The sequence below is a fragment of the Seriola dumerili genome, unplaced genomic scaffold, assembly GCF_002260705.1.
Source record: "Seriola dumerili isolate Sdu_G_001 unplaced genomic scaffold, Sdu_1.0 BDQW01000036.1, whole genome shotgun sequence".
Lineage (NCBI taxonomy): Eukaryota > Metazoa > Chordata > Actinopteri > Carangiformes > Carangidae > Seriola > Seriola dumerili.
Window position 1 is genome coordinate 32,787 of NW_019174291.1, and position 106,085 is coordinate 138,871.

The 106,085-nt window shown below is 42.1% G+C and overlaps 11 protein-coding genes across 13 annotated transcripts; 5 read left to right on the forward strand and 6 right to left on the reverse strand.

The window, feature by feature from the left end:
* On the forward strand, positions 1–9,637 carry dhx34 (DExH-box helicase 34). Its single transcript, XM_022738618.1, has 16 exons — positions 1–928; positions 1,640–1,951; positions 2,307–2,561; positions 2,655–2,757; positions 3,022–3,239; positions 3,322–3,496; positions 3,675–3,868; positions 3,979–4,080; positions 4,188–4,451; positions 4,885–5,058; positions 5,188–5,293; positions 6,126–6,232; positions 7,019–7,285; positions 7,507–7,698; positions 8,726–8,870; positions 9,024–9,637. The coding sequence occupies exons 1-16, from the start codon at positions 224–226 to the stop codon at positions 9,164–9,166; spliced, it is 3,462 nt and encodes a 1,153-aa protein (XP_022594339.1). The 5' UTR covers positions 1–223; the 3' UTR covers positions 9,167–9,637.
* A 3,394-nt stretch (positions 9,638–13,031) lies between these two features.
* spred3 (sprouty related EVH1 domain containing 3) lies at positions 13,032–17,288 on the reverse strand. The gene is made up of 6 exons (XM_022738619.1): positions 17,271–17,288; positions 15,339–15,504; positions 15,006–15,174; positions 14,836–14,897; positions 14,552–14,710; positions 13,032–14,036 (listed from the first exon to the last, which is right to left on the reverse strand). Exons 1-6 carry the CDS (start codon positions 17,279–17,281, stop codon positions 13,032–13,034), a joined length of 1,572 nt encoding a protein of 523 aa, XP_022594340.1. The 5' UTR covers positions 17,282–17,288.
* A 6,799-nt stretch (positions 17,289–24,087) lies between these two features.
* Positions 24,088–28,368, reverse strand: psmd8 (proteasome 26S subunit, non-ATPase 8). The gene is made up of 7 exons (XM_022738515.1): positions 28,174–28,368; positions 27,460–27,532; positions 27,247–27,349; positions 26,982–27,147; positions 26,095–26,195; positions 25,383–25,494; positions 24,088–24,978 (listed from the first exon to the last, which is right to left on the reverse strand). Exons 1-7 carry the CDS (start codon positions 28,351–28,353, stop codon positions 24,841–24,843), a joined length of 873 nt encoding a protein of 290 aa, XP_022594236.1. The 5' UTR covers positions 28,354–28,368; the 3' UTR covers positions 24,088–24,840.
* Positions 28,369–28,389: 21 nt separating this feature from the next.
* Positions 28,390–30,549, forward strand: nup88 (nucleoporin 88). Its single transcript, XM_022738398.1, has one exon. The coding sequence runs from the start codon at positions 28,390–28,392 to the stop codon at positions 30,547–30,549; it is 2,160 nt and encodes a 719-aa protein (XP_022594119.1).
* A 2,754-nt stretch (positions 30,550–33,303) lies between these two features.
* On the reverse strand, positions 33,304–40,164 carry ehd2 (EH domain containing 2). 2 transcript variants are annotated; one of them, XM_022738636.1, is made up of 7 exons: positions 39,721–40,164; positions 38,127–38,600; positions 37,842–38,018; positions 36,680–36,795; positions 35,164–35,576; positions 34,877–35,041; positions 33,304–34,720 (listed from the first exon to the last, which is right to left on the reverse strand). In XM_022738636.1, the coding sequence occupies exons 2-7, from the start codon at positions 38,345–38,347 to the stop codon at positions 34,172–34,174; spliced, it is 1,641 nt and encodes a 546-aa protein (XP_022594357.1). In that variant the 5' UTR covers positions 38,348–38,600; positions 39,721–40,164; the 3' UTR covers positions 33,304–34,171. The 2 variants fall into 2 exon arrangements, with proteins under 2 accessions (XP_022594357.1, XP_022594358.1); XM_022738637.1 differs by having other exon boundaries at positions 36,698–36,795; positions 39,721–40,163.
* Positions 40,165–41,007: 843 nt separating this feature from the next.
* Positions 41,008–53,424, reverse strand: bicra (BRD4 interacting chromatin remodeling complex associated protein). 2 transcript variants are annotated; one of them, XM_022738671.1, is made up of 14 exons: positions 53,390–53,424; positions 51,389–51,434; positions 51,242–51,287; positions 48,267–50,354; positions 47,891–48,079; positions 45,853–46,479; positions 45,363–45,555; positions 45,167–45,264; positions 44,873–45,007; positions 44,713–44,762; positions 44,475–44,623; positions 44,280–44,374; positions 44,076–44,178; positions 41,008–43,969 (listed from the first exon to the last, which is right to left on the reverse strand). In XM_022738671.1, the coding sequence occupies exons 2-14, from the start codon at positions 51,427–51,429 to the stop codon at positions 42,084–42,086; spliced, it is 5,700 nt and encodes a 1,899-aa protein (XP_022594392.1). In that variant the 5' UTR covers positions 51,430–51,434; positions 53,390–53,424; the 3' UTR covers positions 41,008–42,083. The 2 variants fall into 2 exon arrangements, with proteins under 2 accessions (XP_022594392.1, XP_022594391.1); XM_022738670.1 differs by having other exon boundaries at positions 44,076–44,181.
* A 2,281-nt stretch (positions 53,425–55,705) lies between these two features.
* napa (NSF attachment protein alpha) lies at positions 55,706–60,999 on the forward strand. The gene is made up of 11 exons (XM_022738561.1): positions 55,706–55,939; positions 56,895–56,974; positions 57,082–57,198; positions 57,627–57,673; positions 57,819–57,896; positions 58,038–58,093; positions 58,302–58,386; positions 58,488–58,592; positions 58,677–58,745; positions 59,203–59,253; positions 59,747–60,999. The coding sequence occupies exons 1-11, from the start codon at positions 55,842–55,844 to the stop codon at positions 59,846–59,848; spliced, it is 888 nt and encodes a 295-aa protein (XP_022594282.1). The 5' UTR covers positions 55,706–55,841; the 3' UTR covers positions 59,849–60,999.
* A 99-nt stretch (positions 61,000–61,098) lies between these two features.
* LOC111216912 (N-acetyllactosaminide beta-1,3-N-acetylglucosaminyltransferase 2-like) lies at positions 61,099–63,990 on the forward strand. The gene is made up of 2 exons (XM_022738560.1): positions 61,099–61,239; positions 62,200–63,990. The coding sequence occupies exon 2, from the start codon at positions 62,340–62,342 to the stop codon at positions 63,615–63,617; it is 1,278 nt and encodes a 425-aa protein (XP_022594281.1). The 5' UTR covers positions 61,099–61,239; positions 62,200–62,339; the 3' UTR covers positions 63,618–63,990.
* Positions 63,991–64,037: 47 nt separating this feature from the next.
* Positions 64,038–70,645, reverse strand: bckdha (branched chain keto acid dehydrogenase E1, alpha polypeptide). The gene is made up of 8 exons (XM_022738385.1): positions 70,344–70,645; positions 68,485–68,661; positions 68,303–68,389; positions 68,110–68,218; positions 67,000–67,161; positions 66,715–66,921; positions 66,477–66,618; positions 64,038–65,022 (listed from the first exon to the last, which is right to left on the reverse strand). The coding sequence occupies exons 1-8, from the start codon at positions 70,455–70,457 to the stop codon at positions 64,680–64,682; spliced, it is 1,341 nt and encodes a 446-aa protein (XP_022594106.1). The 5' UTR covers positions 70,458–70,645; the 3' UTR covers positions 64,038–64,679.
* Positions 70,646–73,896: 3,251 nt separating this feature from the next.
* exosc5 (exosome component 5) lies at positions 73,897–77,556 on the forward strand. The gene is made up of 6 exons (XM_022738655.1): positions 73,897–74,046; positions 75,005–75,118; positions 75,488–75,609; positions 75,726–75,866; positions 77,068–77,157; positions 77,413–77,556. The coding sequence occupies exons 1-6, from the start codon at positions 73,899–73,901 to the stop codon at positions 77,506–77,508; spliced, it is 711 nt and encodes a 236-aa protein (XP_022594376.1). The 5' UTR covers positions 73,897–73,898; the 3' UTR covers positions 77,509–77,556.
* An 820-nt stretch (positions 77,557–78,376) lies between these two features.
* Positions 78,377–85,071, reverse strand: tmem91 (transmembrane protein 91). Its single transcript, XM_022738656.1, has 3 exons — positions 84,610–85,071; positions 82,048–82,194; positions 78,377–80,118 (listed from the first exon to the last, which is right to left on the reverse strand). The coding sequence occupies exons 1-3, from the start codon at positions 85,042–85,044 to the stop codon at positions 79,963–79,965; spliced, it is 738 nt and encodes a 245-aa protein (XP_022594377.1). The 5' UTR covers positions 85,045–85,071; the 3' UTR covers positions 78,377–79,962.
* Positions 85,072–106,085: the final 21,014 nt, after the last annotated feature.

The following is a 106,085-nucleotide window of genomic DNA, read 5'->3' on the forward strand; positions in this document are numbered from 1 at the left end:
CAATGTTAAGGACTTGTCCTCGGCCTGTCTCAGACATATGAATACAAAACATCACGCTCCGGTATGAATGGAGGTCTGTAGTTTGTCTTATTCAGAGGTATCAATCAGGTTAATGAAGCTGCTGCCGGTTTCTAAAGCCGTAAACATGATGGTTCCAACCGTTAGCAGCGAGTAAACCTGAATCCTGTTTGGTGTCAAAGGAAGCGATTAACTTCCAGTAAATATGGATTCAGACAGGAGGAGAGGGGACCGGAGCTGGGACTGGGACAGCCCGCAGTGCCGTGCTCACATGGACGAGATCTTTTTCCGCCAGCATGACTACATACAGGTGGGCAGCCCGGAGCACAAAGAGTTCTGGGCTTTCTTTGAACGCTTCCAGAGGTTTAAAACAAAGAGGGACATGTCTGGGTCAGGGGGAGACAGACGAAAAGAGGACAAAGAAGAAGGGAAGGACAGAGCAAAGACTGGAAAAGTAGATCTTGGCCTTCCTAAAGAGTATGATGCTCGCTACCGGATTAATGTATCTGTGTGCACCAGGGACGTCGAGGAGCGCCTGGGAAAGTCAGATCACAGAAGCAGGCAGAGATCCTCAGGGCCAGGCAATCAGGAGATCTCAGACTGCCGTCTGGCTCTCCTGCACTTCCTGGACTTCAGCCAGAGACAGAGCTTTGGAAAGCTGGCCAAGCTTCGCCGGGAGCAAAAGAACCTGCCCATCTTCCAGTACCGGGACAGGATAGTGGAGCTGGTGCGAAGTCACCCTGTGGTCGTGGTGGCAGGGGACACAGGCTGTGGAAAATCCACCCAAGTGCCTCAGTATCTTCTGTCATCTGGCTTCAACAACATAGCCTGCACTCAGCCTCGGCGTATTGCCTGTATATCCCTTGCAAAGAGGGTCAGCTTCGAGAGTCTCAATCAGTATGGCTCAAAGGTTTGTCATCAGATGTAGATTTTTATCAAACCATATCATAGACTTGTCAAGCACAGTTTTAAAAGGAATTTGTTGACTTGTCCATGAACATTCATCCATCCAGCACATAAGATATCTAGAAGTACTCAGTCAGAGGCAACTGGAATTGTGGGAGATCTGTCATTTAACCAACTTCATCTGTTCTACTGACTGGTGGGGAGGCTCAGGTGTTTTCTCCTCCATAAGATTCACAATTAGTCAGTAGAACTAATGGAGCTTCTTGGATGAATTGTGAAACATCTTCAAGTCCAGCAGCATTTGACTGATTGAGTGACCAAAAAGTATTCAGTTGCACTGTTGCCAACTGATTATTTTCAGTAAATTATAAAGTGAAAATACTAAACATTTGCATCACAAATGTAAACAAATGCTGTTAATTTTGTTTAATAATCAAGATGTATTTGTTTTTGTTAATTAATGTTAATTAAGCAACCAAGCAAGAAATATGAATGTATTACCTTAACTGTAGTAATGTGTGGAAAGCTATTTCCCTCTTTATTAACATTGTATAGTGTAAATAATTAATCAAAAAATACAGAAACATAAAGTAGTAGAAAATGAAAATCATGAATTGCAGATTTAGTCAAATATATTTTTCTTATTTTTGCAGCAATGCAATAAGTACTTATTTGAAAAAAGAAACCGCATTAGAAACACAATGCTTATTTTCAGGTGGGGTACCAAATCCGCTTTGAGACCACCCGGACCACAGCCACCAAGCTTTCGTTCCTGACTGAGGGGCTGCTGCTCCGACAGATCCAGCAGGACAGGACGCTGGCTCAGTACCAGGTGGTGATTGTTGATGAGGTGCATGAGAGACATCTCCACTGTGACTTCCTTCTCGGGGTCCTGCGCTCTCTGGTGGCTGAACGCCCAGACCTGCGACTCATCCTCATGTCAGCCACCATCAACATCAAACTATTCTCTGACTACTTCAGCAGCGCTCCTGTGCTGCAGGTACCAGGCAGGCTGTTTCCTATACAGGTAAGCAGAGGACACACTGTAATTACAGATGTAAATATGCATCTCACCAGAAGAAATCTGTTTTCAAAGCAACTAGTTTTGGTCCAAAAAGGGCTGAAGGACATCTATCCATTACTATCAAAAATCTGAGAATAAAGGGTTTTTTATTTTTAATAATAATAATTGAATTAAAAAAAAAAATCTTGTTGATAAATAAACAATATAATGACAAAAACACTTCTTCAAAAACATGTTAGTTTAATATATTCTTGGTAGTCTAGTGGTTGGTCTCGAATCACAAATTTTAAATTGCCACCTGCAAAATAAATTTGAAAGTTATTAAATATATATTTCTTTCCCTGTTTCCTGTACTAAGGTGATATACCAGCCCATTCCACCTGAGGAGCAGCCATCACGTTCAGAGAAACTGGATCCCAGACCATACCTACGCATCCTGCAGGGCATCGATCAGCGTTACTCCCCTGAGGAGCGTGGCGACCTGCTCCTCTTCCTTAGCGGTGTAGCAGAGATCTCCACCATCCAGGAGGCCTGTCAGATTTATGCCACACATACACATCGCTGGATAGTCTTACCTCTGCACAGCACGCTCTCATTGGCCCAGCAGGATAAGGCACAGTCAGCTTTGTTTGGATATAACGTTTGAATCTGATATGCTAGCTATAGTTTATCTGTTCTAACTCTCTGTTACCGTGTTGTTGCTCAGGTGTTTGATATTGCTCCTCCTGGGGTGAGAAAGTGCATTATCTCTACCAATATTGCTGAGACCTCAGTTACGATCGATGGGGTGCGTTTTGTGGTCGACTCAGGTATGGAACTAGTAGTACATTCATAGCTACCTAAAGAGTCCGTCCTTATAAACCTAATTTTGTGCAGCCTAGCCTTGTTCAAAATCACAAAACTCAATTTTGAATCTAAAGAGTATCACAAAGGTTTCAAAGATACCGTTTTGTCAAGCTGAACTTTATCTTTGAAGAAATTTAAATAGCAAACAAAAAAAAATATATATATACGACCCAGAAATAGAGCAACAACCATATCATTGAATTGTTCTGTTATTTGTTCTTTCATAGGAAAGGTAAAAGAAATGAGTTTTGATCCTAAGGCAAAGATGCAACGCCTACAGGAGTTCTGGATCAGCCGAGCCAGTTCTGAGCAAAGGAAAGGTCGAGCCGGTCGTACAGGTCCAGGAGTGTGTTACCGCCTCTACGCTGAGTCTGACTACGACGCCTTCGCACCTTATCCTGTGCCTGAAATCCACAGAGTGGCTCTGGACTCCCTCATTCTCCAGGTCTCCAGGAGAGCAGTTCTTTTGAATTCTTCCCCTTCCATAGTTAAACACTAGCTTTATTTATGCTGTTTTGCTCCTGCAGATGAAGAGCATGTGTCTTGGAGATCCACTTTCGTTTGTCTTCATTGATCCTCCTCCAGCTGCTAGTATCCAGACAGCAGTAACTTATCTAAAAGAGCAGGGGGCGCTTGACAGTCTTGGTGAACTGACCTCTATCGGGAAGTTGCTGTCACAGCTGCCTGTGGATGTGGTCATAGGTAAGATTCCCTCCACCAAAACCAGATTGTAGGTTTTTTCAGTTTTCTTTTTCTATCTGTTCTTTTAAATAATAATACAATGGTTAAATAAAATGCATACGATGAAAAGGCACCTTAGCGTCATGTAGGGCTTGGCCTCTTCCGGTTGAGGTCAGTGTGTATGTTTGTGTTCATTCAGGGAAGATGCTGGTACTGGGCTCTTTGTTTAACCTTGTGGAGCCCGTGTTGACAGTGGCAGCAGCCCTCAGCGTGCAGTCACCTTTTCTGCGCAGCTCACAGCACAATCCAGACTGTGCCACTGCCCGCCAGCCCCTGCACAGCAACCAGGGAGACCCCTTTACCCTGCTCAGTACCTTCAATGCCTGGGTGGAAGTCAGTAACAGAAACATTATGTGACAGCGGCTTTTTAATATAAACAAATTGCACACTAATAAATGATGGTTTTCACTGTACTTAAAACAGTTTGTGTTTGAGCTCAACAGGTGAAGGGAGAGAGAGGTGGTGGCTCGAGGAAGTGGTGCAGGAGGAGAGGCTTGGAGGAGCAGCGACTGTATGAGATGGTCAACCTACGCAGACAGTTCAAGGCAGGCTACTGACACAGTAGTTCACACATTAAAAAAAAAAAAAAGTTTGACCAGTTTTTTGTGTGTGGGTATTATTTCCAAGTATGAGCTTCCTCTCTGGTTAACAGGCGTTGCTGAAGAGCCATGGCCTGCTGGAATCAGAGCACAGTGCTCCCTCTGGTGGTGACCGTGGACAGCGCAGGGAGAGGCTAACGGAGAGGAGGAAGCTGCATCAGCTGAAGAGAGAACACGAGCAGCAGGAGGGCAGCAGACGTAAAGTCCTGAGGCTGGACGAGGGCCAGGACGGAGACTTGTCCTCGGGATCAGACACAGAGGAAACGACCAGAAGAAAGAAGGACAAGGAGGGATCAGGACAGAACATGGATTTACAGGTGAACTCAGAGTCACGATGTAACGTGGAAAAAAAGGTTACTCTGAACCTCACGTGCAACATTTAACACTCACAAATAAATTAACATATATAAACTCTATATTGCAATATTGTATGATATATAGGGTTTGTACAACTACAGTAACTGCTGGGACCATGTGTAGTAAATACTGAATGCACATATCCTTAATATTTTAAACCGAGCAGATGTATGTTTCACTAAGCAGAATTAAGCTGTTTTCAGAAAGACCTAGAGGGGAAGTTGTGTGGTTTCTGGCAACATTATATCACAATATTATCTTTGTATAAAGTGGAAAAGTGCAGCGCATATGGTGTCAAGGCCAAGGTCATTTTTTACAGACGAGGGTACGTTTGTGTCTTTGTGCATGTTTGAGATGGTTACACTGTCTGTGGTGCTGTTTGGTCTGTGACAGGAGGTGAAGTTCAAGTTGCGTCACAACATGTCAGAGCTGCAGGAGGCGGTCACCATCAGTCAGGACCTGTCCTCCCGCCAGCAGGCTTTGCTTAAGCTGCTGCTCTGCCGAGGCCTCTACCCTCAGCTGGCACTGCCCGATGAACACAACTCCACCCGCAAGGACTCGGAGCAGGTCAGGCCTCCTGCTGCACCTACTCCCTCTATTAGTTTTAATGATACAATAGGAGGGGGGGGGGGGGGGGGGGTCTGTGTCAGTAAAGCAGTTGTTTACCATTCTACTTTGTGATTTTACATTGTGTAGGTGTTTCACACAAAGAATAAGCAGGGAGTGGTGATTCATCCGACCAGTGTGTTTGCCAGTGACCCAGAGGTCTTACATGTGCCTGAGGATGACTGCAGAGAAATGGGTAAACCTCTAAAACACCTTCTTTAGAAGTACTACATGTAGAATCTTTAAACTTCATTCATGAATGAATTACCCTAAAATGACCCTATTATCAAGGTTAATTGTGTCATCTGTTTTCACTCCATTGGTGTGGCTGTTTTATGGATTTTATTTGAAAGTTATAGCTCTACAGTGAAAGCCGAATCTGGATAGAAGTTAAACTCAAAAAAACAAGAAGGCTTATTTCCAGTTTCTTCCAAGGGAAAAGAAAATGGAGAGCAGTATCAGGAGACTGAGCATGACAAGAGAGGCAGACACATGCAAAAAATACAGAGTCATAATTTACTGCTCATAAGAACAAAACACACCTTTGAGTTACATTGGGAGATTAATCCAGGAAACGTTTAATGAAATCCACCGTGACGAGACATTTGAACTCAGTGGTTCAAACTTGATTTCTAAATCATTTTAAAGCACAATGTAGGGAGAGCTTTTAAATCTAGAAAAGACAACATCTGTTGCACTGATTTGTTTTATTCGTGATGATGTTTCTTAAATCTTAGGCCAATTTCTCAAAACTATTTTCTTTATGTGGTAGAGACTAAGTTAATACCTGGTTGTTCTGCACTTGAAGAACTGCGCCCACCGTTTGTCGGTTTCATTTGTTTGCGGTTACTGACTGCTACTGACTCCAAATTCTCCACATAACATCTATTCCCCTGCCTCCTGATCCACCGATGATTTCTTTTTTTGTTTTTTCTTCATGTGTTTGTTCCTTTCACTCTTCTTATTGTGTGTGCCTCTCATCATATCTCATCTGTCTCTCCCTCTTTGTCTCTGTTTCCTGCCTGCAGGGCCTGATCGAAAGGACAGCAGCAGACACCAGCTGCTAGCCTTCGTCACTCTGTTGGAGACCAACAAGCCATATTTGTCCAACTGCGTGCGGGTTCCAGCGCTGCAAGTTAGTACAAGATGTGGGATGTTCCTGTTCCCACCACAAACTGCTGAATGTTTTCTTTTCCTGGATTATCCCTGATAATGTTAAATTCATCTGATGATAAACCCATATGATCCAGGGTAGGCTCTCCTGTTATCCATTATCAATACACTGGTTCCTGCACTGCAGTATTATTGGTATACTGGGACCAAGTAACACTGTTTTAATTATACGTATGGATTAGAGGTGCTGCTCTTTTTGCATAAGAGCATTATTTGAGTTTTCTTCTTGAGTTCAGGCACATATAGTAGAAAAAGTATATGTGATTGTGAGTGATTCCTATTTCAAAAACTGTTTTGCCATCTTAAGGGTATTTTACACAGATATTGTTATCAATTATATAACAATTTTAACCACAAAATACTGGATTAATTGGTTTAAACTGATACTCACAGACAGCGAGACAGCTCAGAATCTGCCATTTAATTACATTTCCTAAATGTTCAATTCAGGAAATGGGCAGAAAATGTAAAAAAAAAACTGTCAACTGTACAGAAGTCACTTTAAATACTACCGCAGATTTTATTTTTATAATCAGATTTTTTTTTGTTTTTTTGTTTTAGTACAATTTTGACCCAATTTTACATACTTCAATATTATGTCACAAAACAAACTACTCATATAATGTGTCATCATCATTGAGGGAAATACCTTTCGTTTATCATGCTCTAATCTGTAACTCCCAGCTCTGGTCAGGTCACACATGATGCACTGTTATTAATTTTGTGTGTACCTCCATGACCTCACCAGGCTCTGCTGCTGGTAGCGAACTCTGTGGACAGTAATGCTGACTGTACGCGTCTGGTGGTGGACAGCTGGCTGGAGCTGGAGCTGAGGGAGCCAGAGGAGGCCCTGAAGGTGCTGTCCACAGCGCTTACTCTCAGGGCTGAGTGGGAGCGCCTCCTGCTGGCCCAGCTCGGACAGAGCACAGTGGGAGGACCAGCAGTCCAGGGGGTGTCCCGCAGAGTTATGGAGAAGCTGAGTGAAGGCCTGGTCCGCTTCCTGCTCTATACTGAGGTACTGATGCAGTGCTGACCCGGTGGTTACAGGATAATATTGCCCAAAAACAATAAGTAGCTCATACACATACTGGTGAATATGCATTGCTTGTGTCTGTATTGTTCATTTTTGTTTTCCAGACATTCTCAGTGACTCAGATTTTCATTCATCTTTATACAATCTCATTATATACAGTATACTGTCTGCACCTCCTGTGTACTTCTTACCTTACTTCCCAGGTCAGTTACAGCCTGCGACGACTCACAGCTTTCCAGACCCAGAACCTGTACATCGGCCCTCAGTCTGAGTCTGAGCTGTCTGACAGCAAAGCTTCACATCTAAACCCGCTGTTTCCAGGAGTCGAGGCCAAGCCGCACCCCATTAAAGGAGGCCTGCGTGTCAGCAGCTCCTTCACCTACAACTGTCTGGCTGTGAGTCTGTCTCCATGTTTGGATATGAAATTTCCATTATATTTATTTGTGGAACTTTGGGTCAGCTGTACCAGTTCACATATGCATAAGTTAATCGTCATTATTTCATTTGTATCACCAAATGTTAAACCAATCAATTAAAGACAGCAATTTCATGTCTTTCAAAGGTGAGAGGTGCCAGTATCAACATGATTTTTCTGGATGTTTACCCCATAGGTGGAATTTATTTGTCTCTGGGGATCCAGAAGTCATCATAGATGACAAACAGAGCAATTTATAACTTTTGAACACTGGATTGTCCCTTTGCACATTATTTGTCACCTCATCATCCTCCAGATGAAAACAGACATCATCAAAATGTTTTTTCTGTCCGAGTGTAAAGGTGTTGAAAGGTGGTGACATACACATTACTGAGGTTAAAGCTTGTTACTTCAACAGCTGAACAGAACAGAACTAATGGACAACATTAGTCAGGGTGAATTCAGTTTCCTCAACAAAAGGCTTGAGAAGGTATTAAAAAGGCTTAAATTAATTAGTTTTTATTTAATCCATCCATCCTTCAACTTTCTGCTGCTTATCTGTGTCCATGTGATATAAATATCAATAAATCAATGTACTTATTAAATAATAATACTAAATAATTGTAGGCCTTATTGTCCCTATTGGTTTTTCCTCATTGTTAAAAAAATCCTCCTAAATTTAATTTGATGAAGAGTTGTTAAACAGATCAGCTTCCATGTATGAAGAAGTGTAGTAATGCATGTATGTGAAACAGGGTCTCACGTGGCAACATACTTTACCTGAATAAACAAAGGTTACAAATAAATAGAAACCAAATAAAACAGAAAGATTTAATTCCCTAAAAAGATATCTTATCTATATATTTATATCGTGACTCAAACATATGTATTTATATTACTCGTGCTTAAAGAATAAGTGCTTAAATGAATATATGTCATTTGGAGTTGACTTACACACATATTATTAAGTATCATCGATCCTTGTGTTTTCACTGCATGATTTTTAGGACTCTAAGGACCTCTACAGTGAGTGTTTACGCACTTTCTGGAGCTGTCCGAACTGTGACCTCTACATGCCTCTGACTCCACTGGAGCGCATGCAGCACGAGGCCTCCTGCAGGCCAGCAGGAGAACAGCAGCAGGCGGAAGAAGGTTAGAAACTCCTTATGTTATCTATTTTGAAGTATCTTTCTGGTATTAGATTACTTAAACAAATGCACAAGCTAACATACTCAGCAGCCGACAGATAATTGGTGTGAGATTAATAATTTGAGACTAATTGAGGGTATGTGTTGTGGTTTTCAGAGCCTGCAGATGAAAAGCCAGGCTCATCGTCAGTGTCCAGTCTCACCAGAGTTTATCACTGTGATGTCTGTAATGAAGACTTGACCCTCACCCCAACTGAGATCCTCAAACATAAACGGCAGCACATGTACTCTGCCAAGTAACAGACCACTAACTGACCGCAGGACCCAAAGGACAACAACTAATCACAACTTTTGTCTGTTCTGTCGAGGATACACTGAATTAATGGAATAACGTCTTTTTTTACCATAACATTTGTGACACATTTCCTTCCTTTTGTACTTGAGAAACTTTAAATTAAAGTGTTGTTACTTCCCTCTGATGATAACCAGATATATTTTCTGCCACCTTCTGTATAGTTCTGTTCCAATAGGGGATATCCACATTTGTAAAAACCAAAATCCCAAAATAGTCCCAAGATAGTCCAGTCCCAAAATAATTGTTCCAAAATTTAAGCGTATTATGGTGTTATTCAAAGGCTGGAAATATAGTAAACCTTTGCTTAACAAAAGAACACGCTTAATGTTTTTCCAGATTCCTTTGTGAGCCTCGTGGATGTTTTGATACAGTGTTTGGGAAAAGGCACAGTCAGTTAATGACATGTACGAGTGAGAGAGAAGAAGACACTGATTTTAAAATATAGAGTGAGGGTTTAATAATGATACAAACCCACGATATGTAACACCTCAAAGCAGCACATTGGCACAAAGTCAGAAGTAAGACAGCACGGAAGATAAAAACCTGTCTCAAAAAAATAAAGAATCAGAATAAATATCTCAATAAATAAATAAACAGGTAATATCTCATTAATTACTTTGAAACTAATAAATACGTACATTTGAAAATATGCACATCGGCAGAAATCAATGAACAAAAAAGTAAATAGTACTTAATACAGAGTTACTTAGAAATCATAAGTTATTGATTACTCAAATCAAAAGGCACATTTATTAAGATGTAAGAATGGGGCCTGCAGTTGTGATCGCATGACTGTCAGTACTGTACTCTAACACCATTTCTGGACCAGAAGTAGCAAACTGTGTGCAATGGCTTTACTAGTTCTGTATATCTGCACCATCGAGTGAACATGTGTGTCTGTGTGTGCAGGTCTATGCATCGCAGATTTGTGGGGATTTTGTGTGTTTGTGTGGGACAAAGGGTTAACGTGGGAACAGGGAATGGCAGTCTTCTGACCGACTGAGTTTGTGTTTCCTGCTTTTGTGACAGGAAGTATTTTTTGTTTTTTTTGTTTGTTTTTTTTGTTTGTTTTTTTTTGTTTTAGTTTTACCTGGGCCAACATTGTTGGCAGGCTGGCCTAGTAGTGAAGACGACCAACCCATAACCGAGAGGTCAAGGGTTGTGTTCATCAGTAGTTCATCAGTAGTCGTGTGTCCTGACTCTGAACCCCACTGCCTGTTCACTCGCTTTAAGTCACTTTGGATAAAAGTTCTTGGCTAAACCTAAAATGAAAATAATCTGCTGAAGCGTCTGAAAGGTTCATTCTGCCATAATTTAAAGTCTACCAAGTGATCCCTCATTTGAGACATGAGATTGCAGTATAACTAGTCAGCACTGGTTTCCCAGTAATATATGTATTACCATCTTAAATTTAAAGGAGAATGCCTCTGGATTTAAAAGAGAAATCCCCCCACAGATTCTCTTTTGAAGATATCATCATTCTGTGATGCTCAGTGCATTTCATTAGTTATTTTGTCATATTTGTTTTTTGTCATTTATTTTGCAGAGCTCCACTTTTACTCAACCTGCAAAATCAACATCTAGCCTGCTTTGTGATCACTTACAATTTTTAGGAAATCTTTCCAGAACTCACAGAAAACCAGGCGTAAGCTTGTTGCATTCGGTAGTTGGTTCTTTGTAAAGGTGCGAAGACCAATAACAACGGTTACATCAATATTAAAGCCTCGGTTTTTCCAGTCAACAAAAAAAAAAAAAAGAAAAGAAAAGAAAATCTAATGGATCTTGTGGCTGCATTGCATTTTGGTCAAGAGTCAAATTGATGTCTCTCCCTCTTCTTTAATGTTTCACCTTGCATGATTGTTAAACACTGGTGCAAAGTGCAAACATTAAAAAATTATGTTCATATTGACATATTAGATTTAAAAAAACAAAAAAAAAACAATATTCTGTTTAAAATCTGTTGGAGCTGTGATTCATCTACCTTAATCAACCCTTGGCCAGGTATTAACTGGAAGTAGAAAAATATACCACCAATCTGCAAAATAGACACAGAAATGCAAGGTACATCACCAGAAGCATTTTTAAAAAATGTCTTGGGGTGAATTAATCTTTAAGTCCAACTATAAACTTACAAAAACCTTCTTCACACACTTTCTAGCATCCTCAACAACTTGGGTGGGATAAGAATTTGAAGATTGTTTCTGACTCTGCCACATCACCTCAGTGGGAAAGTTTGAAAAGGTTTAGGACAGGACATAAAATAGCAGCTTTTTTTTAACTTCATACTTAAAGCAACATTCAGCAAACACATCCGCCACTGTTCCCAAACAAAGACCTTCCACCATTCATCTTTTTCAAGTTAATGTGTCTCTTTTCTTATCACAGGGTCAACAGTCTTCAGCACGGCGTGTTTATATGTCACACACGTGAGCTACGTGCTGCTACTCAAATCAAGTTTGTGTTCCTACTTCTCTTTTCTGCTTGATATCGAACACAATAACACACTACAGTATTTAGTTCCAACACTTTTCAATTTCTGCGTAGTTTTCCCTAATGTGAGCGACTGGTACAAAAATACTCTCTCAATACATTGTTCATTGCACTTAAGTTTTTGGTGGCGTCTCATTCAAAGGCCTAGACATGTCTACAGATTGGTTAGCACGGGGTCCTGTTTTCGTTAGTCTTTGGGGCTGGGACTGTATGGTCGTCGTGTACATTAGGTAGAATAGACTCGCTCAGAGACCTCAATTGTAAGCACCTTGACTGATTTAACAAGTACAGTGGTTGGATGTGATGTTTTCTATGATTAATATTGAAAATAGGTGAAAAGATGAAAAAATATGTGTAAAATGAGGGTGTTTAATGCTCGACACACATTCTTGATTTTTTTTTTTTTTTTTTCAGAAAACAAAAATAATCTTGTGTTTGGTTACAAAGGACCATAATGAATCACATTATGACTTTTAAGTCTTTGTGGTTGTCATTGCAACTTCCCTTAACAATAATTGTCCCTTTGCATTTGATAACCTTCCTTCCACTGTGGTCTACTACTTTAACCGAAAGACAACACTAGTGGTCTCAGATGCTAATACTTTTTTTAAAGACTGCATTCACTCTTCGTCACTCTCTTCAAACCTCTGTCTCGTTCTCTTCTTGACCAGGGTTTGTTTGTGTAACATCTGAGGTAAAATTAGAGGTAAAGGGTGACATCTGTTCATCTGACTGATAAACAGGCCAACATGAAACAAATAACTTCCCCAAGATCTCATGTTTGTGAATACGTGATAGTGTGTGCCACTGGGGGATTCTGTCAATATGTTTTACATTTAATAAAATATACCAATTAAAATTATTACAATCATATATATAAACATCTTTTGTTTTTTGTGTTTTTCTTTCTAAATAAAAAAACAAAACCAAAAAAAACCAAAAAAAAACGGACATTTGAAACAGTGTACACATCATCGTTGCCTCTGCCACTCTTCCCGTCGTAAAGTTTCTGACTGCTAACTCTAGATCAGCCAACCCTCAGTAAATCCACTATGAAGGCTCCAGATGACTCCCACAGAGCCTGGTCTGAGTGCAGCGCACCTTCAGCAGGCATGGACCAGTGAGGAAGGCCCCAGGTTGAAAAGAGAAAGAGCGGAATGCAGTGGAAGGCCGTGGGGCTTTGGAGGGCCACGTCAGGGGTCTGGGTCTACTGAGAGCACTGTTCCACCTGCTAAGCTCCTGCGTCCCTACAGATGCTCTCTCTTCTCAACACCCAAACCCTCTTGGTCCAGAGAACCCCTCCCACCCCCTAGCCTGGCCTCATCGGACCGCCTTGTGCTTTCCCCCACAGCAGCCACACCTCTCCCCACACCGCAGGCAGGCGCGCAAAGGCAGGTAGCAGCACATGCAGGGCACGAAGAGCGACAGGGCCAGGAGGGCCAACCAGCGGGCACAGCAAAGGGGATGCGGGTGACCCCCCATCGAGTCATCACACGAGCAAGGCTCCCAGAACTCTCCCTCAGAGTCCGACATGCAGTGGTATAGCAGACTCTCTGCACACCACACACAGGTCCACTGGCGCAGGCAGTGCAGGGCCGGGTCTGGGGCATCTCTGCAGCGGCCCCGCCCGTTCTCCGAAGCGCTGAAAACAGAGCGGCAGTACACACAGCGAGATGAGCATGACGATGAAGCCTGAGGACACGGGCTGTCGTCATCAGGGGAGATTACCCCCGGGTCACCGCTGCTGCTGGCCCCTCCTCCTCTCTTACGAGTCCGCGACCGAGGCGTGGCCAGTGAGGTGTGGATGCAGCACGGAGAGGGCGAGCCTTTTCCGGTCTCCTGGGGTGAGCCAGCACCTGAGGACACGCCTGACACAGCGTTGGGCATGGACATACAGGTGGGCGACGACGAGGACAGACGCTGGGAAGCTTTACTGTCCAAGCTCACGGTCACGTCGCAGCCTGCCGTGCCCACTCCTGCCAGCTCCTTCTCAAAGCGAACCACGCACAGCTCTGACTTGTCCTGCAGACTCCCTCCGCCACCAACGACCACACCCCCAGTCAGCCCCCCGACCATAGTCCTGGTGGCCCCGGCCCTTCGGTAGTCCTCATAACCTCTAGAACCCCACAGGTCTTTACAAGGGTCCACACTGCGAAGGTCTCCCTCTTCCAGCAGAGAAATGGTAGGTGAGAGGGGCGACAGAGGAGATGAGGCTGGGGGACCCACAGGAGGAGTAGGTGGAGCAGGAGGTGGGGGCGGGGGTGCTGGGGGATTCAACACAGCCGTCATTTGTGAGAGCTGGTGCTGTCCCGGCCTGGTGTGGATCTGTGGAGAGGGTATAGGATTACAGAGTGAGTCAGGAACAGTGTGTACTGTGGCAGCAATTACAGAAGGTTCACATCTCTAGGATAACTCTGGATGCACAAGTGATCAAGAACCCCTAATCTGATAAGATTTTATTCTATGGGATGTCAACCGGTTGTTAAGATTTTACTTTTACATCATGTAGAAAAAATATGTCTCTGCTGGAGGTGTGGAGTTAAAGGTGAAGGAAGAAGCAAAAGAAATTCTAACCAAAAAGTCAAACTTCTGTGTTTTTCTGTGTGAAAATGTCTAATAATGAATTTGAAATAAAGTTAATTTTGCTGGAAACCCCCGAATGGACACAAGGCGGTTCCCAGAACCCTCTTTAAAAACTCTTTTTATATGGTAATCATTATTGGAACTCATAAGTGTGACAAGACCAGGTACAGAGAAATCTAATGAATATTAAATCAACACGTGTCTGTTCTTTTGGACATCTTATTATCACAGTGAAGTACCAGAAGGTGTTGTTCTACCTGAGCAGGTGTCTGAGTGGTGACAGCATGGCTGGATCCAAAACTAAATTCATCTGACCGCACGAAGCAGGTAGACGACGACTCGCTCGTCACTATGGTGATGGGTTTGGGAAGCATCTCCTTTCTGCTGTTGGATGACGACTCACTTCCTGTATGGGACTGGCAGAGGCTACATGTCATCCAACAAGTCAAAAACACCAATAACTGCATTGGGGCCCACAGGGAGCATAAACGAGCCCTTTTAGACAATAAATGCTCAGATGACAAACTGCTCGGATACTCACAGCTTGTCCATCATCCTCGGTGTCTGCCTCTTCTGGTGTGGAGGATGAGGGCGAGTCAGAGCCTTGATAACATGAAAAGAGAGGATTTAAGCTTTCCTGGATATTTCCTAACGCCGATTTGAACACGACTAATGAAATCAGTTCTTATATGTGGCTCGTGTTATCTCTACCTCTGTCGAGCTTGTCTATGACAGTCTGCAGCCCTTTCTCAAAGGAGATGGCATCGGCAGGACTCTGGAACGTAAGGCCAAACTTTCGATCTTCTACCCGCCAGTGATGGAAGATGGGGTTCACCTTGTTGTACACTAACCCCCTCTGCACTGCACACTCCAACACAGGCTAAAGACACAAACAGCAACCCCAAGCAAGCCAGTTAGTTCACCAATCAAGATATAGAACTTCCTGAAAACTTGCCATCACATGACATGCATCTACAGTCTTTAGGTGGTGTTGAGGAACAACGTGGCACCAAAGACAGCCATAACACACACGCACACACTCACTGCTCGATCTCGCAGCCGTTCTCCACGTATGATGTATTCTCTCCGCCCCCTGCCGTCATGAGTCCGCCCCTTACATATGACCACATGACTGAGGCCGCCACCTCCAAGGGGCACCCAACCGCCACTGGAGTCATCACGTGTCATCACCACTGCACGAACACGCACGCTGTCAGGGAAGCCGAGAGAGTGAGCAGAGGCCCAGGCTGATTAAACAACAATGATACACATACACGGACGCACATATACAAATACACACGCAAACATGCACGCACTGACACACACGTTCATTCAGCTGAGGAAGGAGAAGCCTAGATCTACTTCCATAGCCAATACAGAAATGCAGAGCAAATGTCAGTGTGGTGACTGCGTGCTAAGGCAACTGTTTTCAGCCTTGCTGAACTAAGGTAACATGAGGAAATTCACACAAAGAAGACACAACTGACAGGTTGGCCTGCACGAGGACTGGCGCTGCAACATGACAGCTCAAATGAATATCATACAGTAAAGAGCCTTTTTTTTAATAGTCCATGATCACATGATTGAGGTAAAGCTGATTTTAAATTAGCATGTGAGGACGATAAAGACATATGAAATATTTAGATCTGTCAGCTTTAGCATTATTTCAACATATCTGCTGCTAGGTGAAGATGAGAATTAAAACAGGGATGTTCTGTGTTCGATTGACTGTCAACTATATGCGCTGAGAATAAGGCAACTATGATGCAAATGGCGAGAAAGAAAGAAAGAAAGAAAGAAAGAAAGAAAGAAAAAGAAAGAAAGCAAGCAAGCCAGCTTTGGGGGGGTGGGGGGGTGGCCAAATGGGAGGAGGGAGGAAGAATGAGTGTTTCCCAGATAGATGTATCAATGAACGCACCCATTCGCCATCAGAGGCCCCGGCATTCTTGCAAAAATAAGCTCTGCCCTCGCCAATCGGCTGAATAATTCAGCACCGCAGTTCGACATGTGCATGTAATGCGTGCACAGCCACGTCTCTTTGCTATTTTCAAATCAAGCCGAATTTTAATTGTTGCAATTATTTTTCCCAGACGCTCCTTTTCTCCATTCCGCCCCTGCTGCACGCACTCATTAACACACCCCGATATTATGTTATATTTTTTATGAATGGGATGGAGGGAGACGGGATTCGACATCGCACCGTGCGTTTATACATTTCGCCGGAAAATGTATTAGGCCTAAATACAATGCAATCGCGTGTGAAAAAGGGGAAGGAAAAAAGGAACGAGTGGGTGAGAGGATGGAGAGCAAACGAGAGATGGGGGGAGGGGGCCGATTAGAAAAGGGAAGGAGGAGAGGAGGGGTGAGGATGAGGGAGAGCGAGAGAGAGAGAAAAAAAAATCACATTTCATTCATAAAGTTTGGCTTTAAAAAATCATAATGAAACCCCGAGACACGTTGATAAAAATCACAACGCCTCCATCCCTCCCTCGTTTTACTGTAGCCATGTCTTGAATGACGCGATGCTGGCCCCAAACTCGCCATATTTCGCCTTTTTTCCCCATACATTTTACACATTGACTGATTTCATGACTGTTTTTACCAATCGCTAGCCACGCATTTAGTTTTGAATTGTTGCATAGCTTCTTAATACATTTCAGTATTATTATTATCTCTTATATTGTGCGTGTAGATTGAGTGCCGGTCGTCTAAAAGCACAGGTCCACATGTAGGTGGCTTAACATTTATCACATATTGGCATGGATATATCGGAAATGGGGTGTATGCTGTTGATTCAAGACTACGTAATGGTGTTTTTATTCTCGGCAGCCTGCTAAATTGTAGAGCAACGATTGTGATAATAGTGCATGATGCTGGGTTGGTGTAACATTGATGGCGGTGGCGTTCTTTCTATCCGTTTTGGCGGATGGCTGAATATATATCTGCAATGTTAAAAATGAAAATGTAAGGACTTACTCGCCCTCCATGGCTCGGTGTTGCCCGCCGCTTGCAGCAGCCCACCCCAGGGTCTCCTCTCTCTCTCTCTTTTTATCCTCCTTTCAGGAAACACTCACAGACTCACTCACATTCTCTCTCTATCTGCTCTCATTTTCCTAATCTTTCTCTCTCTCCCTCTCTCTCTTGCTCTCGCTCTCTCTCTCCACCTTGATGTCGTTTCGGTGTATCAGGATAGGCTTGAGGTTGCAGCAGCCATTTTCCGCTGGCAGCATCCTCCCTCTCCCTCCCCCCTCCCTCCTTCTCTCTCTCTCTCTCTCTCTCTCCCTCTCTCTCTCCAAATCACTCCCTCGCTTATTCCCTTTCTCACTCTACCTGCCCTGTGCCAACACATCCGCACTAATCATTGACAGCATCATGGCTTTAGGTGGGATATATGGTTTGTCAGTGTAACCATGTGATTGGAAATTATTGAAAGTGAACACTGACTTGCTGATATATGCAGTGACGTGGGTGGTAAGTGAAAAGCTCGGAAAAACCTTCAATGACCTCCGGGTGATCCTTTGATTGTCACGGGGCAAACACATTCTATAGACCAAACTTAAAATATAGGTAAAATCAAATTAGTGTATTTGCCCTTCATTGCATATTTGCTGACATTTGTGTTTTTAAACGACGCAAGCACAGCCTGGCTTATTGTTGTGTTCATATGATTATATTCTTTAATTTTTAACAGTGCATAGTTTCCTATCATGGGCAGGAAAAGAACACAATCTTTCCCAGTGTCCCTTAAGATCCTAGTGTTGAGCAACAAAGGTTTCAGCACCTTGGACAGCAATACCTCTCGATTTAAAGACACGGCGGCGTCTTCCACTTTAACACATGCTTCATTAGGTTTATAAATTGGTGAAATGACTGAACCATTGTGAATAATATTCTATTTGCAGTACTCTGGACTAAGAATAAAGTTATTTTATATTACTTTGTGGTTACTTAATTTTTTAAAATCCTTAAATATACAAATCTGACGTCGCAATGCCGTCGCAATCACGATTTTGGCTGGTTTGTTGTTTTTATAGTATTATAGTGAGAATAGTGCTTTAGTTATCTCTAAATACTGACTTTTGACTATGCAGGGTGTAGGATAAAATTATTTTAAACTAATAATAATAAATACATAGCCTATATCCTATGTCATCGAGTATGAAAACGGAACCAGAATGACTCGACGGTCAACAGTGTCTCTACATTGGATTAGTCACTTGTAACAGGTAACTAGCCTACAGTAAACTTACACTGGGCTGTAATTAGCATAGAGCATATGTTTGCAAACATTAAGGCCACGGGTGTTTTCGTGGTGTACAGAGGGTTAAGAGTTGTATAAAGTAACAAACCAAACTTCATTAGGCCTAATTCAAGTCTTTTCCAGAGCAGTGGTACCTACATGTCAATATATGGTTCTTTAGTCTCAGGGTAGCATTGTGCGCCCGTTTAGCATTGTTTCGCAACTGAGTTGCTTTATTTATACGCAAAAAACTCACACAAAGAACTGTATTGTAGAGTAATGGTTACAAAACTGAATGGCATTATTGCATGCTGTCGCCAGGTCGTTTTGAACCACTTTGCGCCCATCAATGATAGTAACGCTTTTTTATCCACGTTTGTCCTTTTGCTCCTAAACTGATCGGATACTGAATTAGCAGTTACATACCAGAGGAACTCCAGATCCAGGTCCAGATGCTGCTCTGTGGCTTCTTGCACTCAAGACTCTGGGGAGGCGACAAATTCAAAAGACTATTTCCCGGACTGGATCACCAGAATAGCACACTTGTATTTTCATGTTTGCCTTGTGCAACCCTGTTGTTGAAGTAGAGTTAAGTTACTGAAACCAGTTAATCACACAGGTTAGTTTCGTGGTTTTAACATAACCGGCCTATAGCAGGTATTTATAGCTCCTTCCATTAATTTGAGGAAATAACGCCACGTATATCAGCACCAAGGACAGAGCCTCAACAACCTGATTGCACACAAATAGCTACTTGTTTATGATGGTTCTGTCTTCACTTGTACAGTCAAATTTAAACAGTTTAAAATGTCATGACATGTGTTTTACATATAACTTTTTACAAAATGAACGCAAAGGACACATTTATCAAATCTTGAAACTAATCCACACTTAATTAATTATAACACTCTACTACCGATAGGCTTATAATTCTATTTTACAAAAGGTTAATGCAGGACACATCGTGGTGATTGATATGAGCCAGCATAGTCTTTGACACTTAAGATTTAACGTAGTACCAATTTCTGATAAGGCACCATTCATAAGGGGTTTATCAGACATAATTAATGGATTTAGTTATGGTTAAGGTTTATCAGACGTAATTAATGGATTCAGTGATGGCTAATATATAATTTACTAATGCTTTATACTTTAGTTATGAGCCATAAATAAGAACAACTTTTGGGTTGCCAGTTTGTGGAAAATCTTCCACCAGCATATTTTGCTTGGCTTTGACATGTTATGATATAATAATTTAGAGTTTGACAAGCTGTTGATATGCCTGCAAAAGTACTTGTAGAAAGAAAAATACAGTACAATGTGAAATGTAGTTCCCATTCTGCTCTTTGAATAAAGATTTGCATCTCTGTGCTCTGTTTAAATAAAAAATGTTTTGGTTAATAACGTGGGTATATGTTTCCATCCAGAAATAATACAGTTGTAAATGTTGGTTAACTATCACTTAGGGGTTTTTGCTCTTTCTAGTAAGTCATCAGGTTTGCAATTGTAAATGTCAGAGTGACATTAAAGGGTTTCTCAGTTTCCAATGAGTCCTTAACAAAAGTTAGAAACCTGAAATTATAATAAATCATTAACAAATGATTCCATCTTGCAGTGGTGCAATGGTTAAACAGTTCATTGAAGAGGTCTCCCTGATGAATTACAGAGCTTGCTTGCCTCATGCAAGAAGAGTATATTCCACAATCTGGCAACCCAAAAGTGTTAACTGATCTATAAAGCATTAGTAAATGGTGTATTAACCATTATTAAATCTATTACAGCTTGTAAACCGTTTATGAATGGTGCCAAACATAAAAGGGAAGTTCATTTATGCCAACATGGACAGAGACTGTACACTTCCACCATCACCTCCACCACCTGTGCTTTGTACCCTGCCACCTTCAGTTTCCCATCAAGAATAATACACACTGCAGGATAAACATGGCGGCTTCATTATATTTTACCCATTTTGCCCGGTTGGTGAACATTTGTTGCGCTAATATAAATGAGCGTCCCTCAGGTCAGAGACTAGGGTCTAACAATAGCTCTGATCACCAGCAGCCGTCTGTAACGTGCGGCTGTTGTATGGTTTTGTTTGTTAGAGCAACTGACGAGCTTTCACACCGTTACATCAGAATTAGTTTGTCAGTACAACTTGTATGTTAATCTGATAAACGTCCCTGCAGACCGCCTGGCCGACCACATAGGTTAGTGTGCTTAAAAAACTGAACTTAAATAACTAGCTAACCATAACGTTTGCCTGGTTTTAAGTTAAGCGGTTTAATTGTGTAAAGTTAATGTAGCTTGAGTGCATTTTTAACGAATTTTAGCAAACGGTTTCAACTAACGGTAGCTAACTAGCTACCTTAATATACAAATCAACTTACTTGCTGCGCATCTTTAACCTTGTGTAACTTGAAGTACGTTCCTTTAGCTACAGCATGTAACAGAAAAGGAAAAAATCAAAAGGTTTTCTTTTTTCTTTTAAAGAGAGCAACTGAGCACAACAGATATTTTCTGTTAGCATACTCTGAAATCTGTGGGAAACGCTGAGGTACCGTTAGTCAAACTTAACATCAGTGGTGAAGAACTGTAAATACTTAGCTAAGTACAAATTTGGGGTAGGCCTACTTGTACTTTACTCGAGTATTTTCTTTTCATGCCACCAGCCGTATACATCTACTCCACTACAAACAAAGAATTCTTTTTACTCCACTACATTTAAATTTTTGAGATTTTGTTTTACAAATGCTCTCTTTATAAGACATTCCAACATTGTATATTAATTTTTGTACATGGTATATTATTTGTGGTGAGCCACATACTTGTAATGTTAACACCTCTATGGTCATCTACTGTAACTATATTTTGTTCTCTAATTTTGACCAAACTGTACTGTGCTCTGGCCAAAATGAAAAAAAAATTCATAAAAATACTCACAACTCAGGTAAAATCACTATAAAGCAGGGCATGCAAATATACAAAGTGTCTCCTTGCATCACCTTTTATCTGCCATTACAGGATAAGGCTGGTGTTGGGACTATTTTCAGGAGGATTAATATATATTTGGGGCTCTATAGAGAGTATTTACAGCAGCAGGACACTGTATGTCGGATTGAGTCGAAATAAACTACAGTGGCTGTGGTTTGCGGTAATGAAGGAACCTGTCATCCAATGCAATGATGTGGCACACTGATGTGTTTTTTATAGTTTATGGACAACAGTGGAGTTCTACATTACATCTATCATCATCTATATCAGGCTGTGGATACATAGGCTAGAGTTGGTAGGATCAGTTATTTCATTGGTGGATTTGTTCTTTCCATGGTAAGACTTATCCTTTAAATCTGCTAATAAGTCAACATGTATATTTTGCAGGAAGGCTGAATAAGAAGGATGGGTATTCTACAGTCAAAAAAGGTGAAACAAAAGGAAAATCATCCACACAATAAGGATATAAAAAATGGGACCACAAAAGAAGCAGCAGATAGTCAAGGAGTGGGCCCTACTCAACTTATTAATCATCAAATGGAACCCAGCAATAGTAATGATGCAATGACCACAAAGATGGACCAAGGTCGTACAGTTGATGCCCCTGAACTTCAGGATTTATCTGAAAATTTAAGCCCTCCAGCACAAGTCCTGCAAAAGACAACACCTACAGTGCCGATGCAGCCACAGACAGACAGACAGAAGATGTGTGGCCATTCTCAGCCTGAGGAAACTAGAAATTTCACACTATCACAGCAGAATCCTGCAGCTAAAAAAACGACAGGGGTAACACTACAGACGGCAAGGGCTGCTGCACCATGTGACAAGGGTATGAGGACTACTAGAGACTCCGTCCATAGCTCAGCGATATCTCCCTCAGTCCAAGTGTCAGCACAGGTGCTCTGCAAAGACACCTTCCCTCAGGTAGAATGCAGGTGAGTTGAATTCTTTGTATGGAGAAATACATTTTAAAAGCATTACACATAAAAATCTTATTTGAACTGCAGTCTTTCTATGTATTTGGTAACTTGTTGAACTTCTATCTGCCAACTTCACCAGCTCATGGAGTACAGAGGAGCAAGAGACAATCACTCAACTTTTTGGCTCTAAAATGCAAGAAGCTCTGCCTCACAAGTGCATAGAGATAGTCAGAAGTGTACCTACAGAAAACCTACACAGCAAAGAAGCAGAGGCACAGACGAAAGCAAAGATCACCAAATCACTGAGTCAGAAATCCAAGTGTGTTCCCTCTAATATGAATGTAGCATGCCATGCAACAGACAAGGCTCACAACATTGAACTGCTAATCACAACTGCAAAATCAGGTCTTGCTGAAGAGCATACCACCAAGCCCACAGAGTCACTTGACCATACAACGCAAATGTCAAATCAGCCAAACACTCAGGTGAACAATAAGGAAACTGCATTAAGCAAGCATTGCTTGAACCAAGACAGTGTCACCAATGTATCAGTTGTCTATCAATATTGGGTCATGGACAAATCAGAAAGAGGCAGAGCTAACGCTGCCAAAATAAGGCTAAGGCAGAAACTAGCAAAGCAATTAAAGGCTCCGCCAGGAGATGGCAGTAGGAGTTCCCAGCAAACAACTGAAGAAACAGTCACCATTGTGCCAGAGAGTTCACAGCAGCAAATTTGCACTGCCCTGGAAGAAAACCCAGTCAAGAAACACAACAACCAACAACTAATACCTCAACCTAACAAAGCTGACTATGGAAACACTTCACCTTGCATGCAAAAAGTCAGCATGAAAGCTGTAGCACCACATGTCCCAGTAGTGGAGAAGATGCCTACAGCTGCCCCAAATAATGGTGCCACTCAAAAGGCAGGAACTGATGCAGACACAAATGTCAAGTTAATGCTTCAGTTCGACCTTACGGTTTCCCAGCCTCAAGATACTGTTGCTGTTAAGCTAAATAAAAAATGCACACCCATAGCATTAAAGCAAAACCAGCCTATGAATAATACAGGAAGTGTCATTATGGAAGAAAAAACGAATGGGAAAAATGGTCAGGTTGAAAAACAGGAGCCAGACATCACCGCTCCAGTGAATTCTCGACACAAAGTCGTTGGTGAGGGTCGCTGGCCCCAGTTTACTGTGAATCCATCCTGTCCCCGCAAGGCGCGCTGTAAACATAACCCAGGGACAGGTTTGCCACCTAACGTCCAAAAGTGGTGAGCTGCACATTACACTTCCAACTGTTTTACAAGAGGAGTCAATGATTAACTACACAATCTTAAATCTGCCAACTGTTTTGCTCTTCTTTGTATTTTCATTTGTCTTTATCTTTATTCTTCTTTGCCAAAAAACTCCACAGGATTGACAACTGCCCAAATGAAGTGTGAGCCTCTTTGAGTTCACCACCGCAATACTCGCAGCTTGCTTAACACTGAGACAGATGGAAGATGGGGAGGGAGGAGATTCTCAAGAATGAGAAAAGACATTAAAAAATGTTATTGACTTGAAAATTAAAATTAGTTCCTGTTTAATGACTTGCTTCCAAGAAGAGTTAGAGTTGTAGTGTAAACAAACTGAAACGCACAGTCATTCAAAAAGTTTATTCTCTGAATCATTTATTGCAGACAAAGACTTGCATTGTAAGATCAACTGGATTACAAACCATCTAGGGAGAAAGAGGCATTACCATTTAGAAAACACTCAAACTTCAATGGCAATTCTGTCAGTTGCTAGGATACAAGGCAAGGGCAATACATTTCTGTGAGCTCTACTAACGAGAAAATGAACTTTGTATATAAAAAGAGTTTGCCTGAATTTGTGGGAAAAAAAAAGTTCTGTTGTGTTGATAGTTTTGAGTGACACTGAAAGGCAAAGTCACAGGGTGGTGATTGTGATGAACTTTCTTGTAGTTGTAAAAGAGCTGAGCGCCAAGGGTATTAAATGCTGGGCTTGGAAGTTCTTGTTTTTCAGTCACCAGCTGGGAATGACCCATGAACAGCTCATTTTTAATGTTGGACAGATGGAATCTTGAATGAAATAATTAAATGTAATATTTTAAACCCTTGAATTTCTTGAATAAAGGTAGATATGTAGCAACTGTTGAATAGACTGGTCACCTGTGATACTTTTAGGTTTGTTCCCCATCTTTTAAAATGACAGCAAACTGCCAGACAGAAGACCTGTAGATAGGTGTAAGAGTACAGGAAAAATAGTTCTGGCAATAAATGAAGTCATAATCCTCAGGGAAACTGCATTTGAACTGAGTGGATGTACATTGGATCAGCGTCGTGTGTGTCTGAGTGTGTCTGTACATAGTTGAGTGTATTCCTGGAGGCGGATTACACAATCATTTCCAGCTGTCGTGCATATTCGATGACCTGTTGTGCCAGCTCTGTAGAGGGGATGGTCACCTCTTCTGTCCGCTGCTGCTGACTGGTGAAAGAGTAATAGCCATCTTGGCTCAAACTCCATCCCCTCTGAAATGAGAAGAACAATCACCTTTGGCTGTTTGGCAATTTTACTCTCTGTAGGCAACAATCGAGGAAGGAGCTTTGTTTCAGTTTTACAAATTAAATCACAGGAGCAACTTGTTAATGAACAGCTGAAGGTTAAACATAATAACTAATCTGTAATTCCATTCAAAGTCAATGTCTAGCTTTTTCCACCTTACTTAAATTGTCATATAAGTTTCCATATATTTAAACACTACATATTTGACCAAGTAATAGATTTATATTTATATTATGCTTGGTCTTGTTGTACAACCCTCACAGGCTGTTGCTATTAAAACCATGCAGAAACCCATTGTTTTCATCTCATTATCTCTGCATACCACATGACTTATAATTTTAGTCTAATTCCCATATGAAAGTATACATACCTTCTTGGCATACTCTGTCATCTTTTTGGGGGAACTGAAGAAAAGCACACGAGTGGCTTCACTGAACTGGATCTGCTCATACGCTTTCTCTATGCAACCTGCGATCTCATCACTGCAATTGAAAAGGTCACAGATTTAGCTGCAGTTATCTTTAAAAGAAGATTAGAAGATTAAACATCATGAAAAAACTATTAACATTGAGGTTTCCTTCCTGATAAATGAAAATAACTGAGATATAGTTGTTTCCTTTGCAGAGTCCATCATTTTCTATATCATGACACCTTACCAGGAAAGAAGAGGGTGGATATGTTATGTTATCAGCCATTTTCATGTCTTTTGATCAATGTGTTGAGTTCACTAGCAAGATAGCATAAACCATCAGTGTTATTGCTGTTGTTACCTACAGTTTAACATATCTTCTCACTAATTTAGAAAGGTGTTTAAACTGCAGACTGCATCTATGGTGAAAGTGTCTTAATATATGGTTTTAATTAACTTTTGCCAACCAATCACACACCAGTATTTTCCATGACCATGGTTTTACATAAGAAAAACTTTAAAACCAAAAGATGCATTGGGACCTGAAACAAAATGTACGATTAACAAACAAGGATTATTTTCAAAGGGAAAATAGACAGCGGCATTGGTTATTAAGCATGAGGAAGGGACTGCATCAATTAAACAAGTGTAGAAATGATAAGTTGATCCTTACCGAATTGTGTCAAGCAGAATATCTATAAAAAATGTGTAGCTCTCAGCAGGGATGTTGCCTTTGGCCAGAAATACCTTGTTGTAGCTTCCCTCCATCAAGTACTGAAATGACCAGGAGAGGATATAAAACATTAAGGTGGAATTTACATGCAAGTTTTATTGACGTAGTGCTAATATTATGTAAATGGAGAATTTTGTAGACCCAACCATGTATCTAAGGGAATATTTTTGATAATTTGTGCCAATTGATTAGTAATTTGTACCTCTGAATTTATTGTTTGTGAAAACAATATATCACAGACAGCACATCCATTTATTTCAGGCCAAAATTGTGTATTAAATATTGCGTGACCCATGTAGATTGTCTATGACTGGACTGAAGCATTTCACCATATATTTTGCAATGCGTTACACAGAGGCATGTCTGATAAAATCTGCCCAGTCAAAAGTAGACATGGAGTACTGAAAAGTTAATTGTAATATAAATAGTGTATAAGAAATACCATGTTGAGGAGACAAAGGGCAAATGCAGTGACTGTGATAATCTGATGGAATTAATTCATTAATTTTAGTGTACCCACTACTCTAAAGCTGCTAGACTGCCACTAACCTACTGGATGCTCCTCCTTACTTGCCTGTACTAGCCAGGACCACCTGGAATCAGTTCCTGCTGCGGCAAGAATGTAACAATGTTGATTTATGGCATTACTTCTGTAATTTGAGATGCCAAATTATTCATTTGAGGGAAAAATTAGGCAATTTAAGGATACAAATTACTAAGTGGGCGTAAAAATATCAAAATTTTACCCATGATACCTGGTCACTGCAGAAAAACAATGCAATATCAAAACCTAAATTTGTGCTTTGTCAAGGGATAAACTGCAACACCTGTTCTAAGGACACTGGGTGTCTGATGTATACGTTGGTCTGAATATCTCGTGCACTCAGTCTCTCAAGTTCTGTGTGAAACTCAGACACACGGTTCTGTGAGAGCAGGAAGAGCAGGTTCAGTCCAAGCAACTGATGCATGTAGGCGGCTTCGGGCAGTTCATCCCTTAATGACAAAGGTAAAGAGAAAGCAATGTAAGAAAAAGCCTGTGAGCACCATATCACAAAATCCCACTACACGTTAAAAATAAAAAGGTGACATTACTTGTAATCAAAGTAGTAACATTTTAGCTGGGCCATGTATCTCTCAAATGATGGGATGTCCTTCTTGAGGATACTCCACAAGGCTCCAATTTCAAGGACATCGCCTGAAACACAGACACACATCTGTCTTAGCTAATGATATCTTCTGTCCTGCGACTTTGCCTAACACGATTAATATGAATGTTGCCCGTCTTGATTTGACACCTGTACTTACGAGCTAAAATGAGCTGCTGCTTGGTGAGCGCAGACCCAGTGGTAGGTAAAAAGTTCAGCTCCAGTAATGAAACCTGTAAAGAAATGTTTTGCGTCAATTTCTACAAAATTTCAAACTTAATGCGTCGCTTGTGTTCACCTAATTCTTCATCATAATATAAGATGATCGTATTAATCCTTCATAACAGAATCAAACGTACTGCCAGCTCTTCCTGTGACGGTTACGGAAAATTTTTTAATATCATCAAAACAAAATAATAAAATCACAGGAGCTACAACCTAATAATCAATAAATAAAGGCCAACTCTCCTTTACCATTAGGAAAACAAGCTGCAGAATAACTACTCAACTAACCTCCGTCAAATGTTTATTTTGATGTCAGTTCCAGGTTGACATTAGCTGGACAATGAATTAGCGAAAAGGTACAATGTGTTAGCAATACTGACAATAATGATTAGTTTCCTGATTATCGTTAACAGGAATCCTCGAAAAATTGTCGTGTCACCCAAAGGCTAATAGCTCAACGTTATTATAATCAAAACAATAAGACTGCAGGTGTCTAAAGTTTAACAAACAAAACTCTACATCCAATGTTAGCTTGTTTAGCTTAGCCCGCTTAGCTACATTTGCTAACAGCGCTGACACTTCTTAAGTAAACAGTGTTCCTGCTTCGACTAGTAAAACCAAAAGCGGGTAAATCGACGAGAGAGTCTACCTTGAGCTTGGTCAGAAGTTCTCCACATCTACTCAAGTTTGGGTTTTTCTTGTTCCACTCCGCTTTGAGCGTCTCGTACAACCCAGCGGTCTCTTTCAACGCCATGGTGATTCTGCAAAATGTACGACACCGGCCACCGTAATACGTTAAACGACTGTCGTGAATAACTCGTGTTGCCATGGATCGTTTTCCCTCTGCAACAGACGGCGGATCAAGATGGCGGCATTCGGCGCGGAGCGGTGGCTGAATGACTTACCAAACCATACCATCTTCAAAAAGATACGAGAGAAGTTGGATTCCGAACACAACACAAATGAAAGCGGGGTCGCTAAAAACCTCACCTTTTGTTTGGGCGGGGACTTTTTCTTGTGGGACGACGCAGACCGCGTGTTTTACACGACCAACCTGAGACAGTTGAACTCAGATGAGAGTCGCAGCAGCGGGAACTATCAAACGTTGCTGTGCATCAACCCTCCTCTCTTCGAGGTTTGCCAGGTCTTGCTAAGTCCAACGCAACACCACGTCGCGCTCGTGGGGCAGCGGGGCGTCTCTGTGCTGGAGCTTCCTCAGCGGTGGGGCAAGAGGTCCGAATTCGAGGGTGGACGGAGCGAAATCAACTGCAGGACCATCCCTGTCGCGGAGCGTTTCTTCACCAGCTCACCGTCGGTGAATCTGCGGCACGCGGCTTGGTACCCCAGCGAGACCGATGAGCCCCACCTGGTGCTACTCACATCTGACAACACCATCAGGTTTTACGGCTTAAAGTCATCCCAAACCCCGGCCAAAATCCTGCCTGTGTCGCAGTCGGAAGATGACAGCAGTGTCCATCCTCCGGTCTGCTCCTATGCAGCATCTCTAGGCGAGATAGCAGTGGCGTTTGACTTCGGGCCGGTTTCGTCCCCCCCTCGGCAGCTGGCAGCACAGTGCTCCAAAGATCAGCTGGTCTATCCTCTGTACATCCTCTACGAAAATGGGGAGACCTATGTGAGCTACACGAGCCAGGCAAATGGTGTGAGTCTAAGTAAACCAGTTGGACCCCTCCCCATGTATCCTGCAGCAGAGGACAACTATGGTTATGATGCTTGTGCCATTCTCTGCCTGCCATGTGTGCCCAGTATCCTGGTCATTGCCACAGAAACAGGCACACTGTATCACTGTGTGGTGCTGGAGTCTGAAGAAGAGGAGGAGACGGGGACAGTAGAAAAATGGATCCGAGCCACAGAGTCAGTGCCAGCTCTGTATGTTTTTGAGTGTGTCGAGCTAGAGCTCACCCTCAAAGTAGCCACAGGAGAGGACGAGGAGCCTCAAGAGTTTGATTTCACCTGCCCAATCAGACTGCACAGAGATCCCCTGTGCCAGCACAGGTATCATTGTACCCACGAAGCAGGAGTGCACAGTGTGGGGTTAATCTGGGTCAACAAACTGCAGAAGTTCCTCCAGTCAAATGAGGAGGATAAGGACAGTCTCCAGGAGCTGGCTGCTGAGAAGCGCTGTATTGTAGAGCACATTCTTTGTACCAGACCACTCCTAACCAGTCAGTCAGCTCCGGTTCGTGGCTTTTTGATTGTGTCCGATCTTTCCTTGGGTGCCACCATGATCTGCATCACCACGACCTACGAGTGCATCCTGTTGCCCCTGCTGAGCTCTATTCGCCCTCCCTCACCACCCCTGCTCTGTTCCCATCCAGGTCCAGGCTCTGCTAGCTCCCCTCTGCGTGGGTTGGCCAATGACTCCTTTGAGCAGCACATCCGCAACATCCTGGCACGTAGCTCCACCAATCCTCTTGTACTTAAGGCTGGGGACAAGGACACATCACCACCCCCTCCAGAGTGTCTGCAACTCCTCAGCAGAGCCACACAGGTCTTCCGTGAGGAGTACATTCTCAAGCAGGACATGGCCCGTGAAGAGATGCAGAGAAGGGTAAAGCTCCTGACAGGCCAGAAGAACAAGCAGCTGGAAGAGCTGACTCTGTGCAGGGAGGAGAGGAAGAGTCTGAGAGAGGCAGCAGAGAGGCTGGCTGATAAGTACGAAGATGCAAAGTATCGCCAGGAAACCATTATGAACAGGGTTAAAAAAGTGCTGGGCAGTTTGCAAAGCCAACTGCCGATACTGTCAAACAGTGAAAAGGATATGAAGAAGGAGCTGCAGACCATCAACGATCAACTGAAACACCTGGACAACTGCATCAAACAGGTGAACATGAAGATGGACTACCAGAAGACACAAGTGGACAAGGATGTGCCAGCAGCCAGGACAACAGTCTCACTCAATGCCCACCAGAAGAAAGTTGTTCAGGATGTCCTTAGAGAACAGGGACAGCAAATCGGTGACATGATGAAGCAGATAAAAGACATCAAAAACCATTTCAGTTTCTAAGCACTGGTACAAAACAACAGGGGAAAATGTTTTCAAATGCTCTTGTGAATACAGTCAGTCATCAAATCTGCCTTTTTGTGATGTTTGTTGAGAAGCTGGAATCAGAGCTTTATTTCCCAGTACATGTGCCATGTGTGGAATGGGTATTTGAATTGAGAGATTTTTATATACTGATATAGCTTTACATTTCTTACCATATATTGTTTGTCTCTTAATAGGGATAAAATAGTTTTGCTTTTGAGTGTTGCAACATTTTGCATAATTTTACATCAATGTTTCTAAATGTAAAGGTTTGAGTCAGTGATTTAGTCAGAGCAGAATACGTCATGTATGGTCAGGTAAAGTGGGATATATTTTGAGCTAAGCTTACCAAGCTGTTTTCAACATGATTTGTTCACTTTTTGGATAAGTAATAAACTGTAACTTTCTCTCATAACTGACTTTATTTGTCATTTGTGACCAATTACATTATTACTATTGTACAAGATCTTTGATAAGTGAAATTACAAGTGATTTAAAAAATATATTGAGTTAAACGAGGTTTAGACTAAAATAAAAATACTAAACAAAAGTACTGAATTATATATTTAAAAAAGAAAGGATAGGTTCACAAATTAGTTATTTTCCATAAGTAAATTGAAAGTATTTGGTCACTGTATTCATTCCCTCTGTCTATACTGGCCATCAAGGGATCACTTCTTAATGCAACTCCAAAAGAGATGGTGGTTAAATTCACAATCCTTGTTACATCCAGCTGTGTATTATATATACATAATTAGTTTCAGCTGAAGGTTTTGTGTAGCTTCAGCAGTCTGTAAGATACCCTCTTGATTTGATTAACTCTGCTGATGCCTCCTTTTAGGTTTGGCTGAACTTTGACATGTTGTTTTGCACTAAAGGTTTCAGATTTTGACCTAAATCAGGGTTTGCTTCAGGGCCAGTATGGACAGGTGGAACAATTACAGCGACCAGTAACTCTGACAACACACACTCAGTTGGCCATTTATTAGGTACACCTAGCTAAAACTAATACAGCCCTGCTATAAAATCTACTTTCATGAAGCTTAACATCAGTTTTTAATGAAGTTGTTTTAGAGGGGCGTTGATTCAACTTTATGGTGATTTTGAGAGCACCAGTCTGTGGCGCTGTTGAATTGTATTGCATTATGTGTACAGGTTTCTATTATTTTGTCCACCCCATTCTTATGAGTGAGGGTAGGCTAAATATTAAACATCTCTATAATGTAATACAGCTCAACAACACCACACCCTCCAACATTATCATACAGTTGAATCAACACCGCTCTAAAACAGTATAATAAAAAGTGAACATTATAACCTTGACGAACCTTGAAGATATGTGAACCTATCCTGTAATACACACAGCTGCATGCCTCCAGTCTGCCATCTACAGTTGGAAACAGTGCTTTACAGTTTCAGTGTAGGGTGGTCAGGAATCCTGTATCCACCAGATGTCACCCCACTCCAGAGTTGATTACCTCAGTTTTTCCTCCACTGCAGGTTTGCTAGTGAGGAATTCCCCATGTAAACACTGAGTGACGTATACGGAGACCCCGGTTTCGTTGAGTAAGCCTCATTGTTGGGGATGTCTGTTGTTGGTGGGGGTCCTCTGCAAGTCTGTAAGTCTAACCCTGTTGCTGTGGCATCACTGTGTAGCTTGATTTGAGCAACAAATGTTTGAAATGGTTTATGACTCAGCATAGCCTAATTATGTAACAGGCTGACATTGTTCAAACTGCTATGGGGATTTTTTATTCTGCTCTCTAAAATGGCGAACAGAATTACCAGCAATGACTTGAAAATATACAAGAAGTCAGCATTAGTTTATTTAAAATCAAGAAACTATATTTCGACATGAAGATTTCAGCTGTCCTCAGTGAATTTTGACACCATACTTGACTGTTTTCACATATTACCTCCCTCTTGCTCTCTCACACACAAATACACAGGAGAGGGTGTGGTGTACTGCAGTGCTAGCACAGGAACACTCCAAATAGGGGGATGTTGTTAAAGTCTTTCATAAAGGTACAGTGTCTAGATCCTGTGCATAAGACTGAGGAACCTTAGCGGACCCTAGGAAAGGAGATATTAATAACTCTTGGGCCAGCCCACCACATTCTTCACATGTGAGTCACTGTAAGCCAGAGAGCCGGGAGGAAAGAGCTGGTTTGCCTCTGTTTCTCATTTGTGTTTCTTTCCATGGAGGAGTGGAACACGGAGGCAGGGAGGCCACCCCTTCTTTCGCAGATCTCGGAACCCTCATGTGAAACACACGCATCTCTACACGAGACACATATTTGTGCTCATACCACATAGTTTACACAGGGTAAAACCAAGAGGATGCACAGGCAGCCTAGTGAGAGTGTGAATGTTGAGCTAACCAGAGATGAGGGGGAATGGACTGTACTTAACTATGTGTGTGTGTGTGTTTGTGTGTGTTCGAGAGGGAGGGAGGGAGAGAAATAGCTTCAGATGGTGGGAATGAGAGGGGAGAGAGCCTCGGAAAATGGTGGTATGGGGACTTGGCAGGGGAGAGGGTGAGTCACTGTTTATCTCGTCTGTCGCTAAGAGACCAACTGAGCTTGATAGAAAAGAAAATCTTGTTAAAAGTGCCAAGTTAAATGCACCCAACTATTATTTCTGTACCATGTACTTTATGTTTAAGAACTTCAACAAAGTTTAAGAACTTCAACAAACTATTTCACTTACATAAGGGTCACAAAAGAGACGAGACACAGTCAGGGAATTTTTATTTGGTTACAATAATAGTTAACATAAGAACATTTGGTGGAGCTGTGTACAGTAGTCAGTAATAAATCAATCATTCGATCTGGTTGAAAAGTTCATCTCAGCATGTAATGTTCTTTTATATAACTGAAGTCTTGCTCCTGCACATACAAAACAACAGAAACAATTACAAAAATAATATATAAAGTATGCACAAAAATGGTGGCACGTAAAGCATCAAAGTGAAATGCATTCAGGTTATTAGATTTGTGCTGCCAGTTTGAGTTGAAAATGCTATAAACAAATCATTTCTGCAAAATAAGTCTTTGTAAATACATTTGTAGATGATAACGTCACTGGAATGGCCCAATCTGAAAATGGCGTAATCCTACAAATTATCACCAAGATAATACTGTGCCACCCCAGTCTAATCACTGGAGGAATGTTAAATTTAAAGATTAAATACAGTTTTTGCTCTGTATTCTGTGAAATATAAGCCAAATACTGCTCGCTTAGAGGGCGCCAGCCTTTATTTACTTCTGCTCAGCAAACACAAGTAGATATATTTTTAAAAGTTCATCATATAAAGCAAACTTTGAGAAGCCAAAGGGAAGAAGCAACCAGACCAGTGTGACTTCTAAATACACAATCTTTGGCAGTAAGCCCTTGTTATAGTCTCAAAGGTAAGACTTGCACTTAAATACAGCATGTTCCATTGTACGAGACCAAAATCAGTCTCAGAAGAAAAGTTGAACACATTACATACAACATTTTGACATGGGTCTGGGGGGGGGGATGAGCAAATACAAACAGTAGCAGAAGTGTGACAGCCAGTAGAGAATAGTCTCTCAGCTCCAGGGACTTTGTGACATGTTTATGCATCAGAACCTTTCTGCCTGCGTTTGGAGGGTGGGATCAGACGGTTGGGGAGCTCAGGTGGAAGACCGTGGCCCTCCAGCTTGACCTCAATCAGGTGGCTAGCTAGCGCAAATTCTTCATCATCCAGCATGCCATCACGGTCCACATCTGACAGCTTCCAGATGCGACCCAGCACCGAGTTGGGCAGGCGGGAGCTCACCATCCAGTCCTTAGCCTTATTGCCGCTCAGTTTCCCCTCATTGGGAGCGAGGTTATAGAAGATCTCATCATATTTGGGCTTGTCTTTGGTCACCACCCAGTCCTCCTCCTCCTCTGGTCCCTCTCCGTTCTCCTCGGTGAAGGGGTCGCCCTCAGAGAATGGTCCACCACGGGTCCCCAGGAAGGCTCCACCCTGCACGCCTAGTTGCTCACCTGCCTCCAGCTCCTCCTGCCGCAGGAGGGGCATTAGTTTGGCAATGTCAGCGGAGAGCAACTCATCCAGGGCTGCCATCAGATTAGGCTTCAAGGTTTTGAATTTGGTGAAATCGTGAACCATCAGTTGCTCCTTAAAAAAGGGAATGACAAAAATGCGTTAGCTAGAAGATTTTACGTTTTTTCTTTCTAAATATTAACTAAACAGTTTTTGGAGTAATTCAAAAGAAGGCTTCACATTTGCCTCTCAGATGTACCCATTAGTGAAAACCAACAAACTCAGACTGACCTGCATCTTGGCACAATCTGGGAAGTCTCCAGCAGAAATGTTGTGCTGCAGCTGGATCTTGGAGAAAATAACTGGCAGCTGGTAGATCAGATTCTTCTTTTTATTGTCCTTTCTGAAGACAGAAGGCATCTCCTGCTTCAGATAGCTGATGATGTGGGCGTGGACCTGGGAATAAGAGAAGCATAGCAAAGGCTACTTCCACCAATCTTTTAACACTTCTAACATAAATATAATGCAGTAATGTCAATGCATCAGTAATCATTTAATGAACACTAAAAAACACACACCCTAACCAGACGTGCCCTCTTGACCAGGTCGTTGAGCTTGCGTAAAGCTGCATTGCGAGGGAGGTTTTGGATGTCAGCGAACAGATCCTCCTCCTCCAGCTCAAACAGCTTACGGTTGTCTGTAACCATCAGTGGCTCTGACCAGAAGGAGCCGATGTAGACGCGCAGAACCTCTGGGGTGCCAAACACCTTCCCCAGGGACCACATGAGTGCACCGTACACCCGCATCAGCTGCTGGGTGCCAACCATGTCTGCCTTGTTGAGCACCACGCGCAGCTTGTCCTCGTTGCCCTTCAGGGCACCGATGGCCTCGGAGAACTCATCGGATATCTCCAGTTTATGGGCATCAAACAGCAGGATGATGCGGTCCACGCGTTCAGCAAACCAGCGCAGCACAGCTGGGAAGTCATAACCTGTTTGAATATAAAAAGGAAAATAAAACAGTATAAAAATCTGAGTCTATCATTATGTGCAAAAAAAAAATCTGGGGCCAGGAGAGAGTAGAAGGTCGACACAGACACAAACCCGTCACACCTTATTCTTATATGTATGTGTCAAACCCACTATAACTGTACATTCAGACACCCTCACTTTTTGTAAGATACCACGTTGTAAAAGCAATTCTTTGACTTTTAACATCAAAATTTCCAAACTACGTGATTTCTTCATCTGTATCAACATAATCATACTAATAGGTTCAGTTCACCCAACTTACAAAAAAAACATTTGATTATATACCTCCTGTGGTATAGCCACAAAGGTAGTTTTAGGTTTTATTCTCCTAGGATTTCAGATAACCATCACTGAATTTTCTTTCAATGGACTACTGTTTGTGGTGCACATATATTCATAGTTAAAGAAATCATCAGCACTGTCTTTTCAAAAACAATGTTAGTTACTCTGGATAATCCACAAACTTCGCTTGGAACTATTTCTTATCAAAGAAATAGCTCGGATTAGCCAGAGAAACTGGGACACTGTTTCTGGAAAGACATATTGATGCAGAATTTTTTTTTATTCCTGTGAGAACCACAAACAACATTCCTTTCACCTCCATTGTACTGGGGCAGGGAGGAAGAAATCTCAGATGGATATTTCAAAACCAAAACTATCTGTATGGCTGATACCACTGGTGATAAGTGAGGAAATGTGTTTTTCATAATGTGGATGCACTCACCATTTCAACTTGTTAGTTGCTCATGCAGATTGACTTAAATAATGGGTTACTTGAAGCGTGGATGAATAGAAAAGTGGAAGAACTACAGTGAGATGACGAAGATAGCTATTTCTCTATAGTATATTCCTCCAGATGTTTTTGTCTGTACTACCCCTGTTCCTGATTAGGATTTTATGGCTGCTCAGTACACTGTTGAGAAGTTTTCTTGCCCTGCTGCCAAGTGTTATTGTGACAGAGCAAACTAGTCCCATGAGTTATCCAGGCGTGCCAAGGAGATGAGTTTGTGAGATGACGCTCAGGGATGTGTGTCTCTGCAGGCCCCCCATGCCCTCTCCTCACCTTTGCTACCTCCCTCACCTCGGCTCACTCTCTGCTTTGCCCCGGACAGGATCCCCGGTGAGTCAATAATGCTGATACTCTCCAGGACCTGGTTGGGCATCTGGGCACACTGGAACCTGGTATTATCATCAGTAGACAGGAGAAAACTCACATAAATGATGATAAGACACAAGTTCACAGAGGTCATTTTCGTTTGAAAACATTGTCGGTGTCATTGAAAAGAATCTAAATCATGTGAAAAATGGTTAACTCTTATCAAAGAGGCCAATGTTATCTAAAGAGCAGATTGGAAGCTGCCCTCTTCAGACCTCCCACCCCTCCCTCTGCAGGCCATTGTGTGCAAGCAGGCCTCTCATTGCTGTGGGCTTCCTGAAGGAAAATGACCACTACTGCCAGAATCAAACAATAAGGCCTGCTAACGATGTGTGGCTTAGAACAACAACACCACTTCCTGTAGCTTATGAGCTTAACGAGCCCACCGGCTCCCCGAACAGGAAGTCAAAGCAAAAGGAGCGACGCAAATACATTCACAAACACACCCTGCAGAGGGAGAGAGGGACCCTGCTGGAAAACTGGCATCTGAACTCCATGTTTGGAGCCCCATTAACAGGAGTACTGTATGTTCCTGTCACTTCTGGCCTTCACATCCATGCTCCGAGTAGCTAAAAGGGCTTTATTGTAAGATGTGACTTTCTTGGTTCACAACAGTGGAAAAACATACACAGAAATCTGGCAGCCAGGACAGTAACCTTGAGTGTGAAGATTTCTCTTACAGCTTTCCCTAAAGCCTCACAATGTCTGTGACTCTATTTGTTTGTCTTCACCCTGAGGGGCTGTGGAGCCCTCTGACCTTGCTTTTGAACTTGCGTAGATTGCTGTTCCTGTCTGAGCACATTTGCTTTCATCAGCCTCTCGGGTGATATCGCTCCCTTTCTCCGTTTTTCCACAAATAAGGCAAGTGCCTCCCTGCTCTGAAATTTGGCACAAGGACTTGAAATTCCAAAGACCTAAAAAAAAAATTACTGTTATCTCTCCTTCCCTGTTTTCCCCCCTCGGACTCTCTCGTGGAGCCTGTGCATTACATGCTGATATACAGTATATATCTGGCTCCCTTGGTGGAAATCATTACACAACACACTGTGAATAAAATCCTTGCTCTCACCTGTTCAGGAAGGTATTTCCAAATGGGTTGAGTTTGCGGAAAGGCTTGTTAGGATCTACAATAAGGGCGTTTCCAGGGATGACTCCCTCCACCTCCCCATGCATGACAGCAGTGAAGCAGTCAGTGGTGGGTTCAGGTCCCACCCTGCTCCCAGGAATATCCTGCTCCAGTAGATACCTGCCAGTCACACACATAGCTTGTGATTTGTTTTTCACCAATGATACTTTGCAATCACACACAATTCAACAGTGAACAAATGTTTGATGCACAGCTGGAACGTCTTACTTGATGAACGTAGTCTTCCCTGTGGAGTACTGTCCCACCACCAGCACCATAGGCTTGTTATCAAAGTCTGCATCCTCCAGACTGGGAGAGTGGAAATCGTGGAAACCGTAGTACTGCTCCAGAGGCAGCAGCTTCTTTCGATACAGGGACTTGAGCCCTTCTGTCACAGTGCGGATCACCTCCGGCGCCTTCTTCACATTTTTTCGCCCCCAGCGTGACATGCTGATTGACTAATGAGATTGTGAGCTTCTTGTAAAAATCAGTGTCAGAGTTGTGTCTGTTTTTTTGGAGCTGTATTTCCTGGGGCTGAACCTTGGAAAACCTTCAGGTGTTTCCTGTATTTATGTGAACACTGCTCTCTTGTCCTTGGAGCCTCCTCTGCACACGTCGAGAGGAATGATAGGGCTGATGGTTTTGTTTGAAGTCTGGATCTTCCCCTTTGAAAACAGTTGCAACACTGACAACTTTTATTTCCTGGAACGAGGACAGAAAAGGAGACAGGTAGAGGTTAATCCAAATGAGATTAATCCAGGTGATAAAAAAAGTTTCTTGCTGTTCTTGTGCCCGGTGATCAAAGTCTGTCACAACTTAGAGTAAGGATGTGGAATCTGGAGTAAGTTTCAGCCCACCAGGAATCTGCCAAGCATTGTCAGTGCATGCCTGGAAAAAGCTGGTGTTCATGCTGGAAAACTTGCAAACCCAGCCCTGCACAGGCACAGCTCATTTCTTTACAGTGAAATGAGTAAGACATTCCTTTTATCCCCTGCAGTTCCTCTCAGTGGAACATGAAATGTGTGCACGGCTCAATTGTTCATGTAAGGAAAAGACCTCTTAAGGGTTAGTCTATACATGGAAAAACTAATGTAACCCATATTTTTTTTTCCACTGTGGTCTCCATAAACACAAGTGCTAGATTAGGAACTGAAGGCACACCTCATTATGAGAAGACTGACACAAAAAGTAAGACACGCATCAGCAGATGGGAGCTCATCTGTGAAGAGCTTCTTTCTTTCAAATCCCATTTGAATTAGGATAAAAAAAAATATTTGCCTGGAGGACACTAGGCAACACAGTACTGACATGTCACAAGACCAGTGTGGACAGAGTTCTTGTCAAAATGGCGAACCCTGGAGATTTACAGGAGGGACATTAAACGTGATTTGCCTGCCATTACACACTTCAAGTTCTGTGCCAGCCATGCTGTATGAGTAAAAGTTGATCTACGGGGTTTGCGTGATACCTAAAGGTTTAGTTAAGGCTCTGAGATCAATTTCTAAAGTTAAAGGAGGGTGGAAAATGCCTTGTGGGTTTGTGTACCACAATTGCAACACCGTTTTGGAACAGAAAATGTACAATTTTAGCCTGCAGGAGCAACAAGAATCAGGGCAGTAATATCAAAATGAGACATGGAAAACATTTTCAAAAAGACTACTGAGGGTTTACAGTTTCCAAGTGAATTAATTCTTCATTTAAGTTTTGATCTTCGCACTTACCAAACACCATCAAGCCTTGGTTTCCTCTGCTGCAAAGTAAAAGTTCAAATGAAAGCAGACTGTTATAGCCATATTCAAAGTTTAAAAAAAAGAGTATTTACCAAGTTGTTGTGGAGAAAGCACGGCCTTCTTCAAGCACCTTGATCTCTCTTTCTCTCGCTCTCTCCAGGTTTGCCCTCTGGAGTTTGGAAAATATTTTGACTTGAGGAGACAAAAACAGTCAGTGTCTTCGAGGAGCTGCAGCTACATGTATGGGTGTACCTCTGACAGCAAATAGGAACCCTCAGCAGAGCGTCAACGCAGCGAGATTATAGAGGATCGTTCTTCCCCAGGGTTTAATGTACATCAGATGAGCTCCAGATCTGGCAAGGATCCGTACTCTGCTTGCTGAAAGAGCACAAAGCAAACCACACTGAGGCTAACTTTTCTCTCCCCTTGCTTCCTTCTCCTAGTTTAACGCACCTCCTCTTCCAGGGATGCCTGGCAACACTGTGGGCAGCACTAACACTCTGCTCAGGGCAGGGATGAGCTGGGCTGTGGCCAGAGGGTGTGGAGCTGGAGGAGTGGGGTTGTGAATAAATAATTTGGGTGGAGCTGTTTTTTTCCTTTTTTCTTTTTTTAACATGACATCGCCTCACAATGTCCTTATGCATATTTATAACGATAAACACACCCTCAGGCTGCACCACTCCAGTTGTGGCTTTTAACTTCTCCATGTATTTAAATTTTTTTTGATTAGTTTTTTTCTCTCCTCAGCTTACTGTAACATGTCATACGTTTACAGATGTAACAGTTTTTCCCCTCCACAGTATAAACACTCTTGCTCCTCCCAAACTCTGTGAACCTTCCAGGCAATGAATCACACAAATAAGCTCTACTTTTCCACATCCATGCACCACCTGCTGGCTGTCTCATAGAGGACACGTCCCACTGCTGCGGCCGCCCCCCCCCCCCCCCCACTACCATCATACAGTACTCCTCAGTCATCATTAGTCACTCAAAGGAATGTATCCAGAAGATCAGGAATCACTGAACAGCTGGACAAATGACTAGATGGCCTGCAATGTTTCATAAAAGAAGCAAGGTTTAATTTACAGTTTTACTAAATGTACATTTCTTTTTAAAAAGTGTCATTATACACAATAAATACAATACAAAATTAATCTGTAATACTATACTTCAAATTCTCTCACGGTCTTTTTGTACATTATTATTGTTCCTTTTTTTCCATTTCAATGCTTGTGCTTGTGTTTGAATTGTCCACCAGGCTTAAAAAAGACAAAGAAAAGACAAAAGAAAAAGAAAAAGAAGAAAGAAACAAACACAAACACACACACGCGCACAAACACACACACACACACACACACACACACACACACACACACACACACGCACACAGGCAGGGATACAGTTGCAGAAAACAAACAGACTGAAAACACAGAAAATCAACAGTTAAAACTGGCCTGCCCCCTGCTGACTAAAACGCACTATGTCCTAACCTGGCATCAAACGTAACAGGGGGTGGGGGGTGGGGCAGGTGTGTGTGGAGGCATTGTCTAAAAACAAGAACCTGGAAAATCATCTGACATCAGAAACAGAATATAACTGAATTTCATTACACGTTCATTTACATAAAACTTCACAATTATCCAAATTATTTTCTCAATATGTTTTACTTTTAAAATGCATGTGGTGTCTATATGAAATGCAGGCATAATGGAGGATGAGGCTACTTGATTTTGCCAATTGAAGACGAGTGTGACGACTGAGCGTCCCAGTTTATTTTACAGTCTAAAGAAATTTAATCTTGATAAAGAGGTGGCCTGTATCATTTTAGCATGTGCAGTTTGCATCAGGAGGGCAGCATTATCTGTGTGATAAGACGATTCAATTTGGTTGGTAAAGGAAGACACTGTGTGTATTATGACCTTTTACAGCATTCTCGTTTGCCTCTCAGCTGCACGTAACCAAGTTAGAGAACGTTGTTGTCTTCTGAACTGTTAAAACAAGCTGCCTGATGCTCATTGGGGCTGTTTAAACCAGGAGATGAACCGTTGTGGGCTGGTGCTCAGGCCACATGAAAAGGAATGTATGAATGGTGGATGAGAAAAAGAAAAGGTGAAAAGTGAAAAAGGAAGAAAGAAAGAGAACAGCAACCTCTGACAATTTCTTCTTGTTTCTCGAGCTTGGCTGACAGAACACATACAAAACGGCAGGCATCTTCAAGTCTGCATCTAACAGAGACAGTTTTACCTTGGACCACACTCACACTTATTCCACCACAGGTCTACTTCAAGGCTGTAAATGACAAAGAAATGTCTGGACAATTCAAATGGACAAACAAAGCCAACACAGCTTGGCAGAGTAGTACAGTGATACTGTTTTCACAGTGCCCCCCCTTCCCCTGCCTCAAAATCTGTCTCTTAGTTCCCCCATGTCAGTCTGGCCTGGGGCTGAGGGGCTGTTATCTGCTTTGAGTCTGGGGCACCAGGCTGCCATTGTGGCCACGGCCACCGACCTGAGGGTGCTGGGCCAAGGAGGACGACGAGGAAGCAGAGGAGGGAGGTGGGACTGAGGGTCTGTGGGATGAAGCTGCCGAGCCCCCTGGGCGCTGGCTTTGGTGTTGGTGGGGCCTGCTGTTGCCCCCTTTAATGTGGTGCCCGCGGGCAGAGGGCTCCTGCTGCAGGTTTAGGATGCTGTCGATGGCGCACTGAAGGTGCTCGTTGAGAGAGTCATCCGGGGGGCTGCCGCTGGAGAAGCTGGCGTTATCCATGTCGGGGGAATCTGATTTGCAGCGTTTGGCAGGAAGTAAAGAGTCTCGTGTGAAGGAGGACTCTGGAGAGGGAGGCCCAGGGGCATGCTGGTCCATTCTGAAAGTCCCACCTACCCTATGTCTATTTTTTCCACCCGCCCTCTTGTATTTACTTACATCTGTCTCTTGGTCTGTGTGCTCCGCCACTCTCTCCTTTGCCCCTTCCTTGTCTAGGAGCTGTGGGAGATGATGGTGTTGTGTGGTTTTGATACCACGGTTAAACACCTCGTCCACTTCGTCCAGCCCCTGCATTGCACTCCCTAAACGGCCTGTTTCGTGGCTTGACTCTGTGTGAGTGTGCGAGGCCTCCCTGCCTCTTTTCTCCACCTTCACACTGGCTATCACTGTCCGCTCTGAGGGAGGAGATGAGGCCTCATGCCTGGGGGGTGACGGCGTGGGTCTGGGGTAGGACAAACTTTCATCTCCTCCCCCTGGGACACCAGGTCTGACCCGGGGACTAATGTTTTCCCGGTAGGTTTTTCGAAGGGGGAGGCGACAGGTTGTCGGCGAGGGATTGGCAGTGGAGGCAGGATTGTGTTTGACCCCACCCATACCATGATGATCCAACGTCCCATTCATTTGAGTGGAGGAGGTGGAGGAGGAGGACGACGACCAAGTATGAGAGGAAGAGGTAGAGGAAGATGGGGCTGCATTGGGAGGAACATTACTTCTCAGTGGCGGGTTACACTGAGTGGTTGCTATGGTGACTGATGAGGCAGAAGAAGCTGTGCATACGGGGGACTGAGTTCTGATGACTGTAGTGGGAGGAGTCGATAAAGGGTGGGACTTTGGATGTGGTACAGCAGCTTCAGGCTGAGGCTGAGGCTGAGTCTGAGACTGGGATATAGACTGGCTGCTCTGCTGAGGTTGAGGTGTGTGCACTGGGTCTAACGCAGTGTTATGAACCACCTTACTGAACCCCGTTTGATCCTGCTTGATCTTCAGCTTCAAGCCAATTCTCCTGCGAGCCTCGTAGGTCTTGATAGGCGGTTTGCTGGTTCTCTGTGGGAGAGCGTCGTCATCATCGGCTGCTTGAGAATTGAAGGACGAGGACGAGAAAGAGGAGGATGCTGCTGGAGCTCGACTGAAGGAGGAGCACTGGCTGGTGGGTTCGGCCACCGGCTTGCCCGCTGCGGCTGGAGGTGGTGGACAGCTGCTGGACCAAGACACAGAGGCTCCACCTCCACCCTGCTTTATTACCAGTTTGGTAGGAGGAAAAGGGGTAACAGAACTGGTGGCGGGAGGAGCAGGAGCAGGAGCAGGGGGAGGAGGAGCAGGAGCAGGCGCAGTAGCAGGGGCAGGGGCTGGAGCAGGAGCTGGAGCTGGAGCTGGAGCTGGAACTGGAACTGGAACTTGGGCGGGTGCAGGTGGGGGGTTTGGGGTGATGTTTGGAAGAGGGGCTGGGGCAGGAGCAGCAGATGCTGGAGCAGGGGCAGCAGCAGCTACACCTCCACTCACTGAGGTGTGCTCAGCAGATGAGGATTTCTCTTGGGATGAAACCACACTCTCCAACATGCGCGCATTTGCTACAAACTCCTCTGCAATTAAACAAACACAATCATATCATTAGCATACACATGCTCACAAGCATACAATTTAGATGAAGACAACTACAACAATGTATGACAGACAGTGTCAGGCTACCTGGTCTCTCCTTGGCCAAAATCCTGTCCTGATTCAACGCAATCTTCTCCTCCTGAATGAACATCCGGTCAATCATCACCATCTCTGCCGAGGGGCCCAGTCTCTGCTCAGGTTGCAACGCCAAAAACCATCGGTTCAATATCAATTTAGGACAAAGGACACAACAAGGTGGTGTTTGGTGAGAATGCTGGTTTATAAACTTACTTTTGACTCTGCAAAGAGCAAGTGGCGATATTTATCCAGCATGGCCTGGGTCCTTTTCAGCAGCTGACAGGAGACCCTCTCAAATTCATCATCCACTGTGCACAAGAAAAACCGAAATGTTCATTAAGATCTTGAAATTGGGGGAAAGGTACTAAACAGCATATTGCCTGCACTAGAGGATATGGAGTTGGTTACCTCTTTGATAGTCTTGAGAAGAGTTGGCAGTTCCCTGGTAGAGATGGTAAGGCAGCAGTCTGTGCAGTGTGTCCTCAAAAGAGTGGAAAGGAGCACTGTAGTTTGGGTGAAGCACTGAACCCTGCTGTTTCCTCAGCTGCTCTAGCATCCTGCAATGAGGCATGTACAAAGAAATACTTCTCTCAAAAACTGGGATTTGAGACAGTTAAAATAACCTTAAAATGCCTGTGGCACACACCTGGCTTCTTTGCTGGGCTCTGCGCTGAAAGGCATCTTCATTGTTGGTGTCTGTGATGTAGGTAAAAGATGAACAACAAGAATTAAAATCTTCAGACTGACGCTTAAACATTAGAGGCAGTTTTTTGGGATGTCACTATGATGACGTGACACTACTTTACCTGAGTTTGTGCTGGAGCTGGGGGCTGTGGAGCAGGCATTTGAGTCAGACTAGCTCCTAACACCTGTATCTGCATTCCACCTTTCCCCAGAGTCATCCCTCCAACTGAGCTGATCACTCCTGGCTTTGGCTGAACCTGTGGGGAAATTTAGAAAGAAATTTAGAAAGTGATAAAATACATTAAAAAAAAAAAAATTCAGTGTTGAATTGTAGGAAAATGTAGAACAGCTAGAACACACCAACACACATTGCCCACCATCCAGTCCTTGGAGGAATTGGCTGTAATGTTACCTACCTGTGCAGGCTGGGTAAGGCTGGCAGGAGTGACAGTCTGATTTACCATTGCTCCAGCTGGCCCTTGGGCTCCTGAGAATACCTGTAAGTCACTTGATGCTAAAATAAGAGGAAACAAATCATTACAAAGGGAAATATTTCAAGGTGTGTTCAGGGTACATGCCGTTTTGAATCATGAGCGGTAAATTGTGTCTAACCTGTAGCAGGGGTTTTGACAAGCACTGACGTCGGCTTCAGCACAGAGGGAAGCTGAGCAGGTGTACCAGTGCTGGCTGTTGATGTAATCGCGGCTTTATCAACAGGCACATCTTGTTGAGAACTGAACTGACTGGTGGCTTGAGGCTGAGGCTGAACAGGCTGCTTGGCCTGGAGCAGGATGTTCTGCTGGACCTGAAAACACATCAGGACAATTTGCTTACATGTTTTTGTACACATGGAGCTCTAGATGAACCAATTGTTTCCAACCAATTAATCGAAATATCATCCAAATCACAATATGGCCAAGTGCAATATCCAAACTGCAGTTTACAGAGATTCAGCTGCTCAAGCATGGGGTGGGGGTGGGGTGAAAAAGTAGCATGTGAAGTCAAAATACATAAGATGGTTTAACTGGTAAGACCTCTGAATGCATGCAAAGTTCATAACAAGTTTTCATTAAGAGAATTTTGAGAGGAACTGGGACAATACCTGGTGCAGCTTATCCAGCAACTGTTTCTGCTGAGGTGAGGGCTGGGTGATGCCTGACAGGGTCTGAATTTGCGCTCCTACTAATTGCAGGTGGTGCTGCTGCTCTGCTGTCAGGCCCTGGATGGGAACCTGGGTTTTCACTACAGCTGTAGTAGAAGTGCTGACAGGAGATGCAGTGAACTGGTGCTGTGCAGGCGGTGCAGGAGGAGGCTTAGGTGACTGTGACACGGGAGGCATATCTTGTTGATAGGGGGCAGGCTGAGAGGCCGGCCGTGGCTGAGTCTGAAGCTGAACTTGAATGTGTGCCTGCTGGAGCTGTGTCTGCTGCGGCTGGCCTTGTGCAGCTGGTTGGGGGGACTCTGCAATTTGGTTATGGACAATAAAGAGTGGAGGGTGAGACGAGGGTGTGCAGGAGCGGGAGGGAGTTTGAGACTGAGGCTGAGGCTGAGAGGGAGGACGTGACTGCTGCTGATGGTGTGGTGACTGGATCTGCTGGCTCAGAGTGAGAGGAGACTGGGAAGGCTGGGGACTGTCTGCCACTGGGGGCGCTGTGGTGTGAGTGGTCAAGGCTGTTGAAGGTGACATGCCCTGGATCTTCAGAGGCTGCTGATGTCCACTGGTGGGTACCTGAAGAAGTGGAATCACAACACAATGATTTTCATATCCCTTTCAAGAATGTAAACAATATCTGAACACAGGAGGAAACTGGGACATTAAGCACAAAAATCAAACACAAAAAGTTCTACATGCACTACTTCTACATTTCTAAATGCATGCAGTATCTACTAAATGTGATTCTAGTACATGGTTCAAGGTTTGATGCTAGATACAAAATAGGGCTGGGCGATATGACTATATCACAATCTTAATTAGAACATCTTTTTCACATCAGTATTTATTACGATATGCCAAATGTATGCATCATACGTAAAATACTTAAAGTGATGTTTACTACAGTGATGGCATTCCACTGTTATGCATTGCAGTAGACAAAACTCTTCACACATGGGGTTTAATCACACTCATATTGTCACAATGAGCAATTCCAATGAAAATCAATACACAAAAATATGGAATTATCGCCCAACCCCAATACAAAACTACACAAACATGGGTAAAACACCAAACAATACAAAAGCAAAGTGTTAGACTTTAAAATCAAGTAGATGCTGAAGTAAAAGTAATAGAAGCCCAATGATTTTTTTCTAGCTTTTGAGGAGGATTACACATAAAAGGGGAGCAATGATCATCTGGCGAGCCAAAAAGAAAAACAGTTGACAAAAGCAAGAAGTAAAGATCTGCGGGCCTGTGATGGTTAAGTAACAGGTGATCTGAACACTACAGGGACGGGAGTCAGGGGAGCATGTCATTTTGGTCTGGGAGTTATTACACTGGTCAGATTAAGGGTTACAAGGGGGTAGTGGCACTGTAAGCACACAAGAGTCTAAATGAGATGTGCAGGGTTGAGAGGTGTGGATCGACTGATCAGTCATTGGTCAGTAATGTGGCAGATGAAGGTGAGTTGATCGAATTTGATTGAGCAAGGTGAGTTGATTGAATTAGTGTTAGTAAAAGGGTAAAGAAGATGCACCTAGCACCTTGGTAGCTCTTCTATTAAGCACGAGCATGGTTTTTGTATACTGTCACACAATACATAAAATGAATGAAAAAAATACCAAATTAGTGAAACAATTAATTTAATTTAAAAAAACTGGCACTTGATTACCAGTCCCAAATTCTATAGAGATGGATAAAGTTAAATATTAAAAATAGCACAGTGGCTAAAACACAATACATATGAACTAGTGGAATGATCATGCCTTTACATAAAATGAAGTGATGTTAGAAACACACAGAAGCTGCAAGCGAATGAGTAATTTTTGCCATAAGGAATTGCACAGCAGCAGTGAGAGCAATGGAAGCAATGACTAATGCAGAAGAGAAGAATAGAGCAGTGATGGGGAAAGGTAAGATACCCTAACGTTGTGGCAGCAGCAGCAGCAAGTGGGTGGGGCTTAACATAAAGGGGCATTTCTACCTGCTTTACCACTGCTGTCATGTGGGAGGGGCCAGGGGAAGGACTGTGGCTCTGACCCACCCAAGAGTCAGTTAATTGGCTGTCATGGACAGCGGGGGCCAGAGCAGTGATGTTGTTGCTGCTGACGATTACAGACGCTGGTACGCCCACAGAGGGGGTTGACTCATTCTCTGTTTGGTGGTGCTGCTCCTGATAGGAGTACATTTACCATTTCAGGACGAGGGAGGGAAGGAGGAAGGGGATTGGAGGGAAGGGGGAGTAAAATAGTAAACCAAAGAGGTCAGACCAAGATATCACTCCGTGCATGTTATTTAATATTTAAGACAATGTTAACTATACACAATTAAAGCTAACGTGCAAAGAGTGGAACACTGACCTGTTGCAGGAACATCTGCAGAGACTCCTGGCTCAAGATCATGCTGGAGCCCTGGTTGGTGAGCAGTAACCTCCCTGGACTGTGCTGAGCCTGAGGGGGGACCAGCCCCACTGCTGTGACAGAGGAAGAGGTGGACACAGACATGGACGGAGAAGAGGAGGGTACTGTGATAGCTGCGGACACAGAGGAAGCCGGTTGCATGGCGAGAATAGAGGACTGCGGCACATGCTGCTGAGTGGGATGAGCAGCCTGGTCTGTGGTGCTACCCAGCACAGTAACACACTCTCCAGGCTGGCTTTGAGCCATGGTTGCTGCTCCTGTGCTGCTGCTGCTGGGGACTCCACCTGGCTGAGGTTGCAGGGCTGGCTGAAGTGTGACTGCCGGGCTCAGCCCCTCCACCTGACTCAGCATGGTTAGGGAGTTCTGGATTGGCATACCCTGTATGACTGTCTGGGTATGACCTGAGACAGTGTGGGTCTGTGTCTGGCTTTGACTCTGAGCCAATGAGACAGGCATCTGAAAGAGGGTGGGTGTGCCCATCTGGCCAGGCTGGAGCTGAATGGGTCCAGAGAGGATGTGGGCAGCCCCAGGGTGGCCCTGTGAAGTCAACACCTGACCCAAGTTGATGTTCTGGTTCGCAGTTAAAATCTGGTTCGCAATGAGCTGTCCACCAGGGCCCTGGCTAGTTATGATGTGACCCCCAGGGTGCTGGGTCAGGATCTGCCCACCTGCCTGTAGAGGTGGCAGGAGAAACTGGTGATTTTGACCTTGCAGAACTGTCTGAGGGGGAATAACGATGCTGCCTGATTGGTTTAACAAGTGTACACTGAGGGGCTTGCCAGATGGTTGTGCTGCTTGTTGCTTGAATAGGGTCTGTTGAAACTGTGGGCCTTGTGTTGTAGCTTGAGTACTCAGGACAACATTGGAGCCTGCCTTTCCTGTCAGGAAGGCTACATTCTGAGCAGCAGAAACTGGAAGTTGCTGCAGCCCTAGAGCCTTGTGGGCATCGTTTTGCAGGGGTTGGGGTGCTGGCTGTGGCTGCTGCTGCGGCTGCTGCTGTTTGAAGAGTTTCGTTTGGATGGCTCCCCCCTGAGGGGGTTTAGGCTGAATGGGTGTTGGTGTGCGCTGGATGATCACGTTCTGCATGATTTGGCCTTGAGTTTGCGTCTGAGCTCCAATTCCTGAACTTAGAGGGTTGCTGCCAAAGCCCACAAGCCCAGCAGGAGCCGTCATTGTACCGCCACTGCTGCTGTTTGTGCTGCTGACACAAACAGCCGGTCCATTTAAAGCTGGAGATCCCAAAGTGGCTTTGTTACCTTGGATCAGAAGTCCACCTCCTGAGCCTCCAAGCCCCGCCTGAGAACCAGCACCTGATACCTCTGGCCCAGACTGGTGCAGCTGGTAACCACCCATGGCTTTAGCCAGGATTGGCTGCCCAGACTGATTGATAGTCATGACTGTGGGCTGACCCACAACCTGAATCTGTCCGATACCCAAATGTCCAGACTGACTCCCATTAGGAAGAGCTTGGAGACTTGAAATGGGTTGAAGCGTCACATTTCCCAGGCCCACAGGCTGCATAAATGGCTGAACACTAATGGCCTTGTTCATGACCTGGGATTGGAGCTGAAGGCCCTGCTGAGCAAGCACTGACCCCAGCATGTCAGCTGTGGCATTGGGGGGAGTAGCAGTGGTGCTTGGGGCTGACCCAGGGAAAATTGCTGCTGTTCCCCCAACACCAACACCTATGCCTACACCAACAGCAGCGCCTCCAGCCCCAGAGAGGCTGGCATCAGGCAGTGTCTGAACAACCTGTGTAAGGCCTGGAATTCCAAAAGAGCCCAGGTCCAGCTCAGCCTCTGCCTCCTGTAAGCTTTGCTCTGTGATGTTGGCTTCAGCCAAGCTCTGCTGCAGGATGTCACACGGCTCGTGATTTGTCCCAATGCCATTGCTCCCACCTTCACCACCTGGGGATCCTCCCAAGATGTCTTCATCCTCCAAGAAGTCCAGGTCAACACTGACTCTGGGCAGGCCTGCCGGCTCACTGGCCGACAGCTGGACTGCAGGCTGGACCTCTGGAACATGGCCCTTAACGGAGAGGACAAAGAAGAGAAGTGAAGCGGGATGATGGATGAATGTTGATGGCTAGATCTAGAAGTGATGGTGAGGAGTGTAACAAAGTTAACTCAGAATTGCAGACATGAAAACCCCCAAAAAAACCTCTAGTCACGTCGCAGCAAATCAAAGCTTGTAGAGTGTAGGTATGTTAGTGGAAAGGAAGGGTATTTGGAGATGCATGCTACATAGATGGGATAGAAAACAGAAGGAGGAGGATTGGGGGATTTTACTCACCCCAGTGGTAGAGAAGAACGAGCTGGAGGGGTCACTCGAACCATCCAAAAGGTCGTCAGTGTCCAACTACAGACACACCCACCCAGGATAGGATAGACAGAAACCAAAGGCACCCAAACCAGCAGGCAAAAGCCACCAGGACAGAGAAACATACAGACCATCAAACAGAGGAGAAGGGCAAGGAAAGGACAGAACACATTCCAGAGAACCAGATCGTAAAGAACCAGTGAAAAGATAGGCGACAGGGGGGCAAAATGACAGGAATAACACAGAGTTGGGAAGCGTTAGTATTAGCATTTCTCATTTTGTAAATTAGCTTAATAAAAAGGGAAGGCAGGGAGAAACCATAAAAAGTGCAATCAAAAAGCAAAGAAAACCATTAAGCAGAGAAAGCAGTATAAAAAAAAAAAAAAAAAAAAATGAAAGCAGTGGAGGGCGTGGGTTTCAGGGTACACCAATGTATAATCTGAAAGTGACTTTAGCACGTAGTCACACAAGCCCCAGCTAAAATGCGCACAACAAACACTCCTCATCACATCAATTACAAACCCTTTTTTTTTTTTACTAATAATCAGAAGTCTAACAGATACGACTTCTTGAACTTTTTTTTCTCTCTTACTCACATGGGTCTCAGATCCATGAAGAAAGTCATTGAGAGCTTCTGGGTCACTGCAGGAGAAAACAATGTGATTCACAACGGGACGAAAGAGACGACTGAACAGTTTGTTATAATATTAAACTGATCTAACACTTTTTCAATAATGACTTACCAAATTACATCTAGAAGGCACCTGCCGTCTTCATCATCCATGACAACTGTTAAAGATGAAAAAGGGTTTAAATTCCAGATTTATTTCATTATCAATACACTCATAAAAAACAGCATTAACAACAATTTACTCATTCCCCAAATGTATAATATTTTCAACTATGTACACATAGTAACGCTTCTATTATATTGTTATTAGAACAACACCACAGTATGTTGTATTTTAGCTCCATATTTAGCGCTTTGGTTGTTTAGTGGGACTGAGGTTTGAGTGCTGATTTATAATCACACTTTGACAGAAGTTATTTACATCTGATGATGCACAACTACAAAACTGTAAGATGTTTTTTTCAAATGCTCTTCTACCTCAGTGTGGCAAGGAGTAATGTCATGTGGTTGTACATTTTTAACATTTAATAGTCAAAAATTAAAATGACGTTTGGTGAATTCTTTCAGCAAAGCTCATGAACAATATCATTATTGCACACTTTCAGCATTGATTAATCTGTATAGGAAATAAAGCTCTTTATGCTGTGTTGTTGCACTCCATACTGCAAGACAGAACCACAGAAAACCCTTTTTAAAAAATATATTGCTTTCAAATTGTTAGTCTGCATTTTTCAATCACAGTCTAATTTATGTCCAAAATAACTTTTAATTAATTTGAATTAAGCATCTTAACAACTCAGATAGTAGAGGGCACATGTTTGGTTAACTGCAACACCAGTCCTTAAACCACCTTCAAACTGTGTTTTTTATTTTATTTTATTTTTTTTATTGTTATAAAATAATTACTTTATGTATTAATTGTCTTTACAAATTCTGCCACAGATTAAATGTAGAAGTTCTTTTGGTTAGTCTATATGTTTAAAAATCTTCCTCAAAAAAACAATGCCAAGAGTGAATGGATCTTTTTTTTTTAAATGTCCCCATGTTTTTCCACATTAAAACTATAAGTAATGACTCAAAACGTTACATCACCGAATGCTGTCAGACATCTAGTTAGCTGTGAGTCTTGTGAGAATAAAGCAAGCACAGAAGCAACTATGAAAGGTTGATGCACTGGAGATCAAGCAGCAGATGTTTGCTTTACAACGAGAAACAGCGGATGGAAATAGACAACAAACTGAAAACGCGCGGTTTTCACAAAGCTTGGAAAGATTTCGAGTGCGGGCTGTAGCTGGATTCACCACAAGTCTCAACAACTGTGCACAACACTTTCAGTAACATAATCACAGCTAGTCGCCAAATAATGCAAGCGAACATATAACCGTGGTTACGACGGGGACATATCCGCGGTTGCCGCTCTAAAAATGCAGCGGATCGTAGCCATTACTCGGTCAGAGCAGAGCCAGTGCGCAGGATATGAATGGGGACACTGCAAGCGGCTAGCTACATGCTAGCTGGTGTTTTCAAAGAGCCTTCCATGCATATTTTGCCGATTCGTTACAACACACCTTAATTAGCCACCATACGACTGTCTTAAGACTTTACTTTAATAAAACGCTTGATTTCAAAAACCCGTTTCACCTCTATTTCCAGCATTTTGATGCATCTGGGTTGAATTTCGTTAGCTTAGCTAGCTAGCCTGCTAAGCCAAGCAGCTATCAACAATATTCAGACGTACGGCTAGCTTGAGCCTTTGACATTCAAAACAAACCACCGACTGACACATTTTTAACACTCGTATTGTACAGCGGCACCTCGATTCAACCAAGAAAAGGCAGTATTGTTTGCTTTGAAGTGTAAACGCAATTGCGTGGCGAGCTATCTGTCTCCTCTTGCAAGCAAAATATGAGTTAATGTTGGAATACTCTTGGATGAGGGGGGTATGCTTGGGAATTCGGTGGAAAATGACTATGTTTGCCGGGTCGTGCAGTAGCGTGGCGTTTCGATTACGGTAGCGGTGCAGTTTGCGGGTTGTCCGCAGTGCGTAAATACCGCAGGTTTGTTAGAGTTATTCGGATTAATTGAGAAAAATGCTGTTTTATAACAAACTCACCCGAGACGATAGAGGTGCAGGCAGCGCGGGGTCTCCAGGACAGCCTCGCACGGGCTGCTGTACAGGACCCAACTACAGGCAGGAAACAGCAGACTTCCGTTTTGCCTGATTGAAATCTGTGGCTCCTCTGTGCTCCTTATCGACATTCATTCTCACCAGAGGTTGAAGTTTGAGGTTGAACATTTTTCCTGAGTGAACTTTGTGTGCTACTCTTTTGCTTTAAGGGTGGAGTAAAAATAACAAAATAATAAATGTGTGCTTGTGTATTGTAATCAAACAAGCGGATCTCGTGAAAAAAACCCTGGAAACATGGGTGACCAATCAGACCGTATGCGCTGCATTCCTGATCAATAGAAAAATGTCAAGACAAAGTTGTACATACAGTACTTGCACAAACTTTTTAAAGTGTGGCTCTGTCAATCCTCAACACCAATGTCTAGTTAGACTAAGAGACTGCAGTTTGTCTCACAGAAATCACAGCTATAAGTGTGTGTGTGTGTGTGTGTGTGTGTGTGTGTGTAGATAGATAGATAGATAGATAGATAGATAGATAGATAGATAGATAGATAGATAGATATGCAATCCTCTTACACCAAGAGTCATTTATGCTGAACATGTCATGTTTTGGGAATACTTTGCTATCAAGCACCTTAACAAACCATTGGGAAAGCTGTCTTTTCAGGCAGGATGGGGCCCATAAACCTTATAATGATCCTGCTTTGTATTACATCATTTATATAATTCAAAAGGCAAGTAATCAAGCTAAAGGCTTACATACCAACCATGATCAGTTCATGACCATCTGTTTATGACCTAAAGTACAAGATCATATCATGCAGTGGGACAGTGAACAAAAAAGGTCTACATTTAGATGGCCGAAGAGGGATAGATGAATCAGATGTCAGTAACACAGTTAGTGTTTGGTCCTAAATGCTGTAGATGTTGTGGCAAGACCTTGAATAAGCAGATGATCACAACTAACAAAATGAATAATGTCACATAATATCCTTAAACCATCAACCAAGTGCTTTGTAACCATTACAGTTTTACTCAGCTGCAGTATTGTAGTCCTAATGTTTAAGAAATAGGAGATAGGCAAGAAAAGTAAGTCTGACATCAGAGGGTTTATGATATAAATCCCTAAACAGGCTGTGGGAAAAATGTTGGTGGGGAAAGTGAAGGAATGCTCTCTTCACCCAGATTTCAAAGCTGAGCTGCTAAAGGGATCTCACTAACATAAAGAAGTAGGCTAAATCTTCCTTCTCCTCTTTGTTTGACTTCTTACATATTTTGTGCATAAAACCTAAATGTTGCAACATCATCTAACCATACAGTATAATTACGTAGGTTCAGAAACAACTACCAAAACTTCACAACATTAATTTGCAATTTATAAGCATCCTGAGAAGAAATAAGACTACTTTACATCTACAATTGTTTTTCTTTCAGTTACATATAATATATACATATATAATAATGTAAAGACAATTACTTAAATTAATTTACTTACTATGTAAATTATCAAATGACATGACATGATATAGCTTATCAGGATAATTTGAATAGCCTAATATACAGTATGTACAATAGTATATAGGTATTGTCTGATGTTCATTAGATTTCACCAGGAGCCAAGAGAGTATTTTTGGTTCATTACCATATGGCATTTGTGCATTGCTTTATAAATTAGATAAGCAAGTGAAAGAGTCAAGTTAGATATTATCATTATTTTATATGGGCTATACATTTATTATAAGATGCCTTTTAGTGTTGTCAGAAATATTTCCCTTATATGCTGGTGAAGAATTACAAATGGTATGCTTGAGAAGTTGATTGACAATATATGAAAATGATTAGAATCAGAATCTCAGAATCAGAATCTGCTTTATTGGTCAAGTATGTAGATAGATAGATAGATAGATAGATAGATAGATAGATAGATAGATAGATAGATAGATAGATAGATAGATAGATAGATACTTTATTAATCCCCCAGGGACAATTCATGTGACACATACAAGGAATATGTCTCCGGTTTACAATGCTACTTGGTACATAAATATAAATATAAATATAAATATAAATATATATACAGTTAAAAACAAGACAAGAGTATTGGATGGGTCAGACAGTGCAAAGTGACAAAGTGCATAGTGCATTAGTAGTATTGGTATCATCGTAATTTAGGCCGTATTACGGTTCATATTTGGCGTGTTTCATCGTTACTGAATTAAGCAGCAATCTCTAACAAACAAATATGGAAAATGGCGCTTACGAAGAGCACTGAACGCAGCACCAGAGTCTTCAGCAGCCCATGTCACATGACAGAGGTGATGGTTACTTCGCTGCCGGTGATGTGACAAGGCAAACCCGTCGCTGCTAGCACTGGTTAGCAAGTTGTTGGCTTTCGCATTCCCTCGTCCCTCCTCAGAATCAGAGCAACAACACGAAAATGGATAATAGTGGGAAAGAAAAAGAAGCAACGGCTCTAATGACTGAGGCCGAAAAGAAAGTAAAGTCATCGCAGTCGTTTTTCGGAGCGCTGTTTGGGTGAGTATGTCGGCTAACTACTGTTGAGCTAATATTGCCAAGCTAAGGCCAACTAAGCGGAAGGTGGTTAGCTGTCAAAAACAGCAAAAACAAAAACAACAACAACAAGTCTAACTCCGCTGCAACATTGGGCTTCACTGTATCTAACGTCAAGTTGTTGTGACCAGTGTTATGTAAGTGTGGCCAGCGGTGAAGTTGAGCAACATACGCAGCATTATCTTCCCTCGGATCACTGCAGAACGCATATCTGAAAATAACTGAAATAAACCTGCATGCCGCAGTAACCGGACCTCAGTGTCAGCTGCTGCAACGTCTGTTTGAGGGTGGCTTCATTATGTCAGGAGTGGATGAGCCTATAATAAAAGAGAAATTGTGTACCATTTAATTTTGGGTATTGGCTGAAGTGTTACAGCTGTAGCGCCACCACCTGGAAAAATTTAGCAAGGCCACTCGGTCGTGAGGTGCAAATCATATGTCAATCACAATTGTTTACATTAACAGAGTAAACGGATTTGTGAGTTGCATCCCCACCCACCAGCCCAGCATGGATATAACAATGAAAAAAAATATTCAAGGTGGTTTTTATTTAACTCTTACGTGTTCCTGCTCAGAGGCTGCTTATGTGTTGTGTATGTATGCAACAGCCACATGGTTATGAAACGCAGAAGGAGTTGGTGGTAAAGCTTGAAGTCGCAAGTGTACATGTAACTGGTTCTGGATAATATGATAACATTGTCATGATATTAATAATAATTTGTCATAATGTTGCATCACATAATTGCAACTGGGAGTTGAAATTAGACAACGTTTTGAACTTATTTGACTGTCTTTATCTTAGTGAACAGTTAATGTCTCTGTCAGTGAAGTGGCATGCCCCCAAATATCCATATATTATTCATATCTATGACTAAAAATCATTATTGCATTGTTAAATTAAACATGTGTGCTGTTACAGAGGTTCCTCCAAGCTGGAAGAGGCGTGTGACATGTATGTGAGGGCAGCCAACATGTACAAAATGGCCAAAAATTGGTGTGGTAAGATGATTACACTTGTTCATTCAAACGGTAATGATGATTGCCCTTTCCTTGTTTATGTCTGGAAAGACTTTCAATCCTCTAACATGTAACATTTTTATTTTCAGCTGCAGGAAATGCATTCTCCCAAGCTGCTCGCCTTCACCTGCAGATGCAGAGCAAACACGATGCAGCCACTAACTTCATAGATGCTGGAAACGCCTTCAAAAAAGCAGATCCACAAGGTAATCATTACTCATCACCACCCTTGAGATATATAACCACTGAGGTTCACTTGTAATGCCCATTAAAACTGCTTTACCAATTCAAGTGGACCATGTTCATAAAGCTGATGTCAAATAATGTCATTGAGATGTTCCAGACAAAGAGCTTTAACAGCATTATTTATGACTTTTCCCACAGTGCAGTTAACAAATGGGGATGTGGGCTAATGAATGCTTTGCCCTGGTGAAAAGTATAAATAAATAATGACTTCAAGACCAGTGGTCACCATCCTTTAGACACATTTAGGAACAGGAACATTGTTTAATTGGACCTTTAAACTTGCAGCTCTCACTACTGGTTGCCTTTCTTTTATTGATTTTATTGTATTGCAGTCATGGGATCTGAAAATATGTAGTTGTCTAAGTATTTTGGTTTTTTTTTCCAACAGAGGCCATAAACTGCCTAAACCGAGCTATTGAGATTTACACCGACATGGTGAGTCTATAAACGGGGGGGATTCTTCTTAGTTTCTTTAAATGACAGAATTTGACAACATTTAGCATCTGATATTTTTTATGTATCATGTATTGCTTCCTGTTGATCTTTTTCCCCTGGTTTTTTTTTTTTTTTTTGGATTTAGGGGCGCTTCACCATCGCAGCCAAACATCATATCACCATTGCTGAAATATATGAGACAGAGCTGGTGGACATCGACAAGGTCAGATTAAATAACTGTTTATTGTTAATTATTTTACCTTTTAATCTGCTTCCAGTTAAACTGCTGATCAGTTGTTTGAAACCGTCAAATAATCTCTTGTTAAATGCTAATATGTCCAAATTTGTCCAACTTCCATTGCAGGCCATTGCTCATTATGAACAAGCAGCAGATTATTACAAAGGGGAAGAATCCACCAGGTGACTATTTTGAATGTGTAATGTTTCCTCTTAGGGTGTGATGTTTTATAGGTTGATGTATATATTTTTTCTTTTCATTTAGTTCTCATTTGTTTTCATTTTACATCTTTGTTTTATAACCGTGCAGTTGCATTGCTTGACTTGGTTTTTGCCCCTTGATTTCTGTGAACATGTGTCAACTGAGAAGCTTCTTGATTTTCCTTTTTAGTTCAGCGAACAAGTGCCTTCTGAAAGTAGCAACCTACGCAGCTCAGCTGGAGCAGTACCAAAAAGCTATTGAGATCTATGAACAAGTGAGATCATGCTCACCAGCAGCCTTCATCTCACCATGTTATCAGTCTTTCCAGGGGCTGCAGTAACAAAACTCACCTGAATTGTACTTTGTGATTTTTAGGTCGGAACGCACGCAATGGACAGTACGCTCCTGAAATACAGTGCCAAGGATCACTTCTTCAAGGCAGCACTCTGTCACTTCTGTGTAGACATGCTGAACGCAAAAGTAAGCCGTAGCACTGAACTTGTTTCCACGTGCAACAATTGTAACATGAGCCACTGCTCTAATATTCATTCTCTTGTCACCCAGCTTGCTGTGCAGAAGTACGAAGAAATGTTTCCAGCCTTTTCAGACTCGAGAGAATGCAAACTGATGAAGGTAGGCTTTGGTGGTGTTTTGGCTCTAAAATCCTTCAACAAAAACACAGAATAATCCTCTAGGTATAGAGAGATGAGGCTGATGGATATAAACCTTCCAACTGACTGACTGCTGCTTTCTCTTTCTTTCCACTCTGGTCTCTTTTGTTGTTTGCATTAAACATTGTTGATGACAGGTGCTTGAACTTGCTAAAATCTACATGCCCCTCAGTAACTTAATGTAAGCACCAATCAGCTTAGTACAGTTAAGGCCTTCCCTCAACAGTCCTGTTTGGAGTAAGAAAGTCATGCTGGTGTTTAAACTGTAGGAGTAAAAATTATTTTTATAATGATTACAGGCATATAGACTTTGTGTTGTAGCCTGTTGTTTTGCCACCTCATTATCTGCATTTTCTGTAACCCTCAGGATGTATTTTTGACTACAGCATTGTTGTAAAAAAATGTTTTTATCTAAACAGAAACTTCTAGATGCCTATGAAGAACAGAATGTGGAAGCCTACACTGATTCGGTGAGTAGACAGTTTTCTTTCAGCAGAATAAAGGCATGTAGCCAAGGTTTTTAATTGAGGCTGTTTGAAGTTTCTGCATCAGTAATTTTAAACATCCTAGGCTGACATCAGTTTTTGTACAGTGTTTCTGGGTCAATATGCTTTAGTGCCAACATGATTACCTGTGAGTGAAGTGTTGGGATACCAGCAAAAATGACTAATTGCCTAATTGACTAGAGTCTTTAGATACAATGAACTTCAGCTATAAATCATGTGAATCAGAATGTGTCAGTGTGAACCTCCTTCTATCTTAAAGATTAATAATTATTTCTCGACACTGAACTGATGAAGTCAGTAAGCAGGAGCGCATACAATAAAAAAAACAAACAAAAAAAACAGATTGTTTTGTGTTTTTCTACTGGGGAATAGAAACCAGAACACAAATGCCAAACCATACACCCCAACCTTGTTGGTGTGGTGCTTTCTAACATAATATTCACTGCTCATGTCTCAGGTGAAGGAATACGACACCATTTCACGGTTGGACCAGTGGCTCACCACCATGCTTCTCCGCATCAAGAAAACCATACAGGATGATGAGAGTGACCTCCGCTGACTTCCCCCCGTGTTTGTCCTCAAGTCCTTTACAACAGACTTGCATCCTTTGTTTTGCCTTGAGCCTGTCACTTTCATTCTAGCAGCAATCTTAACTCTTTGACCATTAGACCCTGATATTCCTTCACAAATACTGTGTTTCCTTCCTACCATCTGCAGTATTTTCTTCTTGCCTTTTTAATATTCTCAACTCAATGCTCCAAAAATTATGGTCTTTATAGGTAACACTATTTTCCTGAGTGCATACTGCGCACAGTATGTTGTTGTATATTATTATGATACAGGTATTGGCACAATTTTAAGATTTTCATAATTGGGCTGCAATACCAAATACTCATACCAGCAGAGTTGCGTAATAAAGGCTTTATTTTTATTTTCATTATTATAAAATGGATGAGAGGTTGCCAACTTACTAACACTTCGATCTACAAAATATATTTTCCAGAATGTGCTTTAGACTGAACTGAACGGACCAAAATGCCAGTATTGACTAAAGCAGTCACATTGGCTTTTGGTACTTTGAGTGCTCAAGTATACTGTAGGTCATATCAGGGCATCTCTAATTAAACAGCACTTCATCTCAGCTGTGGAGCTCCTCCAAGCAGAGAGGCCAAGAGTTTCGGAAGTTACTCCATGGCAAATACCCCCTCTGCCTTATACTGCAAAGTTCTCAGGACTTGAACAGCTAAGATTTGATGAAAAAAATAAATTGAAAAATCATTGCTTTTATCAAGCGTTATAAATTGATTAGCTAATTTGTTTTTGTCACTTCCGTTTAAAGTGCTTTTATTCCACAAAAGAAGGAGAAAAAAAGCTCATCACTTTTGTGAACATTTGCATGGTTTGGTACCGATGAGAGAACCAGAACAGCTGATTTCCACTATATAGGGATTATTTCTCAAGTGTTTTTTTTTTTTTTTTTTTTAAATTGTCTCATTTGTTTGTTTGTTGTCATAACTAAACAGGCTGAAAAAAAACATTTTTTCAGGCCTGCACAAGATGCAATACAATGAAGAAAAAGGAGCTTTACTGATCTGAACACTGTGCTCATGTATCCTGGTGATTTTTGTCAATAGACAATTGGTCTTAAATACTTTGTATATTAGTGATGTTTCCTGTTAAACGTTTGAATAAACCTGTCTTAGTACATCATCCTGGGCGTGGCCTACATCTGCCTGCTCTGATCACCTGATCACCTGATCTCATGTACAGACCTGCACCTGCATGTGTTCACAACGCTGCCCAAGTTACTTCAAAGGACATAACGGGGGTTGAAAAACTATGCAGGTGTGTGTACCTGTTCACCTGTCAGTTGGACCGGAAGACTCCTGGATACTCATTTGTTTCTCTGTCGCTTCAGCGCTCCGTCGACGTGCGTTCGCCTTGGGTTCAGTAAGTATTTTATACAACTTGAATATTAAATTGTCATCTTTGTGACCGACTTGATCTTTTTTTAACTCCAGGTTAAAGGTCTCACCTGTTGCACAGGTGTCTCTCTAACTCGGTTTGTTTGTGTGTTAAATCAGCACGTTTATCGAATTTTAATCGAATCCTACTTCAATTAATCAATAAAAAAACGTATCATACATTTAAAGGGGGTGTTATATGAGGTATCCGTATGCATGTCATGATTCCGTATTCAGAGACCTCAGGTGTGTTCATTTATTGTGGCGCGGTTTAATCAGTGAGGTCCCTCAGGACTCTTCTCCTTTGTTATTTGCACAGACTTTTTGCCGCTAATTAAACACTAGAGAGAAGGGTGTGTTCAAGTGCCTCCCAGTAGAGAGCACATCACCTGCGGAAAATTGTTAAGATTTGTTTTTTGTTTTATTTTTTCTTTAAACGAAACAACAGAGCTACATTATATCTGTAAGTGTACATATTAGTGCTGAATGCAGATCATTTTTAATCATACAAAGTGTTGGGGGTTTCAGCATATTTATGCTCTACTATTCCACTGAATGTCGCAAACAATGCCACATTGAAATGACGATTTCTTGTTCGTAGGACATATAACTCCATTATAATGTCCCTGTTGAAGAGCCTCATTTTTTCTCAGCATTAAGAAATGTACTAATTGTCAGTGAGAGTAAAATCAGCCAAGCCATAATTTACTTAAATATCTTAATGCGTGTATTATACCAAAACGACTACCAGTATGACCAATTTGGTGGACAAGTATTCTTTCAGTAAAATGTGCTTCCATTATGTCAGCTCTTTAAGTGGAGTTTAGCAAAATAAAAAAACAAATTCACAATTTGGGTTAAATGCTGTCACTGTTTCAAGTCTATTCAAGCCTATAAAGTTTGTGATGTGTGTATTTCTGTAAAGGTGTTTTTTTTCTGTTGGCAGGTACAACCAGTGTTTCACCTGCTGACAGAGTCTGTGTAACCTGAAGACTAACACACCTGGTCCCAGGACCATCTCCCCTGAAATATGATCCATTTATAGGAACCACACACCTCACAACTTGGTTTACTTACCTCAAGCCAATGAGACGCATTCACTCCTTCAGTGCTATGGTTCTCCTTGTCACTTTATTTCTGATTTTATACTCAGCCCTACACCTAGAGACGACTTACAGTCGCAAGGCTGGACCAGAGGACCCCCTGAGGCATCTTAGCCTCCAGGTGCAAGACAGCGATGTGAAAACACAATCCTCCAAGCTGGAAAGTTTCACCAGTCCTCACCCTGTTGTCCCCAACGTGTCTGTTTCTGAAAGCTTCAGACAGACCATCCCTCAAAATCTAGCGTACTGGAACCGTCTGCTGTACTTGTCCCTGAAGAGTCTGGACCAGGGGAAAGACCCTCTCAGACATGACTCCCATTGGTCTCGCTGCAGGGAGACAAATCAAGAGCTTCTGCAAACCAATGTGCACGACTTCATGGCCTACCCTGCCTTATTCAAGGACTTTGTGCAGGGCATGAACTGCAGGTCGTCTCCAGTCCTGATCAATCAACCTAACAAGTGCATCTCCAGCGAAGGGGAGGGGGCCAACCAGACCTTCCTGCTGTTCGCCATCAAATCAGCTCCAGGGAACTTTGAGCGGAGACAGGCGGTGCGGGAGACCTGGGGCCGAGAGGGGGTGTATCACAGAGGACTGAGGGTGCGCAGAGTATTCCTCCTGGGTAACTCCCCGCTGGATGACCCTGACCTCGGCCCACTGCTGTCATTTGAAGCAAAACATTTTGGGGACCTCTTGCAGTGGGATTTCCAAGAATCCCTTTTGAACCTGACGCTTAAAATGAACATGTTCCTTCAGTGGACACTGAAACACTGTTCCCATGTCTCCTTCGTCTTCAGTGGGGATGATGACGTATTTGTCAACACGCCGGTATTGCTCAGCTACCTGCTGTCTCTGAAGGGCTCTAAAGCATCTCAGTTGTATGTTGGACATGTCATAAGCACAGCAAGTCCACTCAGAGACCCCAACATCAAATACTACATCCCTCTGAGCTTCTATGACGGCCCGTATCCTGCTTATGCAGGTGGAGGCGGCTTTCTTATCTCTGGAGTCTTGCTGCAACCCCTATATTCAGTTTCTCGTGTCATTCCTTTCTTCCCCATTGATGATGTCTACACTGGGATGTGCACTAAGGCTCTGGGAGTTTCTCCTGAGGCGCATGCAGGCTTTCAGACCTTTGACATCAAGGAGCAGGATCGTGAGAATCTGTGTGTACATAAAGAGCTTATCCTGATTCATCAGCGCTCGCCACCGCAGATGAAGAAGTTGTGGAAGGGCATTCACAGCCCCTTGTTGACTTGTTGAACTGGACTGGTGAGCAAAAGATGTAGCGATCAAAGAGTAAATATGGACTATACAGACATATTGAAGCTACGGCGTTATTTGTTTCTTTCATTGTCCTGTATCAAGATAATGTAGCAGAAGGAATTGTTGAGTGTTTTACATCATCTATTGTTGACATATTGTAGCATGAAAAAATGCAGAGCAATTGTGTTAAGAAATTTGCAGCTGTGACATTTTCAAGATTCAAGAGGTTTGGGTGTCATAGGAAGACATTTTCAAACTTAAAATGTTATGGACACGTTTTACAACATTTTTGGTGGGCCAGTAGTCAAGATGTTGTACTGTCAAGTTCAACACTGTTTAGTTGTGTCAATAACCTGATTTCCACCTTCCTACTGAGTTTAAATAAAAAAAAAAAAAAAAAAAAAAAGATCAAGAAAATTGAAAGTTCCTCAGTTTATTTTTCACAAAACACCAAACATGTAACATGGGTTAGGTGGGTGTACAGTTCTGGGAGTTAGTGTAGTGTGTAACAGCTTTAGAGCATACAAACCCATCTAATATTTGGCTGTATATGCAAAAACCATTAAAACAGGTAAGCTCTTTAATATGTTAAAGTGAAATCAGTCATCTCAATGATACACAAGGAAACCAGTTAAATACCATAATCACTGAAGAAGAGAGCTACAGGAGAAGGAAGATAGACAACGGAGGTAAATTTCCAGTTTATTGCTTGATTTGGTTATTTTATATGCATAATGCATTCATACTGCACCAGCTGTTTTTTTTTTTTTTTGCTGTATATAACCATAGTGTGAAACAAAAGTGTGATTTAGCATTTATAGAAGAGCTGCGCTAGTGACAGTAAATCTGTTAACTTAAGGCACCAAACCAAGAGGCATGAAGTTAAGTATTTTTGAAAGCACAATCATTCTCCCTTGCGCAGAAAGAATTGACACGTCATATCAAAACTACATCTTTATGTATAGTAAAAGGTGTGCAACAGTTTATCCCAATCTCAATCCTGACTCACTCCCATATTTGTTCACCAAATCACAACTCATTCCATCCTGTGAATGTAATTTATTTGTCATACAGGTCCAGCGGGTAGTGCTCTTTGTACTGCTGCACGTGCCTCCACAGGGATTCTCTCTGCTTGTCCAGGTTGGGCGTCATCTCCTGGTACACATCTGTGAACAGCAAATCGGGATTGGGCTTCAGGCGCCTCTCGGCCCTCTCGAATGCCTCCATCACCGTCTTGCGGGACTGCTTCCTCCAGCTCCTCTCGTCATCTTCGCTCCACCAGCCGCGGGTCGTCATGTAATGTCTCAGCCTGGAGATGGGATGGTCCTGTTTGTCCCAGTAGTTCACCTCGTCCACTGAGCGGTAAGCTGAGCTGTCGTCACTGGTGCTGTGGTGGCCGATTCTGAAGAATGAACAGAATTATTTTTCTTCAGTTGACTTTTCATAACATTTTATGGCTCAGTACATTTTCTACAACCATTGATAAATTTTCATTTTTCCTGTTCAAAAGAAATTTAAAAATTCAGATATTTCAAATCCTGTCCTCTCACTGGCTCCTCTACTTCAGAAACTTCAACTTCTTACAATTACTTCTTACAAGTATGTGCTTTTAATAAATGCAATACCATTTAGAGAGGCAAATCTAACAGATGTGTTATTTCAGTATAATTCACCGATTCACTCTTACTCAACCAGTCATGTAATCTTTTTCTTCCTAAACATCTCAGTAGCAGAGGTCAATTTTCAGTACGATGTACAGGTCCTAACTTATGGAACTCCTATTTTATTATCTATAATATAATTATCTGATAAACATTTTGTTCTTTGTCAATGTATGTACTTCCTGGTAGGTCCTGGTCCATAGGTGAGGTTGTTTTTCTGTATTTGGTCACATGGGGTTGGGTGTGAAATTGATAAAAGATTGACATGCTTGTTTCTGTGAACATGTTTTTCCTCATGTTGTTATCTCATGATTTGAAAATTTAAAAACTAAATCAAAAATTAAATCAAAAATTAAAATTATTGTCTACATGGTTATGATTCTTCTAATGAATCGCTCTTTATCAGTTTGTGTACTTACTGACGGGACAATATCTGCTGCACTGCTTTTGATCCTTTTCTTTTCACTATCATGAGTCAGATGTCACAGGACTGCAGCGTTAAATCAGTGCAGTACTCATGACTTTACCTACAGCAGTGCCAGTTCACATAATATGTAATCCGGAAAGAAACTGCAGGTGCAAGATGTTGTGGTTGATTTGTTCACATGGCAGTTTAACCACAACGAATTGTATGCTACATTCAAGCTACCAAACCACCTCCTCTAGCTTTACTTTTGTTAACTGCTGTAGCTGTTTGCTCAGCTGATAAAAGCTGTACAAAGGTCTGTCCAAACAGTGATCATCTAATTCAAACACATACTGTAGCTTGTAAATGATTAATATATTGAGTAGTGCCAAATGTTTTTGTTTCAGCGAACTGCCTGATAGTGTATTCATTTATAACAGGCATTAGACCTCTAGGAGGAAGTCACAGTTGGTTCTGTTGAAAATGACATGATGGTCATTCTGTGTATAGTTACCAAAACATGAGAAAGATAAAAACCAAACCTAAATAACTGTGATGTAATAATAATGTAATTTCTGTAATACTGTACAGCTCGGTTTTATTTTTGGAAATTCTGCATCAGACTACAAAGGTTTGTCAGTTTGATGCAAAAATCTAACATTTGTAATAACTACAGTAATGACCCGAACCTCATGATCAATCAGTTAGGATGATGAGCTTTATGCCTAAAAGTTACTTTATGTGTCTTCTGTCTGTAAAAGCTGTTTGGTCACAAACCACTCAACCAACCTGTAGGTCATAGCCTCAATGAGGAAGGGCTGGTTCTCAGCCACAGCTCTGCGGCGAGCTTCCTTTGTAGCGTTGTACACAGCAAACACATCGTTGCCATCGACGCGGATGGACAGCATACCGTAACCCGGACCTCGAGCAGCTGTTCAATTTGAGAAAGAATGAAAGGTGTGTTCACAAATAAAAAGCTGCAAATCCCAATTTTGAATATACAGAAAACCACACCAAGGCTTCTTACCAATGCCATCTCCCCTGTACTGCTCGTTGGTGGGGGTAGAGATGGCGTAGCCGTTGTTTCGACAGAAGAATATCAGTGGGCACTCGAGGGTGGCAGAGAAGTTGAAGCCAGCATGTGCGTCCCCTTCACTGGCTGCTCCCTCTCCGAAATAACAGATTACAGCACGGTTCATGTTTTCTCTCTTGACTGCATATGCAGCTCCAGCCGCTGAAACAGACACATCCAGCATGAGTATATATTTAAAGGCGTATGCATGTCCTTACAGACTGGATGTGTACAGCTCACCTTGAGGAATCTGAGTGGCCAGAGGAGAGGAGATGGTGACAAAGTTCAGGTCTCTGGAGCCGTAGTGGACAGGCATCTGCCGACCCTTGCCAAGGTCATCAGCGTTGGCATAACACTGAGCCATGAACAGATCCAGAGGAAAACCACGGTACATCAACACTCCTGGGGGGCCGCATAGGAATTATAACATCATTACTCACAAGACAAGATAACCTGGGCAACTGATGGTCATTTTACTCAGTGAGCATGAAGGGGCTGTATGAGGGGTGATTCAAATGACTGGAAGATAGGCATTAGTGAAGATGGTTTATGGACAGTGAAAAAGCAGTTAGTTATTAAGAGTGCAAAGGGCGAGAGAGCAGTGAGACATTTAGAAGGGTGTAAAGTGGCAGGAGGGCAAAAGGTGAGACAGGGTCAATAAAATGAGGGATGAAAACGTGATGACTGACAATCTGTTTTTAAAATGTACCTGTTTAAAGGCTTTTAACGTTTTGTTTTTATTTGATGTAAAGCATGCTGGATTGTATTATATGTATACAAGTTTGTATTTTCACTAATCTTTCAAGAGTACTGCGTTGCAATTTTGTTTTGCAGATTTGTTATCTGACTGTTCTATGTCTTCATGTATTCTATGTGTTTATTCTTTATTGTAAAGAACGTCTGATGCTGTTTTTACAAAATGTGATCTACTCATAAAGACTGACTTAGCTTAGCTACTGATTTTTCTGAATGACTGAACTGAATGACTGATGCAGCTTGACATCGGTGTGTTGTAGACATGTCATGTGATTCACCGACTGAATGAAGCTTTGTTCGCCTCAAACATCATCGGTCACCAGATATGCACCAGCACACCTGTTTAGAATAAACTGCCTGATAAGCTTGGATCAGAGCTAAAATCACTACACAGTCTGTTTGTAAAAGAGCTAAGCTACTGATCATTATAACTATCACAAAAATGTAGAGAAGGAGAAATAAAAGTTAATGTAAGCAAATTTCTTTGATCACTATAAAAAATAATGTTTTATGAACGTGAAAAAGTAACTTTATATCTAAAAAGGAACTAAGTCGAGTAAAATGATCTAAAACAACGTGTTGCTTGATCCTTACCAGCTTCTCTATATTGACCAAAGACCATGTCACTTGGGTCAAGAGCAGCAGCACTACCAATATGTGTCCCCTCCTCACCATAGTTGGTCATGTAGAAGGAGATCCGACCCTATAACAAGAACAAATTCACCCTCTTTTACTGTGTTCTTCCTGTTCCGTGGTTAAACAAGGAAATGCAAGAGGAAAAATGTACCTGTCTCTGAGACTCATAAAGAATGCGGTCCATTGTGTTCAGCAGAGTCATCTTCTGGTAAAAGTTCAAAACAGTCTCTTTGGAGAGCTAAGCGGGGAAGAAACACACAAAACAACCCATTAATAACCTAGATATTACACTGCCACTTTTAATAACCAGAGCCGAAAGCAGGCTGACTGTACCTGAGGGTCTTGAGAGGGGTTGATGATATTTCCTTGCCTGTCCATCACCCGGTACACTGGGATGCCAGAGATGACATTGGGCTGGATGAACTCGAGCTGATCCACAAACTCAGCTGAGGCTCCAGGGAACTGTGGCTTTTCCAGCGATGAGTCAAAGGGCTGCTGCCGGTGCACAGCCTGAAAGGTTGAATACAAGCATTATTTATTAACATCACTGTGGCTGTTGCAAAGGCCCTCTCTAAAACTGACACCACAAAAGAGGATTCATCTTTCTCTTAATAAGAAGATCCAAACATAAAACTATGCTCCTGCTGTTGCATGTCATTTTACGAAAGACGGTTTAGCTGGAATATGTTCACATTTCCTGTTTTAAAATTTTGCCGCAGCAGATGAGATTATTGTCTTTTGTGACTTAATTATTATCCTAATTCCATGCCAACTCTGTATATTCAAGAATGTACAGAACCACATCTTTACTGTTCTGTACTAACACTAAATGATCCAAGGTGTGGTCTAGTGATATAAAAACACTACCAACTTTTCAATCCTCACAGTCAGCTCAAATAATTCTCAACTTCCAACCATTAATTTATTAATTTTTTGATCCTGGTGCTGACACATTTGCCATTTTTCTTGCTCCTTTACCAACCATTGCAACACACTCAATGACTGAGCAATGTATGTATACATACTGGCATTTATTTGAATACAGTGTAGAAGTGGTATACAGGGTTTATTTTAGTACTCAAATTATTTATAATTTGTCAAAATGTTTATTATTGATAAATTTGCCTGGATGAAAGTGGAAATATCCTGAATTATCACAGTGACACTACACTTATGACTCAAAATATTTGTGTGAACATAAAATGCAATTGTACAATGACACAATTTATTTTGAAACCATAAAACATAATTACATTGCAACATGGAAAGTTTAATTTTGATGGCATATGGAAAAGAAACGCCACATTGGCAGTACACATGGAGACACAGGTAACACCGGAAATATCTGACACAGCAATATCTAGCAATAAACAAGTTTTAATGTTTGTTTCTCCACACATCCCGTTGTTTAAGTTGAACTCCTCACGCCCCTTTCTTCGACCAATAGGAACGTAGCTAGCGAGCATTAGCCAGCTAGCAACCTAAGCTTTAGAGTCACAACAACAAACAAACACAAGGTCAAGCTGCTAAATACACTTCTAAACATATATATGTGTGTTCACAAACATGTAACAACTTCAGTTTGACTTCACAAGTTGAAGAATCTGTGTAAAATTAGCGTAAAGTCTTTTCCTGCAAGGTTGTCAGCTAAGCTAGCTATCCCACAACGCATCGCGGTGACTGAAGCTCCGGCACGAAGTTCGTTTCTGATTCGTCAGCTAAGAAAAAAGTGAAAGGAAACTACCGATGGAAAAAAAAAGGTTTCATCAATCTAAAGCTAAGTTTTAAGGAGTATTTGGCTTCTCTGGGATAAGTTAGCCCAGATTTGAAATGTCTAAGCACAGTGGTTTTTGATTTGGACCTGATCCGATGAGGTCTGCATGTGAAAATAGCAGTGAAACCGCGCTCTCTGGCTATATTGAATTAAACTTAAATTAAAATTAAACTTAAGATCGGATTTCAAACAGCGTTAAAGCTTTGACTACAATGTCTAACACCTTCTCACAACTGTTGCAGGTGCAGAAAATGGACACTCAGCTGATCAGTACAATAACATCAAGTTTCCCTTAACTGACGAATCGGAAGCGAGCTTCAGCGCCTTCCATCAGCGAGAGCGACCTTTCATGATATGTAGCTAACATTAGCTACTAGCAGAAGAACAGCAGCTCACGATGTTGCACATTTGAACTTACAGTGACTCTGAAGGCTCTGTGTTGAAGCAGCCTTGATGCCTTCAGTCCTGCCGATTGACGAACAGCGTGGAAACACACTCCATACATTTTGTTCATGCTGCTCACAGCCGCCATCTGCACAGTCTACTGTCGCTATTCAACCGCTCTGCCAGCTGGTTTGTCAGAAATGCTAAAATATAGTAAATAGTTACGAGTTGCGCGACAGGACGAGCTGACAACAACCGTTTTATCGCCTTTCAGCTTTGAGCACTTCTGTTTCCATCCACAACACACTCAGCAGGTCAAATGATCAGTATGCATTAGTTCCGGTCAAACCTTCACAATAAAATCTAAGTGACACAGGGTTAGACAGGGTTTAAAATGAAGTGGAATATTTTATAAGTTAGGCATCACTGAGCGTCACTATTGGATACGTAATTCAATTTCTCCTGGTATCAACATATTTTTCAATGTTTTTCTAAAGCATGTTTGCTATGCAATGTGGGTAATGTTTTCCCCACTATAAAGCCTATAAGTTCAAGTAGGCAGGTTATTAGGTACACCTAGCTAAATCTAATGCAGCATTAATACAACAGCCCTGCAATAAATCCTATCTTAATGAAGAAAATCATGTTCAATTTTTATTGAAATTGTGGTGCTGATGAAATATATACAAAGAGATGTTTCTGTTAGCCTATCCTCACTGATATGAATAATATGATATAAACACAGACAGCAGCCTCCAAAAGGAAAGTACATTATATCTTCATGAAGAAGGTTTTACATCTGTTTATTGTGCCTTTACAGTCTTTGCTCTTAATTTGGTGACAAAGCAGATCACTTCTGGTACAATGATACTTGACAAAGAATAAATCAAGGAAGCAGTTGGTACCTGTCAAACACGTTTTCCTTGCACCTGAGAACCTGTTCCACATTTTTTTATAACTTACAAAGGCACACATTCATGCAGTGACCTTTTTGACTATTTCAAACTGAAACCAAGGTTATAAACCCATCTTGTGATAATACTGAAGAGGTCCAAATGTTTTTTTCTTAATTGTGTGATACTTTACAGTTTTCACTTTCCTAATAATGTTGCTCTAATTATGTACAGGCTGAAATAAGTCTGTGTTTCTTGACCAGTTAGTTTCTTGACTAAGTGCATAAGTGTAAAAAATAATTAATCAAAAACATGAAACATGAAAAGAAGATAAATAGTTCAAACAATCATAATAAATACCATCTGTTACGAAACAGCTATAAGATAAAAGTGAGTTTTAAGATAAGAAATGAATTTCAGTCCCAGAACAACAGAGCATTTTGAGTTCTGTCATGAAACACAGGACTACTTTGACTGTGATTGGCCTAAGCATGCAGGATTATGTGGTTGTTGTTATTGTGAGGAACCTCACAAATGGACCTAAACCTTCCCTCACGCCTGTTAAAGTAATGACTTGTTTTGTGGGTGATCAGCATCGCCTTTCTTAAGGAAAAATTAAAAAGACTTTGGGCAACAAACTCAAGATTGTGAATTAGGTTGGTGTCAAGTTAGGGCAGAAGTTATTTTCTTCAGATGCCAAAGGAGACACACCACTAAGCATTTCTGAGTTGATAGAAGCTCCACAGGAAAATTCAGCTATAATTATGTCAAGAGAAGAGGAGCTACAGTGAATGGCAAAGTACATTCACAACAGCAACAACAAAAAAAGCACAATTTACTGAAGCTCCAGCATGAAATTTGTTCCTGATTCACCAGCTAGAAAAAAGGTGAAAGGAAACTAATATTACTGAGTGACCGATAGAAAAAAGGTTTCACCAATCTAAAGCTAAGTTTTAAAGAGTCTTTGGCTACTCTGGGATAAGTTAGCCCAGATTTGAAAAGTCTAAGCACAGTGGTTTTTGATTTGGACCTGATCCAATGAGGTCTGCATGTGATGTTCTCGCTTTATTGAATAAAATAAAGTTTGCATAAATTTAAGGTCGAGTTTCAAACAGTTTTAAAGCTTTTTACATTTCCAGAGAACATCACTGGGCTTGACTCTGAAATACAGTGTTCAGTGTATTTGTTTACATCTGAAACTGTCTGCCAAGAGTGCCCGGGTCATGTTTCCTTAACAGAGCCAGAGTCATTACTTTAATAGGAGGTTTGTTGGCAAATAGTTTGCATGCACATATGAGACGGTCTGTCTGTTCTGGCAGTTCCTGTTAGGTTGTTGGGTTGTCGTTCCTTCTTAGAAATAAAGTGTTTTCTTTTAGTGTTTTACAGTTTTTTTTAGGTAAGGATAAGTTGCACATTGGACATTTTGTTTTACTCCATGCTCTCCTTAATATTTGACCTGCTCACCTGTCAGCATTGTCTGCAAGTAGAGTGATGGACTGAAGGGAGTGTAGACTGGACAGGTAGGTCAGGTGCAGCAGCAGGCTGGTTCTCTGAGGATTTCAGTTTAACAGGGGGTTTGCGTGGCTGCTGTTCTTGACCTCGTCTCCACACATCTGTCCGTATGACTTACAAAATGTTTCCATGTTATGCTTGTTTTTGCACAGTATGTACAATGATAATGTATTTCTCTACAAGGAGAACATGAATTAAAGTGGGTATAATGTCACAGTGGTTGGTTGGATAAATTACTTATATAATAACAATAACAATAACAATAACAATAACAATAACAATAATAATAATAATAATGATGATGATATTTCAGGCGCAGGTAGCATCTTATATTCTAACCTTCATGTTGTAAAGGTGTTCATGTTGTGGAGTTCTCCATGCGTCCAAACACTTACAGTTATCTCTGGAAAATAATAAACATGTTCATTTCGTTTCTTAGTTCCCGATTGCTGCAACTTCGTCAGTTTATTTTGAAAGTATGTACCAGAAGTGGTGGTCATGTCTGCTTTGATACACTTTTTACGATTTTATTTAGCGTTGCAGTTCCCTGCTCTCATAAAACACTAATGACACTAACAGCACAAAACTACATTCTGTTACATCCTCATCGATGCAGGAAACCCGTAGTCGCAAGCTACAATAATACGGCGTTGGCATCTTAAATAAATAAAACGCTAGTTTTTGCTAGTCTCTTCGTTTCAGATGGTGTCAGTGTATTTTGAAAGTACTTAGCGGAAGTGGTAGTATGCTTTCATGTCTGTATTTACGCTGCTTTTACTACTTTATTATTGCAGTTCCCTGCTGTGACCACAAGAGGGCAGTGAGCCGTTTACTCTGTATGAAGGTGATCTGTTTATGATATGACCTCTGATAAGTAACGCCTTCATTGTTGAGAAGAAAAGAGAATGTAAAATCATGAGTGTTTGATGAAGGCAGAGAACTGAAACACTAAATAGTGTGTCATTGTAGACATGACCACCACTACTTTCAAAATACCGTGACCAAGTTAAAACTACCACGTTATTTGCTCTCATGAGGTCACAGATAGACACTATGACTCCGCATTTTTCCAGTGGAACCAGTACATTAAAACGATTAGTAAAATTATTTAGAGTAATATGCAGTTATCAACGATACCTCCTCGCTCTTATGTCATCAGTAAGAGTCCTTCAGCGGCAAAACAGATGACATCATCCACCCTCGACAGACTACTTTTCCTCCATGGTGGCGGCGTGATGGAGGTGTGCGGTTCTTCAAGTGTTACCCTGAGAGAGTTTGGCTGTGAGCAGAGCTTACTGTCTCGACCTGACGGCTCAGCGTCCTTCATCCAAGGTAACGACACTTGGAAACACGGAGTCAGCTGTAAGAAGCAGCTACTCGGTCTTATGTAGGATTACCTGCAGTTCACCGTAGCGCTCCGCTTCTTCAGCCCCTATTTAGAAAACATGAACGCTGCTTGAAACCCTCTCACAAATCTATGAAAACAACAACGAGCACTACAGACCAAAAACCACCATACTTAGACTTGTCAAATCTAGACCAGATTATTCCAGAGAAGACTCTTTACAACACACTGTCAGATTTAAGATATAACATATAATCTGATTGGGAAAACACAAAACGGGAGATTTCATTACCTACTTTTTTTCACATCTAGATCAGGTCCAGATCAAATCCCACGACGCTTAGATTGTGATATATTGAGCCTGTGAGACCGGGCTTTAGGTTCACATCACAATATCTTTTGCTGTTGAGCTGCCAAGCATAAATGGTTTGTTTTTACAACTAGGTCGACTGTCTTCAAAGGTGGTCTCCAAGTAATGATACCTAAAGTCTCCGCTTTGGTGGGTGTAAACAAGGTGAAGACCAATACATGCAGCTGTGATGTAACATTACCATCTTCCAAACACCCATCAGTGCACAATGAACTTAAATAAGACCTTGACTTTAAATGATGACATGGTAAGATTTAACTCCCCTTCTTACAAAAACACGAGGCCTTAGCATTTGTTAATAAATTCTTAAAACCTAGTTTGTTTCCACGGTGACAAGCCTATAATTTATTCGACATATTATCTCTGAAAGCAGAGTGAAGAATGACTGTGATTGGGGAAGATGCCATTTTGTAGATGTCTATCTGTTTTGAACTGGTGTTGCATTATTGATCATTCTAGTTGATTTCTCATTGCTTCAGTGATTTGATGTTACTCCTGAGCAACAGCTGATCCCCCCCCCCGGATCAGTAATGTATTTTCTGCTGAATAATGTCCTCTTTTGTTTCTATCTGAAGGAGACACAAGTGTGTTGGCTGGAGTGTATGGACCAGCGGAGGTTAAGGTCAGCAAGGAGATCTATGACAGGGCGACCCTGGAGGTGTTGATACAGCCCAAAGTGGGACTGCCAAGTAAGTTGTTGTCCAAGGAGGGGAAAAAAATCTTATGATACAGCTTCATTTAATTTTTTGTTTAACGCAGTTCCTGAGTGTTGCTAAATCTTCTTCTATGTCTGATAATTAATTCTTTAAAGTCATGCACACAGTGTAGGCAGGTTACTATAGTTACAATACAGTGTTGACATAAGAAGATATGTGATATACATGAGAAACTGTTATGCAGTTTGGAAATAAATGTTATATATAGGGGAAATGTAAAGCAAACTTCAGGCTAGTAGCTGTTCATTTTACAGCCTTGCTGCCATACCACCACACACCACAAGGTGGAGTAAGTGAGCCAGTAGGTTTTCTATCTACCTCAAGCATGTATTTACTTTCCAGGTGTCAGGGAGCGATCACAGGAGCAGTGTGTGCGAGAGACCTGCGAGGCATCTCTGCTCTTGTCACTTCATCCCCGCTCCTCCCTCACTCTCATTCTTCAGGTGTTGCACGACGATGGTTCAGTATCCTTCAGTGAAGTTCTCTGCTGCGTGGTGCGGTAAGGTTAATAACTTCCGGTCACTGAAATGGTCTCCTGACGGTGTTTCTTGGTGAGTGTTCTTCCTTAGCGCTTCCTCAGCTCTTGTCCTGCTTCCTGAATGCCGCCTGTATGGCTCTCATGGATGCAGGCCTGCCTATGAGTTGCCTGTTCTGCGGAGTGACCTGTGCCATCGACACAGACGGTCAGATCATCACAGACCCCACTGCAGCTCAGGAGAAGGTAAATCTGAGGCTCGGTGTTGTGTAAAAACAAAACCCCCAAAAAAACCAAAAAACACCACCAAGCATGAATATGAAATAAGCATGAATGTCTCTCTTGGTTTGAAGTAAAGAATAGATTGCTGTATTCATTGATGGTTTTCATTAGCGATGAAAAACTATCCTTCAGTACAAATATACACAATTACTCAACAAGGCATGTTACTGGAGGTTGTTTTGGAGTTCACTATACAACAAAATAATATATATAGTTTAAAAAACACTAAAAGAGCATATATAAGTACATAAGTATATTTTGTGTGTTTCATGGGCATGCAGTGTTTAAGGAGGATATTTATCCGTTAGATAAATGTAGAGTTAGTTGGAGTCTGTTGAGTCAGTTATTATTGTTATGTGAATTCTTATGCGTTATCTTGTGTTATTGTGATGATATGGTTGTGTTGTCAACGTATAAACTGTGTGGACCGCAGGACGAATAACTGCCGCTTTGCAAAAGCTCATGGAGATCATAATAAATAAACAAACAAACAAGCACCTTCATATTGACAAGCACAGGTGTTTGTTAAATTTCAGCTGAGAGGAACCAGTTCTCCCACATGTACCCTGGCTCAGATGACGGGCATGAGAAGAGCTGTGTATATTTTATTGGTTCATATCAGCAAAATCATCAGTTTCATCATTCAGGAATAAAAAAAAATAATAAAAAAAAGTAAGGCTTTGAGTTTGTAGAAAAATCACTAAAAGACCATGAATGTAGTATACACTTGAAAAGCCTTAAAACACTTTTAATACACACTAGCAGTCTGATGCGTTATAGTACATTCCAGACATTTAAACCCTTCTACAGGACACTCAGCTCCAGGTCCATATCCGCAGTGAAATGAGTTTCACCTCTGTGCCTCATATCTCGTACTTCGCGCTTGTAATAGGTAATTCTGCCTCCAAATCCACCCTCCCCCCTTTTAGCAAGAAAACTAAATGAGGAGTGGATTTCTCTGTCTAAACCCTCTACAGCTCTGCGGTTCAGGCCTGTTTTCTGGGAGATGGTGAGAATTGTACAGGTCCATCTGGGCACACCGAAAAACGGAGCTTAAATACATTATAGGAATTTAGCGTGTCCTTTCAGTCGAGTCAACGCTGTCAGAATCCTCACTGAATTTCTTGATTTATTTATTTATTTAGTCTGTTTCCACTCTCACCAGGAAAGTCGAGCTTTGATGACCTTTGCCATTGACAGCACGGAACGCAGAGTATTGATGTCGTCGACCAAAGGATCATTTTCAGTCCATGAGGTCAGCTTACAAATGAGTCATTTTTCCCAGAAGCACTGCGTCGTTGCCAAATTTAGTTTTTGTAATCATGTCTAACGTGTGATCTCCGGATTTGTACAGCTGTTGTGTATTACATCATATATCTGTCACTACTGTGAAGGCTCTGTCAGCGATTTCCTTCAGCACCGATGATGATGAGATGTTTTTCTGTCTCTACCTGTAGTGATATCACAGACCTTTCATATTTCTTTAATGTTTGTTTTTCTTCCTCTACAGCTGCAGCAGTGTATAGCAGTCAGTCAGAAAGCATCAGAGAAGATCTTCCAGTTCTACAGGGACTCTGTCAGGCGGCGATACTCCAAAACCCTCTGATGAAGAAGCAGCAGCTTTCTTTTTTTCTAGTCTTTTTTTTTTTTTTTTTTAAATACTGATGTTGTAATAAAATATTCAACGACCACTTTGGGCTACCTTTGCTTCAGTTCAGCCGTAGTCAGAAGATGGTGGGAGTTTAAATGAGGACATTTGAAAGAAGACCAGGTTGAAAAGAGGAAAGACGAATGTCAAACAAGTGCATTTATTGGGATTCATTGATTTTCCTTCAGTTTAATAGTCACATGTAATACAAGGATGTGAACTGGGAAAGAATCAAATATCTCTCCTACTAATAAATCTCATTTGCCACAACCTTTGACCTTTATCGACTCACGAGTTGTCCACTCCGCTGCGTCCGTCCAGTCGTTATCTGTTACAAGTGAGACAAAGTGAGACAAATCTGACCAGACCCTGTTTCATGCCGGCGTGATCCGTCAAGGCAATCCACGTTAAATGCTCCCATATAAATCACTAATTGTGGCAACTCAGCTGTAACAACAAAAGGGTCATTTTCTTTTCATTGACGTAAATGTCCAGTGGAGACGGAGGGTGGTTCAGGATTGTCAGGACTGTACGACACCGTGTGTGGACTCAGTCAGTGCAGCTGTATCACAGCACATCAACAGTGATAGCAGACGAGGGCCAGACACCGAGATATCACAGGTGTGTCTACACATGTCACTTACAGTGATCATAATCTATCGGCTCAGTCGTGATACAACACTGGGTTTGCAGAAAACAAAGCCATGATTTGAACTATTTGTAGTTCAGCTGTGGACTCTATAAAAACTATACATCTACATAGAAAATGTCAACTTTTTCCTTACAGCCATTTTTTAAAACATTTATTTGGAGTTCCCTTGTTCACTTTTTTTTTTTTTTTTTTTTAATTAATGGCACATTTAAATTCAACCCAATACGGCCAGAGTTTTTTCCCTTCATATCAAAGCTGCTCTTGCAGTGATTCAGGTCCTAATGAAGGAAGAGACTGAAGCTCGGAGCAGGTTTGTACACGTCAAACTACAAACTCGCCATGCAGGTTTCTAATGTGACCCAAATGGAAATTTTCCTACCTCATGCATCACCTGGCTGAGCGCTGTCTCACACGTCTGCTCATCTGAACAAAGTGTTACTTTGTCTACGCAAGTTAAAGTAGAGAACTTCGTTTTAAGTTTGTCAGACGGCAAGAAGCAACTTCCTGAAGGATTCCTGTCCTTTTTTTTATTTATTTATTTTTTAAGGGGGAGGAAATAGCAGAATCTATATTTGGGGGAATTATATTTTGGGGTGTGGAGTAGCAGCCTGGTTGCTTCTATTAATGGAATAGCTCATAAAAGGATCATCCGCAGAGTTTCTTCCATATTTTTGGCACTTTTCCTCGCAGGTCTATCTTATCATTTCCTATGTATATGCAGTGCACTGTACGAAGCAGTTCCTTTTATTTCTATATCTCAAGCCAATGTTCACATCGCCACCATTGCACTTCATTTTAAAACTCTTTATATTTATTTTCTTATATAATGGCACAATATGTATTTTTTTTTATTTAGCTTTTACGTGTATTTCAACATAAAGATACTTGTTCAACTTATAGCATAAACAAAGCAGAATCAGTCCTCTCTGCAGGTACACAGTGAATGATGCTGAATGTGAGTTGATCGATGTGCATGTGCAGTGTTTCCCTGCGGGTCCCTCGCTCCGACCAGAGGCGTCGGAATGAATTCTGGGTTCTCTCAAAGAATATTGCTTCTGGCCCGTCATATGTTTTAAAAATAAAGCTCTGGGGCTCTGAAACCGCCACCAGCGACAGTGCTGGCTCAGGCCCCTCCAACAGCAAGGTCCATCAGGATTTAGCCGCTGCCACGTCCTTGCTGTGACCTTCTAATAAATCTGCAGACTCCATCGCCGCTCGCTGCCACACTTCCCCCGTCTTTTCTCCCTCCGCTTCTCATTATTCGTCCGTTGTTTTTGTGACAGTGATATCTACAGTGATAACATCTGCATTAGTTGTCACAGTTTTTTTTTTTGTTTTTTTTTTAACTTCAGTAATGCTTCACATGTGGTGATGACGACAGCCCGGATTTAAGGGATAACAGGTCACTTAAGACCGCGGGTGACAAAAATAATTAACACTTACAGACTGAATCTTCTACATGGAATGAGACTGAATAACTTTCAATGATTTTTCTTCACATCCTCTGAGCTGAATTATGCCCTAATCCAATTAGGAGTGATTATGATGGAGACTCCAGCTCTCCTGTTGTATCATTACTGTCTGTTCTTGGCTTTTTCCATCCCGGTGTAGATAAAACATGACTGCAGACGGGGTTGACAGACAAAGACTGTGATTACTTTACATTTGCAGGTGATACGTTGGCGTGTGTGGATATTAATGAGATGTGTGTAAGAGGTCTGTTTCTTCTATGTGCATTCCCTCGTGCAAGAGCCGTTTTTTTATGGCGGTTTCCCGGACAGGTAGGAAATCAACGCGGCGATGGCACAGATGTACGTTATGATTCCAAACACAATGGAGAGCACTGAGAGCCACAGAGCCTGGCGAGACGCTGCGTTGGCCCCCTGAAAATCCCCCTGAGCTGAAGCCTTGTTGGTCTGAGAAATGGAGAGGAGAGAGGAGGGTGAGATAAGGATTAGAGGGGTGGGTGGAGGGGGGAGAGAGCAGCATTTGTCATCATTTGTCAATGTCCTCCCTGGCCTACACTTTCCTCTTCCACTCATTCCAATCTCACGCTAAACCCATATTATCTTCCATCTCTGAATCGCACCCGGCGTTTGTGCCTCATTCATCACTTTCTCCTCCTTCCTTCCTCTCCCCCTCTAGTCCTTGTCTTTGTCTCTGACCCCTGTTTTAGGTAGCACTCAACAATATTGGAAATCTATCACCTTGGGGCTTCTTGTTATGACTCTAATTAAACCTTAACGAAGGCTATTGATCTGATCAAAAGGCCTTTGCAGCTTGCTGCCAGTTAGCTTTGTAAAAGCGTTAATGGGATTTTTTTTTTTTTTCCCTGCACTGCTGGAATGATGCCTGTATAAACTACGGGCCTCTGGCGACTAGAGATAGAGGTGTGAGGGGCTTTTTCACACTGCCAGTGGTAATACTGACTGATGAGATAGTTTGTGCAGTGAAGTTGTCCCCTTCTCCCTTAGTCCTGCTCCAGATTTCCACCAACTCTGCCTCTGAGGAGATTGATCATTTCAGCTATCAATTTAAGACTTTCACATGTGCTGTAGCTGCAGTATCTCATTACAACTTCACTTCTCTGACTGTATCAGTGTCTGTATCTGTAGCTGGTCAAGCCCTCAGCCTTTGTAGCGACTGGTTATGGACAGCTCGAGGTAAAGGAGATGGTTATATTGGTTGTAATTGGTAGCTGAAAGTAGCAGCATGTTTGCTAGTATACTGATTTTTAATTGTTTTTTTTCTTTCAATGTCTTGTTAGACTCTTTGCTACAGTAGCACATGGTGAAAAATAAATCAGCTGCCATTGGAAATATCAATATAAATAGACAGGGATTATATATATATATGATAGCACTGATACGGTATGCTGCATTTATTGATATTTCTTATGTATTATTAATGTTGTTTGTTCCCAACAGTGTCTGTCCCATTATTCTGTTTGTACTTTTTTTTTAACATGTGATGACGGCTACAGCTAAGATGTAAAGGACAGCATGTGACTTCAGACATCGGGTGACAAACACTCACAGACTGAATCTTCAACATGGAATGATACTGAATAACTTTCGTGATGATTTTTCTTCATGTGCGAGGGAACGTCCTGTGAGCTGACATCCATACAGATCAGTGGGCGCCAGCCATCACCTACGGGTGTCACTACATCAATTATTGATGAAGAAGAAAAAAAATCTGCTACTCAAACTTGTCTCTGTTTCTCTTTTGCTCTCTGTTACTGGTTTTGGTTATTTAACATGGGTTAGCTTCTACACACAGCATGTGTGCCCAGATTTGATTTGATTGCTCTGTTAGCTGTTCCTCATTGACTTCCTGTAAGATGTTGTCCTGTGTTGCATTATGTTTATCATCTATTGGAAAACATAAAGTTCACAGCCTCTCAACCTGAACAACTCTAACAAAGGAAGATTAGTCCCTGCTGGAGCAGTTCACGACTGTGATGGGAAGGTTGTGTTTTGGAGACACTGGTTTAGGGACGTTAATTCAATCAAATATCGGAGATTGAAGATTAAACACGTCTTAAGTAAGCCTCTGTATAAGCAATCACTCTGTTGCATTGTTCAGCTCTCCGATGTTTGGAAGCTCTTGTGGCATAATCCTGCCAATCTAGGTGTAACGCCTCCCTGTCTCAACTCCACAGCAATTCCATAACATCCACACTTGCACAGCACTTAACATAGCGGACCTGTTGTTAGTCTACACACACTGCAGAGGGTAAGACATCACCCTTGGCTGTGAACTGCACTGCCAGGTTATATCTTGTCAGCTCAGGACTGTGTGTGTGTGTGTGTGTGTGTTTGAGTGTGAGTGTGAGTGTTAACCTTCTGTGAAAGGTAGAAGGCAGCGATGCCCAGGGGCCAGAAGCAGCAGAGCATGGAGAAAAAGGCCAGACCCAGGTAGTCCTGGGGGATCATCAGAGGGAAGTTGCTCTCGCTGTCTGTATCACTGAATTCATCAATGGACGAGTCCTGGGATTCAAAGAGACTGCAGTTCAGTTGCATTCTGGTTAGATGGCCTGGTAAAACACCTCAGATGGTATTTGTTCATGCAGATTCTTTCATGCAGGTTTTGAGATATTCATCTTTGAGATTTCTGCCCCCACACCAGCGCAATGGAAATTAATTGAATAAAATTTCACAGCAATTAAAAATTACATTTGAAAAAATTCAGCAGCAACATCCCCCTCCATAAACGTTCCACTGTGAACTTCTGTCATGGGGACTATTTTTCTGGTTCAAAGTCGTTCCATTCAAAACACTGTTTCTGGAAAGACACTCAATATAGGCAGAATTTTTTATATGTAATTTTCAAATGCTATAACACGACTGTGTGTTTATTTATCGTTATTGATGTGGTGTGTTTCTTAAAAACCAGTGCTACTATCTACAGTACATGCCTAGATACCACTATAATAAGTAAGAAATATGGTTTTTGTAACGAGTGAAATTTCCCTTTAGACCCAAAGCTTATTCATTCAAAAGAAGACAATTACTCAATTTAAAAGTTGTATATAAAATATAATAGACAAATACACAAACATAATACACTCACTAACAATTTTGATAGAAAGCAAATTGGCTTTTTTGCATGTTACGTCCATGTCGTCCACAACAACTGCTAAACTTTGCTTGTGCCTGAAAGATAATGTGACTGAATGGGGTTAGTCTGGATGCGCAGTAGCTGTGTTGACCGCAGGTTATTCATGACTCACGCATCTTTTTGAAACAGCTGCATATTCAGTCTGACTTCCTTTCTCACACTGACCATGTCACATTATGACTCTGCTTGTTTCATTTTGTGCCTGAAAGATGCTCCCGTAACATTTCCTTTTTTCTTAGGAAGCAAACAGAATTTTAGACATTAGTTGGCGAGGTTATTTTAATGGCAGTCTATCATTCACTGCACATGCCTGGTCTGTGGGTCTCTGATGTCAGGATTGATCCGTCCTGTCCCGAATTACCTTTTATATCAGGAGGGATTTTTTTTGTTTGTTTTGTTGAATCAGTGAATCAGTTCATGGTGGTGACAAGAAACAGGGACATCTCACATTGAGCCAAAAGCCAGATTGACACTGTGCTCATACTATGTAAAGTCACTCAGGATGGGACACTCATCTATCCTGCTCTGGCACCATATAGTATTGATCAGCTCCACAGTGAAAATCCATCATGAAGCAGTGAAGGAGTTTTGTGGGTGAGTTCGATTCCTTTAACTGAGCATTTGATTTGAAACAAAGGAGTAAAGGAGATGTTGTGCTGTGCCTCTTTGAGGTCACAGCAAGGTTTTATTCCCACAGGCCTGTGCCTTTGCATCACGGCACTACTACCAGCATTCAGAATGAGCTTGGAAAAAAAAAAAAAGTTATGTTCTGCGTGCTGCTCTTTTGTCCTTGTGGAGCAAACTCTCAAACCTGAGCTGTGCAGCGGCCAACTGCTCGTGATTTCAATGGTGTTTAATACTGTTTGTCCACTGGATCGTGTTTTTAATCAAAGTAATAATCATAAAATGGCCTTCAGCTTATAGTTCACAGCAGGTAACTGAAACTTTAATTTATTTTAACCTTGCTTGGAGACTGTTCATCATAATTTAAACGACCAGCAGCGACTTATCGGTGACATTTACGGCACATGCGTTCTCATGTTGACTCCCTGAACGTCACATGACCACCGTAAACGTTTTGAAGCTAATTTACATTTCACTCCAGGGTGGGCTTTGCTCAGTGATCTATGAAATAGAACTGGCATCCTCCATCGCTACTGTAGTGTCATTACCTGCACCGCAGCAGGAGAGGAGCTTTATGTAATCTGGCTGTTTGACAGTAAGCATTCAGTTGCTGCCTGCCCTGAAATGCACCGCTCGTATGTCTATTTTAAATTCCTCTTTCATTCCCAGACTCTGTACTGAGAATATGAGATTTTCTCCTCCTTTAAATGCACAACTCCTCCGAGCAACAAAGTGGACGTGGTAGAAACGAACTGATCAGATGTGATAATTATTTATATGTAGAGATGAAACGATTAGTCGAATAATTGATTAGTCAATCAACAGAAAATGAATTGCAATAATGCAACTACTTGATTGCAACTATTACTCATCCACTGCTCTTCCCTGTTTTATATCATTGTAAACTAAATATCTTTGGGTTTAGATTGACGGTTGAACAAACAGGACAGGATTTGAAGACATCCCCATGGAAATTATAGTAATCATTCCAGTCCCTTTGTCTTTGAGTGTCTGCAGGGAAGAAATGAGTTGCACTACCTTCCTATAACTGTCATTATTCTGTTTACATTGAATACCTGATTTTACAATTTGGAATTCAACTACACACAAACTGCTGTCAGGACACGAGAAAAAAAAACTTTGTCAACATCACGTCTTACGTCCGAGTCAGGGAGCAGGTCGTCCTCATCATCCATGCTGTAGGACACACTGTGGAAGTCCTGCGTCTCAGCCAGCAGCTTCCTCTCAAGCGTGGAGCCGGGCCGAACGTCGACAAAGGTGGTCTCCAGGTAGTCTTTGCTGAGCAGGGAGTCTGTGTGGCCCCAGATGGGGGCCGGCGGGTAAAAGGACTCCAGTGTGCGAGGCAAGGAGCAAGGGTCCAGTAGCTGCTGCTGCTGAAGCTCAGGAGGATGTCCACAATAGCTCCTCCATGCTAAGGGGGGGTAGGCCCTGTCCTCCTCACACTTCACCAAGATGCCCTTGAACAGTCCGCCTGGAGCCTGTCCGGTCCCGGGCCCCAGCCCCGGCCCCGACGCCCGGCTGTTGTTGGGGTTCTCTCCCAGAAGAGGGTGCTCCAGCTCATCTAGATTCTCCATTCTCCCTCTCTTTTAATACCAACCACACAAGAGGCCACCACATCAACAACCAAATGTAATCTACAAATCGGTCTGCAGTGCGTCTCCCTGAAGAGCGTCCGATGGGCTTACGCAAAGGCAGCTGCTTTGCTGGTTTTAGTGTTTCACTGATAATCCATCTTTAATCCTATTCTTTAATTTTTGTCTTATCATAGGCCTTGATCCAGAGGCCAACAACACATGCCAGGTTTATAATCGAGTGAAATACCGTAATGTGCCAGTGATGGCCTGCTGCTGTGTGCAGAGGGATGTGGCGTTGAAGTCGTGTCGGTGGATTCAGGAATCTCTTTTCCTCACATGTCATAAGCTATTTGTTTCAGGGCTTGATGGCTCAGGGTTTGCCCCATGTCTTCCATTTCACATGATTGAATGTGTCAGTGTTCATGAATATGCTAATGTCTGCTACTTTCTCTCTCATACAATATGAAAATGTCAATTCTGATGATGGAAATCCTTGATTAGCCCCAGACAGGCCAATGAAAACAGTGGGCAATGGGATGTCAGTGTGATTGCCCTCGGGAACTCATGGAAAATGTCTCTCGCAATAAAATATTAAGTCTTGATCTAAGCCCAGTGTCACAGTATTAGTTTGAAAGCTCTGGATGTCAATCTTTCCCTTCAACAACTTTGGATGGAAATGAGCAATGACATGTGAGTTGAGAAATGATTGTGTGGAGACTAACAAGAAAGATTTTCAAGTTGTGATGGCATGTAGTTCTTTTTGTTTGCTCCTCTGCAAGAGTCTGACAAAAGTGCAGTGACACTGCTTTCAAAAACAGGCCAAAGGCAGCGTCCCCTCAGATGGCTGGACTGATGCACAGTGGGGTGTTTTGAAGCTTGAATATGCACAACCTCAGGCAGCAGTCAAACTAGTGGCGCAATGAACGGATTGGGGCCATATTTGAGGGCAGTTAATCTGTAAAAGCAACGAGGCTCCAGAAATAGAATCCTATGGTGCACATCCGCAGGTCAGCAGGCCTGTCAACATGCCTGCTCCTCTGTTGTTGCAGCAGGAAGCGATAATGAAGAAATCAAAGTCGTCTGCATTTGATTTATGTGTTTGTGGATTTGCTGCCTGCTGTAGCAGCGCTCCTTTGGGACATGTAATTTTAATGCGCCTTGTCCACCTTAAGAGGGTTTCGCTCAGGACAGACGAGGTGCTGGGGCGGCTCGCTACTCGCCGCTTCTCCGATGAGGACGATGATGTCTGTTAAAAGAAGAACAAGGTCACACAAAATATTTAGACTGAAGTTTAACACAAACTCTCTGCACACAGACTCCTGTGGGTTGTGTGCTTTCCAAGGCTCCATTTGGACGGCAGTCTTATTTTCCATCACGCACACATACTCACAGTACTTGGGCTTATGCCTCCACCCTAAACCCTACACATCAGACTCAAGACATCAGTGCAGTGTAAGCACTACAGAGGTGTCTGCCCATTCAACCAACCAAATCCAACGTTCATCACGGCGTGACTGTCCTCAGGACCAGCAGTCCTTTCAGCCAGCACAGCTCCTGAGGTGCTGACAAGGCAGTGGCTGGATAAATTGTCTTTAAAAGGCTGACTAATATCAGACATACAACGGAGAAAATAGTTTTCAAGAGGGCTCCATGAGCAGAGTACAGAAACAAAATGGCATGGTTTTGGAATCTGATTGTGAAACTTCAGGCCTTAATCAATCGTTATACATATACATTATTATACATACAATGAATAATAATAATAATTTGCATGATTTTAAAGCTGCAGATGAAGATTACATTCTAAAGTGCCACTTGCACTTTGCTCTTTACTCTAACATGTAACATAATATCACTAACCTTAGCCATAAACAAAATCTCAACCCAAAAATAAAAGCTTATCCTTGCACCAGCTTTTTGAATGTGAGTCCTCACAATGTGGCTGTGTGAATAGAGTCTCCACACCGTCATTAATACAAGTAAAAATAAATCCTCACTGTACTGCCCTCTAGTGTGTGACATGATATCTCTGCTGCCCAGTTTGGCTTCACAGGAGTTTGTGATGTCGGGGACTTCATGTACGATCATTTAAGACTATTTCTGTTTCAAAACCAAACTTGTTTTTCTTCATCATCTAGCTTGATTTTAAACCATTTTCTTTCTCCTCCACCGACATGAAAACCACTCACTTGCTGCAGACCAAAAGCAGACTGGGGCTCTGATATCATATGTATATATTTATATATGGCAGAATTATCTCATTTACATTATGTCAATCAATACACGGTAATAGGGTGATAGTTAAGCTTTATTTATTCAGGAAGCCTCACTGAGATCAAGATCTCTTACAATAAGATTCACCAATATTATTAAACACATCAGTGACCGTAGGAATGAGTGTCTCTGACTTCTGTGTGTCTCGTAGCTCATTCCTGCAGTAAGGTTTATAGCACCAGAATACAAGGTACAAAGTAATAAAGTACAGTGTAGTAAAGTAGTTACCACTATACCTGAGTTGTGGCGGCAGCCTGGCACACAACTCAGTGTGTTTCAAGGGAAATCTTCTAAGTCAGCACTCTATATACTATATGTCTGATGGATACACATGCATTCAGCTCAGAGCAGACAGGGACACTGTAACTCTGCACATTCTTAAATGGTCCAAGAATTAATAACATCCAACTCTGTATGCACAACTGACAGCTTTTTAAACAAAGAGATGCCAGTTTTATAATGGAAAATCTACCCTCGACACACATCTTTTTATTTTTTCTACGTTCTAGTTGCTTAGAAACTCTGTCACTAACAGCCACTTGTGTATCTCTTATGTTTAAAATGGAAAATTACTTGCTGATTTGTGTGTGAGTGAAAAAATGAGTTTGCAATAGACAGACTGAGTTAGAAAATGCACGTTGTTCTCTCGGTTTTGATCCACCGTTCATTGCACGTTGCATTTTAGTGTGGACAAGGAAAATGGACCCCTTTGTCAAATGACACAAGTGGACACCAAACATGTTCAGGGGCCTCTGTGGCAGTAAACTCTCTGTCAGCTCTAACTTTCTCCAGGATAATTCATTTTAAATGTCAATATAAACTGCACAGCACATCTGTTGTCGTTAAGCTGTATTTATGTATTTTGTAACGCCTTCGCAATCATAACATGATGATTTAATCGACATATCAAGCAGTGCAGCAGTGCAGGAAATATTATTCGCCTAATTAACAGGTCGTATTTATGAGCCACAGTCGCACAGTTTTACTTTCAATTATTTGTTTACTTTACAGGGACAGTGCTCATTGATCAACTAAGAGAAAAACTGTAAATGAGCCACGGATAGTTTAAAGGTCCATATTTTGGACTTGAAACACTCCTGTGTTGATCCATAAGAAGATATATTTGTGGTTTTAAGAACAAAAAGTATTAATATAAAGACATGGAAATCTCACTTAATACAATACTGGACCTTTAAAAAAGTAACTTGAATCTATTTAGTTGGCACTCTAATAACAGAACAATGTATCACTGTTTTATGCTTGTTCACAACAGGGAAAAAGAATTATGTAAACAAGAGCAACTAATTGGTGAATTTGGTTGTATCAATATAATCAGAGAGCCAGTGCAAACGAAGAGTTTAATCAGCTGAGACTCAGTAGAGTAATCTGCTGTCTGTCCCCTGTACTCCTTGGCTGTAATGAAAGGTAGTTCTTTTTGCTGACTGAATTAGGATGGATTGGTGTATTTTGTATTGTTCAGGCATTTTAATGTGGATGGAGTTATAAAAAATAAATAAATAAAAAATTACCCGCCAACAAGTTAGCCATCTCAGTGCAAACGTATATGTGTTAGCAATTTGGACCTACTCAGGCTGTCTCTCATGCATGCTGGGATTCAAAACTTAAGACATTTCCGAGTGGTGTTAAATGAAGATAAACTCACATACGACTGACTTCTTGTGGTCCAAACTGAGAATATCTAAAATTAGCACAGAACAGAGTGGTGGTGAAACGCTGCTTTGAGCTGACAAGTGAAGAAGAGAGGAAAAAAACTCTCTGTATTGTGTGTCGAGGGACTTTTCATTCCTGGTAGAATAAGAAAGTGTCATTTCAACAGACTACATAATATCTCATCAGTAGATATTCATTCTGCATGGCAGAGTGCTTCACAGGCTCGAGATCAATTCAATGACTTGTTGTTGCACGCTTCACCGCACAGCACAGAAAAAAAAAAAAAAACTGGAATAATTGGGTGTCTTTGGGCTGGAGTGGTGCTGAGGGCGGTGTTCTGCTCTGAGCGCTGATACTGCTTCGATGTGCAAACCCCCTCTGCTCCCCTCCTCTTCACCCACTCCTTCATGGAGGGCTAGTACCTCTCATACTGAACAAGCTGAGTGATCGTTCAACACGCTGACGTCAGCAACAGGGTGAGAGCCCCCCCCCCCCCAATAACACACACACATCTGGACATATGGTGCATACCTCACACATGCTCACTCACACACTAATATTTGTAGCACCAGCCTTCCCTCTCTCTTCTGCCCCCTCCTAATCGCTGCAGCTTCATTCCAGGAGAGATGCACTCAGCTTTATTACACCCCTCCCCCCTTCACCTCTGCCCATCCACCATAAAAAGACTTCTGTCAGCTGTATTATAAGCCTGCCTCCTTTTCTGATTCTGCAACGCTCATAAAACATCCAGTCAGGTAGAGGGAAGGTTGCAAGGACGCCGCTGCAAATCACCAGTGACACTTTTACAAGAGCTCCTCTTCTCTCCCTCCCTATCTCTCTCCTTTCTAGTCTGGTGCTCTGTCATACACACACACAACCACACATCTACTCAGCTCCCTCCATTACTTCTACCCCTCTTTTTTTTTGCTTTTGATCTGACTCCTTCTCTTTTTTATAATCCAGCCAATACTGTCGGCAAAGCCACTGTACAAAACTTAAAACTTGTCTTACTTGGTACAATTTCTGCTTGCTGCATGAAAAAAAGCTTGTTCTGAAAACACAGAAATGTGCATCCAAAGTGAAATATTGCTTTAAACCCTGTTGCTGCTGACTCTTTACTTTCAGCAACTCTGCAGTCTTTTTGACTCACACCGATTCTCTATCTCACAATACACACACACACACACACATGCACAGGGCTTGAAGTAATTGCTGTAATATTTCAGCTGATACAGATCGAGGAAATGCAGATACAGTGAACACACTCAGAGAAAAGAAAGGGCGCACTGGCTCTAGAGTATGGGAGCTGCAAACGCCTGCAGGCTCTAATAAAAAGACATCTCGAAGAACAGCGATGTCAAGCTGATAAGACCAGAGCAGCCTTCGAGATATGCCCAACAAAAATCTGAAAACCCAAGTGGTGGTTAAATAGCCCTATTGATTTCATTTCCAAACCCTTCTCTCTCTCTCTTTCTCTCTGTTTTTGTTGATCTGTGTGGAGTAACCGACGAGAGCAGAGAGGAAACTGAACAGAAAAGATAAGCAAAAAAAAAAAAAAACAGGCGGCAATGTAGAGAGCATTGCACAGCTCGTGAAGCTCAAAGTAACATCATGTTCCTATGGAAACACATTCACCATGGAGTGCAGTGTTCACTGCAGGATAAATGAAGCAGAGGCTAATTTGCCATTTCAGTACTGTTCCTCTGCTCGGCTTGATAATAACTGGATGGGATAATTCCAGCGTAGCCGTGCCTTCCAGTGAGGATGTGTTACTGTCACATTAGACTGCAAAGGATGGATAATTTCCACAGAATTACTCTATAATAACAAATGAGCGCAGTCATGCCAGGCGCTGGGTTTACTTGAACCCCCCTGTGCAGAAAGTGTGTATGACAGCATGAGCTCATTAATCAGTCCATGGTATGCCCTGCTCTAACCCCAGATGCACACACACACACACACACATACACACACACACACATACACACACACATTTCCCCCACATAACTACACATGCGGTCACAAACACACATGCCGTCTTTTACAGCCTTGCATCATTCACCTTTCAGACACACATGGTAAACAAACCCTTAGAAAATGTCCATGCCTCACACACGCTCACATACACAAGTACACACATCATAGACAAACACACACATGCACACCCCCCGCTCGCACAGCTGGTGCTTGTGTGCAATGAGGCCTGAGGAGTGAGAAGTTACCGATCTATGTTACAAATGGGTCCAGCATCTCTGTAGAGTGTGTGGTATGTTGTACTCAGTGAAATGTTACACACATCTGTGAGCATCATGGGACACAATGTACTAAATCTCACAATATCGTGTTGTTTGTGTTGTGTGTGTGTGTGTGTTCAGATGTCACTTGTGCTTCAGTGCCTTCTACAGCTGCCTCAACTCAGTCTGCTATATTCTCCAGGGTTGACATGTTACTGAATGTTACAGTAAAGGCTGATAAAATAGAAATGTTTTAGTGGACACATAATATACAAGCGTATCAATTATTTTACACAACATTTTAAAAGGATTCAGTTTTATCCCCACAAATCGTATTTTCATCTTTGGTGGAAACGACATTTAAACTGTAAATTTTTCATAAATCCCCTAATGAAAATGGTGGCTAACACCAGCCTGTTATTATTTAAGTATATCAGTTTAATTTTATTCATTTGATATCGGTAAAGTGCAAATGTGCAAAAGTGCCAAAATACTTAACAGGGGCTTAACACGCAGGCCTACTAAATGCAGCACAGATGTCATGTAGACTGTGTTTACATCAGCCATCTTGCAGTGTCATGACCTGTGCATGTCTGTATTTGTTTATCGGTGTACATACATGTGTGTGTGTGTGTGTGACAGTGTGTGTCGTATTAATCTCGATGTAGTGACAAATATAGGTCTCGGGACAAAATAAACCTGGTGCACACATGGTAAACCAATATGAATCAATGCAATGTCCTCACAAGTAACTAAAACAAGTGTACGTGTGCAGCTAAATGAGGTAATTAGCCTCTCATGGAGCTCTACATGAGGGATGATGTAGCACATGGTCTCATCATCATCATCATCATCATCATCATCATCACCACAGTGGGGAGGCAAATTTGTTGGCCTCTAATTGACGATGACCCATCCACACACACACACACACACACACACAAACATACAGAGCACAGCTGGGTTAAGAGCGGAGAAAAGACTTGCTTTAATAAATGCTGTCAAGCAAAACAACTAAAACACCCTCTGATACACACACACACACACACACACACACACATATATATATATATATATATATATATATATATATATATATATATACACACATCTGTGTGATCTGTCAAAACCAGATTTTCCAGATTTTCTCCCACAACAAAATATAAAGGAAAGCAGGAGTGTCAGGTTGTTTGGCGTTTCAGGAATACTGCATCAGCGTGCTTACTGCACACCAGGCTTGTCATACAGCAGTATGTAGCTATACAAACATAAACAATGGGGCAGAGCTGTGTGTGTTTGTAATGGGGGTGGGGGTGGGGGGGTGGTTTGTTGCTGTCGGGGTTCCACTCTAAAGCAGCATATCCTCTATTGCATATGCATGACTATACATGGAAACAAGCTTTGAGAAATGTATTTTCATTTTAATGTACAATGAAGACTGAGGAGCTCTCATGATTTCAACATCCTTCTTACAATATCACAGTAATACAAAATCTGCCTCACTTGCTAAGAATCAGGACAACATTGCGGACACCAGAGCCATCATCATAATTGATAAATCACCCTTCTAAAATATTAGCCCTGAATCAGTAAGTGAAAGGTTTCATGTCAACACAGAGATCCACTTAAAACCCAACACCTGCTCTCACAAATTACTGCTGACATGAAAATTAAACTTGAATATTAATAAGTTATTATGAAGGGCATAATCTTTTTACTGAGAAAACAGTAATATAGGTCATAACTAGGCTGTTTTATAGCAGGTTTGTATACAGTAGGTAACAGCAATGCTTTAACCTTCATAAAGATTTACAAATGCTGCTTCACGGGGAGAATGAGGGTGTGTGTGATGGAAAAATAACGGAGAAACATCATCAGAGATAGACAGCAATAAATGTTTCTTTTGTTTTCTCTCTTCCAAAAAAAACACCCACTTCTTCCAAAGTAACACAGCACAAGGTTTCCTTTGAGTTCTCACCTTTGAATTGGTTCTCCTCCGTCCTGTCCGGCTGTCCTGTCCCTGTGATGAGAAACGGGGGAATCCAGAATCCCAGTTTGAACCATCCACTGGAATGACCGCCTGTACACACCGCTAGCGCCTTCTTTTGCTTGCTGTTAGCGTGGGCATGTGCAGAAAGTGGGAGTATGCGCGCTGTATTTGTGTCTCTATATGAACGGACTGCATGTATCCTACTACACGTGTCTGCGTGTGAGGGGAGACGCCAGCGTTGAGTCACAGATTAGGGGCCAAACTTGTCGGCATCCCTCAGTCGAGCTGTGCTGATGCGGCTGTGAATGCATGAGGATTGCCCCTGTTACACCTGTGCAGCCTGGCAGCGGTGATGTGCACGCTTTGTCAAAGACACTCCTTCCCCCCTGCACAGCATCTCCTCTCGCATCCTGCGCGCCTCGCTGTCTCCTCCTTCACACACAGCAGCTCTTTCATTAATCCTTATTGCGGCTGCAGCGCATCTCACACCGTGTCAACTTTCTTCTGCCACTCGCAGCTTTTCTCTGACTTTCCAAATACTGCTCTCTCCATCTCTTCTCTCTCCTCCTCCCCTCTCTCTCTCTCTTTCTCGCTCTCTCCCTCTCTCTCTCTCTCTTTTTGCTTTTCTTCAGCTCTGCTACCTTATGACAGTGGAAACACCGGGTCCTAGAGCCTGTTAGCGCAGTGTTTGACCGTGTGTGTTTCCAGTTCAGATTGCTCTGAGGTCCTCATAAGGATAGAAAGCAGAACGCCCACGCAAAGTGAGGACATTTTGCCTTTTCTTACTTCTTTAAGAGGATTAGACTTGATTCTGGGTTGGAATTAGGATTGGGGTTAAGATAGGGATGTTGCAGGGAGGTTTAAGGTTAGCCTTTGCAACACAAATGTGTGTGTTTATTGGGATGCCAGTGGATCTTGGGACTCTGGACGAGCTGCAAATGCAATATCCGCAGCCTGCAGAAAGGTGCAAGTACATGAAATGAAAATCTCCTTGATGCTGCTGCATGTAGCAAAACACAGAAATGGACAGAGGCAGCAAATAAAACACAGAGGTAGGGAGACAAAAGCTGAGGGAGGTTGGGGTGGGGGTGAGTGTTAGTGGTGTGGTATGCAGTAGCCTTGTGAGTGTAGGCTACATGCTATTCCAGAATGGAGGTAGTGAGATGCCCCCCAGCCAGGATGACTCCACTTTGTGTCAGGCCTTTCATGTCCACTTTACACTATGACCCACTTTGGTTGCACAGGCCAGCCCACATTAAGCTCTCCAATCAGAAATGACTCAATTTGCAGAAACAATTGTCCCTGCTGGAGGCTCGTGCTCAGCTTGCCTCTTCCAGGGGACGCTGTGCAAGATAAAGCTCAGGCATTACTGGACACCAGCAATCAATGAAATCCACAGGGCTTACGCTGAGTATATAATGAGGTGCACACTGCTCTTAGCTAGAATCCCCCTCCCCCAGATATGGTTTAACCTTTGGGCAGTTTTTTGTTGTTGCTGTTGTTGTTGTTGTTGTTGTTGTTTTTTGGTTCTTTCCAGCTGGTCAGCACAGCTGCAAAGCTGCCTATCTGATGCTCCATTTGTCTTTGGCTGTCAGAGTGACAAGGGGCCTCTCAGTCCATCATGATGCAGGGATCAATACACTCTCCTTAGTCTGAGCACATCCTCCCCCATCACTCTATTTTCCATCTCTTTTTTTCTTCCTCCTTCCTTCGCTCTCACCCTCCCTCTTCTTCCTGTAGTTCTCATCTCTCCATCTCTTTCTCACTCTCTCCTTGCATCTCCCCCTCTCTTTGTCCCATTATATTTCTGCATCTTCATCTCTCTGTTTTACTTATTAGCTGAAGCATGCACAGTAAAGGACAGGGAAAGAGATACGAGGATTCATTGGGTGGGAGGAGTATAATTAGGACACTAATAATATTGCATATGGTGGGATCGATGTATGTTCTGGTTATGTAAATGGATTTGCACGCATTTCAAAAAAGAAGTATAATATAATGTATACGTATATATGTATATAATATAATATAAGCACTGCTGTGTACATCAAATATGATGAGCCCCAACTACAAGACAACAACACAAACTGGATCACAACCACACTAAACAACCTATAATACATGCATTCACTGTTATGGTTTTAGTGTGTTTCAAATTTCAACACAATAAATTTGAAATAACGAGGCACGCAGGTGGCAAGGTTTCATTGGTAATTGGAGCAAAATATCAGATATCAGCCTTCCATGCACTCACATGCTATTTATTTATGCAGCAGAAAACGTTTTAAAGGACCACCATTTTTTGTAAAGGCAAAATAGATATGGTGTCCACCAGTGGTAATAGTACGTGCATAGAGGTGCAGCCACTGTAAGAATTTGTGGGGCTCCTGAATGAATAATGACCTACAGGTCCTTTTTTGTTTAAACTGTCACCAAAAATTTGAACCAAAGAAAGAGGGACACAGGCAAAACTCACATTAACAAAATTAGTTTTTAGCAGGTAAACATAACAAAATGCCAGCACATAAAACAATGCCAAAACAACCAAAGAAAAAGTAGTAACTAGCATTCACATCTCGTCCATATTCAGGTTCACCAATCCAGTATGTCGGTATGGGACCCTTTTATAACCACCTGAGCGACAGCTGCCCCCCTTCTTAAGATCAAAGATGCTTTCTTCCATTAGGCTCAAAATAATCTACACTTGTTTTAAAAGTTGAGGTCAAGGTGCACAATTTAGCAATAAAAGGCTTAGAAAATGGATGGAAGGATAATTTCGATAAACCGTTTTTTCATTTCTTATGTGTGCATTCCTCATTCCACAAATTACTGAATTCTGGAGGCGTCTTCCTCTGTGCATTGCTGCCACCATTCACCCCATCTTTAAACTTGTGACTCTTGGTGTGTGTTTATGTGTTGCTGGCCATCGTCTGATCGTGAGGGACGTGTCACTAGGTGAGAATAAGACTCTTATCTCCTTACCTGTCAATCATTTCCTGCAAGCCGCTTCGAGAATAATGAGCTAACCAGGGATTGAGACAACTTCTAGGTGAAAAGGCAATGACCACCTTACAAGGGGTCATACAGCAGGGTCTTCAGCAGGATCAGAGCAATCAGACTTTAACTGCAGCGACAACATGTTTGATTAGATTCAAAAAGCTGCAGGCAAATAGAGAAAGGCTTGACATTATATGTAAGCTTGTGTTTTTCCTTTCAGAGCGCTGTGGCAGCAACATCTCTACATGAGTGGCCACCTCAGCACCCAGCAGCCCTGTAGGTGAGGATGAAGGAGGGAGAGAAGGGGGACTGTAGTATTAGCTGAAAGCCTGAGGTGGTAAGTAGCTCAGTAGGGAAAACACAGATAATCCAATACTCACTGAGGAGGGGAAACAAAATCACTTTGGAGTTCTTAAACATAATTATTGCTAGAAAGTGTTAAATCTGTGTGTCTGGCTTTTAACATTACATTTAATTTATTCAGTTCAGATATTAAACATTTTTTGCTGAAGTGTCCAGGATGCTTCTCTCTCAGGAGGAGCATCCTGCTGTTGCCTTTTTTTTTTCTTTTTTTTTTTTTTCATGAAACAGCCCTGGGGGACATATTGATATTTGAGCAAGATGTAATCTATTATCCTTGTTACAGAGAAGGGCTAACAAGAGATGCTGTTTGTGTGCCAAGCACTTTGGGAAAAATGCAAATGCAGCAGCTCAATTTCCTGTCTGGGCTGCACACAGCTGATGAGGGGGTGATTTGCGTGAGCGCACACTGCAGCACGACTGGGGTCTTTATGTAGTACCAACAGAGGAGATGCAGCCCCTGTACCCCCCACCCCCCCCACCCACCTGAAAGACAATTCATGGAGAAAGTCGGGGCTCATGGCTCTTTCCTTTTTTTTTTTTTTTTTTTCCATGAATGTTTTCACTCCACGCTCTGCCTTTGGAGGCCTGAATTATTTATCTTACATAAGGAAAGAAATGCTAAGTGATACAAGGAAAATCGAAATGGAGAGAGCGCAGCATTGTTCACACAAACACACACACCCTCCCACATAGATTCACATGTTAGACATCACCCCCAACCTACACACATGAAGATATGTTTACAAAAAATACAGTCAAATGCACACACGCACGCTTACACATGCACACGCACACGCAAACACACACACACCACACACACACACACGCAAACACACACACACGCGCACACACACACACACGTTCAGTGATCATAGAAAAAGTGTCATCATTTACATGCTCGGAGATAGCTTTGGTTTTCTATGTTTGGATTGTTGGTCTGCCTGAATTAACAGGAGAGAGAGACCTAAGGGAAGACAGAGCGTGAGAGAGAGAGACAGAGAGACAGACACAGAGAGAGAGGGGGGGGGTTCTCAGGAGGAGAGAGATTAATGTAGCAGTAAATTGATTATACAGGGAGCAGCGAGGATGCACAGTTGAGTAGGAGAGTTTGGGGACCAACAAGTCAAAACAGCAGCTTGTTGTGATGTAAACACTTCCAGTGGGATCATGGTTTCATCACCATGACACCTGTGAGACAGCGTTCATGGCATCAAGAGGATCTTCAGATAAAAAGTGTCCATCAAATTATGTTTTCTGCATCACATGAGATGGAAAAAAAAGAGGCTGGATTTAAGGTTGTTACACTTAACACTTACAATTGTAGCTAAATGATTGGCAGTAACATAGCTGGTATATGATAATATAAGATTACTAAGATAACAATCAGTACCAGAGTACTGAACTGAATAGCTTTCATCTGACAGAACTAAATGTGTCCCTGTCTGTAAGCCTACTGAGGAACACATGATCACACTACCACTGCTACTATAATGGCTAACTGCAAATCACTCCATCTGCAGTATTCATTTTACCAGAGGACACAGATTGTGTTCTTACAAGTGAGATGTGTTTGATGTGTCCTACTGATTTATTTTTTAAAATATTTATTTTATTTATATTCATCTTTGTGCCTGTTTTTAACGCATATTGTTAAGCATTTTTACGCATTGTGATATACATATACAGTACACACACACACACACACACACACACACATACATATATATGTATATATATATATGTACTAAGCCTTAGAGGAACATAGCCTGTTTCCAGTGTTTGTGCTAAGCTAACAGGCTGCTGGCTCCAGCTTCATTTTTAGGGCAACTAATTGAAACTATATTTTCCAAAATTTTGAATCATTTAATCCAGGACCATTTGTTTCCTCTTGCTGGAGACAATGAAAGCGACCCTGACCTTGACCTTGAAACAGCATCCACAAAAGTGACAGGATGGTTTCAAAAGCAACATATTTGTCATCCTCAGAGGACGGCACACTGAGTTACTCACATGTCAAGGTTCACCAAGGCTGAACTGATGTAAAAGCTTTGTGTAAATTTACTCCTCAGGATAATCTGTGTTAAGAGAGCTGGATACAGCACAGACAGTCTTTTTGCCAAGTTGTCCCAGAGGCCACCTGCATGTCTGCAATGGAAAAAACAACCCCCCTGAGTCTCAAAATAGCTTTTTTGACAGGGACCACCATTATACAAAAGACACGTGTAAAAAACTATAAATAGGACAGCTTGAGCTGCAAACAAGATCAGTTATAACTATAAAGGTTTAATATTTGTCAAACTTTCCTAGAGCCTATAAAAGCTATCAAAACTAGGCTCAGGGAGAGAGACACTGCTTTGGTGTATTGTATTCACTCTGTGTTAGCACAACACAGAAGCAACGTATTAAAGCCATATTTTGGTGAAACAACGACTGTTGAAAGTGTGCTGGTGTGGTCTGGGGAGATGGACTTTGGAAAACTTCATATTTATTGTAACTGACATAATTCAAGCCGACCATAGCTGCAACTCTTTGCTAAGGACAAAACTACAAACTTTTTATCACCACATTTCAAGGAGTGTTTGATACCCAAAAGATAGATTTTGGGTCGAATATCACTTTAATAGTCAGGCAACAGAAAGACTGAGAGAGTGATAGAAAATGAGACAGAGGAAGAGATATGAAGAGCGTTCAGGAAAGTGACCACCCAAAGAGTAACTGTCCTGTCCACTTTATTGATGAGACGCCGCCCCTGGCTCGCCTAACTGTGATTGGTTCAGCAGCTCAATCCTGTTGAAATAGGACTGAGCTTCCAGAGGATTATTCATCTATCCTCCGTCTCTTTGGCATAGTCACAGTCAGTTTCATTCCTCTCTCGCATCCATCCTCATGAGGTATGTGAGGGCAGACAACACACCAACCTGGAACAAGCCTCGACCAGATGGTGGGTGTAAGATACAAGGTTTTAAAAAAAAAAATTAGGCTTATGGGGATAAGGTAAACATGTAAATTTAACAAATCTATAATGGAGTGCAAAGACTGAATTGATGTACATCAGTAATAAAATGCTATAGTTACTTTTCTATTTTCTTCCTTGCAAACAAACACAACATTACAAATGACTTCACCTTCACATGACATGCTCAACTTTATGTTTGTTTCTGAAAGCTAATGAACCATGTTTAATGTGAATGCAAATGTGTCAAAGTGCTTATTGTTGTCACAAACAACTGAACAGGTCGACTGAACGGTGTTAGAAGTGATAGAAGTTCTTTTTCATAGGGTAAAGAAAATGCTGTTTTCAAACAGCCCAGTTATGTCGAGTGTTTCTAAGTCTCCATTAGAATTTTTTATTGCATTTCATTTCTTCAAAAATCCCCTCCATGTTCATCTCGGTTTGTGTTACAAGAAAAGTTCTCTTACAATGGCTGTGTGGTAAAACATTTTAAGATAATATAAGCAATATACAGTATAGGTCTACCAACGGATGTTAAAACTGAGATGGATCTAAAGCTAAAGGACCAGATGCAAAAGCCTTTGCCAAAGAAAAACATTTATAATACACAATGTTTGAGACCGCGTGCTTTGGAGCAAATAACTTATTATTTTTTTAGTCACATTATTTGTGTGGCTGCAGGGATTTCGATGGTCTGTTGGTCTGTGAGTTGGTCCTCCACTTTGGTCCGGACTGAAATATCTCACAAATGATTGGCTGGATTACCATGAAATATTACACAGAAATTCAAGTTCCCCAGAGGATGAATCCCTTCAAATACCTCAATAGTTGTCGGATGGATTGTCATCAAATTTGGTACAAACATTCATGTCCCACTGAGGATGGTTTATAATAACTTGATGATCGTCAGACTTTTCATCAAGTGCCATCATCAGGTCAAAATTGGTTTATGTCCTGCAAAAAAATGACATTTCCATCAGCCTCTGCTATTCTTTGTGTTTAGTGCTAATTATCATATGTTAGCATGCTAACATATGCTTAACATCAGCACTGCTTAACATCAGCATGTTAGCAATGTCACTATAAGCATGCTGATGTTACTGCTAACGTGCAGCCTCCCAGAGCCGGTAGCTTGGCTGTGGACTCTTAGCCTTGTTTCTATAAATATGATCTTTTCCACAAACCATCTGAGCTGAAATAGTTTTCTGCAGCAGGTACAGTTTGGTACAAATATATTTAAATTCTAGCACAGTGGACAGCCATGGACAGAGCTTCCTGATGCAGGGTGCTTCACAGCAACAGACTGCACTGTTTAACTGAGGTCACCACACAAAATGATGATATTACACAACTCTCCTCTGCACTTGACAGTCCATTGTCCTCGCTCTCTCCCTAATTTGCCATGTAATATTTTTTTCCCAGATGCAGCACATTTTTCCTCATCCTCCTTCTTTTATTCATTAACCTCACAGTGCACCGAAACGGCACCTCGTTATGAACATTTGAAAGGGATGGTGGAACAGCCACTAATCAGATCAGACAGCAAGAAAATACCAGAGCATTCACACATGCCAGGGCATATTCTCACACACACACAAACACATACACACACACACACACGCACGCACGCACGCACGCACACACACACACACACACACACAGTCGTGTTTCCATGACTTAAAAGGACATTACATTGACTTGCATTAATTTCCTAGAGACTTACTCTAACCCTTAACCATAGCTAATTTACTTATCTGACCTTAACCTTTACCCTCTAACCTTAATATGTGTCTTCACCCTAAAATTGAATGATTTTCATAATGGTTACTTCCTTTTAGTCCCCATAAGGAAGACAAGTCCCCATAATGTGACTGTAAAAACAGATTTAGGTCCCCACAACATGAGTAATACCTGGACCACACACACGCACACACACACACATACACACACACACACACACACACACACACACACACACACACACACACACACACACACACACACACACACTCATGAACATACACTACTTTTGAGAATTTCTGCGGGATTTTGATGACTGTAATAAAATTGTGGTAAATAATGAAATAAATGCTTAAGTGGTCATTTAAGGGGATTAGATGTGCAAAGTGAGAGGGGAGCCTTGATGAATAAAAAGCTCAAGTTGAGTCATTCGTGTACTAACGTAGTGAGAGAGGGAGAGAGAGAAACATCCAAAGAGAGAGGATGAGAGATGGAGGATGGGATGAGGGTCTCAGGCTTTTTGGCAATTAAAGTGATTAATACCCTCCCGCCAAGGAGGTGGTGGGGGGTGGGGGGTTGCTTGGTTAATAGAGCCAGATTAAAAATAATTGCTGCTCGGGAATCTGTCTGTAAAAGACTCAAAGAGGCGGATAACACCCAGAACAGAGAGGAGAGGAGACAGAGTTAGATGCAGAGGCATTTGCACAAAGCGATGATACCCAGAGAGGATACTGTACTGAAGAGTGGGTGGGGGACAAAGTAGATGGATGGAGAAGGGGAGAATGGAGGACAACATAAAGTGACATTTTCAAGTATAGGGAGCAAACAAAGGCTTTTCTAAAAGCATTCAAATCCCTCATGTCCTCTTAATAAAAACCTGATCTGGAATCTGAGTATAGCTCCTTGTTAAAAGAAGAGGCTAACATTTTGGGGAAACGCGCATGTTTGCAGTTTCTCGCTTATAGACATGCTAGCTTAGCACAAAGACTGTAACACTGAAGTTTTAGGAACAATTAGTTTATGCCAAATCTTGAAAGCACACAACATCTCAGAAGTCCTCTCCTTTGCACACCTTCATAACGTCACCAATCCCAGCTGACTCTTGGATGTAGCTGTTTTTCCATATTTCTACATTTTGCAGGCTGTTGGTGAAAAATGTCAACAGTAAAAATCAAGTATTGGGTTGTTGAATTAAAAGCTTGGCTCTGGTTTCACAATTTTGCACTGATGCTCAGCAATCTTTCCTCACTAACAATAGCCTCAATAGACCAGAACACACTTCTGCCACCAACATTTTGAGTCACGGTGATTACACTGTCCTAAGTTATTAAATGTTAGTCAGTCACCTACATGTTCCTCCTGACAGCCAGTGAGTCAAACTTGCAACTTCCTACATTTGTCTTTTCTCTAAAAGTGCCTGCAAATTAAAATAGGTTCAATATGCAGCTTTGACTAGTTGTAAAAATTGCAAGGGAATTAGTCTCTCTCAGGACAATGCAATGTTTTGTATCCATCCCTTTTAAGACCCTCTATGCAGCAGCATCCATTGGGAAAACATGCATGTGACGTCATCCCCAACAGGAATTTCTGGGCAGAGAGACAGTGGAGGCGTAAAGGAGGAGAAGGAGGAAAGGGATGAAGAATGAGAACATTACGTGTTGGGTCGACCCCTGGCAGAGTGAGAGCTTAAGTGAAATGGTTCCCCGTGGGAGAGAGGCAGAGAGGTGGGAGGGAAATGGACTGGGACTCCTTGGCAGTCTGGGTTGTCTTCTAAGAAGAAAAAGAGTGAGAGGTGGATGTAAGGAATGGGGCAACTAAAAAAAAAAGTGAAAGACAGAGAGGAAAGAGAGACGATAGTAAGAAAGGGCTGGTCCTGGTTCTGGAGTTGTCGAAGAGGTTGTAGTGAGAAAAGATGGCAGGGTTTTTACCAGGATGGCCCTTGCTTAGCTGCACTGACGGACTTGTCGTCCTGAAGGCCTGAATGATTTATTAAAGCGAGGAGTGGCAGAGAAGAGGGCAGCCAGGCAAGTTCTGATTAACTAGGGGAACGAGGGAGGACAAGCACTCCTCTATTATTCATTACTCCACAGAGTGGGAGCGTGGCTAGAAAAGCCGAGGTAGGGAAAGAAAGACAGACAGAAAGAAAGGAAGACACAGAAGTGGAATGGACATTTTTGCAGGCTGCTTTCTCCCCGTTTTTTCCCGTTTATATTTTGTTTGTTTCCTGTTGTTAGTGTGTGTCCTTCATGCAGGACGGGCTGAGCTCAGTGAAGCTCTGTGTTTCTGCAGGGCCGTGGATCTGTCTGCTCACCTCAGTGTCTGAGTGAGTGTGGAGCATGCATGCAGAAATGCAGACCCACGTGCACACACGCAAATAAGACTACACACACACACACACACACATGCACACACGCACACACACACACACCCACGCACGCACGCACAGACACACAGGGTCTCCCTCCAAGGCAGTTTGCTGGCTGTCATGTACAATACTCACAAATATAGGGAGACATCAGTCCAGCTCTGGTCTGCACTGTTGGAGAACAGACATGGCATGGACTATGACTGCATCCGTCACCCAACTGTTGTCGCAGCCATGTAGAGCCACAAAGACAGACACATGCACACGTTTGTTGTCCCTGAATAATGAAGCATAGCTCTTGCTGAGATCACATTATGAGATACTTTCCTGCTGCTGGTCTGACAGAACCAATCTCCTCAGAAGTAGAACTGAGAGGGGCATCTGTTCAATACTTAAAAAGCAAAAACATACAACTTTGATGACCTGTGGGTCTTCTGGTTGCCATCTTACAGAGGCATCATATACCCCAGTCATGTGTGCAACAATGTCTGTGTGAAAGGATACGACATGGTTTCCATTTTTTTTTTTTTTTGATTTCAACTCCATATCCACAAACAAAAATATGAAATAAATTCCTCTTTAATATATGCTTCTTCATCTTTTGATCACAACCACACATCAGATTGTAATAGCTGAATCTACTTGCTGTCAGTCAGGGCAGGTATAATGGAGCACATTTGACATGGTTGAGAAGTTTATAGATTATCATTGCATTCTTCTGGCAGGTATCCCATCAAAAAGAAAATTGTGTGGTGCACTCAGAAAGGTATTCCATTCCCTCTATCACACTCTTTATTTCTCTTCATTCAATTTTGCCATCCTGCCATGTCACTGTCTCAGCCCTCCCATTTCTCTGTACAGCCTCCACAGCTCTGTTCTTTACTTCATGGCACTAAAGCCCATCTGCTCTTAGTGCTCTTACGTGTTTATTTGAAAGCAGCAGTCGAGGGCCGGCCTATCGTGTCAAGTGGGGTTCAAACCCTGATGGGCCAAAGAGGCCGCCTCCGATAATGACCAGCATGTCTGAAATCACAGTGTGTATGTGTGCAGGTGGGGGCGGTGGGGGCAGGGAGACAGAATTGAATGCAGTGAGGAGAATGAGAATGAGACAAAAATAAAAATGTGCAACCATGCCGCAGACTGGGCGAGCAACCGCACTCCCCCGTCATCCTGAACCAGCTGGCTGCAGACCACGTCAATAACGGTTCATTTTTGCTCCATCGTGGTTATAATGGGGTTTCAATGAGGCATCAAATGAGTTCTGCTCGAACAGAATCACCGTTCAGCGCAAAACTCTTCACTGCTGCAGATACAATTCTTTCTCCAGTGCAGCAGTGTCAAAGAGCAACAGCGAGAAAAAAAAGTGCCTTGAGCATGACAGAGTGTTTGTGGCCATGTGGGCCCAACGAAAATGTGCATTTGCAGTTGCAGATGGGAGCAAGTCTGAGAATCAGTGATCGGAAAAAACAGAGACTCCTGCACAGTGTTACGAATTCTTATGCAGCAGAGCGAGGAATTGTTTAATTTTCATTCCCCACAATAGACTTTTCACAAATGTAGTAGTTACTGCAAGTATTCAAATACTTTTGATAGCGGTCATTAAACATATGGTACCTACACTTTCAGCTTGTGTCCTTTTTAAACAGTAGCAATGTTTTCTCAAGACCCCGTGTCACAGGTTTCACAGATCTATGCACTTAAACCAAAGTGTGATGTTTCATTTTCACACTGTTTCATCTGAATAGTTGTTAGAGGTCTGAGGAAGCTAAATGCACCAGTACTTCAAAATAAAAATGAATATTATATAAAAGATATAATATAAAAATGAACATAATCTGTAAAGCCAAAATAAACTTTTTTTTATCATCTGATGGCCACTCCAGATTTATCTCTGACAGCCATGTTGGAAACCATTGATTCAAATGACTGCAACTCATCTTTTTTTATCATATAACAAGAGTTAAAAATAATCTTCAATCTGCTGAAGTGACTCTGATTATTCATCCTCTCTGTGAGATGGCAGTTCGTCCCAGAAACCTGCTGAAAGAAGCTACAGTGATATAAAGTCACTTTATCTTACCTCTTTGGTTGAGTTGTTGACTTGGATCAAGAAATATAATGCTTTATGAATAAAGATGAGACTTAACATGGGCATTTTTTGCAGTGTTTGCTCCTTTTTCTCACCAGGGCGCTCCAGTCGAGGCCGGGAGGAGATCTATTTCAGCAGAACATTATGTATGCTGCCACAGGCCAGTGGACAGCTCAGTCCACTTAAATCTGCTGAATTATTCACCAGAAAATCTAAAACACTACATTAGCTCGCCACAGCTACTCACCACACTGTGTGTGAGTAAATCTTTAATATGTGTCTGTGTCTCCGTTTATGTCATCATCATTTGTTTTTGTAATCTACATAAAATTGAAAAAAAAAAAATAGAAAACCATTAAAGGGGA

Excerpts from the sequence above, each read along its gene's own strand:
- dhx34 (XM_022738618.1), top strand. The coding sequence starts at position 224 with ATGGATTCAGACAGGAGGAGAGGGGACCGGAGCTGGGACTGGGACAGC. Across the intron at positions 1,952-2,306 it reads GCAGGCTGTTTCCTATACAG|GTGATATACCAGCCCATTCC; the intron begins GTAAGCAGAGGA and ends TCCTGTACTAAG. Across the intron at positions 3,497-3,674 it reads GCCTGTGGATGTGGTCATAG|GGAAGATGCTGGTACTGGGC; the intron begins GTAAGATTCCCT and ends GTGTTCATTCAG.
- spred3 (XM_022738619.1), bottom strand. Across the intron at positions 15,175-15,338 it reads AACGGCTGCGAGATCGAGCA|CCTGTGTTGGAGTGTGCAGT; the intron begins GTGAGTGTGTGC and ends TTGTGTCTTTAG. Across the intron at positions 14,898-15,005 it reads CATAGACAAGCTCGACAGAG|GCTCTGACTCGCCCTCATCC; the intron begins GTAGAGATAACA and ends CATGTTATCAAG.
- psmd8 (XM_022738515.1), bottom strand. The coding sequence starts at position 28,353 with ATGGCAACACGAGTTATTCACGACAGTCGTTTAACGTATTACGGTGGC. Across the intron at positions 27,148-27,246 it reads TGTTACTACTTTGATTACAA|GGATGAACTGCCCGAAGCCG; the intron begins GTAATGTCACCT and ends TTTGTCATTAAG. Across the intron at positions 24,979-25,382 it reads TGACAGAGTATGCCAAGAAG|AGGGGATGGAGTTTGAGCCA; the intron begins GTATGTATACTT and ends TTCTCATTTCAG.
- nup88 (XM_022738398.1), top strand. The coding sequence starts at position 28,390 with ATGGCGGCATTCGGCGCGGAGCGGTGGCTGAATGACTTACCAAACCAT.
- ehd2 (XM_022738636.1), bottom strand. The coding sequence starts at position 38,347 with ATGTCACGCTGGGGGCGAAAAAATGTGAAGAAGGCGCCGGAGGTGATC. Across the intron at positions 35,577-36,679 it reads AGGTGAGGGAGGTAGCAAAG|GTTATGACTTCCCAGCTGTG; the intron begins GTGAGGAGAGGG and ends ATATTCAAACAG. Across the intron at positions 34,721-34,876 it reads CAGATTGTGCCAAGATGCAG|GAGCAACTGATGGTTCACGA; the intron begins GTCAGTCTGAGT and ends CCCTTTTTTAAG.
- bicra (XM_022738670.1), bottom strand. The coding sequence starts at position 51,429 with ATGGATGATGAAGACGGCAGGTGCCTTCTAGATGTAATTTG. Across the intron at positions 50,355-51,241 it reads TTCATGGATCTGAGACCCAT|GGCCATGTTCCAGAGGTCCA; the intron begins GTGAGTAAGAGA and ends CTCTCCGTTAAG. Across the intron at positions 45,008-45,166 it reads GCCTTACCCAGCCTGCACAG|GTTCAGCCAAAGCCAGGAGT; the intron begins GTAGGTAACATT and ends ATTTCCCCACAG.
- napa (XM_022738561.1), top strand. The coding sequence starts at position 55,842 with ATGGATAATAGTGGGAAAGAAAAAGAAGCAACGGCTCTAATGACTGAG. Across the intron at positions 57,897-58,037 it reads AGCTGGTGGACATCGACAAG|GCCATTGCTCATTATGAACA; the intron begins GTCAGATTAAAT and ends CTTCCATTGCAG. Across the intron at positions 58,094-58,301 it reads AAAGGGGAAGAATCCACCAG|TTCAGCGAACAAGTGCCTTC; the intron begins GTGACTATTTTG and ends TTTCCTTTTTAG.
- LOC111216912 (XM_022738560.1), top strand. The coding sequence starts at position 62,340 with ATGAGACGCATTCACTCCTTCAGTGCTATGGTTCTCCTTGTCACTTTA.
- bckdha (XM_022738385.1), bottom strand. The coding sequence starts at position 70,457 with ATGGCGGCTGTGAGCAGCATGAACAAAATGTATGGAGTGTGTTTCCAC. Across the intron at positions 66,619-66,714 it reads GTACAGGGGAGATGGCATTG|CTGCTCGAGGTCCGGGTTAC; the intron begins GTAAGAAGCCTT and ends CAAATTGAACAG. Across the intron at positions 65,023-66,476 it reads ATTGAGGCTATGACCTACAG|AATCGGCCACCACAGCACCA; the intron begins GTTGGTTGAGTG and ends TTCATTCTTCAG.
- exosc5 (XM_022738655.1), top strand. The coding sequence starts at position 73,899 with ATGACATCATCCACCCTCGACAGACTACTTTTCCTCCATGGTGGCGGC. Across the intron at positions 75,119-75,487 it reads GCCCAAAGTGGGACTGCCAA|GTGTCAGGGAGCGATCACAG; the intron begins GTAAGTTGTTGT and ends TTTACTTTCCAG. Across the intron at positions 75,610-75,725 it reads TGTTGCACGACGATGGTTCA|CTCTTGTCCTGCTTCCTGAA; the intron begins GTATCCTTCAGT and ends GCGCTTCCTCAG.
- tmem91 (XM_022738656.1), bottom strand. The coding sequence starts at position 85,044 with ATGGAGAATCTAGATGAGCTGGAGCACCCTCTTCTGGGAGAGAACCCC. Across the intron at positions 82,195-84,609 it reads ACCTGCTCCCTGACTCGGAC|GACTCGTCCATTGATGAATT; the intron begins GTAAGACGTGAT and ends TTTGAATCCCAG. Across the intron at positions 80,119-82,047 it reads CCTTCTACCTTTCACAGAAG|ACCAACAAGGCTTCAGCTCA; the intron begins GTTAACACTCAC and ends TCCATTTCTCAG.